The 117661-nt window shown below is 42.7% G+C and overlaps 5 protein-coding genes and 1 long non-coding RNA gene across 8 annotated transcripts; 2 read left to right on the top strand and 4 right to left on the bottom strand.

The window, feature by feature from the left end:
• The first annotated feature begins 14279 nt into the window (after positions 1 to 14279).
• Positions 14280 to 20893, top strand: LOC123243174 (UBX domain-containing protein 11-like). The gene is made up of 4 exons (XM_044671365.1): positions 14280 to 14352; positions 15651 to 15688; positions 16716 to 16808; positions 20765 to 20893. The coding sequence occupies exons 1-4, from the start codon at positions 14282 to 14284 to the stop codon at positions 20881 to 20883; spliced, it is 321 nt and encodes a 106-aa protein (XP_044527300.1). The 5' UTR covers positions 14280 to 14281; the 3' UTR covers positions 20884 to 20893.
• Positions 20894 to 21128: 235 nt separating this feature from the next.
• Positions 21129 to 43855, top strand: UBXN11 (UBX domain protein 11). The gene is made up of 10 exons (XM_044671363.1): positions 21129 to 21274; positions 24894 to 24973; positions 26984 to 27098; positions 38404 to 38618; positions 39898 to 39975; positions 41377 to 41494; positions 41943 to 42091; positions 42753 to 42793; positions 42968 to 43117; positions 43664 to 43855. The coding sequence occupies exons 2-10, from the start codon at positions 24968 to 24970 to the stop codon at positions 43815 to 43817; spliced, it is 1026 nt and encodes a 341-aa protein (XP_044527298.1). The 5' UTR covers positions 21129 to 21274; positions 24894 to 24967; the 3' UTR covers positions 43818 to 43855.
• A 430-nt stretch (positions 43856 to 44285) lies between these two features.
• SH3BGRL3 (SH3 domain binding glutamate rich protein like 3) lies at positions 44286 to 45574 on the bottom strand. Its single transcript, XM_044671362.1, has 3 exons — positions 45375 to 45574; positions 44857 to 45024; positions 44286 to 44769 (listed from the first exon to the last, which is right to left on the bottom strand). Exons 1-3 carry the CDS (start codon positions 45420 to 45422, stop codon positions 44704 to 44706), a joined length of 282 nt encoding a protein of 93 aa, XP_044527297.1. The 5' UTR covers positions 45423 to 45574; the 3' UTR covers positions 44286 to 44703.
• A 476-nt stretch (positions 45575 to 46050) lies between these two features.
• CEP85 (centrosomal protein 85) lies at positions 46051 to 77312 on the bottom strand. 3 transcript variants are annotated; one of them, XM_044667911.1, is made up of 13 exons: positions 77258 to 77312; positions 73850 to 74002; positions 67984 to 68663; positions 65145 to 65278; positions 64619 to 64736; positions 62574 to 62759; positions 60895 to 61047; positions 60343 to 60497; positions 59880 to 59994; positions 52405 to 52455; positions 50189 to 50296; positions 48430 to 48655; positions 46051 to 47846 (listed from the first exon to the last, which is right to left on the bottom strand). In XM_044667911.1, exons 1-13 carry the CDS (start codon positions 77310 to 77312, stop codon positions 47686 to 47688), a joined length of 2295 nt encoding a protein of 764 aa, XP_044523846.1. In that variant the 3' UTR covers positions 46051 to 47685. The 3 variants fall into 3 exon arrangements, with proteins under 3 accessions (XP_044523846.1, XP_044523847.1, XP_044523848.1); XM_044667912.1 differs by having other exon boundaries at positions 65145 to 65272; XM_044667913.1 differs by lacking the exon at positions 73850 to 74002.
• Positions 77313 to 93773: 16461 nt separating this feature from the next.
• LOC123239390 lies at positions 93774 to 96530 on the bottom strand. The gene is made up of 4 exons (XR_006505730.1): positions 96441 to 96530; positions 96201 to 96303; positions 95059 to 95091; positions 93774 to 93876 (listed from the first exon to the last, which is right to left on the bottom strand). It is a non-coding gene; the product is annotated as an uncharacterized LOC123239390 (long non-coding RNA).
• Positions 96531 to 96732: 202 nt separating this feature from the next.
• On the bottom strand, positions 96733 to 109461 carry LOC123241027 (uromodulin-like). The gene is made up of 5 exons (XM_044668736.1): positions 109371 to 109461; positions 102326 to 102531; positions 99625 to 99785; positions 98958 to 99203; positions 96733 to 96904 (listed from the first exon to the last, which is right to left on the bottom strand). Exons 1-5 carry the CDS (start codon positions 109459 to 109461, stop codon positions 96733 to 96735), a joined length of 876 nt encoding a protein of 291 aa, XP_044524671.1.
• Positions 109462 to 117661: the final 8200 nt, after the last annotated feature.

The raw sequence follows: 117661 nt of genomic DNA, 5'->3' as shown, positions 1-117661 counted from the left end.
TTCCTTCCTTCCTTCCTTCCTTCCTTCCTTCCTTCCTTCCTTCCTTCCTTCCTTCCTTCCTTCCTTCCTTCCTTCCTTCCTTCCTTCCTTCCCCTCTCTCTCTCTCTCTCTCTCTCTCTCTCTCTCTCTCTCTCTCTTTCTTTCTTTCTTTCTTTCTTTCTCTCTTTCCTTACCTTCCATCTTAAAATCAATACTGTGTACTGGTTCCAAGGTTGAAGAGCAGTAAGGGCTAAGCAATGAGAGTTAAGTGACTTTCCCAGCATCACCCAACTAGGAAGTGAGTGGGGTCAGATTTGAACCTAAGACCTCCCTTCTCTAGGCCTAGCTCTTAATCCACTGAGCCACCCAGCTGCTCCACTTGGGTCCTTTCTTGAGAACTGGATCTGTGTTATATTTAACTTTGTATTCCCAAGGCATTTTCACTCGGCACTGATAGAATTGAATTGTTTTGGGTCCTCTTTCCTCTGATGAGGGTCACAATAGTTTTAAGAGGCTGTGGCCTTAACAGTTCTGGTATTCAACCTTACAGGGATTTGCCTCTCCATATTTAGCTCAGCTAGTCCTCAGATGAAAGATCTGAGACTTTGTATGCCACAGGTACTTCATAAATGTTTGTCCAAATGCCCTTGTTAAGATATAACTGGATGTAAGTTTTCAGAAGAATAATTCTTCTGAAAAAAAAAAAAAAGCATTCTTTCCACCTCCCAACAAAGAGGGGATGGAATGGAGTTGCATATGAGGAGATACATTTATGATCATATGAATTTTATTTTATTTTATTTTTTAATTTTAATTTTATTTTGAATATTTTCCCATAGTTACATATTTCATGTTCTTCCCTCAAACTTCCCCCACCCCCCTGTAGCCAACACACAATTCCACTGGGTTTTACATGTATCATTGATTAAGACCTAATTCCATATTATTGATAGTTGTACTAGAGTTATTGTTTATCTTCTACCTCCCCAATAATATCCCCATCAGCCCATGTGCTCAAGCAGTAGTTTTTCTTCTATGTTTTGACTCTGACAGTTCTTCCTCTGAATGTGGCTAGTTTTCTTTCTCATAACTCCCTCAGCATTGCTTTGGATCCTTGCATTGCTGTTAGTAGAGAAGTCTGTTATGTTCAATTATACCACAGTGTATCAGTCTCTGTGTATAATGTTCTTCTGGATCTGCTCCTTTAACTCTGCATCAACTCTTGGAGGTCATTCCAATTCACATGGAATTATAAGGAGATACATTTAGACTTTGCTTTATTTGTTCTTGCTGTCTTGAGAGATCATTGGCTTCTACTTGCCCAATTCTGGTCTTTAGAGACTGGCTTTCTGTTATAATCTTATGATTTTCCTTTTTGGTTTAGTCTTTCCTGTTTTCCATTTGTTTAACTTTGGTTTCTAATTGGGAGTTTCTGTCTTTTAACCTGTTAATTTCCTTTTGAGCTATTTCCCACTTCTCTTGCCAAATCTCTGCCATCTTTCCCATGATCTCAGATTTTAACTCTTCAAGAGCTTGTGACCAATTTTCATTTTTTCGGGAAAGTTTGGATGTGATTACTTGTTTGTTCTCCTTTGCTGTTTGCTCTGTTGTCTGGATTTTTTCTGTGTCAAAGTTGTCGAGTGTTAAAGATTTCTTCTTGATCTTTCTCTTTTGGGGTTCTTGTGACTGGCTTGCCATTATTATTATTTATTTCTCAGTCAGAAGTCTGGGTAAGGCAGTCAGGCTCTCTGCTTATGGAGCTGTGGAGCAGTTTTGCCTGAGTCACAGCGCTGTGCACCCTCTCTGCTTTATCCCCACACCCAGGGTCTGTCTGTGCTCTTTAGGCTCCTGAGGTCTCAGGTCTAGTTGTTCTCAGGGACAAGCCTCTTGGTGGTCCCCTTGCTTGCTCCTCTGCCAGAAATAGTTTCAGGGCGCTTCTTCCACAGTCATGCACCCCTCTGCACTGGGTCCCCACCCAACATTCGCACCTGCAACTGCGCCTGAGCTCAAGGTCTGTGTTCAAAGTCTAGTTCTTTAGCCTCTTGGGGTCTTAAGTCTTTCTGCTCTCAGGAGCAGGCCCTGGTGAGCTGCCAAGAACTTAATGAATGCCCCAAACTTGCTCTAACTCTTGTGTGCTGGCATTGGCACTGTAGGTGGTGTGGGGGGGAGGGGGTTGCTCAGTTTGTGTTTTAGTGAGAGCTATTTCACCCCCTTGTAGCAATGAAATGCCCCAATCCCACGTACCTTCAATGCTGCGCCCTGTTGTGGGGTCCTTTTGTTTGTTCGTCTGGATTTGTTTTTATGTCCTTTTGAGGAGTCCTATATGTGTGGGTTAGGAGAGGTTAAGCAGCTGCTTTTTACTCTGCCGCCATCTTAACCCGGAAGGAGATACATTTAGAAAGAAATAAAGAAAGAAAAAATGGAGGGAAGAAAGGAAGGAAGAAAGAAAGAAAAAAGAAAGGAAGAAAGAGAGGAAGAGAGGGAGAGAAAAAGAGAAAGGAAAAGACAGAAATAAGGAAGGAAAGAAAAAAGAGAAAGGAAGAGAGAAAGAAGGAAGGAAAGAAGAAAGAAAGGGAGAAAGGAAGTCAAAGGGAATCATTGAAACATATTTGTGAAATACATTAAAAAAAACAAAGGTTCATAGAAAAAGAGGTCAGTTTTGAATAAGTTTGAATTAAAAAAGAAAAGCAAAAACAAACAAACACTTTTGTTAAAAGCTGCATGGAAATTTATTTTACTTGTTACAAGGCCCCCTCCCCCTCTTTTTTTTCCTTTTGGGAGAGGAAAGGGAGAAGTGAGAAGAAAAAATAAATGCTTATTAATTTAAAAAGTAAAATTTTATTGAACAAAAATGAAACAAGAGGATTAGGCTATATGATTGTTACCAATGGACAAACTACTTCCTTTCTGTTTTAGTTAAATTTGTTAAATGTATAATAAAATTAAATAATGGCAGAAAAAAGTACACACTATCCACAATGAGGGATTAGGGAATGAGGAAAGGGAATAAGCATTTATTAATCACCTGCTGTGTGCCAGGTTCTGTGCTAAGGGCTTTATGAACATTTCATTTAATTATAATACTCAGAACTTCATGATCAGTTTTCTGCCTCTGGAAATGCTTGCTTTAATGGATGTTTGTTAAGTTCAGAATTCAAGGAGAAGCTGGGGATGAATTATGACTTTGTGCTGTGGGAAAAGCCCTGGGTTTGGAGTCAAAATGACCCTGTTTTGAACTCCTACCTCCTCTACTATATTTCTTTAAAAACATTTTTAAACCCTTACTTCTTGTGTTAGAATTGATCTGTTCCAAGGCAGAAATGTGGTGGGGCTGGGAAATTTGGCTTAAGTGACTTGCCCAGGGCCACACAGCTTAGAAAGTATACCAGGACCAATAAATCTCTAGGCCTAGCTCTCTATCCATTGAGTTACCTAGCTGTCTTCCCCCTTCCACTTTCAACTTGGGTGACCCTGGCCAGCTTAACCCTTCTGAGACAAAGTACCCTTTCCTGAAAAATGGAAGCTTAGCTCAAAGGCCTCTCGTACCTGTGTATGGACATCTCTATAATCCTGTACGATTGTGGCTCTGGCTCTGTGCCTTTGTTGGTGGATGGGGCCCTGGGATAGGTGTGTGAATGGCCATGCATCTGTGTGACAGCATGGTGGGAAGTGCTTGCTAATAAACGGCTGTAAGTTAAATGCCATTGACTACGTGTGTCCTTGATAGTAGATTTTCTGATAGCCGTGTATATGGCTGAGTGGGAGGAGGGTGGGGTGGGAGGTCTGAGTGTCTTTTTTTTTTTCGTTTTTATTTTCACTCAAAACCTCAAGTTTCACTTCTCCGTCTCATTTCTATCTCCATTTACAACAAGAGCAACGAGACTCAGCTGAGTTTAGGGGAAAGGGAAGTGGTTTCCAGTAGGGTCACAGCAACCTATAAGGATGGAATCTGTTGCCCAGGCCCCAGGCCCATCTGGGGACCTTAAAAGAGAAGGATCCCTTTCCTGCCTTGTCATCAAAACCATTTCAGGAGGCCTAACAAATGCCAAATTTAATTCAAGAAATAACTGCTAAAATACCAGTTTTAAAGCCCTGAGGTAGTGGTGGTGGTGGTGGGAGGAACAGGAAATTCAGAGGTAGGACACAGACCTTGCTCTCAAAGAGCCAAAAATAAAAAATAATGCAACGGACTTTTACGGGAGTCATCTTCATGTTACTGGTGGGAAAACTAAGGTCCAAGAGAGTGATGACTAGCCTCAGGTCTTGCCTGATAAGTAGCAAACATTTATCACATCTGCTGGCTGTTTCTGGGATTCTGACAGCTAACAGGCCTCTTGGCCTTTTGACTTGGACATGACCTCATTTGGAGGATTGGGCTAGATGGTCCTTAAATTGCCTTTGATCTTGAATATTCTGTTTTCAAAACCCTCCCAGCTCTGACATTCTCTGTTCTAAGGTCTCTCCCAGCTCTGCCATTCTCTGTTCTAAGGTCTCTCCCAGCTCTGCCATTCTCTGCTCTAAGGTCTCTCCCAGCTCTGCCATTCTCTGTTCTAAGGTCTCTCCCAGCTCTGCCATTCTCTGTTCTAAGGTCTCTCCCAGCTCTGACATTCTGGGTTCTAAGGACTCTCTCAGCTCTGACATTCTCTGTTCTAGGATCTCTCCCAGCTCTGACATTCTCTTTTCTAAGGTCTCTCCCAGCTCTGACATTCTCTATTCTAAGATGTCTCCCAGCTCTGACATTCTGACTTCTAAGGTTCTTTTCAGCTCTGATATTCAGTGTCCTAAGGGTCCTTCCAACTCTCACATTGTACATTCTAATATTTTCTGGTCTAACTCATCCCCTCTTATAGTCCCCACTGCTAATATTCTCATTCTAATATAGGAGCTTAGAGTTGGGGAGAGGAGACTTGGGGGCAAACCCCAAGGATGCCTAGCAATGTGCACTGACTGCTCCCATCGGCCAGGGCCACAGAGATTGCTGTGTGTACCCAATAGAGAGGCCTTGGGAGGTGCTCATCAGTGGGGTTCTTCAGGAAGCATACAGGTCCAGCAAAGACACTGGCCACTGTGCCTCTTTCCTCTCACTCAGCTCCAACCAGATTGCTTCACTGGGCCTGGCAAAGATAACTTCAGACTTTCTCTCTCAGGCGCTTTGCTCAGAATATTCTTCCTACCCTATGTCTCAGAATTCTTTCCTATCTTGCAAAATGTTCTGGTCCACTGGAGCCTGCCCCAAGTCATACTTCCTCCAGGAAGTCTTCCCTGACTCCTGACTGACATGTGAGCCTCCTTCTTTTCTCCTCCCTTAGCCCCTACTCCAGTGTGGCAGAGTCAAAAGTTTCCTCATCTTACCTGATCCTCAGGATCAACCCCAAATCCTCTGCTCACAGCCCTCCCTTGCCCTTCCCCACACTCTTCCAGTCTTCTTCACTATTCATCTCTCCACTCTTCCATCCAGTGACACTTTCCTCTTTCCTGTTTCTTTTGTCCACTCTGACTAGAATACTCCTTCCTCATCTCCGCCTCCTGGATTCCCTGGCTTTCTTCAAGTGTCAGCTAAAATCCCACCTTCTAGGAGCAGCTAGGTGTATCAGTGGATTGAGAGCCAGGCCTGGAGTTGGGAGGTCCTAGGTTCAAATGTGGCCTCAGACATTTCCTGGCTGTGTGACCTAATTGGTCAAGTCACAAAACCCAGTACTTACCGATTTTCTGCCTTAGGACTGACATTTAATTTTGATTCCAAGACAGAAGATAAGGTTCTAAAAAATAAAACAAAATAAACTTTCACATTCTCTAGGAAGCCTTTTGCAAATCCCTATTTATTCTAGCACCGTCCCTCTTTTGATTATTTCCAACTTATCCTGTGTTTAGTTTGTTTGAACATACTATTTCCATGTTGTCTCTTCCATTAGACTGTGAGCTTCTCGGGGCAGGGACTGCCTTTTCCCTCTCGTTGTATCCCCAGTGCCTGGCACATAGTAGGTGCTTAATAAGTGCTTGCTCACTTTCTAACTATTCTAGTACACATATGTGCATTAAACACCTCCTCAGGGATTATGACCAATGGTGAGATTTTTGTTTTTATTCAGTAGTGTCTGACTTTTCATGATTCCATTTGGAGTTTTCTTGGCAGAGATAATGGAGTGGTTTGCCATTTCCTTTTTCCAGTTCATTCGACATATGAGGAAACTGAGGCAAGGTAGAAGAGATTTGCCCAAGGTCACACAGCTAGTAAGGGTCTGAGGCTGGATTTGAACTCAGATCTTCCTGATTCCAAGCTCCAAGCTCTGTGTCTCCTACCTTGCTGGGTTAGAAATCATTCAGTGACTTTTCTTAGATGGTTTCACATCACTTTTTAGGGCTCTATCTCAGTTCCACCAGAAGAATCATAATGTGGTTGCCTTCCCAGAGCCCCTGCACAGAAGTCCCTTATCACTTTTGGTAGTTTCGTGGTGGTGATCTGAAACCTCTAAGTTGTTTTAATCTGCATTTTTCTTATTATGTGTGATCTGGAACATTGTTTTAATATAGTTGAAGTCTGCCTTTCTTCTTTGGAAAACCTTATTTGTAGCCTTTGATCATATATATTCATATATTGGGGCATGGTTCTTGGCTATATATTGGTGTTGTTCCTATATATTTTTTTTTTTTAATTTTTAACCCTTGTACTTTGGTGTATTGTCTCATAGGTGGAAGATTGGTAAGGGTGGGCAATGGGGGTCAAGTGACTTGCCCAGGGTCACACAGCTGGGAAGTGGCTGAGGCCGTGTTTGAACCTAGGACCTCCTGTCTCTAGGCCTGACTCTCACTCCACTGAGCTACCCAGCTGCCCCCCCTATATATTTTATTAATTAAAAAACAAAAATTATCTTCCATCTTAGAATCAATATTGTGTATTGGTTGCAAGGCAGAAGGGCAGTTAAGGGCTAGGCAGCGAAGATAAAGTGACTTGCCCAGGGTCAAACAGCTAGGAAGTGTCTGAGGTCACATTTGAACCCAGGACCAGGTCACTGAATTTCCACAGCAAGCCGTCACCAAGACAACTGAGAGTCCAACGACTCTTATTGGTCAGTAGTAGTCAGTAGAGGAAGTTTCTGAGGTCAAATTTGAACCCGGGACATCTGGCCTCTAGACATGGCTTTCAATCCACTGAGCACCTAGATGCCTCCCATACTGTACTTTAGCGATTATGTTTCCCCCATTGGAATGTAAGCTCCATGAGGGTAGGAACTGTTTTCCCTTTGTCTTTTGCAGCCCCGGTGGTGGTTCGTAGTAAACCCTTGAAAAATGTTTTTTGATTAACTGATATCATTAATAATTGAAGGTTTTTTTCCACTCCAAGATTTCTGTTCTTATTCTAATAAGCCACAATTTCCAGATGGAAGAGTCCCCTGCCTTAATGCAGACCCTCTCTACATTGGGCGATTGGGACAGAACCGCACCATGCAATTCACTGGGAAAAGAGTTAGGGGAAAAGGGTTGAGAAACATACTGATTGCCAGACTGACTGTCCGATCGGGTCAGACTGACCATCCCCCTCTCTTCTCCTCAGGTTAACGAGTCCCAGAAAGGATTTGCAATCCCAAGAAAGAGCGCGGACCCAAAGAAACCAATCAGAGTCGAAGACAGAAGCCTGTGCCTTTCAGAATGGGGCGGAGAAACAAGTTGATTGATATATTAACTGTCCAATAATCTTTCCCTATCCTGCACAGCAAAGTTTGGGATTTGCAGTTCCCAGAAAGGGCGCGGACCCAAAGGCCACCAACCAGATTTGAGGACAGAAAACTGTACCCACCCAAGTAGGCTCGTTACTAGGCGACTGCTCTAATGACCAATAAGAATCATTGGACCCTCGGTTGTCGTGGTGACCTCGTTGGCAACAAAATGGCGGCGCTGCCGGGCCGGCCCAGTGCCCTGGCGTGGTGAGTTCCCAGCCGAAGGCCTTCGCTGTTTGTAGCGACCCCCGACTCAGCCCGGTGTCTTCTCCGAGAACTTGTTTCTAGAGTTTACACGGGGCCTGAATCACAGAAACGGAGTCTGGGGCGACCTCGAGAGCCTTCCCTCTCCCTTTAGTCCTGTTGGGAGAGACGCGAACTCTCTGTTACCATGACAACGGGTCGGGTGAGCTTTGAGGAGGAAGGTCTCTAAAGAGCTGGGGGAGGGGAGGAGGTCGCGAAGTGATGATGTCACACCTCGATAGGAAACGTAATGGGAAGGGGGGACAACCTCCAGCCTCGGGGAATCTTCGGACTGATAGGGCAGAACACGGCTCCTACTCTTAGGGACCTTCCGGTCTAGTAGTGAATAGAGTCCTTGCCAGACTAGTAGGGAAGAAGTGTCCAGACTTTGGGATCCCCAATCTCCTGAGGAAGACACATCCCTTGTTTGGTGAGCCCCTAATCTTATAGGGGAAAGAGTCATTATGCTATGGGATTTTCCAGTTTTGTCCGTGAAAAGGGCAGCCCCCGGTTTGAGGGGAAATCTGGTCCCTCAAATGCGGTTCTCCATCCTCAATCTGAGGGGAAAGACCCTACCCTCAAAAAGTTTCTGGTCTAAGGGAGTGAAACAGTTCTTGCTCTTAGGAAGTTATCAGCCTGGTGAGGGTAGATGGTTCCCTGAGAAAGACAGGACCCTATGCAAAGTAACAAAAACCTAAAACATTCATGATTCTAGAAATATAAGGGAATATCATGATAAAGAGTACATATTATGTAGAAAATGGAGAGGAAACCTGGATTGAGGGAATAGAGGTAGTTTAGCGAAGTTAGTTGGGGAAGGCTGACTGTAGTGTACTTTTGAGTAAGGTCATTGATTGAATAAATGTTTTTTGAGCACATTCTCTGGGTTAGGACTTGAGATACCAAGTGTAAGACTTGGTCCCTGCCTTCTAGAATCATCTAGTCCAGCAGAGGAATAAGGGCAACACCTATAATATAGGAAGAAGGTGCTAAATGATATCACCTAGTAGTCTGGGGATTCAAAAGGAAGAGATCATTTCTGACTTGAGCAGGTGAATAGGGTAGCCTTCCTGGAAGAAGTGACTTTCAAACTGGGTTGAGGCCAGAGGACACCCTGTCATTTGAATTATATGTTGCTTTAGGATTGCAGGCAATGAGAATGTTTTTGGTGTTGATGGGTGTGTGAAGAGATAGGAATCTGGGGAAATTTTTGTTTAAGGGATTAAGAAATTAGCCTGGTCTCTTCCTCAAAACATCCTGAAACAAAAACTTCCTGTTTGATCAACCAGTCTTTTTTTTCCCCCTTATTTAAAACCTTTAGTAAAATGGAGCCCACTTATTCCTCATCAGTTCATTGCACTTTTGATCAGCTCATTATTAAGAAATTTTCTTTACTTCAATCCCAGATTTGTCTCTTTGCAACTTCAATCCATTCTGCTTTCTGGGGTGAAGACAAGTTCAATCCCTCTTCTTCTGACAAGCACTTCAAAATATAGTACCTAATGATAGCTATCTTGTGTGTGTCCTACCACCACTGCCAGATTAAACAATGATAGGATTGTTTAAAGAAGTTCAGTTGGCCTTCATTTGGCATAGACTTTTCACTGTTTTGGTGGCCCCTATCCTAGTCACTCTCTATCACTGTCTGAAGGGAAAAGTGATTCACATAGGACTAGAAACAATATTTCTTACCTGCTCTTTCCTAAAGCAGTCTACATTTCTAGTAACTTCCTTGGCTACCATAGTATAACACTGACTCATCAATCAACCAGTCAAAAGTTAGGAAGTGCCTGCTTTGAGCCAGACACTGTGCTAGTAGATCCTGAAAACAATAGGGACCCATTAAGGTTTACTGAGTAGTGGGAGTAAGGGTGATGTGGTCAGACCTGTGCTTTAGGAAAATCACTTTAGAGGCTGAATGGAAGACGGACTGCAGTGGGAAGACCTGAAGCAGGCTCAACAGAGAAGCACCAGCAGCTATTGCAATAATCAAGCATGTGAGTGATGAGAGCCTGCACTGGAGTGGTTGGTGAAGGGGAGGGGGCATATTTGAGAGATGGTGCAAAGGTGAAATCAGCAGACCTTGGCAACAACTGGAATGTGAAAGATGAGAGGTGGTGAGGAATCCAGAATACCTCCTAGGTAATCCAGAAACCTAGGTTGCACTCCTGAGGGACTGGAAGGATGTTGCCTTCTGAAGTCACAGGGAAGGTAGGAAGTAGAGTAGAATTTAGAGAATGAGTTCTTTCTGGGGCATATTGAATTCAGGATATTTACTGGACATCTATTTTGAGGTGTCTGAAAGGCAGTTAGAGATGAAAGGTTGGAGGTCAGCAGAGAGATTGGGGCAGGAAAGGTAGATTTGAGAATCTTCACACTCAGCTTGCTGTCCTATAAGGCTGCCAGATCTTTTCAGATTGACACCTGGGGAGCTATTCTTCCTTCTCCACTTTCACAGTTTATGAAGTTGATTTTTTTTAAACCAAGTGTAAGACTATATTGATATCCATCTTTATCAAATTTATTTTGATTTAATTTGTTTCTGTGTGTTAATTTGGAACGATCTTTTTGAATCCTGACTTATGCAGTGACTTAGCTCTCCCTTCTCGATTTTGGTTATTTGCATATTGGATAAATCTGAAGCTCATTCCCTTATCTAAGTCATCATGAAAATGCTAAACATCCCAGGGCCAACCACAGCACCCTGGAGCCTTCTGTGGAGAACTTCCAACTTGTCAAGGAGGCAGCAGTTTGTATTCCATACTCAGCATAAGCCATGGACACAGAGAAATAGAATGGACAATGGCACAATGCAAAGAACAATGGGTTTGGAATCCTACAGTCTGCTGTGAAACCTGGCTCTCCTACTTACTTTCTGTAGAACTTTTGAGTCACTCATTCTAGCTGTTCAGTCAGTTTGGAATTCACCCTACCTACTTTCATCTTTTCAAACATTTTGCCAAAATCTAAGTAAATAGCATTGCAATATTTGCCTGATTTACCAATCTGTTAAGCTTTAAAAAAAAAAAAAAGCAATAATGTTCATTATTGAAGGAGGCTTTTGGTGATCCCAACACTTCCTTTTCTTGATTTTCACTAATCGTTAATCACTGTTCATGCTGTGCTCTCTTTTTTTTTCAGGAACAAAAGAAACCAAGCTTACTGACCTATACTTTGAAGATTCCATCTTTTCCATGTAAAAGAAAAATTGAAACATTTTCCCTTTTCTCCTCCAATCCTTCAGCACCTCGCCTGCTTTCCATAATTTTTCAGAGATCACAAACAGTAAATCAGCAATCCCACTCATTAGTTTTTTCAGAATCTTGGGATATAGTTAATCTGGGTCAGGTGACTTGATTTTACCAAATAGGATGAGTAGCAGTCATCTCTTTTTTTTCATTGTGCAATTTCTTTATTAAAATATCAGCATAAATAATTTTTTTCTTAATCCCAGAAGCTAGAGACCAGCCTAGAAAATAGAGCTAAAATATTTTTACATAAGTATACCAAAAAACCCATAATAATAATTCTTCAAAGAAACTGCCATCATTCCTTCTTGGTTCAGAAGCATGTTATAAAATTAACAGTACATCTTCCAACTGCATCCTGCAAACAGAGATCAGAATTTGATAAGAACCATAGTTTGTAGAAGTCCATGATGGTTGGTAAAAAGCTTCTATTAGCCAACTTTGTTCTCACTTTTCTGATCCAGAATCATTCTATTTGGCAGAGAAAACTAGTAAAATAAGAGCTTAGCAAGCCAGTCATCTCTCTGTTATCCACTGATGTCATTCCATATACCCTGATCGAGAATCCTGCCCCTTCTTTGATCACCCTCTTTTTTACACTGTAGTTCTAAAACCCCTCCTTTTTGTTACCTCAATATTTCCTCCCCAGTTTCAGTTCAGTATAGACATTGATATTCTTCACATGCATTTTTAGAGGACTGTGCCAGGATTTTATGTTCATTTTCTGTTATATACTCATGTTCCCATCTTCATTTCATGTCTTTCAAATATTTAAATGGGTTGGGTGGTTGTGTCTCTAATTGGTCAACTATTTTTCCTCCTTTTGTATCTTCAGGATTTCATTCTTGCTAGCTTACTACCCCTCCTGGACTGACTTCTCCCTAAGAATGTCAAACTTTCTCTGATATCTTTGAAATCCATTCTCTAGAAAGCACATCAGACTATTCCCAGTTTTCCTGTCCTTCCACATACACTAGTTGGTCACTTCCAAGATTCCCATCATTTCTCCCTCAGCAACCAGCTCATTCTCCTTCATGAGATTCAAATCTGGAAGAGAATTTCAGTTTCTTGCTTCCCCTCACTCTGAATTCTCTGTTGTGCTCAGGGTAGTTCTGTGTCCTTAGCAGATGTCGAATGAGAGCTTATGAGTGATACTGCAAGAAGGCTTCTCTTTAGTCTCCATTCCGCCCAACAAGCAATTGTTTTCCCAGATAAAATGGGGCTTGAGGTTGCCAAACATCTGATTGTGAGGTGGGGAGGATGGTAGAATTTCTAGGACTATCTCAGTAGGTCTGCTTCCATCTGTGATGTGGGGAGAGGGGCATGGAAAGGAGCAACTCCTGGGCAGGAACAGTAAAGAACGGGACACATGTTATAGTCTTTACTCATTCATTCAGTGAATAGTTATTAGGTACCTAATGTGGAAAAGTATTGTGCCAAGTATCAGTGGTTGTGATGGGAGAGATGCAGCTCTTTCTTCACAACAACCCTGTGAAGTGTTTATCTATTTATCCCTATTTTACAAATGGGAAAACTGGAGCCTGCAGAGGTGAGATAAAAGGACCACCTCAGGGTTAGTAGGGAGTAGAGGACAGAGCCAGGACAGGCCTTCTGGTTTTCAATTTCAGTGTTCCTTCTGCTGTCTCACACTACCTGCCTAGAGTCTTTCTTTGTGTATGTGTGTATAAAGACAGAAGAAGGGTCTATGAGGCTATGAGATCAGGGGATCACCACCACCTGGGGAGAAACTGCTAAAGTAGTTGTTGATGGGGCAGCTGGTAGGAAGGTACAGGTTTAAAATTTTTTAAAAATAAAGTGATTGTTGAGCTTCAAAAGAAGTCGGGATGGGGAAGGTTTATTGGGTACTGCTGCCTGTCTTTGGGGCCTGTGAGAGTTGCTAGATGGGGTTTTTTTGGGGGGGCATAACAGCTGTCTTCAAGCATTGAAGGCTGTCACGCGGCTTGAGAAAACCAAATTAAATGGGGGAGGGTCATTGCTGAGGGAAAGCTGTAGACTTGAGGTCTTACCCTCTGTCTTAGAATCAATACTGTGTATTGGTTCCAAGGCAGAAGAGCAATAAAAGGACTTGGCAACTGGGGTTAAGTGATTTGCTCAGGGTCACACAACTAGGAAATATTTGAGGCCAGATTTGAACCTAGGACCTCCTGTCTTAAGGCCTGGCTCTATCCACTGAGCCACCCAACTGCTTCATGAAGCACTTTTGAATTAGAGCAGTTAATTTTTTTAATTGAAAAATTGTATTTAATTAATTGATTTAGAATATTTTTCCATGGTTACATGATTCATGTTCTTTCCTTTCCTCCCATCCCCTCCCCATAGCCAATGAGTAATTCCCCTGGGTTTTACATATGTCATTGATCAAGACCTATTTCCATATTACTAATGTTTGCAATAGAGTGGACATTTCAGGTCAAAATCCCCAATCATATCCCCATCAACCCATGTGATCAAGCAGTTGTTTTTCTTCTGTATTTCTGCTCCCACAGTTCTTCCTCTGGATGTGGATAGTGTTCTTTCTCATAAGTCATACGTCCCTCAGAATTGTCCTGGGTCATTGCATTGCTGCTAGTACAGAAGTCCATTACATTCGATTTTACCACAGTGTATCTGTCTCTGTGTATAATGTTATCCTGGTTCTGCTCCTTTCACTCTGTATCAATTCCTGGAGGCTGTTCCAGTTCACATGGAATTCTTCCAGTTTGTTTGAATTAGAGCAGTTCAAAAGCACTGTGAGGTGCTTCACCAGGCAGTGGATCCCTCTTCCGTGAGAGGAGACATAGAAGAGACTCTTCTTCAGGATCCCATTGTTCTAAATGACCTCTAATGTCAGGTGTTCTCCAACTCAGAGATTTTGTGGTCTGTGCAACCAGTGCCAAGAGCTGAGGGGAAAGTAGCCCCCAGCATCGTGTTTCTCTGGGGACAGTGGCAGAGAGCAGGTGTGGAAGGGTAGTGAAAGAGAAGGCCCTAGTCCCCTGTTCCAGTGTGGTAACTATAAATTCTTTCATGTCCCCTGGGGTTTCTTTCACTTTCTCTTTTCAGGGCCCTCCTGGCAAATAGGATCTAGAATTAGCAACCATGAGTTCCCCTCTGTCTTCACTTTCTAAGCTTCGGAGAGTGCCTCTGCAACCAGATACCCAAAACACAGGGTAAGAAGGGCCCATGCCCCTGGCTGGCCTGCAGCCAGTATCTTCAGGTTGGATGGGTGTTTAGGTTTGATCTGGGTGTGGGTATGGAAGATGGCCAGATGAGAATCAGATTCTGTTATTCTGTTTCCTAAGCCTGATAAAGCAGAAAGAGTTCCCTTGGATTACTTAGCTCTCTGTGGGGCCTTGGTCCCTCTGAGATCCCTGACAGTTCTGACATCCTCTGACTGTGATCTGCAGAGATTTCCACAGCCTCTCTTGCCTCTGCTGAACACTCCTCCAGTCTAGGAAGTTCTGCCTATATCAAAGCAAAACCCATAAACGGACATGATCCTGTTTGCTGGGGTTAAGTTCAGAATAACAGTACCAAGAAAAGGCAACCTGTTCCCATACCTCTCCCTAGTGTATGGGCACTGGGACATTTTCATTGCCCTTTAAGAGACTTGAATCACACTAGGGAGAACAAAAAGGAGTCTGTCTCCTCCTCCAGCCACAGAATGGGAGAACATTTCACATTCATAAAGCACTTCACTGTTTTTCAAAGTATTTCAGTAATCCTAACTCACATTTTTATATAATTTTACCTCCGCTTTCTCATAGGATTCTCTCAATTGATCCTCCCTCACCCCCCATTTCAGAAATAGAGAAACTGAGGATTAGAGAGGTTCAATGTGTTGCCTAAGGTCCCTGGTCAATGACTGTTCTGGGCCTAGAACCCAATGCCTATCCCATTTAGTGCCAGAAGCTTTGAGTCCCATCCTCTCTGTGACTGCACAGCCCCCAGCTCAGTGTCTCCCATGCTCTTGCCCTTCCTCTCATGTATCTGCTTATGTGATTCTTGTGCCAAGACTTCTCTGAGGAAGAGAGGGTAGGCATCATCTCTCATTTCACAGAGGAGGAAGTCCAGACAGGGCACATGACTGTTACCACAGGAGGCCTTCTGGTAGAGGTCTCTAGACTCCTGAACCTATTTGTTTCAGAAATTGCTTCTCAACTCTTTCCCTTGTTCCTTTAGATATCTAAAAGCAAACCAGGGAAAGCAGTCCTGTTTTTGTCTCATTGCCCCCTTCCCCTCCCCCCACCCCAAGCTGTGTCCCTTAGGGTAGAAGCACTTGGTGTGTGTTCTGGAGGCAGAAGGAAGGAGTTGGCCTCTGCCTCTCCTTCCCAGTTCCCTTTGGATCCAGGGTTGGAGAGCTACTGGCCAGCTGGCTGGGGAGGGGGTCTTTTGCTGACTTCCCACTCCCCCTGGAGTGTGGCAGTTTCTAATCAGCATTTCCTTCTTGCCCTTTTTGGGTTTCCAGGAGGCGATCATTGCCTTCTCGGATGAGAGTCTTTGGTGGTGAGTGTCTACCCAGCTGGAACTGCTTTTTATCTTCTTGCCCTGGTTGCTGCTTGAAGTGAAATAGATGGACAAAGGAAAATAAAATAAGGCAGAGACAGCCCCTTCTCTCTGCCCCTAATCATACTGGTGGTTTGGGGAGGCTGGAGTTGTTGGGGGTTTGGGAAGGAGACTTGAGTCACCACCTCTCTGCCACCTGGGCTGATGGATGATGCCCTGGGTATCCCCTGGCTCTCTTTCCCTTCTGCCTCTTTCATGCCTCCCTTCTCCCTCTTCCCCCATGTCCCACTTCCAAAGTGCTGTTAGTCAACCATCTGCAAAACCCCTTCCATGAATGGGGATGATTGGATGACTTTCTCTACACAAATCCCTTGGCCCATCCTCCTTGTTCAATTTTACCCCTTCAAAGTGCCCGTGATCACCTCCTTGTTTTCCCCAATCCCCTCAAGTTTCTACTTCTGTCTCCTTTGCTGTTCTTTTATTTTCTACTACTCCAGCCCTTTGTCTGTTTGGGATGGACTAGATAGGAAAAATCTTCCTCTTTCCCATTTCTAATACATCCTTCATCCTGTCCTTTTAAAAGCTCCTACTGAATTCCCTTTTTTGTAATTCTCTAGCTCTACTCTTGACCTTTACACCCAGGGACCGTCCCTGTCCTCCTCCTCCTCCCTCCACCCTGTCATTTCAAGGCTTCCTAGGAATTGGTCCATATAACTCAAAAGAAAATGCCCATGTTCAGCTTTGACTTATCCCTGGGATCCCCCTCTCCCTCCCAGCTTTCTAGAGGAACCCCTTTTAGAGATGAGTGTTCAACTAACTATCCATTGGACTGTCCCTTGAGAGTTAGGTGCAGTCCTTCAAGGAATCGGGTCCTCCCCTTCTCTTTCCTTGGAAAAACCTTATCAACTCTTTCCCCCCCTTTCCCTACCCCAACTTGTTAAACCCAGAGACAGCTTGGGTTCCAGAGTCTGCATACTCCACCCCACTTCCCCACCCCCATTAAAAAATAACCTCATACTGTCTACAGAGGATGAGGATGAGTTGCCAACTGATGGACATGGTTCAGAAGAAAAGAACTATGGCTGCTCCCCAGAAAAAGCCTTTCATAAGGGAAGAACTGGTAAGAGCTCCTGTCTGCCTCTGGAGGCACAAGGATAACAAGATCATAGATGGTTGGAGCTGAAAGTATATCCTTGAATTTCAGGGCCCTGGCCAGTGGTCATCCTATTTCCACTAATGAGGCAACCCATTCCATTCTTGGGCAGCTTTCATTGTTAGAAAATATTCTTATCCACCTATCAGGTGGGAAGGGTAAAGGGATAAGCATCTATTAAGCACCTACTATGGGTTAGATACTGTGCTAAGTACTTTTTATTTTCATTTTTTTAAACCCTTCTGTATATTGGCTCATAGGTAAGGGTGGTAAGGGTGGGCAATGGGGGTCAAGTGACTTGTCTAGGGTCACACAGCTGTGAAGTATCTGAGACCGGATTTGAACCTAGGACCTCCCATCTCTAGGCCTGACTCTTAATCCAATGAGCTACCCAGCTTCCCCCTGCTAAGTACTTTTTAAAGAATGTTTTCTTGTTTGATTCTTACAACCACCTTGGGAGGTGGCCAATATTGTTTATTCCCATTTTACAGTTGAGGAAACTGAGGCAGAGATTAAGTGGTTCATGGTCCATTCTGGTTATACTGCTAGTAAGTGTCTGAGACTGAATTTTGAACTCCAGTTTTTCTGACTCTGTGTCCAATACACTCTCTACTGCACCACCAGCTGCCTCTGCCATTCGTCCTAGGTCTGTCCCTGGGGCCAAGCAGAATCAATTTGATCTTTTTCCCATCATAAGAGATTTCTGGGGATTTCCCTTCCTGAGTCTATCTGCTTCTCCATCTCACTTTAGTGAAGAAGGAAGGGCCTGGAGATCTAGAGAAGGGGTTGGTGGTGGTAATAGCCAAAAAGGGTAGTTTGAAGCTTGGAAGGAAGCCCAGCACAAACCCTAACTGAGTGGGGATCTGATGCAGTAACACTTATTGCAGTTTTGGTCTGATCACACAGTTACATAGCTCTGTATTCCACAGCTATTCGGGGTCTGAGGGAGGATAAAGGAAACAGGGCTAGGATTTGGGGTGATGTCTATCCAAGTGGTCAAATAAACCTCTCTGGCACTTCTGATAGGCATTTGCTGGGATTGACTATGTTGTGTATGAAAACCCAAGAGGGTATCATTTCGGGCAGGGCAGGCTGGGGTACAGAGCTCAGATGCTCACTGCCTGTTTCCTGTAGGTTCCAAGAAAATACCTCAACCTCAAAGCACCCAGGGAAGCCTTGTTGTGTCTAGGCCCCATCCTTTGTGGAAGAGCCTCTGGTCTGTTTCCTTGCCCTTTATGGAGTATTAGCCCCTCAAAGAAAGCTAGACAGGTGGGCTGTGGATAGGAAGAGGCAGCCACTAAGGCACATAATTCAGGCCTTCTCTTGTGCCAGGGCTGCAGCAGGCAACACCTCAAAGCAGGGTGAAGTCTGTCTTGCTGGTGTTTTGGTGACTAGCCCTCAGGAGAATGGAGAGGGGAGCCTGAGAAGGTCTTGCTGGAACTCTTGGAGGGCTTGGGGGGTTCTTTGGTACCTTCCCCTATGTGTCTGGGTATTCCCTCTGGCTGTAGGTGTTTTTAGGCATATCATGAGTGCTGGGCCATGCTGCTTGGCTGTAGGAGATCTGAGACAGAGAGAGGATACTGATGGGTTGGTATGGGAATGCAAGAAGGTTGGCCACAGCTGGATCCTGAACCATTCATTCAACCTTTATTAGGCATTACTCCATGGAAGGTACGACGCTGGGCACAGGGGATACAAAACCAATGAATGCTGAGCTCCCAAAGCACTTTCCAAATGTCTCATTTGTCCCTCACGACAGTGCTGGGAAGCAGTTGCTAGTCATCTTCTTGTTTTACAGAGGAGGCATGACAGATCTCCCCTTGAGAAATTTAAGGGCCCTCCCAGCATTCTCCTGCACAAATGGACCCAAAGCTAATAGCTGTGTCCACAGCTCAGATAAGATGTTATCTCAACTTTGCCTTGTGCTGATACTAGTTGTGTCCAGGAGTACAGAAGCTAGACCCCGAGTCCTGCCTTTATATAGCCCAGGAAGGGGTAAGGACTGGATTCATGGTTTCCTTGACACTTCCTATGAAAAGAACTCCCTCTTCCACTACAAAGTAGCATTTCTCCGAGTACTGCCTAGACCACCAGGAGGTTAAGCAATTGCCCAGGGCCATGTGGCCAGTTTGTGGCAGAGAGAAGACCTGAAGTCAAGGTAGCTCTGTATCCATTGTGTCTTGCTGCCTCTCATAGCTTCAGCAAATGTGACTGGTGTAGAAGCTGACAGGAAGAGATAGATTCCAGGGTTACATGATTGCTGGGCAAGTGGTTGGGTGGGCAGAATTGATGAAATTTGGCTACTGACTGAATTAAAGAGTCTTTTGGGGAGCTTCCTATTTGATGGCAGAGACAAGATAAGAGTCCCCAGAATGAAGGGATTACTAAATTACAGATTACTAAAGCTTGGAGGAAGCTGGAGAAAAAAAGAAGTGCCTGATTAAATCTTGACTGAAACTAGTCAAGGAAGCCTCCTTGGGAGAGTTCGGAAAGGGGAAAGGATCAGGGAATTGATAGTACTTCTTACTGTCTTCTGCCCTTGTCAGAGAACACCTGGAGAATTATGGATGTAGTGTTTCAGGAGTGAGATTGACCAAGTGGCATTATTCTAGAGAGAGGCGAACAGGGTGGGCTTGAAACCATAAAACCCTATTAGTCTGGGTTGAAAGGAATTGGAGATAAAGAAGCATAGTATAATGAAAAGGGTACTAGATTTGGAGTCCAGAGATCCCAGTTCAAGTCCCTGCTCTTCTACTTAGTTATATCATTGCACACAAACAGAGCCTCAGTTTCCTTATTTGTAAATTGGATAAAATAATATGAGCACTACCTGTCTCTCAGGAAAGCACGTTATAAGTCTTCAAGTGCTGCAGAAATGTAAATTATTACCACTAAGTTTAAATTGTAGAAGAAAACTCCAGAGATGAGAGGAGAATGTCATGTTAGAAAAGAGTACTGGTCCTTATTCTGTCTTCAGGTGGCAGAACTGGGACCATTGGCTGGAATTACCAAGGAGACACTCTGGTTCTCTTTAAGGCAGTTTCCTCTCCCAAACAGGACTGTCAGAAGTAGGCCCCTTCCCCATCATTTGGGAGCATCCTAAGGGAACCTGGCAGTTACTTGTCTAAATTGTGGGAAAGGGGGATTCCTACTTTACATTTTTTGGTAGTAAATTACAAAGCCCCCTTAATGCTGAGGTTCTTTGATTCTTAGTGGACTCAGGCTTCCAAGTAGGTCTGAAATGAGGTGAATAATGGCTAGAGACCAGATCTGGATACTCCTGAGGCAAAGCTGGGGGTGTCCAGGAGATGTAGCCTGAACTCCCCAGTCCAGGATTCTTCCCGCCTGAACTCCCCAGTCCAGGATTCTTCCCGCCTGATCACTGCTCCTTGGCTGCACATTGCCTCTTCCCTCCTGCTCACTATGCACACCATCTATTCCAGAGACTTTGTTAATGTCCTCCCATCTTGGGCCCTGTAGTGAGATGGAGGCCTAGGATTTTGAGGACAGAGTAGGGCTAGGGTTACCAACAAACTGAAGGATCATTTACGAGGCAGAGGGTCTGGCCATAGAGGGGGTCAGGCGAAGGATATGGGGGTGGGGGGGTGAGAGGAGGGGGTCAGACAAGGACTGGAAGGTCAGTCAGGGACTGGGAAAATCAGATCTTAGTCAATAAGTGGTTCATTTCCAGGTCTGAGCATTCAAAGGGCACCTTCGGGCATTGGGCTTGGGTGGGGAAGTTACTCTCAGGGTGATCAGTGGATGCCGGGTGAGTCATTCAAAAGCTGTACATTCTCCCTGTTTGGGTATCAGAAGCCTTAAGAGCTTGGTGGAGTTGGGAGGATGAGTGTCCTTTCATTTCCTAAACACATGGGCCCCCACCTCAGTTCTTCATGCCGTGGCCTTAAGTCATTTTTTGCCAGGGTCCCTGCCTCATGACATGGGCCTGATCTCCTCTTTGGTGAAGAGGGTAACTGAACTGGAACAAAAGGTGAAGATGCAGGATGAAGAAAACAGCGTCAAGGTATTGGGCCCGGACTGAGCCAGCTGTGTCTACCAGGCCATGGGGGGTTCCAGATGAGGCCCCCCAGGAAGCCCCCAGCCTGTGGGAGGCAGGCAGTCCAGCAGCTCAGTGGGAGGCATGGGCAGCTTCCCTTTGCTGTATCCCTTCCCAGGGTGTTTGGGATTCAGGGCTTCAGTGACCCAGAGCCATGGCAACTGGGTTCCAACAGCTTTGTTCTGCCACTCATTCTGGAATCTCAGTTTCTATACTTGTGGGCCGGGAAGGAATCACAAGAGGCTTCCCAGAGGCACCATTCCCAGCTTCCAAAGGGCCAGGAACCGGTCTTGGGCTGATGTTGGTGCCTTGGTACTGCAGGACCAGTGGATCAAAAACCTCAAGTCGAAACTCAAAAGCCTGCAGACAGACAAAGGTAATAGAATCCTCTGGCCAGAGTCCTGGCAGATCCAGCTTGCCTTCCCAGCCCAAACTCAAACCCCAGTCCCAGGGTTCATAGTTCTGATGAAGAGACCCATCATCCCTGCCTTGAGGGGCTCCCCCGGTGGGAGGGGAGCCTGCATGCACAAACCTGAAACGCTCAGTCTGGAACAATGGGACCTTCTGGTAGCAAAAAGGTTAATTAGACTTGCCTGCTTGGCCCCATGGAGCAGAGCTGGGAGGAGCCGGAGGAGGAGGTTGTGGGGAAGCAGATTAGACTCCTCAGCAAAGGTTTTTTCCTGGAGCATTCCTAAAGCAGAAGGGGCTTCCCTGGGACGTAATTGGATTTGCCCTCATTGGAAGTCCTCAAGCAAAGGGCCAAGAACCCACTTGTTGGGAATATCGTATAAATGATTCTTGATCAGACGTGAGTTCGATTAGAGGCCCAGTGGAGGAGATGGGGCAGATGTGAAGCAGGTGGTTGAAGAGGGTAGGAGTATAGGAGCAGGCAGCTAGGATGGAGCACTGGCCTCTGGGCATGGGCAGTCTGAGGTTCAGTCTCCCACGGGGACAGGAGGGATACAGGGTATCCCTCAAGTCTTACTTCCATTTTCAGCTCGGAAGTATAAATGCTACGTACATAGAAAAACGATTTGTAGAAGATTAAGGCTTCAAAATATCGACATCATGAAAATTCAAGATAACTACTGTCTTGTTCTATGTATTATTATTCTAGTTAATTTTTTAAACTCTGTAGACACCCTTATCAGCTGTGGCTCAGTGACTGAAATGGTTACATTTGTAATCCTAGCCTTAAGAAGATCCTAAGAAGGAGGTTTTCACGCAGACATCACAGTTTTGACATTACCCCATAAGAAAAAGCCTAATGGAGCTAGATCAGGTGACCCCAAGGAGCCAAAAAAGAGGAGATCCTGTATGGGTCTACTAGTCTGAAAAAGTGCAGTGCCCAAGCTGTCACACACAATGCATAGTCGCAGGCTGCACTGACTGGTTAAGATATTAAAACGCATTATTTAAAATTCACAAAACTAATGGGTGTAAAAGAAATTTAAATAATTAAATTTGCAATTTGGAGATGGGACTAAGTTTATAGAATTTATAGTTTTGAAATTATTAAAGCTTAAAACTGCACTAAGACTTTTGGGAGGCCCTCTAAAGGGGGTGGGAAGTATATTAACCACAGAGGAATGAGTCTAGAGGCACAATGCCAGTGGTTAGAGAAAGGTCCTTTGAAATGGGGCAGGTCACTAGACTATTCACTGTCCTCCCTCAAGGGCCTGAGTGGGAAAGCTACCTGGAGAAGTTATGATTTCTTTTTTAAGATCCACATAGTCTCCTTGTAATGTCTTCTTTCTGTCCTCATTGCTGCCATCTATCTAGGTCATTGCTGCAACTCCCTCAATTATATTAGTATCTGTTTAGTCTTTCTTTTCATCCCAACTAACATGACCTGGGACTTCAGTATGCAGTCTTTGGCCAACTGGCCTCTTAATTCTCCCATTTCAGTGACCCCTTCCACCCCATTTTAATTCCATACCAGCATGACCCTACATCCATGGCCCCACATCTCAACATTTTTGCAAACTGCATTGCATCTGCGAGCTAAGCCTTCAAACTATGCAACTTCCCTCTTCAATCCTTCCTTTTTCCCCATTCTCATTCACATGAATGGAACTCTTTACCCTTATCATGACCTTTAATCCCTCCACCCATCTCTGTTCTGCCAGATCCAATCCTCTGCTTTGGCTTCACTTTTAATTTGATGCCCATTTACTTATTTACTATAATACCCATTTAATGCATCATCAAGCACTGGAATGTTTCACTAGAATTCTTTGCCTCCCTGACCTTTAACTCTTCTTGACCTGGGAATCCTTGGACAATATGCACTATTTGAGCTCTCTCCTTCTGCTCTGGGACTTGTGAATCAATGTGGCTGCTTCATCCACTACAAATTATGTTATATCACTTTGAGCCTTTGTTACTGTTTGACAGTTCTTCTACCTTCCTCAACTCTTTATTTCATTTGCTATAATGTCTGTTCTGAGTTTTTTTCCCCTTGAATCAATCAAGAATTTATTACAAATTTTTGTGGGGCATAACCTGGGCAAGTCAGTTAATGCAACTGTCTAACCCTTACTACTCTTCTGCCCTGGAATAGATACTCTATATGGATACTAAGACAGAAGGTAAAGATTTTTTTTAAAATGAACCTATTATGTACTGGGAACAGAAAAACTACAATGAAAGAAATAGTCCTGGCCCTCAGAAACCTTTGTAACCGATAAGCAATTGTCAGTACAGGCCTAGAGCTCAGGAGAGGCATTAGGACTAGATATATAGATCTGGGAATTATCTACATAGAGATGATAAAAGATGATAACTGATCCCAGGGGAGCTGATGAGGTTACCAGGCAAGTGTGCTGAGAGAAGAGGACACTGCACAAATCAGATTGTCCAGGTGCCTACTTCTCTGAGATCTTTTAGCCCTGCTCAAAATTTCCTTGACTATCCTTTCCTTCTTCCCTCTAGTCACAGCAAAGATGTCCCTACACCTTTTTTTTTCTTTCTTTTTTTTTAAACCCTAACCTTCTGTCTTAGAACCAAGTGTAAGTTCCAAGGCAGAAGGACAGCAAGGGCTAAGCAATTAGGGTCAAATGACTTGCCCAAATAAAGCACCCACCTAGCTGCCCCTTTCCTTCACCTTCTAAAGGCAAATTACTCTGCCATAGTTAACAACCTTTTAGTTGTCATATCTGATTCTTTTCTCAGTCTTCATCTTCTTGACTTTTCTGTTACATTTGACACTGTTGACTTCCCTGTTCTCTTCTCTCCAATCTGGGTTTTCATGGCACTGTTCTCTCTTGGTTCTCTTCCTCCCATCTCTCCGATCCCTCCTCCTTAGGCTTTTGTCTAATCATTCTTCTTCTCTCTTTTTCATTGATTTTTAAATGTCTTTCCTGACCCCTTAAACTTTTATGGTTGGTGCACCTCAAAGCATCTTCTCAGGCTCTCTTCTTTTCTATATTCTTTCATGTGGCAGTACCATTTACTCCCATGCCTTTGGCTGGCCCTTCTCTGCAAATGGTTCCCAAATCAGTATCTCCAGTCCTGCCTTTGTACTGAGCTCCAAACCCACATTTCTGTCTGTCATCAGGGCATGTCCATTATAACCACCTCCTGAGATGTTCAACACCTCAAACTTAACATGTCCCAAACCGAGCTTATTCCCCCTCCATACTTCAATCATTTCCCTACTTCAATCTTCACCACTTCTGTCCTGGCTTGGCATATAGTAATCATTTAATAAATATTTGTTGTATGAATGAATTGCTCAGTTAGCAGAATTTAAAGACTTAAAAACCTAGCAGGATTAATCTACCCTCAAGCTTGAAATGGAATGTAGAATGCTGATGTTTTAAGATGCTTGTACAAAATCTCATTCTAGGTTGTGGCTGACCCTCTATGGTTTCTCTTTAGGCAGCACTTGAAGCACAACTTTGTTGGCCTGGGGTGGAGTCGGGAGGCACCATGAATCCTGCATCTTTGCTTTGATTGTTGGGGTCCCTCTGAACCCATTTTATCTTTTCTAGGAGAACAAAGACTTTCAATTCATACAGAAGAACTGGAAGCCAAGTGTCAGCGCCTTCAGAATCAGGTCCAGGAGATGGAGGTGAGACCGATAAAGGCATAGAGGGGGAAGGGATTCTGAACACAACTGAGGAGAAGGCTTCGGGGCATCTCCCAGTGGCCATGCAAGCAATGGAACTCGGGGAGGCCATGGAGATCTTTTCCAAGCCTCCTTCCCACTTCTGTTGGAGCTACTCTCTTTCTACCATACCTAATAGATCTTTCTTATCACTCACTCATCGACATGAGAATCAAATCCTAGCTCTGGTGTTAACTATGTAACCTCTCTGAAATCTCAATTTCTTTGTTTGTAAAATAGATAGGTTGGACTAAATGATTTCTTTTCTTCCTCAACCTTCCTTCCTCCCTTCCTCCCTCCCTCCCTTCCTTCCTTCCTACCTTCCTTCTTTCCTTTCTTAACCCTTCTTTCCTCTCTCCTTCCTTTTTTAAAAAAAACAAAACCCTTACTTTCTGTCTTAGTATCAGTTCTAAGATAGAAGCGTTGGAAGGACTAGGCAAATGCAGTTAAGTGACTTGCCCAGGGTCACACAGCTAGGAAGTATCTGAGGTCAAATTTGAACCTGGGTCCTCCTGACTCTAGGCCTACCGTGCTACCCATTTGTCCCCTGGACTAAATGATCTAGAAGTTCCCTTCTATGTATAAATCCTATGAAACAATGAACGAGCACCTGACTTGGAGAGTCATTTGATTGCAACCCCAGTGGATAACCCAGTGTTCTAGGTGATGTGAATAATAGCTATCACCATCATTGTCCTTTCCAGAAACCCTTAGAGAAGATGCTGCCTTTTCCATTGGCCACAATTTAGATAGAAGGAAGCAGAGTGTGGATTATAGTGGAAATGACACAGGTCTTAGAATCAGAAGGTCTGAATTCAAATTTCAGTCCCAAAACTTCAAAGCTAGGTGACCCAGGCAAGTCATTGAGTGTTTTAAAAATGTCAATAATTGGGGACAGCATTTGAGTTGCATCTCAGGGTTGTGAGGCTGTACTTTGCCAAGTTTACAGAAATGTATGAAGGTGAGCCATTATCATAAAATGATCGCCTCCACTTCCTCTATATCATGGACCAAAATCAATTGCCCAGTGCAGTGCTTAACTGTCAGTGTTAAAACCTAGTTTAGAGCCAGGAAGACAAAGCCCCTGACCTCAGCCCAGGCTGCAACATCAGCAAACTTGTTGTAGCTGACAGCTTTCACCTTGCTTTTCACATCTCATTTCCTGGTGTCCCCTAGAGCCCAGGCAGCAGACGCTCCATTTAAACCTTTGTCCTACAGCTTCTGGAAATAGCCCTCCCTCAAGCAGAGGAGTTGGTTGGGAAAATAGAGGTTATCATCAACATCCAGTCCAAAAGTGGTATGGTGTCCCCTCTGCCTTTCCCATTTCTATGCTGGAGCTTGGGTCACAGAAGTAGGAGACTTGGGTCTGATTCTCAGCTCTGTCAGGAGATCTAACTTGTTTTACAATTTGGAGCAAAAATCTCTTCCTTGCTGGGCCTCAGTTTCCTTATCTATGAGAAAGAGGGTTTGACTGGATAGATGATCTCTAAGTGCCTTCCCAGCGAATAAGAATGGCTCATATTTTCATAGTACTTTATGACTTGCAGTGTGAAGCACATCCTTTATCTTGTGTGATCTTAAGCTCTAGCTAGAGCAATTGCTGTTATTTCCATTTTATTCATGAGAAAACTGAGGCTCAATGTGAAGGGACTTGCTCTAGATAACACAATTAGGAAGGGTCAGACTTGAAAACCCAGGTCTTTTGGCTCCAACTTCAGGGTCCTTTCCATCACAACACACACACAGTGCCTCCCTCACCTCTGAAGGTGTCTGCCTCTACTTACTGCCCTGTCTAGGGAAACGAGAAGAGGAGCCATGGCTTCCTAGCGGTGGCCTTGATTCTGCCATGAACTTGCTACTCACTGAATCCTGATATCGACAGCCTTCACTGCCCCTGCCCTTCTTGGTGTCTCTCAGGAAAGAAGCCTAGCTAATGGCCATCTCCCTCTGTGTCCTTCCCCTTTTCCTGCTCAGCGATTTCTGAACGACTATGGACTGGAGTGGGTGGGAGAACCATCAGAGATTGAAATGGAGATGGAGACGGACCTAGAGCCAGAAAAGTGGACCCTCAAGAAACTCTGGAAGCCAGGTAGAGTGGAGTGGGAAGCTTTCTTCTGGGCAAGCCTTAAGAAGGCCAAAAGTTCCCTGGCTCCAAGCAGGGGGACCTTGTATCTTCTAGCAAGATGCACCCCCTCATCAGTAAGATACTTTCCAGCTCTACAATCCTGTTATCTTGGGATCTGGTGGTCTCTAAGCTCCCTCCCAGCTCTTACAGTCTACATTCTAACTCCCAGTTCTACTATTGTGAGGTACCTCCCAGGGGTGACATTACGTGGTCTCTAAGGTCCCTGCTGCTTCGGATACTCGGTGTTCTAGAAGCCTTTCCAGTTTTATTATTCAGTGATATTACTTCATTATTTTGCTTTCATACTCTTCAGTATGGAAATGGCCTTGTTTCAATATTTCTTGATGACATGTTTTTCATCCCTCATCTGCTTTTCCTTCTGTAAACCCCCTTCCTATCTCAGCTATCATCCTTTGTTTCTTCATCTTTGACTTGACCTTATACTCAGGATGCTCTTCCTTACCTTAAAAATAATTCTTTTTTATTATTATGAATTTGACAAATAGCAACTATTTGTCCCTATGCAATGGACAGAAAATGCATATGGAAACTATGAATCTCTACTGTATATAGAATTAAAAAATATATATTTCAAAGTTACTTTAGTTCCTCTTTTTTAATTTCCCTCTGCATTCTTCTTTTTATTAAACCCTTACTTTCTGTCTTAGAACCAATATTGGTTCTAAGGCAGAAGAGTGGTAAGGGCTAGGCAATGGGGGTTAAGTGACTTGCACAGGGTCACCCAGCTAGGAAGTGTCTGAGGCTAGATTTGAACCCAGAACCTCCCATCTCCAGGGCTGGCTCTCTATCTATTGAGCCATCCAGCTGCCCCTCTACTATCTAATTTTTTTAATGATTAATTAATGTTTATCTTCTTCCTTTTTTATAAAGGGTCACTATAATTAACCTTTCCCCACACTTTCTTTACCCCCAAATAAAAACCCTCCCTTGGAACAAATAAATGTAATCATTCAAAGCAAAATTACATATTTTCTGTGTCTGAAAATATAGGCATCATCCTGTACCCATGAGACAATTAACACTTTATCAAAAGATGGGAAACATGATTTGTAATTAATCTCCCAGAATCATGATTGATTATCTCATTAATCAGAGTTCTCCAATCTTTCATAGTTATTTTGTTTTATAATGCTATAATATTTATATTGCTCCAATTCTACTCACTTCATTCTGTATCAGTTCATACAAGTCCTTGGAGGTTTCTCTGATTTTGTCCTTTTCGTCATTTTTGGTAAGGAACAGTAATATTCCCTTATATTCATATGCCATAATTAGTTTAGCTAATCCCCAAATGATGGACATCAACTTTGTTTCCAGGTCTTTGTTCCAACAAAAAAATGCTTCTCTAAATCCTTTTTTGCATGGATTTTCTTTGTCAGAAAATAGGCCTAATCCTGGGATCACTGGGTCAAAGGGTGAAGTCACAACTGAAGTATTTTGTGGATATAGTTCCAAAGTACGTTCCAGAAAGTTTAGATCTCACAGACCCATAACAGTTCCTTTGTGCTCCCATCTTTCCTGCTCTGACAATTGTGATTTCTCCTTTTTTGGTCATCTTTGACAATCTGATGGTTTCAAGGTAGAACCTTAGAAGGATTGGGTTTGTTTTTTAAAACTTTTAAAATTATGAACCCAAAGCAAAAAAAGATGAGCACTTCCACATACACAACAAAATACACACAAGATTGTGTATAAAATCATGAATCTTCATTTTATACTGCTTGCTTTAAAATATATAGAGATATAGATATAAAATTTCATACCATGCTTTCAAAATTATCCCATTTGTGTTTCCTTCTGAATTGCTTTCTCCTCTGTGAATTCATTCATTTATTTATTTGTTTTTTTAAGCCCTTACCTTCTGTCTTAGAATCAGTACCATGTATTGGTTCCAATGCAGAAGAGCAGTAAGGGGTAGGCAGTGGGGGTTAAGGGACTTGCCCAAGGTCACCCAGCTAGGAAGTGTCTGAGGCCAGATTTGAATCCTCTGTGCGTTTAAACAAATGCTTCAATGGCCTTTTTAAAATATCATTTTTGCTATTATTCTATCTTTTGCTCCAAATTAGAAATTAAGGAAAACAAACCAACCAACCTTTTAACAAAAACAAAACAAAACAAAAGACAAAGTACAATAAAAACCACAAGTGGCCTTCCCCAACCCTCAAAAAAAGTCTTTCTCTTTTTATATTTGAAGCATATCCTCTGTGTATCAGAAGGTAGATAATGTGCTTTATTAAGAGGGTCCACCATAAATTTGATTAGTTATTACACTGATCAGCCTTACACCTCTCAAATTTTTTTTTTAATCATGTTGTCCTTATACAAATTTTTCTCCTGTTTTGGCTCACTTCATTCCACGTAAGTTTATATTTCCTTTGAAAAAAAATTTTAAAGATACTTTGGGAGGCAGCTAGGGGCTCAGTGAATAGTGAGCCAGGTATAGAGACAGGAGGTCCTGGGTTCAAATCTGACCTCAGATCATTTCTAGCTGTGTGACCCTGGGCAAGTCACTTAACCTCAGTTGCCTAGGCCTTACCCTCTTCTGCTTGGGAACCTATACTTAGTCTAGATTCTAAGAGAGAAGGTAAGGGTTTCAAAAAAGCAAACAATTGTTTTAATCACCAAAATCCTTCACACCCTAGCCCTCTCTGGCCAGCCTCTTTCCCCCTCATTTGAGAACACAAGAAAAATAAAACCCATTACAAGCATTTGTAGTCAATCAAAACAAATTTCCCCATTGGCCTTGTCCAAAAAAATATGTCTTATTCTACACTAAGTCCTTCACTTCTCTATCAGGAGGTGGGTAGCAGGCATCATCATTTGTAGTCTGGAATCCTGGGTGGTCATTATGCTCACTAGTATTCCATCACATTCATATACCATCGCTTGTTCAGCCATTCCCAATGGATGAGCACACCCTCAAATTCCCATTTTGTAAGAAAGCTAGAACTAATACAGCCTTAGAATTTGTTTTGCTGAGGACTCATCCTCTCCTCAATCTGTTTTCTAATTCTCCTCTGCCCTTTCTCTCCTGTTTTCCTCCTTAGTTAAATAGACCGAGTAAGTGTGTGTTTGTGTGTGTTTGTTCTTCCTTCTCTTAACCAGTTCAGAGGAGAATGAGGTTCAAGCATTAACCACTCCTTCTTAGCCCTCTTGCTTGTTTATAAAGATACTTATGTGAGATAATGGCCCTTTCCTTCCTGTCTGCCTAGTGTATTCCTCTTCCTCTTTCTTTCCTTTCTTAAGACGTAACTGAACCACTCCCCAGGCCTTGTCCAATTTGACTCCCTCGGTGAACCTTCATGATGATGCTACATGGGTCATTTCCCCATATTTAAATGCCATTTTTCCTTTTTTAGTCCTTTATAATTTTTCATTCTTGTAGCCTTTTTAGGTTTCTCTTCACTCCTGTGTTTACCTTCAAAGTTCCTTTGCAGCTTTGGTCTTTCTACCATAAATGCTTAGAAGTGCTTTCTTTCATTCAAGATCTATTTTTTTCTATTTTAGGATTATATATTCAAGTTTTTCTAGGTAAAGGTTACTTTTTGATATTAGCCCATATTCTTTCTCTTCTGGAATACTGTATTTTGTATGTGATTATGTGTGATCCTGACTATGGTTCCTTAGTCCTCCAATTCTTTTCTGTCTGTTTATAGAATTGAAAAAAAAATCCAGATCTCTGGATTTTGGCTATGATGTTCCTACGTGTTTTCATTTGGAGGTTTTTTTCCAGAAGGTGATTGGTAGATTCTTTCAAGTTCTACTTTGCCCTTTGGTTTTAAGATATCTTTTCATTTTCTTTTAAGATTTCATGAAATAGGATGTCTAGACTCTTTTTTTTTTTTTTTTAGTCATGGTACTAGTCATTGGACTTATTTTTTTTTCTTTTTGATGTTTTCCAGGCCAGTTTGTTTTTGATATGCAATACTTTACATTTTCCATTTTCTCAGCCTTTTTGACTTTGTTTTTAGTATTTCTTTTTGCCTTATGAAGTCATTGGCTTCCATCTGATCCATTCAAATTTTCAGGGAGTTTGTTGCCTCCACAAAGTTTAGAACTTCTTGTGCCAAGCTGTTAATTCTCTTTCTAATTCTTTCTTCCATGATTTTCATTTCCAATTTTTTCCCTCCAGTGTTCTCATTCCATTTATAAAAACAAGTTTTACTTTCCTGATGTGTTTTTCTCTTATTTTAGAGTTTTTAGAGTTTTTCTTTTCTCCTTCGTGTCTTAAGTATCCCTACCACCATATTAGCTCATAATAAAACAGAATCACTTTTTTTGGTTTGCTTATTTTTCTAGACTCCTTCCTGACTCAGGATAAGGTGTGTTAGGGTTGGGCTCTGTGGCACTTCTGGAGGGAAGGTCTGGGCTGGTGCTATTGCTACTTAGGGTACTGAGTGTTTCAGGACCTCAGAGACTGGGAAGCTGCAAGTTCTCAGTGCTCCCAAAGTAGTCTGAGTCAGGGTAAAGTCCATTTGCTGCCCCCCAGGTCTGAGCCCTGCAAGTTTCTGACCTGGGTTTGGATCTGTTAGGTAAGCTTTGTTAGTTCAGAGTGGCAGAATTTTAAGCCTCCCCTTTGGTCTTGGTTTCCTGCTTTGGTTATTGGTTACCACCTGGGCTAGATGCTAGATGTGAGATTCTGCTGTGAGCTTGGGGGCTGAGCCATGTCACTGCTGCTGCTGGTTTCTGAACGGCTTTCTCTTTCAGAACACTGTCCAGGGCCTCTCTACCTGGGAGAGATAATGCCACCGGGACTCCCCATGTTCACAGGTCCATTTTCACTCTGCTCTGGATCTCTGACCCAGAACTGTGTGGCAGGGCCCTGGGATGGGTTTGGGGGTACTCCTGGGATCTCCTCTGAGCCGTTGGATGCAGCCTGTCCTGGGCTCTGGATGGAGGGCACTAGGGGCCACACGCTCCTTCCCCAACCCCGTCCCCAGTAACTGTGGGCCTCTTCTTCTCCCTACTCTGGCCTGAGTAGGACAAAAGACTCCCTGTGACTTTTTTTCCTGAATTTCTCCATCAGGCTTCGGACTGGTGCAATTTATGGATGTGTTTGGAGGAGCTATAGATGGGAGCTCAGTTACCCAGCTTCCTCTGCACCACCATCTTAGCTCCTCCAGCCAGTCCTGTTTCCCAGGATTCTCTGAAACTGTCCATCTTGTCATTTCTTAGAGCACAGTAACACTCCGTCATATTCAGATACCACAGTTTGTTCCGTCATTCCCCAGGCGAGAGACACCCCTTCAATTTCTTTCTTTCCCCTTTAGTCCTTCCACCTGTTTCAGGATCAGGAAGTTTGTTTGGCTTTTGATTATTCTCACCCCCACAGAATCCTCCCTTAACCTCCCCACCCCAATCCTGATCCATGCTTACTGATGATGTCTACAACGCACACTGGGGGAGTGTGTGTGTGTGTGTGTGTGTGTGTGTGTGTGTGTGTGTGTGTACTGCATGTGCAGTATGTACAATGTATTCTGCCATTCTTTGGTTCACGGATGACAGAGAAGTTCATTGTGATCTCACTTCCCTCACCCTTTCCTCTACATTTACATACTCTGTTTTTCACCAAACTCAATATAAGAAATAGCAAGTTCCTCTTCCCTTCTTCCTTTTTTCTTTGACCCTCCCTTCCTTTTCTCACCCTAAACAGAATCGAATCCACCCCTGGGTCCTCTGGTTTTATTGTGTAACCGCTTAAATACCCTTTGAAGTCATTAAAGTTCTTAAAGGCATATTTATTTCTTTTCCCTACCAGAATAATAGCGCTGAATCAGCACAAGGTCTCTTCTAGTTGCTCAAAAAAAATCTTGCTTTTCTAGATTTCTCTTGACTATTTATTGAATGTATATTTCCAAGTTCCTACAAGTTCTGATTTTTTTTTTCATCAAACATGCTCAAAAGTTCTCTGTTTCATTAAAGATACCAATTTCCCCCTCTATAGGGTTATACTCAGCTTTTTTGGATATGTTTTGCTTGGCTATAATCGAGTAGTATCTTTTGGTTTTTTTGGGACACTGTATTCAAAGCTATCTTTTCATTTATAGTAGAAGATGCCAGATATGTCATTATGACTGCAGTTCCTTGGTACCTGAACTTTCTGCCTTCTTGAAGGTCTTTCTTATATATTATATATTTATATAGTTTTTTTCTTTGTTGTAGATTGGATTTTGGCTATGGCATTTCTCAGGGCTTTTCCTTTGGTGATTTTTCTCAAGAGATAATCAGATAATTAGAATCCTCCCTGCTCCCACATTTACTTTGCCTTTTGGTTCTTTTTTTTTTTAAACCCTTAACTTCTGTGTATTGGCTCCTTGGTGGAAGAGTGGTAAGAGTGGGCAATGGGGATCCAAGTGACTTGCCCAGGCTCACAGAGCTGGGAAGCGTCTGAGGCTGGATTTGAACCCAGGACCTCCTGTCTCTAGGCCTGACTCTCAATCCACTGAGCTACCCAGCTGCCCCTTGCCTTTTGGTTCTATTAGATCTGAGCATTTCCATTTATGATATCTTGAAATAGTGTCTAGACTTTTTTCCCCCCTTATCCTTTTTCTTTATAAAAACGATCTTTTAGCAGGAAGTAGCATGGAACTATAAGTAAATGCCTTAAGTTGTATTGTCATTTTAATTATATCAGTACAAACTATGAGCAATCGTTCTGATTGTTTAGGCTTGTTTTTATTTCTATAAGGACTGTTTTAGAGTTGTGCTCATTTAATTCCTTTTTATATTAGTAGCTAAATTCACAAATGTCTTATGTATTCTGGAATGGATTTCCTTTATCTCTTCCTGTTGGGTTTTATTGGTAATACATAGAAAGAATGATGATTTTTGTGGTTTATTTTATTATCATGCTATTTTGCTGAAATTACTATTTTAGTTTTTAGTCGATTCTCTAAGCTTTTTTTTACATAAACCCTCATGTCAGCTGCAAAGAATGATAATTTTCCCCCTTATTGCCTACACTCATTTCCTTAATTTTTTCCTATTTTCTTATTATAAGATTTCAAGTGATGACAATGGATATTTTTGCCTTACCCCTAAACTTACTGTAAAGGCCTCTAGTGTTTTTCCATTACAGATAGGACTAGTATTGGGTTGTAGATAAATACCACTTAGCATAAGAATAATCTACTTTTCTGCATCTATTCATGTAATAATGTGAATTTTATTATTTTTATTAATGTAATCCATTATGTTCATAGTTTTTTCAATATTAAACCAATCTTTTTCTTCCTGGCCATAGTGTGTAATTTTTTCTACATGTTGCTATAGCCCCTTTGTTAGCATTTTATTCAGTATTTTTATGTTGATATTCATTAGGTATATTGGTCTATAGTTTTATTACTTTACTCTATCTCACTCTGGTTTTCGGTGCCAGGACCATATTTGTCTCAGGAAGAAGTTTGTTAGGATCTATTTTTCTTGATTTTCATAAGTAATTTATTTAATATTGGAATTATTCTTTGAATGTTTAAGAGTATTCACTTACAAATCTATTTTTTTTTTCTTTGTGAGTTCCTTGTTTGGCTTGCTCACTATCTCTTGCTATTCCTTTTAAGACATTTAAGTTCTCTATTTCTTGTTTCATTAATACAAATAATTTATATTTTTGTGAATATCCATTTAAACTATATCTTCATTTTTGTTAGTATATAATTGAACAAATTACTTTCTAGAAATTTCTTTTATTCTTCATTCATTATGAATTTTCCTTTCTGATTTTTCACATTGGCAATTTTTTTATCAGATGATCTGATAGTTTACTTTTTAAAAATCAGCTCCTAGTTTTAGTTATTAATTCATTGGGATTTTTTTGTTTTCAATTTTATCTCTTGATTTTCAAGTTTTTATATTTTTCTTTCTGGGTTTTAAAATTTGTTGTTTTTTAAAGTTTTTGGTGTGATGCTCAATTTGTCGACTTGATTATTTATTTGTTGATGAAAATATTCAGAAATATATAAATTTTCTTCTAACAACTGCTTTTGTTGTATCCAAAAGTTTTAGAATTTTGTCACGTAATTTTATTTGATGAAATGATTTCATATCTATGATTTGTTCTTGAGTATTAAATTATTTAGTTTTCATTTGAATTTTAATCATTTCTTGGAGGGTCCTTTACTGATTATAAATTAATTGCATTATGTTCAGCAAAGATGTACTTGTTATGAAATTTTTATGTTCAAGCCCATGACTTTGTAGAGGTGCCATACACAGCTGAGAAATATGTATATTCCTTTTTATTCTCATTCAGTAATTGTTAGGAATTGGCTATAGCTAACTTTTACAAAGTTCGTTTAGATCTTTAACTTATTTCTTATTTACTTCTTTTTAATGTTTAGGTCTAGAAGAGGCACCTTGAAATATCTATTATAGTTTTGTCATTTCTCCCTGTAATTTAATTAAATTTTCCTTCAAGTATTTAGATACGATGCCATTCAATGCTCCACATGCACTCACACCCACACAGTCATACTTAAGATATTTATGTGTTTGTGTGTGTGTGTGTGTGTTGGCTAAACGTAGAGACATATCTTTTAGATGTCATAGATAGATATTATCTGGCTCACTTTGTAGAAAATAGGAAAGTCATGCCTGTACCATCAGCATCCTAACTGAGTGGCAAAGGGTTTCAGAATCCAAGACTGTCTAGGTTGAATGAGCTTTTATTTTCCAAGGTTATATTAGGCTAGAATTATATCTACCACCTGCTCAAATATTTCTAGTCTAGGAATATGCTTTGGGTAGGTTCTGAAGGAAAGCTGCTTACTCTTACTGATTACTCTTAAAGGGAAGGATAGTAGCCCTTAGCTTTTAGCCCATTTCTCACCAAATAATGGTTTTACAAAAGACCATCACAAATGCCAAGTAAACCCATTTTATCTAAGCAAATCAGCAAACAGAAATCAGAGTTTATAGATTGGAATAGTGTTGAATATTCTCTAAGAAATAGCTATAGGGGGACAGCTGGGTAGCTCAGTGGATTGAGAGCCAGGCCTAGAGACGGGGAGGTCCTAGGTTCAAACCTGGCCTCAGACACTTCCCAGCTGTGTGACCTTGGGCAAGTCACTTGACCCCCATTGCCTACCCTTACCACTCTTCCACCACCTATAAGTCAATACACAGAAGTCAAGGGTTTAAAATTTAAAAAAAAATAGCTATAGTTAGATTTACCATCTTTTCCTTAATATGTTGCTCATTTTTAGCATCAGCAACTTGTTTAAACAGACCAGGTTGAAACTATCCTAACTGCAAAAATGCGTTCCTATTTTTATCTTTTCTTCTAATTTGGTAATTGATTTTGACTTTTGCTCTCATGGTCAGATTGCATAGACAACTGACTTGGAAATGACTTCCACGTCAGTAACTAGGAGTTTCCTGTATGTTAAAATATAGTCAGTTTTATAGTTGTGATGTTACTCTATGTTTACTGTGTCTGGTGGTACCTTCCAACTTTCTTCTCGAAGAAGGTATTTATTCATGATGTAGGCAGGAAGCAACTCCTTTATTGACCTGTCCAGGGAAAAGCTGGGGACTATCCTTCCATTTAGCTGCAACTTTGCTTTTATTGATCAACTTTATTGCAAGGCTTCATATAAACTCCTGCATATTCCCAATTGAGTTCCCCATGATGTATAATACTCACTGTAAAATGGTGTAAAGAGAGCATTTTCTACTGATAATAAAGCAGCCTCATACCTTAGATCTTTTGTTAAAAGAAAGGATGGAGGGGGCAGCTGGGTAGCTCAGTGGAGTGAGAGTCAGGCCTAGAGACGGGAGGTCCTAGGTTCAAACCTGGCCTCAGTCACTTCCCAGCTGTGTGACCCTGTGCAGGTCACTTAACCCCCATTGCCTAGCCCTTTACCACTCTTCTGCCTTGGAGCCAATACACAGTATTGACTCCAAGATGGAAGGTGAGGGTTTAAAGGAAAAAAAAAAGGTTTTTTTCTTTAGAAGTAAGGTCAATAGTGGCTAGTCGGTTTAATCTGGGTTTCATCACTATTTAGCATGGCTCCAATTTCTGGCTTTATTTGTAGTGAGTCTATTCCTAAGGGAAAGGATTCACTTCTCCAGTTGCACATCAACTTATTCATCTTTGGGCAAAGATCTCAAATGTAGAATACAAACAATTACATTAGTGTCTGTATATCTAATAACCATATGATTCTTTGTATCACCCGTCACATTTCCTATCACTCTACGACTGTTAGGAGTCAAATGTGTAGACTGGGAGCACGCAGGACTGAGAGCTAGCTTATCTTTTTCTCCGTATTGTAGATTGTAGGGAGAAGCAGCATGGTTTAGTGGATAGAGTGCCTTGTTTAGATTCTGGAAGACCTGGGTTCCAATCCTGAGCTGTGTGACCATGAGCCAGTTGCTTCAAGCAACCCCCTAGGGCTTATCTACTTGGTTATAGAAAGGATGGGTGGAGAGCCCCACCCCAGGAGTTCTTGGATGGGGAGGCCGGGGGTTGTTAAACCAAAGGCTGCATCATCTGGTGACAGCCATACTGGTGATAAGGAATTCTTTGGCCAGGCTGGCCTTTGTAAGGGCCCTTGTGTCACCAGGACCCTGCATGAAGCCTTTCCAGATGGAGAACCCACCAGAGATTGTCCTAAGCCAGTATAACTTTGAAGAAGCTCATTTTACCTCCACGATAGCATGAGGCCTCAGACTAGGAGTTGGGAGGAATAAGATTTCCAAACTCTCTACGGTTTGCAAAATACTTTCCTCACAATACCCCAGAAAGTAGGTAGTACATGGATTGTTATTCCCATTTGATAGGAGAGGAAACTGAGCCTCAGAAAGATGAAGTGACTTGTCTGGGACCTCACCCTGTAGGACACATCCTGGCCTTCATGCCAATCCATGTTTCCTAATTCCTTGTCCATTATTCTTTCCCACGAATCACTCTGGGAAGCGGCTCTTGAATATATATCCAGGTACCCAGTAATTGTAAAATGGAAACAGGTGTTATTGTTGTTATTATTATTATTATAGTGATCTTGGGGCAGCCTGGTCTGGAGTCAGAGGCATAGATCAAGAGACCTTTCAGAGTCCCTGGAGCCCTAGGAATTGGGAACTCTGGATCTCGGCTCTTTCCCAGGCCCCACTGCCCACACATATACCCATTCTGGAAAGAGCGGTACTCTTATCTCATGGCCCCATTTCTACTGGATAAAAAGACATGAAAAGTAGGGCACCCATTTTTCAAAGGGTTGCTGCCCCTCAGAAAGCCCTTGGTTACCAGGAGACTCCACGGTGCCTCCCAAGGTGGACTTTGATGAGCTGCTCGAGAACCTACGAGATCTTAGTCTGTTGGCTGGAGAGGGGCAGTCTCTGGTACATACCTCATCCAGCATGGCGGTGCTCAAGACCCCTGAGCCAGTGCCCCTGACACTGTATCAGAATGGGATCATCATGTTCAATGGCCCCTTCCGCCCCTTCTCAGATGTCTCCACACAGGTAAGGAGCCCCAGTGGGCAGGGGAAAGGGTTGGGGAAGGTCAGGAGAGAGACAGGGAAAACCCAGGCACACAGCCATGACTGATTCTCAGGATGACTGTGGGCAATTCACTTCCCTTTTCTGGGCCTCAGTGACCGCTTATGTTAGATAGGGAGGGCTGGACATTAATACTTTCAATGACCCTTGAATCTATGTGGAGCCCCGTGCTGCGCTAGGTGAAGGTAGGGGGGTTGATGATAGAGACAGAAATTCAGAGGAGACTGTCCTTGCCCTTATGAAATCCACAGTCCAGTTAAGGGACAAAACCTAAAGGCAGATCTGTGACACACGATCATACATTCCCAGGGTGCCCTGAGGTCTGATGGGGATCGAGACACGGTGGGGTGGGGGAAATCGGGGCAGCACTGGAGCCGGGCTTGAAAGAAAGAGAAAGAAGCCGCCAGGTATTGTCAGGGAAGAGGATGCCAAAGGGCAGAGGCGTATAGGAACAACATTTACTAGGCCAAGCACGTCGTGCCATCCTCAAGGATGGTACAAAGCATTTTGAGTCCCTAGAAAGGGATGAAGGTGTTGCACAGAGGCCAGGAAATGGTGATGGATGTGACCGTCTGTCCCCCAAGAACTCAGGGCCAAGAGAACGCTTGGCTACTGGGGGAGGAGTTGCTTTGCCCACAGCAGCTTCTGAAATCCCTCACTAGAGTGTCAGGAACGGTGATGTGTCAGGCAAGGGGGACCCCACCAGGAAATCACTGGTCTTTCAAGTATTACAGAAGGGGGCCTCCCCTCCCAGCCCATATGAGTAAGTGGGATATTCACTGGGATCATCCATGCCCCAGGAAGCGAAGGTTGATGGTGGGGGATGGAGGCAGCATGATGGACCTTTCCACAGCTACCAGAGGAGCCTTTTCCCTGCCAGGACTCGAGTGGGGCCTCTCCACATCTGGCTGATGGGTAACTCCTCTTTCTGCTTTGAGGACAATGACCATCTACAGCATGCCAGGCAGTCCTGGAGGTCCTCTGAGGGCTCAGGGGCCTCTTCTAGCCCTGCAAATACAGGCCTCAGTCTGGGCCAAGGCAGAGAGACCCTCGTGTGGTCAGGAATGGAAGGGAAGCGGAGTCAGGGCCAAGGTATGGGAGCCCTGGGGGTTACTCAGCTTAGCAAGGACTATGGGATGGGGATGGAGATAGGAGGGAATTGGCCTCCTCTGACGTAGTGATCACTTCCCCACCTAGTCCTCCCTGCTCCAACCTTTCATCTTTCTGCCCCTCTTCCCTGCAGCAATGTATCCAGGACATCTTAGATGGCTTCTTTCCTTCTGAGCTGAAGAAAATCTACCCCAATGGAGTCCCTTTCCAGGTAAGGAGCTCTCTGATTGTGTCCATAGTCCCCAGCCTGGAGACCCCACTGAAGTCTTTCTAGTCCTCGTCCTAGAGCAGGCCTTCAACAACTGTCTGGGAGGTTAGAAGCAAGAGAAGCGGCACACGGCCACGGGCCTCCGGAAACTGCCACTGGAGAGGGAAAGGCACCATCTCGGACCTCAGGGAGCCCTCATCCCCTGGGGAAATGGTCCTTGTCCTTAAGGAGCTCCCCTCCCAAGTGGCCGGGGACCCACAAAGACAAGGCCGTGCTTTCCAGCGTGAGGATGGAAAGGATGGAGGGAAAGAACCGTTGGCTTGAGCTTGGGAAAGCTTCCCTGCAAGGAGGATCTGCAGCAGGGCTGGGTCCACAGCCCGGCCGCTGAGGAGGACTGAGGCATTGGCCTAGCTAAAGGCACTCACATTTGTATCAGGAGCAGCCATGAGGGCAGGGGGAAAGGATGGGGCAGAGAGGCCCCAGGGAACAGGTAGTGAGTGCCTCCTGCTGGTCGCCCAGATGGATGGCTTTGTGGAGACTTCCCCAGCCTGAACTTGGTCCACAGAGGTCCCTGCCCTCCAGTTGGGAAGAACTGCTGCCATTTGGTACAAATCCACAAGGCAGAAGGCAGCAAGGTGGAAGCAGAAGAGGCCTGGTTTAGGAATCCGAGGCCCTGGGTTTGAATTCTAGCTGTGTGACCCCAACTGAGCAGGCCACTTCCTCTCTCTGGCCTCGTTTCTTTTCTGGTCAATCAAGGCGGTTGGGCCAAATGACCTGAGACCCCTCCTCGCTCTGAGTTAGTCATTTCCAGAGTCCAAGGTAACAATTCCCCATCTTCCAGGGACGTGTGAAGAAAAGCATTTTGAAAGCTAAGAGCATTCTAAAAAAGTCAGCTGCCTTTACTTTGTTTTAGAGAAACACTGTGGTGTGGTGGGAAAACTGGGACTTCTGAGGTCAGTCACCTTGGGTTCCAATCCCAGGACCACTGCTCACTAGCTTGGGGAGTCTGGGCATGTTACATCTGCAAACTTCATTTTCCTCTTCTGTAAAATGGGAATCACAGTACTTGAAGTGCTTACCTCCAATGGGGGGGGGGGGGGTTGGCATTTCTGCTCTTTGATCCTCAGTTTATCTCTAAAATGAGGATAGAGAACACTTGCTGTGAAGTGCCATAGAAAGCAAAGGCCTACCTCTTGCTGTTGTTTCTCACCCCTTTCCTGTTTAGACTTGCTGGAAATAGGGAGGAAAAGGGGAAGATGGGAAGCCCAGATGATCTGTCATCTGTCAGTCAGGGTTTGGCTGCTGCGGGGCCCAAGCGGGGGGAGAGGAGCCACCCCCTCCATCTCCATCAGCCAAGGGAGTTTGATGGAGTCTGTGCAGACACTCAGTCCTTCCCACACCCAGGTGACAGACCTTCGCAATGTGGTCTACCAGGAGAAGCAACTCCCTAAACCCTTCTCGGGCCCCGGGTATGTGATAGGAAGGATGAATTCTAAGGAGTCTGAGAAGCTGCATGAGACAGGTGAGCCTCTGGTGGGGAGGGAGCTCTCCGGGCTGCCCGAAAGGGCATCCTTGATTGTTGGGCTTGGTTCTCTGGGCCGAACATCCCCGGCGGCTTGGGCTTCCAGCAGTCCCTCTCCCTGCCTAGGCATCCTTTCTAAAGTACAAATAGCTCCTCTTACGTCTGCGGTGGCCCATGTGGAGCTGTCGGGTCAGGGAAAGTCCTCCCCAGTGATGCTTGTTGCTTTTCCCCAGCTCACACCATGGGCAGCAAATGCAGGACTTGAGGGCCCCCTTTTCATTTCTTTTCCCCCTCATTGGATCCCAGGGGTGCTCTCTGGCACGTTAGCACTTCCTTCCTGTAAGCTGACTAAGTTCTCAGTCTAGATCTTCATCTAAATCAGCGATCAAAGTGTTGATAAGGGAGGGTCCTGGCCAGATGCCACGTCTAAACTCCCTCCCTCCGACAGTGACAGACAGCACCCCTTTTGTGAGGAACACCACCTTCTCCCAACCTCCTACACTCACCAAAGAGCAGTTTCTGAGAAAGCTTCCCAAATTTGTGATTCGACATGGGGAAGTGATTGAAGTCCGGGAACCTATCCGGGAAACACTGGAAGTGAGTGTATGCTGCCCCCGGGGGTGGTGGCATAGGCTGGGGCCCACAACACCTCACTGGGGTGAGCCTCTTGGCTCCCCTGTCCAGTGGTGAGAACTCCATCACTCCAGAGCAATTCCCTGGGCAGGAGCTGCTTTAGGGGTGGGGGGTGGGTTGTCCGTGCTCCTTCTGGGGCCCGGAAGGGCAGGGAGGGCCACTCCACAGGAACACAGATCAGCTGTGGGGCTGCACCCAGCTCCTTACCCTTTCCCTGAGGGGGCAGGGCCCATAAGTCTGCCACCAGCCCTTTTTCCCTCCCATGCTTCCACCTTCCTCTGATCAGTCCCTTTTCCAGTCATCTCCTTGGCACTTTCCATCAGTCAGCATGGACCGTCTTGAAGAATGTGTCCTATTTCCCCCTCAGTTTTGGGCTCCTTCGTAGGTAAAGACTTTGTCTCCCTCCCTTCAGCTTCCTGTTCCAGGAGGATGGGGCTCTCTGCTGCCAGGATTTGCCACCCCAGTCCCATGTGGGGGTGGGGGGCAGATCATGGGGCCTAACCTCTATGAGTTTTTCATTCTAGGCAACAGGGCTCATGGCAGTCCTCAGAAGGAAGGTGGGGAAGGAGGGGAGGGAGGCAGGACTGTAGCCTCAGGGCCAATGTTTTGCTTCCTTGCCTCAAAGGGCTGCACAGGGCCCCAGGAGATCTTGGTGGAGACTGAGAGGTGAGAATCCTGAGAATGGGGGAGCCAGGGCAGGGCTGGTGGCCGTGGGGGAGGGGTCGAATCGCCCTTACAGAGACCCCAGGGTGGGTTGGGCTGGGGTAGGGTGAGGCCACTGGGACCAGTCCAAAGCACCTGCAGCCCTGGGCCCCAGGGTGACGGGGCTGGGGCCCCCAGGCTGAGGCAGACATCTTCATCACCGGCCTCCCCGGAGTTTCCCACCGTCACTCTACGGATCAAGTCTGAGAATGGGGAGCAATCGTTTGTGCTGCCCATGTCGCCTCTGGACACCATTGGGGATGTCAGACGGTACCTTGCACAGGCCAGGTCGGTGCCTCCTGTCTCATCACCTGCTCCCAATCCTCCAGCAAGTCCATCCACTGCTGGGTGGCCGGTCTGCATTCGCCCTTGCCTGGCTGTCCCCCCCCCCCCCCAACAACACTCCAGAGCTTGGAGGGACCTTTATGATCATGCATTCCCTCCTTCCTCACCTCCAGCCTCAAGGGAAGTCCTTTGTCTGAAATCTAGGTTACTCAGTGGCTAGAGCCAGGTCCTGGGTTCAAATCTGGCCTCAGACATACCCTAGCTGGGTGACCCTGGGCAAGTCACTTCACCCCCATTGCCTAGCCCTTTTGGCTCTTCTGCCTTGGAACCACCACTCAGTATGGAGTCTAATGTGGAAAGTAAAGGGTTAAAAAAAAAATTCCTAGTAGAGCCAGAACCTGAGCCCAAATAGTCTTCAACTCCTAGTCAGTCTCTCCCCTCCTGCCTCTTGCTGCCAAGGTGGCCCCCCTCTTCCCATCCATCTTTAAGCTTGCTCAGAAAAGGGGTAGTGCGGCTGGGCCACATCTAACGAAATCCCTTCCACCTCAGGGACATGGACCCAGCCATGTTTGAAATCTTCAGTGTCTTCCCCAACACCGTGTACGCAGATGATTCAAAGACACTGCAGGCCTGTGGGCTGGTGCCCAATGCCATCCTGCTGCTTCGGCCCCCCAAGAATCCACACTCGGCTCCCAGTCTCTAATAAAATCACATCCCCCAGCCACTTTGGGGACTCAGTAAGGCTGGCCCTGCGTGTTCCTCTGGGGGAGGGGAGGCAGCGGAGCCCGCAGCTGGGCGAGGGTGGGGCAGCCCTTTGTCTGGCTCCGGGGCAGGATTCCCCCGTGGGATCCGACGCGGCGGGAGGAGGAGGGGCTCGGCCAAACATTAAGCTGGAAGGTGCGGTCCAGCCCAGACTCCCGGGCTGACCAACACGACACACTCGCACTCCCGCCGTCACGCTACAACTCGCACAGCTCCGCCTGGGAGAGCCCGCCGGCGTGCCGGACACACCCAATCCGTCCCGTACACGCCCACCGAGAAATACACGATGCACAACCCAAAAAGCCCGGAATCCCTCCCACGAGAAGGAAAGCTCCGGGAGACAAAGGCCAGCCGCCCAGCCGCCCTTCCCCGGCCACCCCAAAGGTCCCATCACAAACCGGCTCCGAGCCAACTGGAACAGAACATTTAATCTCCTCTCAGGACCTGCGGCCCGAGGGTCATGGGCCGGGCACGCCCCCGCTCAGCTGGTCACCAGGTGGCTGCCTCTGGGAGGGGTGGCAGCACGAGGGAGGATCCCTCCCCAGAGCCCCAGTGCTGGCCGAGGAGTGAGGGGGAGGGGAAGGAGCACGGATGTTCCGAGTTAATAAGACTGCCTGATGGGCATGGAATGGAGCCTAAAGGGGATGGAATGGTCCAGGTCCGGGATTCGGAAGGAGGAATAAAAGGCCATGTGGGCATGTCAGGGAGGGGGCAAAGGGGGCTGGAATTGAAAAGTGGATATACAGTACAGGGATAGAAATTGGTCCCAGGGTCCTTCAGGGCTGGGAGAGGAGGTCGGGGGTAGGGATTTGGTCAGTCTGTGGGGGTCAGTCCAGCTTCAGGAACTCCTGCAGGGTGTCCTGTTCCACTGCCTCCACGAAGAGCTCATAGTCCTGGGGAAGAAAGGGCACTCTGAGCGCTGGGGGGTCGGGGATCCTGCCTTTCTCCACACCCCTACAGCTCGGCCTGGAGTCCCTTACCCCACAGTATTGGTTCCCGTTGCATATTTGGGGTGGGATGGCCTTGGGGTCCCCGGCCAGGGTCCTCATCTCCTCCCGCAGGGCGTTGTCCTGGGAGATATCCACCAGTTCGTACTGGATTCGCTTCCCATCCAGGATGCGGGTCACCTCACTCTGCTGGGACTTGATCTAGGGGAGCCAAGAGGGGAAGGATGGTGGGGGCATTGTGGCAGGAGACGTGAGGGAGGGCACCGTGGGAGAGGAGTCACGGGGCGTGAAATGAGAAGCCTTAGGCACCTGGTGAGGCTGGGGGAGTCAGTCCCCAGAGAAGTGCCCAAACTCCAGGGCGATGAATGGGGGATGATCCCGGGGTGCGGGGTGTCGGGGGATGGGACGCGGTCAGCGATAGGCCGGAGCCCCCAGCCCCGCCCCCCGGGAGGCCCGGCCCGGCTGCCGCAGCTCTGGCTGCAGAAGGGAAGGCGGGGAAGCTCCTCAGACTCCCGGGTCCCGCTCCGCCCCCTCTTTCTTTCCGCGCTCACCTCCCGGGAACCGGTGACCGAGGTGCTGTAGACCCGAAGGCCGCTCATGCTGTGGATGTGGCCCGGTGGCCGGGCGCGCGGGGGCGGGACAGCGGGGCCGCTCCGGGACTGCGCGGACCAGGCCGGGCCGGACAGACCGAAATGCAGGAGCGGCGGCGGCGGTAGCAGAAGCAGCAGCAGGAGTCGGCGGGGCTCGGGAGGGGTTTCCTTCCTGCTCCGCCCCGTGAGTCAGAGGGGCTCGGGACCAATGGGCGGGCCAGGAGGCGGAGCCTCCACCGTGCGGGCAGGGGCGGAGTGTCGGGGTCGCGCGTTCGGCCTGTAGCCGCGAGTCAGCCTCAGGCTCGCGGGTTCCCGGGCCCTCCCCGAGGGGCTGGGACTGTGGGGCGGGTGCGGCCCGGGGCAGGGCAGGGCCTCCTTGGACGATCCCGGATCCGCACAAACACCGCGGCCCCTGGGACTGCAGCTAGGCTGACCGCGCCGCGTCTCCCAACTTCCTGCGCCCCGGGAAGGATGCGGGGGGGAGGGGGCGGCGAGGGTGGTCGTTAGAAGCTAGCCTAAGCTTGTTTCCTCCCCGCCTCCCGGGTTCTTCGGTGTGGGCCCGTCTGGCTGTATCTTCAGAAGGACCTTCGTTTTGTTCCCTACCGGGTAAGGGGAATAAAACCCACGAAGCCAGTTAGATCTTTATTTTTTAATCAAAATAGTCAATACAAACGGGTCCGTATAACAAAGATTCATATAAATACGACTTGTGCTTATCGATGCGCCGAGGAATAACAGCCCTGAGGTCTGCACTGCTCCCAAGCTGCAGGTGGCTCTGCAAAAGCAGGGTGCCTGCGGCCTGGCAGAGGGCAGGGGCTGGGCGAGCAGCTTTCCCCAAACACATTCTAGAAATTCAACACAAAACTGGAGAAGAGTGTCTCTGAAGGGCTGTAGCTCATCTGCTCACTGACCAGAAGATTAGAAAATCAGGGTTGTGCAAGCTACTGGAGCAGCAAGGATGGGCACCCACAGATGCCATTAAGGCCTCAGCGGTGCCCCACAGCATCCAGGGTCAGCCCTAAGCTAGGCACATAAGCCTAGGACAAACACAAAGATCCAGACACAAATGAGTCCAAGGTGAAAAGGGGGATTGATCCAAGGCTTCCCCCAAAGAAGAAAAAACCCAACATAACCAGCCCCTGTGAATGACTCAAACTCAAACCCAACCTGCACCAGGAACTAAAAATCAAAATGGAAACTGATAAAAATCTAGAACCTGAGGTGCCAAGGCCTGTGTGGGCATTAGAGTGTTGGGCTTTCCAGGGCACCAACACACTTGGGCCTTCCCCAGGATGGGAAGGGCTTTTCCAGCCCTGTAAAAGGGCAGGAAAGGAGGGAGAAGAGACTCCCCAAGAACCCAGGCAGCTTGCCCACAGCTCCCTGGGTTGAGGTAGCCAGAGGAAGGGAGAGCGGAGAAAAGGGAAGCAGAAGCCTCTGCCTACTGGTTCCAAGCACTCTCCCCAAATTAAGAGCCACAGAAGAGCAGATGCCCTTCAGAAGGATGGTGAAGACCAGCTGCCCCAGTCCTCCCAAAGTCAGCATCCAGTACCCAACTGTTTGCAGAGACTAGAAAACAAAAAGAAAGAGAGGAGGATTTTGTCTGCTCCTCAGAGATACACCTACAAGTCCAGGTTGAAAATGTGATCTGAGTGGTGCTTTGGGGAAAACTTAGTTGGGGATGAGAGGTGGCAGGGAGGAGAAATTAAGGCACAAGAGTGACAAATTATCTACTTCTCCTTTACAATGCTATGGAGACTTTGCTGAACGAAAGATCCTGAGGCATTTGGGAGGCTCCTGGGCTGTACAGATGGGAAGGGCCCATCTCACCCATTAGTTAACCCTGAGGTGAAAAGATGGAGCTGTATGACTGGGCACCACAATCCTAAAATAATTCTGTCATCTAAGGGAGAAGGGGTGGGGGGGCAGCATGGAAAGTCCTTGTTGTTAATGATCTGAGGGCAATCATAGCAAATGACCAGGGCTTCATTCTATCAGCCTCTTAAAGAAAGCTGTGGGTAAAACAGTGGAAGGATGATCCTGGCTTCCATCTGTAAGGATGGAGTATCAAGGCAACAGGGGCCAGAACAAGGTTTTCCTGGACTGCAGGTTGTGCTCAGGGAAGGCCAAGTTAATGATTAATTTGGCCTTCCTCATCACCACCCAGGGGCAAAAGAGTAGTGGCAAGTGCTTATAAATATGCTCCTGAAGGACAAGGCATATTGAGAGGCCTTGCCTCTCCTTTGCCTGGTTCCTTCCTCTATTTCCTATATCCTCACTGGGTGATGCAGTTTTCTCCCATGTCCTGAGCATATCTGTCAGACATGGTGGTACGTAACTCCTCGATGTCACGATGCAATTGTCGGACTTCTTCTAGCTTTTTGATGATCACATCTGGCTTCTGCAAATCTAGCTCCGTCCCTGGGAGGGGCATAGCTGGGGAGGAAGAGATTTGGGAGGAAAAGCTCATTCAGTAGGCTGCTGGGACACATTCCTTGAAAAGCTTAACAGGGTGGCTCATCATCAACTTGAGATCCAAAGCCTTGGGATGTGGCACTTCAAGGGATGTTTTCCCTATACCCATTGGCCTGGGTCTAAGATCAGGCAAACTGATATTTGGAACCTACTATGTTCAAGAAGCTAGAGGACCTAAAAATATAAGCCTTTTAAGTTCCCCAAGGTAGCTGAGGTGGAAGTGCTAGACTCAAGAGGCCAAAGCCTGTGACTGAGGTCTAGGTCTAGTTCTCACTAACTGAAAAATTTTCTTGTGTATAAAAAAGTGATGATGCTTATATGATGACTTCACAGGTCTGCTAGGAGAGAAGGGCCTGGAAAACCCAAAAAGGATGATCATTGGTCAAGCTGGATATGATCATGCCTCATTAGGTACTTGGTAAGCTTGGCTAACCGTGATTGGGCTGAAAAGGCCTGAATGGCAGCTTCCTTCTAGTTCTGTGTCACCTCATAAGGATTATCCCCTACCCAAGGCCTCGGCACCCACCCTGGCCCTGACACTTACAATGGATGCCCAGGAGAAGGGAAAGGTTGGGGTCTCGGCCCTGGGCCCTCTGGGTCACAATACTGCACACAGCCTGAAGATCTTGCAGGCAGCTGCTCAGCTCCTGGTGTAGCTCATGGACCAGCTGGGCTGTGTCTGTAGTGGCCAAAGAAGCTGGCTGGGCCTGGCGAAGGTGCTCCTGGAGGGTCAAGTTCTTCTCAATCAGGTCCTGGTTCTGTACTGAAAGCTGAGTACACAAGGCAAGCCCTGATTAAATCTAGGCTGGGGGCGGACAGACATAAGGCTCTGAGTCAGCAGCAAGCAGCCAGGCCCTGGGTTGGGCCCCCAGATAGCAGGGTCTGACTCTATCCTCCCACCAGCCTGGTTAGGGAGTGTTTCTCTGCACAGCCTTGGCTTGCCATAGCAGCTGCTTCCCACAGGGGACCTGAGTCACCAGCCTGCAGGTTCCTATTCAGGAACCAGAGAAGTTATTCTCCACCCCTTGGAAATACATCTGCGGCCAGTGCCTCAGCCAACACTGTTAGCCAGGCCATTAGAGAAGCCTGAACACATACAAGTGAAATCTGAGGAGAACAAAACCTCCGCTAGAGATACTGGTTTCAATCTTTCCCCTCCACCCTAACAAGAGTGGCTCTGGGCCAGGCTGGCTGGGCCCCATCTCTTTGTGAAGGAGGTGATGAAAGAAGAGCAGAAGCCTAGATGGCCAACCCGTAACCAGTATCTGGGGAAGTGCCTTGCAGACCAGGCTTCTGGGCCCCAGCTTTGCCATTTGCTCTGAACCTTCAGCTAGTCACTTAACTTTATGGCTTCAGTTTTCCCATCTGTAGAAGGTATTAAGGAAGCTAGGTAGCTCAGTGAATAGAGCACTGGATCTGAAGTCAGGAAGATTTAAGTTCCTATGTGACCTCACTCACTCATTAGTTGTATGACCCTGGGCAAGTCATTTAACTTTTGTTTGCCTAATCCACTGGAGAAGGAAATGGCAAATCATTTCAGCATCTTTGCCAAGAAAACCCCATACCAGTCATGAAGAGTCAGAACAGAAGGTATTATTACCAGGATCAGAGAATTCTGAGTTGGAAAGGATCCTCATTTGCTTAACTCTTCCATCTCTTCCAGTTTTAAGGGACTTGGATAATGCCATCTTGAATTTAAGTGGCATGGCCAATTAACTACCAAAAGCCTTTGTATATTCCCTAAAGTACAACCACAGCCGAACCTATCCCTCCTCCAACACTAGACCTGTGAAGGGATGATAGGCTCACCCCACTAAACTCTCTCTCTCCTGTTCTAAGAACATGCTGAACAGATTCCCTCCAGATTCCAACCACTTTAGCCCTATCTTGGGATTGAGCCCAGTTAAAGAACTCTCCTGCCTGTTCAGCTCACTGTACAAAGCAAGAGGAACACAAACCCTAAATCCAGAAAATATTCTAGGGAGATTAAATGGGGGGGGGGGAAGCATGTCAAAATACAATACATTTTTCACTTAAAAAGTTAAAAGTCTAAAATGTCCTTTCCTGATCTCATCTCCAAAAGCCTATATATCACCATCAGTAGGGAGGGGATCTTTAGGAGCCAGCCAACACTCTTGTGTATAAGCAGGGGTTAAGCTGCCTTCTTGTCTGGCCCAGGAATTCTCAGAAGATGGGTGGTTTCTGTAGAAAGAAATCCTGACTGCTCTCCAACAGAGACTTGCTAGCCTGTAAGGCCTTTCATACTATGGCTAAAAAGCCCCAGACTCTTACCCTGTCCTCACCTCCTTTACTGCCAAGCGTAGCTGTTCCAAGGCATTTTCCCTCCTTCTGGCCTCTTCCTTCAGGGCTTGACCAGCTCCTTCTTCTTGGGCCACTTCTGCCTCCAGGCTCTGGGGGCCATCAAAGGGGGTGGAGAGAGCAAAGGATTACAAGGCAACATCCCAAAGCTGATACTGACTTCAACCAGTTTCCCACCCAACTGGTTTGGTAGTGCTATCCAAGGGCCAAAGAAGGCCAAGTGGGAGGAAAAAGGCTTCAGGGAAACCTGGACCCAGGGATTGAAAGGCAGGTTAGCTTTCAAGAGGCCAAGGTGGCAGCAAGGAGGAAGAAGAGAAAGACATTCTCTGTTCACTGAATATGGGCAAAGGCCTGGAACTGAGATGTCTGGGGTGAGTTATAGGAAAAGGCAAACGGCTACTGAATTTCAGAGTTGTAAGGGGCCTTAGAAGCCAAAAAATCCAACCTGTAGTAACACACACAAGAGAAAGGATGTGGAGAGTCTGACAAGGGAAAGTATAGTAGGACACCTGGGACCCAGGTGTCTTTCAGCAGTCCTAGATTGAATTAGTTTTCTTGGCTTCCATAACACCCTGTTGGCTCATGCCGAGTTCACAACCCACTAAAACCTAGAGATCTTTTTTCAGATGAAGGGTTATCTAGTGTCATCCCACCATCTCCTCATTTCCTGGTTATCTCCTACTCATACAATTGCTTTTTCTGAACCCAAGAGGATGACCTTACATTGAACAATACTGAAATTCATCCTATCTGATTCAGTCCAACTTCCAATGCACCTTCAATGTGTGTGTTCAGACCTTGCCTATAGCACCCCACCTGTCTGTCAGTTTAGTGTCTGCTACAAATTCACAAAATAAAGGTCACTGATAAAGACATGAAACGGCTCAGGGCCAAGGAGAGATCTTTGAGGCATTCCTCCGGAAACCCCCACTTCCAGTCTAGTAACCTTGTCAAAAAAGGATATTCTGTTAATCTAACATGATAAAAGAGATATTGACTATGTGTGATCATTGCTTTCTTTTCTAATGTTCATTAGCCATCCCTCTGATAATGTATTCTGGCACTATACCAGGGGTTAAGTGAAATTCCACATTTTACAGCTTAGAAATACCCCCCCCCTTTCCCTTTAAATCAAGACAATTGACATTCTCCAGGTTTAAGACCCACTCCTCCTTCCCCCGTTCTCCACACTTGGCTCGGCAATCCCATCCACCAGGCTTTTCAGTGTCCTAGTGTGCAGTTTGCCTAAGCTTGATGACAAAGTCAAAATTAGCCAAATGCTCTCAATTAGTCATTTTGACCAGAATTCAGTGTGCAAAAAGGGGAACTAACACGAGGAAAGGCTGGAAAGGTAGGTTGCTGCCTGATTACAGAGCCTCCAATGCCTAGAGAAGAAATAAGGATTTTGTTTGGAAAGGGAATACAGCCATTTTTTTCTTTATTCTTTAGCCAAGACAGATATGGCCTTAAAGACTTCTGATGATTATTTACTGGCTGCTTCCCCAATTCTGCTACCCCCTCTAAAATGAGTTCTCTTTGAAAGAATGTATATGCACATGAATGTTTATACTGAATCAGCAAGCAGTCCCTACTATGTGCTAATCACTGTGCTACACTAAAAATAGCACCAACCTTAGGTTATGATGGGGTTTTATACAAGCCAGATCTGAGAAGGATGGAGAGATGGGTGGGCAGGAAGTACAGGCTGTTCTTGGATCAATAGAACATAAATCAGGACCTACTTACATCCCTCTGAGGCTTGTTGGAAAAAGCATCACATGGTATGAGACCTAGGAAACTATCCAGAACAAGAACAAAATCATAGGGTTTGGGGGGTCCCAAAGAGGAAGTGAGACTTTCCAACACAACTAGTACAATATTTTTATGCTTTTAAATGGTCATCAGGAAATGACTGTTCATCTGACTAATTTTCCTCCTGAACACTTCTAAGAAGCCAAATGTAAGCAGCCCAGACCACACAAAGACAAAGGGGCATAGCAGGCTCTTAAAGTAGCTGCTAGAGACTTTTTATCTGCAATTCCATTAAGTGAGGAGTGGAGGGTGAGAATTCTCCCTATGGGAGCATATCTCTGAAAGACATACTTGTCTGGAATGTGTCTAAAGTGAAGTCAAACTCTGGATATGTGAGAACTTTAGAATCTTGTACGGCTCTACTAATTGCAGTGCAGGTCCTGCTTACCTTCACTTGTGAACACAACTCATCTATCTTCTTCTGTTGCTTATCTACAATCTGAAAGGCAAAGAAAATAGAAGAAAAAGCCAGGGCTTATTTTCTACCAAGGGAACTTGCAATATCCAACCTCAGCAGTACACTAGCCCCAATGTGTTTTATGTTTTGGTCAGCTCAGGTAGAGCCAAGAGGAAGGTTGTGAATTCTCTGAAAGCAGGATTTGTTTCTTTCTTTGTATGTGTATCTCTAGTACCTAGCAGAGTTCTTGGCGCATAGTAAGTGTTCAATAAGTGCCTGTTTGTTGATTCTGATGGCTCAATTAGCTCAGCACAGAGTGCTGAACTGGGGCTCAGAAGACCTGGGTTTCAGGGCAAATTCCCAAACTAATTAGCTATGACGTGGGTAGATCCCTTAACCTAGGTCTCAGATTCTTTATCTATAAAATGGTGCAAGAAGAACATTGTGAGGAAATAACTACATATTTGTACATATTATATATATTTGTAAACTATGTATAAACTGCTCAGTATTTTGTGACTAGGGTACCATCTAAAAAGAGGGGTTGTACTAAAAATCAAGGGAGAAATTAATAAAATCGAGAGTAAAAGAACTATTGAATTAATAAACAAGACTAGAAGCTGGTATTTTGAGAAAACAGATAAAATAGACAAAGTACTGGTCAATCTAATAAAAAAAAAGGAAAGAAGAAAACCAAATTGACAGTATCAAAGATGAAAAGGGAGACCTCACCTCTAACGAAGAGGAAATTAAGGCAATCATTAAAAACTATTTTGTCCAATTATATGGCAATAAATATAGCAATCTAGGTGATATAGATGAATATTTACAAAAATATAAATTGCCTAGATTAACAACAGAAGAAATAGAATACCTAAATAATCCCATATCAGAAAAAAAAATTGAACAAGCCATCAAAGAACTCCCTAAGAAAAAATCGTCAGGGCCTGATGGATTCACAAGTGAATTCTATCAAACATTCAAAGGACAATTAATCCCAATACTATACAAATTATTTGATATAATAAGCAAAGAAGGAGTCCTACCAAATTCCTTTTATGACACAAATATGGTACTGATTCCAAAGCCAGGGAGATCAAAAACAGAGAAAGAAAACTACAGACCAATTTCCCTAATGAACATAGACACAAAAATCTTAAACAGAATACTAGCAAAGAGACTCCAGCAAGTGATCAAGGGGATTATCCACCATGATCAGGTGGGATTTATACCAGTAATGCAAGGATGGTTCAACATTAGGAAAACCATCCACATAATTGACCATATCAACAATCTAACAAACAAAAATCACATGATTACCTCAATAGATGCTGAAAAAGCCATTCCTATTGAAAACACTGGAAAGTATAGGAATAGAAGGTCCTTTCCTAAAAATAATGAACAGTATATATCTAAAACCATCAATAAGCATCATATGCAATGGGGATAAATTAGAAGCCTTCCCAATAAGATCAGGAGTAAAACAAGGATACCCATTATCACCTCTATTATTTAACATTGTACTAGAAACACTAGCAGTAGCAATTAGAGAAGAAAAAGAAATTGAAGGTATCAAAATAGGCAATGAGGAGACTAAGCTATCACTCTTTGCAAATGATATGATGGTCTACTTAAAAAATCCTAGAGAATCAATTAAGAAGCTTGTAGAAATAATCAACTACTTTAGCAAAGTTGTAGGATACAAAATAAATGCACATAAATCATCAGCATTTCTATATATTTCCAACACATTAGAGCAGCAAGAGGTAGAAAGAGAAACACCACTTAAAATCACCCTAGATTATATAAAATACTTAGGAATCTATCTACCAAAACAAACACAGGAATTATACGAAAACAACTACAAAACACTTTCCAAACAATTAAAACTAGATCTAAACAATTGGAAAAACATTGATTGCTCATGGGTAGGATGAGCTAACATAATAAAAATGACCATTCTACCCAAATTAATTTACCTATTTAGCGCCATACCTATCAAACTACCAAAAGACTTTTTCACTGAATTAGAAAAAACTATAACAAAGTTCATTTGGAAGAACAAAAGATCAAGAATATCAAGGGAAATAATGAAAAAAAATGTGAAGGAAGGTAGCCTAGCAGTACCAGATATTAAACTATACTATAAAGCAGCGGTCATCAAAACAATATGGTACTGGCTAAGAGACAGAAGGGAGGATCAGTGGAATAGACTTGGGGTAAGTGACGTCAGCAAGACAGTGTATGATAAACCCAAAAAGCCCAACTTTTGGGACATGAATCCACTATTTGACAAAAACTGCTGGGAAATTTGGAAAACAATATGGGAGAGATTAGGTTTAGATCAACATCCCACACCCTACACCAAGATAAATTCAGAATGGGTAAATGACTTGAATTTAAAGAGGGAAACTATAAATAAGTTAAGTGAACACAGAATAGTATACCTGTCAGATCTCTGGGAAAGGAAAGATTTTAAAACCAAGCAAGAGTTAGAGAAAATTACAAAATGTAAAATAAATAATTTTGATTATAATAAATTAAAAAGCTTTTGTACAAACAAAAACAATGCAACTTTATTGTTCTTCTGCTTTGGAGCCATATTCAGTATTGATTCTAGGACCGAAGGTAAGGTTAAAAAACGAACAAACAAGTGGCAGACAGGATTTGGTCCTCTGGTAGGAAAAGGGACTGAATAGGACCATGTGTCTGAGTACAAAATTGCCAATAATCTGGAGGGGAAGGGGGAATTCCCTGTTATAGTGTAGTGGAAAGACAGTCACACTTATTGACTGAAAGGACTTCTGGATTCAATTTTGGATTTCTTCCTGATCTACTTTTTTTTTTTAAACCCTTACCTTCCATCTTGGAGTCAATACTGTATATTGGCTCCAAGGCAGAAGAGTGGTAAGGGTAGGCAATGGGGGGTCAAGTGACTTGCCCAGGGTCACACAGCTGGGAAGTGTCTGAGGTCAGATTTGAACCTAGACACCAAGATAAATTCAGAATGGGTGAATGACTTGAATATAAAGAAGGAAACTAAGATAATTAGGTAAACATAGAATAGTATACCTATCAGATCTATGGGAAAGGGAAAATTTTAAAACCAAGCAAGAGTTAGAAAAAAATTACAAAATGTAAAAGAAATAATTTTGATTATATTAAATTAAAAAGTTTTTGTACAAACAAAAGTAATGCAACCAAAATCAGAAGGGAAACAACAGACTGGGAAGAAATCTTTATGACAAAAATTTCTGACAGAGGTCCAATTACTCAAATATACAAGGAGCTAAATCAATTGTATAAAAAATCAAGCCATTCCCCAATTGATAAATGGGCAAGGGACATGAATAGGCAATTTTCAGATAAAGAAATCAAAAAGTATCAATAAGCACATGAGAAAGTGTTCTAAATCTCTAATAATTAGAGAAATGCAAATCAAAACAACTCTGTGGTACCACCTCACACCTAGCAGATTAGGTAACATGACAGCAAAGGAAAGCAGTAAATGTTGGAGAGGATGTGGCAAAATTGAGGCATTAATACATTGCTGGTGGAGTTGTGAGCTGATCCAACCATTCTGGATGCAATTTGGAACTATGCCCAAAGAGCTCTAAAAGACTGCCTGCCCTTTGATCCAGCCATACCACTGCTGGGTTTGTACCCCAGAGAGATCATAGATAAACAGACTTGTACAAAAATATTTATAGCTGTGCTTTTTGTGGTGGCAAAAAACTGGAAAAGGAGGGTATGTCCTTCAATTGGGGAATGGCTGAACAAATTGTGGTATATGCTGGTGACTATTGTGCTCAAAGGAATAATAAACTGGAGGAATTCCATGTGAACTGGAAAGACCTCCAGGAACTGTTGCAGAGTGAAAGGAGCAGAGCCAGAAGAACATTGTACACACAGACTGATACACTGTGGTAAAATTGAATGTAATGGACTTCCGTACTAGCAGCAATGCAATGACCCAGGACAATTCTGAGGGATTTATGCAAAAGAATGCTACCCACATTCAGAGGAAGAACTACAGGAGTGGAAACACAGAAGAAAAACAACCGTTGAACACATGGGTGGATGCGGACATGGTTGGGGATGTAACACTAAACGACTACACAAATGCAACTATCAATAATATGTAAATAAGTCTTGATTGACCACACATGTTAAAACCAGTGGAAGTTGGATATGGGGGGGCTTTAGGGGAGGAGGGTAAAGGTTGGTGAAGGGGAAAGTAAAAACAAGAATTATGGAAAATCTTTCTAAAAACATAAAACATTAAAAAAAAAAGCTAAAAAAAAAAAAAAGATTTGAACCTAGGACCTTCTGTCTCTAGGCCTGGCTCTCAATCCATTGAGCTACCCAACTGCTCCCCCTCCCCCCAAATAAGTCTGTGACCTTTTTACCCTTAAGCCCCCTGGCTCCTTTGTAAAATGAAGATTTTGGATTAGATGGTCTCAATGGCACCCTCTCCTCCACTCCAAGGTCTTAACAGTTGAATTGCTGTCCGATTTCAATAAATATTTACTAAGTGCCAACTATGGGCATGGCACTGAACTTGGTGCTGAGTAAAGATTTAAAAAAGATATTAAAAATAATCCCTGCCCTAAAGGAGCCTGTGTGCTAAATGTATATGGACTGGGCAGGAAAAAGTCAAGAAGTGAGAGAATGCTAACAACTGGGTATGTGAGGGCAAAATCAGGAAGTTCAGCATAGAGGGAATCTAAGAGATAAAGGAAGGGTAAGGAATAGTCTGCATAAAAGCCCAGAAATGGGGCAGCTGGGTAGCTCAGTGGAGTGAGAGTCAGGCCTAGAGACAGGAGGTCCTAGGTTTAAACCTGGCCTCAGCCACTTCCCAGCTGTGTGACCCTGGGCAAGTCACTTGACCCCCATTGCCCACCCTTACCAATCTTCCACCTATGAGACAATACACCAAAGTACAAGGATCTAAAAAAAAAAAAAAAAAAAAAAAAAAAGCCCAGAAATGGGAGAGGAACCATCCAGTCTGGTTAAGAGCTGGTAGTCTAGTTTGGCTACAAAGTAGTATGTGTGTGACTGGGAGTGGTCTGAGATAAAAGGCTTCTCAGAAGGCAGGTGGGAGCCAGCCTGTGAATGCTCTTTCCCAGAGAGGTTTGGAACTCGAATCTGTTTTAGGAAGGGTAATTTGGAAGCTGGGTAGAGAATGGATTAGATGAAGGGTGGAAGAGGAAGAAATCAAGTGGGAAGCTCCTGAGACAGGTGAGGCATGAGATGATAAGGGTACGATCTAGGGCAATAAGTGTGAGGGAGAAGAGAAAAGATGCTGTAAAGGGAGAAGTGATAAAATACAGCAACTGACTGGACCTAGAGGATGAGGAAGAAAGAAGAGGAAAAGATGACTACAGTTATACCCATTTGTGTAGCATTATTGGAATGAGGACCTTCTTTACTCGCCCCCCCCCCCCCATCCCCTTATAATGCTTAGCACATAACACATTCCCATCAACATTTGCTGAACTGAATGAGGTATATTCTTGGTAAATCAAAGTTTGCTTTACCTTTAAAGCAGCAAAACTTTCAAATCTTTTGGATGGAAATCTATCTAAAGTGAATTGCCTCTCTACTTTAGACTGCTCTGCCCTTTGGATTCTGAAGTTTGCTGTTTATAATTGATAGGCAGTGTGGTAAATGGGTTTGAGCCCAGGAGACCCAAGATTCAAGTCCCATCACTGCTCCAAACTTGTTTCTATATGTGTAAAAATGAAGGTAATATCTTACCGAGCTGTTGAAAGCAAAGTGCCTCCATAGACATTAAGGCTCCCTGTAAATGTCAGCTATTCTTTGGAGCTTCTAATTGTCCATTCCATCCAAATTTATTAACCATAGCTCTACTCTCTCCTCATTTTGCTGTCCTGTCTGTCCATGCCTTTTCTGGGTCATTTATCTCCTTGCCCCTTACCTGAAGGTTCCCAATCAGACTATCCCAGGTTCATCTCTCCTTCTCCTTCTACACTCTCTTTCAGGAATCTAATTGATGAGCATAGGTTCTTAGATGGATCCCAAATCTATATATCTAGTCAATCTTATTCTTGAATTTCTGTCCCTCATCACCAACTTGCCTGCCAGTCACCTCCATACCTGGATATCCCAGCAAACACATATAAACTCAATCTGTCCTAAACACAGTTCATCATACCAGGCAGCAATAGGGTCAAAGAATCCCATAATCTGAAAGAAGTTCAAAGGTTATCCAGTGATACTCTCAGAAGCTACTCAGGTTCGTTGCCTGCCCTGATACCAAGAAACAGAACACATCTTCCCAACAAACCTATCCCTCCTCCAAATTAGTCACTCATTTTAAAACTTGTCATGCTTGACTCTTCCTTCTCCTTCGACCTCCCCCTCCCATGATTCACTCTGCTTTTTATCCATCATGCATCTTTCTATTGCTCTCTGAGCTATAGAACATGACTTCTTCTGAGGTCATGATTTATAGCCACGGAGTACCACAGGCAGAATGAAGTTAAGAAGATAGGCTTTTCCAGTAAACACTTTGAGCAAGAGTTTAAACTGCCATTGCCAACAGATTGTCCAAGTCAATATTCCTTCCTTACTTGCTTAGAGGCCCAGATCACTGTCTATCCATTTGCCTAACAGACATCCATAAATAGAAATATTTCCTAACTTAATTGTGGGATTACTTTTAGTTTTATTATGAAAGGTAATTGTTATATCATGTATTCCCTTAAGACATATCCTGGAGCTTGATTAAAACCTTTCATCACTGAAAAATACCAGATAAGGTGTACTCTATTAAGAAATATACCAGGTGCAAATCACACACACTTGTGAAGAGCAAGCATATTATTTCAAACAGGCAAAAATGACTAAGAGCTCAGGCTACTTCAATTCTAACTTGCAAATGATTAGAACTGATGATGTAAACAGACACAAAATATTATTAGTAGCAATTTAACATTCAGATCTAGCACTGCCACCAGTCATTTTTGCTATTAACAGTATGAAAACTTTCAGTGGCACCCCCTTCCTATCTATCACTTCTAGTCTACAAAAGGGTGTTTCACTAGCTAATCCAGAATATTCAAATTGTGTTTGTAAAATAAGTGTCACTTTGTTCTTGGGAGAAGGATTATTCTAGGAGACATGAGAATGAGCTTTAGTGCCAGAGCCCTAGGGCACCTACTTTGGCTGCCCAGAGTCTGATTTTTTTGTCTTTCCTGGTTCCCCAAAAACATATAACTAAAGTTATCAACCGAGTGGTGTTCCTGTAGTAAAATTTTAAAAATCAGAGTAGAAAGCAGTTCCTTCCCTGAATCACATTCCAAAAACAGAGCATTCAAGAGAAGAGTCATAAAATGCATTAGCTTGCTCAAATGAGATTAGCTACTCTGGTGGCCAGGTGCATGGAGGCCAGAGTCACTGACTTCCCCTCCCACCAGAGCATGGCACATACTATCAGTCACCTTCCTAAGGCAATCACACTCCTTCTGCAAAGATTCAGACTCCACTTTGGGGCTTTCCACTTGTTGAACCAGACTCCCTCCGCTGGTCTTCTTCGAACATTGCTTATCCTGCAAACTGAAAGACAGAGAAGCTCAAAGTTTATTATAATCATAAGAGTTAGTCCCTTTACTTCCATACCCAACTGCTCTCTATTTTTAGAGAAGTAGGGGCCGAAGCTCCCTCCTCTCTCCATCCCTCTCCCTTAGCTCACTCAGGTGCCATACTTCCTGCTGAGATAAACAAAGGCACTGGGTCTGGTAGTGGGATTTAGATGTCCACCATCCCAGAAATGAGAAACTAGGCAGAGAGAACCAGTGTTTGTTAACTGTTACTAACTGGGGAAGCAGGTGCCACCTTGTTATTTTGTTTCCAGAGCCTACCGTGGGAGTTGAAGGCAGTCCCAGGGCGGGGCTCTTTTTTTACCTGTGTATCCTGGACAGGAGCTCCTGTTCACTCTGTTTCAGGCTTTCCAGTTGGGATTCCCGCTCCTTGCAACTTGCCCGGGCCTCTCCCAGCTTTCTCTCCAGGTTGGTCACTTGCTCTTGCAGGTCGGAGCTCTTCAGCTCTAATTCCCGGAGCTAGAGACAGAAGGCCAGGCTCAGATCCAACAAGTCAGGAGTGCTTCTCCCCAAGGGACCTTGAGGTGTTTTCAATCCAACTGCCAATCAACAGCCCACAACTCCGAACATTTAGTACTTGGAATTTTCCTTTTAGGAAACACAGAGGCTTGAGAGGTAGCATGGTAGAGGGAAAAAGGACACTGGACACAGGGAGTCAGAAGACCTAGGTTTGCATCCTGGCTCTGCTACTACGGGTGTGACCTTCCTCAAGTCATGTGACCTCTCTGGGCCTCATTTTTCCTTCTCTGTAAAATCAAGGAATGAGATTAGATTTCTCAGGTCCTTTCCCACTCTGGGTCCTCTAAAGTTTCTGGGTGATTCCATTTCCCCCCAACAGGTCAGATTCTATTTCTACCTTCTGACTCTGCTTCTGATGATCTTCCAGTGTGGGCAGGTCAGCCAGATAGCGCTCCAGGGTCTCAATGCGCTGCTGTTTCTCCCGATTCTGCTCTGATTCCTTCTGACATTTCTTTTTCAGATTGTTAATGTGTTTGTCCCGTCCCTTGACCTGTGCAAAGGGAAGTCATTTGTCTTCAGTTGGCTCATGGTCTGGTTCCTGACTGTCAGGATGTCAACTGAATGTCAACTCTATTTCTTCCAATAAACAATTTTTTCCCTTTGGCAATTACAACTGAGAAGTAAACCTACAATCAGTAGCCTTTCCCTAGGGACTTGGGATGACGTTGTACTGTGATAAGGGCCAGGAACATGAGAAAGATTAACAGGTCATTCGAGATAGGGGCACAAGTTACAGATTTATAATGGCAGCATTTTTCAGTCAAGGAAAGAGAAGATCACCGATTGTTAGGTGGCCTTACAAACAGATGTATTTCCTGCCACAGGCATTCATTCTGTTTGGTTCGTCTGGTAGATTGGCAGTACATTTCCCACTTCAAAACCTGTCAACTGCACGTAAACAAATCATTGGAAAAGGTAAACTTTTATCTAAAAAGTCTAAGTTAAAAAAGCAGAGTGCAGGAGAAAGAGAATTCAGTTCAAGACCTGGCCTTGATATATATGTGACTTTGACTAAGATTACTTTACTTCCCAGATCCTCAGTTCCCTCATCTGTAAAATGGGGCTCGTAATATTTACACTATCCACCTTAAAACATTGCTGTGAAAAAAAGCACTTTGTTAACCAGAAAGTATTATTACAATGAAGTTATTCTTATTTTCAGAAGACACAACCAAAAGGGAAGTAAAAAAACCCCAAAACCAGTGAAATGGAAACACACTGATCTTAGAGAAAGCTCTTAATGAGTCTAAAGGGGAAGATGTGACCAAAGAATGACTCACTGGTAAGCTGACGGCACTGCCTCAGGTGAAATCATCATCATTTACACTCTAAAAGCTGTTCAGTAACAAGTCCTATTTTTCTATGCTTCATGGTTTACAAAGCTCTCTGAACACAATAAGTCTTCAAGCTAAGAAGGCAGTGCATTATTTACCCTTTTTTTACAGAGGGAAACTAAAGATCAGGATTGGGAGGTGCTGTGCCAGGGCAACACAAACAATTAAGTAAAAGAGCCAAGGCTTTGGGTCAGAAGTTTCTGCCTCCATGCTGGCCCACTTAACCTTTTGGAAGTGTTGGGATAGAAGAATGGAAGAACAAGAAGGAGCTTACAAGGATTCTAAGCTCTCCAAAGAGTTGCAAACATAAACTTTAGTCCATTTTTAGTCCATGGCAGGAAGAAAACCAAAGAAATTGAATCCCAGGTGTTTACAGCCCTGGGCACTCCTATGCTAGCTGGCAAGATGTTTGAGAGAATGGGGAAGTGAACAGTGGAGAATGCCCAAGTTAGTGCTTCTATTTACCTTGAAGTAACCAGTCTGAAGAACAGGCAATCACTGTATATGTTCTACAAGCATGGCCTTGGAAGCCACCCCAACTCAGAGGGTCCCGATTTCTCTAGTTCATGTCTGCTCCTAGCATAGCCACACCAGCAACATGACCCCGGCAGGAAGAGCCCCAATTTTCTCTGGCTGACTCCAAATTTTATGCCAATTAGAAAGCAGTCCCACTATCACTCACCCTTTCTTCTTGCTTCTTTGCTTCTTCTGAATGTTTCTGCAGTGCCACCCTAAGAGACTCTCGGATGAGCTGGGCGTCCACTTCTGAGGCAGAGAGTTTCTTTTCAAGTTCCATCTTGTCTTTACTGAGAATTTCTGTCTTCTGAGCAAACTGTGCTCGGAGGAAAGTGTTCTCTCTCTGCAATTCCTGCCAGAGAGATACTCTAGGAGTGACAAGTGCCTGGGTCCCTTGCTGTTCGTTCTCATTCTCTCTGCCTGTCTCTCTGCCTGTCTCTGCCTGTCTCTGTCTGTCTGTCTGTCTTGTCTGTCTCCCCCTCAAGATAACATAATTGTTGAAGAATTCCTTCACAGGAAAATAGGATTTAGAGATAGAAGGCACTTTATTATTTTTTGTTCTTTAAAACTCTTACCTTCTGTCTTTTTATCAATTCTAAGACAAAAAATCGGCAAGGGCTAAACAATCAGAGTTAAGTGACAGGGTTAAGCTAGGAAGTAACTGAGGACAAATTTGAACCCAGGTCCTCTTGAATACAGGCCCTTCTGAATCCAGGCCTGGCGCTCTATCCATCGTGTTATCTAGCTGCCACGATAGAAGGTACTTTAGAGATCATCTAGTTCAACTCTCCTCATTTCGGAGATGAGGAAACTGAGGTATAAGGAAATGACTTGCCCAAGATCATACAATTAGCAAACAGAACTGGATTTTAAAGTCAATATGGATGAACAACTGGAAAATCTCCTAGACTCAGCAGAAAGGTGGGAAATCAAGTTTAAATGATAGGTAACACAGGATCTAAAGAGTCTTGTCTTGCCCTTTCTTGGGTTCCAAACACCTCTTGCCTCAGAAAGACAACTGCCTATTGCTTCTTCTAGTCTGTGTTTGTAGGTTTAAATAAAAAAGTATAGCCAGACTTGGTAGTTGTTATGCCCAACCACTGTCACTGCCTCCTCCATCTGCTGGAATTTAGTACTGTAGAAAGAATACTGGATTAGCAGCACATATTTGGAGTGAGAAGGAACTTTAGAGGTCAATGAGCCCATCTTCCTCACTGAGAGAAATGCCTTATGTGAATCAAGATTGGAACATAGCTCCCGTTGACTCAAAGTCCAGTGTTCTGTCCCCTATGGACTGCTGCCTCTCTAGACCCAGCTCTACTATTCTGACCTACAGAACTTCAGGAAAGGCATCCCCTTCCGCAGGTTGTTTTTTCACTTCATAAGATAATTGTTAAAGTGCACAGCACAGTGCCTGGCACATAGTAGATGCTATTTAAATGCTTCTTTCCTCCCCTCCCCCTCAACTGTAAAACAAAAGGAAGTTAGAGGAGAAAGGTCAGTTGGACTGGGCCTCAAAGATTCCTTCTCCCAGTTAGTTCTAGGCTATTTTGTGGGTTTTAGGAATTTTTGCACTATCCCAAATGCCTTGCCCCCTCAATCCTAAAGCTCTCCTCTGCTCCAGGTCCAATATCTAATAGCTATAGACAGCATTTATTACAATATCTAATACTTTTTCACCCCTGTCAGTGCTGAGTACCTGGTTGTAAAGGCTGAATTGAACTCTGAACTCCTTCCCATGACCCAAACATGCTTTCTAACCTCTATGTCCCTGTGCTTCAGCTCACAGTTTCTTCCATCCAGAATGCCCTCAATCCCTTATAATTTCTATTCAGCCTTAAGGGCCCTGTTCCCTGAATCCATGCCTGGCATACCACCCAAGTATTTCTCCTATTGCACTTTCAAATTTTACTTCATATTATGACAATGACTGAAGTCTTCAGTCCTGTGTGTGTGTGTGTCTTCCCTACAACAATAATACGGCACTTAAAGGTTTGCAAAGTGAGATATATTTACTATCTGACTGGATCTTCACAAGGACCTTATGAGGTAAATACTAGTATTATCTGCATTTTGCAGATGAGAAAACTAAGATAAGAGGTACAGCTGTTTGTAACATCCTCATTCCCCACCTCCCACAAACAACACCCCCCCCCCCACTCCCACCCCAGCATTTGGCTGAACGAGTGACTCTTGGTCATCAGTGCTTACCTGCAGTCTCAGCATGCAGATATCCCCATAGTGGGCAGGGCGGCCCAACAGGGCACTGTGGACCTGAAGCTCACTCTCACGAACTTTTTGTTCCAACTGAGAAATATGCTGCCTCTGCCTGCAAAGAGCCAGCAAAGTCAACCAAAGGCACACATCAAAGTAACCTTCTTGAGTGACAGACTGCCTGAAATTGGAGCCTTTCTTTCATGATGCAGATAGGCACAAATGGTCCTATTTAACCAAGATGAGAATCTCAGGGTCTGGGCTGATGACAGGGGAAGGGAAGTAAGAAAAAGATTTGGGGGGAAGGGACAAACAACTCAAGATGAATTAGTCTTCTACATGAAGCACTTTCCATCAGCCCTCAAAAAAAAACATAGAGCCACACATAATGCTAGCCACGTTCAAGAACAGACTAGTTATTAACCCAGCTCTTTTTCACTAAGAATGTCCCAGAAGCCAAATAGGAAAAAGCATTAAGTGATTTGTTTGAATGGGCATCCCCCCTCCTCTCCTCTATCCTTACTTGTCAATAAGGAGCTCCTTCTCCTTCAGGAGGCTCTCGTTGCTGTTCAGGATGCTCACCCACTGGGCTGGCTCCAAGGCTGACAGAGATGGAGCATAAGCAGTGGGGTGGTGACAAGTGGCTCCATTCTGGAGCTGAAAGATAAACAGGCTGTGTGGCTTGATGTCACTATTCAGAACCCTTCTGAGTCTCTCTTCCCTATCCAAATGAAGTATAAATTCACAACCTATCATTCAAAGCCTTCCACATTCTAACTCACCTCTACTCTTCCAGACATTTTTCCTGGTTGGAAGACACCTTTAGCCAAACCCTGCTTCAAACAGCAAGCCTTCCTATGACGTCCAGACAAAGTGTTCATTTAGCCTCTGCTTGAAGACTAAGGCAGGAGTTAGATACCTTTCAAGGTCACCCAATTCCATAATTAGACATTAATTAATAGGAAGATTTTTTTTCCTCCATATAATGAGCCAAAATCTACCTCTCTGCCTAGTTGTCTTCTGGTGTCAAGGAGAAAAAGTCCAACCCTTCTTTTTCTACTGTAGCTCTTTGAACACTAGAATCAATCAGCTAACCAAAGGACCCATTATGTGAAGAAAGTTATCATGTTTCCCATAATTTTTTTCTTTGATGGGCTAAATATTAGCCTTATATCCTTTGTTTACTCACAGGATAGACTCGAATCTGGTCATTTAGTTGAGGACAGGCTATAGGTTGGCAGAGTCCTTCCTCATATCTCTAAGTGACATTCTAGCCAAACTGGCTCCTCTCACCATCCATTGTATCTTATCTTTTTTCATTAAAAAAAATTTTTTTTAAACCCTTAACTTCTGTGTATTGGCTCCTAGGTGGAAGAGTGGTAAGGGTGGGCAATGGGGGTCAAGTGACTTGCCCAGGGTTACACAGCTGGGAACTGTCTGAGGCCAGATTTGAACCTAGGACCTCCTGCCTTCAGGTCTGACTCTCAACCCACTGAGCTACCAGCTGCCCCCCATTGTATCTTTTCTGAGGCTCTGCTCTCATTCCCTGTCCCATGACCAGAAGAGGCTCCTCACTGCTGACTGAACACCTTCCTTTCTTGCCTCCTTCAATAAAATATTTCCATACACCCCCCCAGATGAAAAATGACTTCATCCTCCAATTTCACCCCGCACATGGTTTAGATCTATGTTTTGTACTCCTCTAATTCTGCCTTAGACTAGATATTTGTACAAATGCCTCGTTTTCATCCCTCTACCTCACTCATTGGTATAAATTCCCTAAGACCAGGATCTGTGTCTCATTCTATCTTCTGGTCTCCTACACCTAAAGAGGGCACTGTAGACAGCAAAGGTCTTTATTAAGCATGTTGAAATGAAATGACAGAAGAGCTGTGACAGGCACCTGGCCACTGGCCAGCATGATTTTCAGCTGAGCTCTGTTTTGGCTGTGTCTGAGAGAATCCTGTGTTTATTGACTAATTTTAGCTCTCTTTCACGACTGGAAGAAACCTATGAGGGAGGCTCTGCCCACTAGCTCTATACTCCTCTGCTCCCAAACAAGGTTCTATGTTCTAAGGAAAGGTCAGTTAGGCTTTATCTGACAACAGAGACAAATCACACAGTCCAGTTTGTTCTTATCTGCTAGAGACTAAAAATTCCTCTTCCCTCCACCCCCACCCACTTCAATAGAGGCAGTAGAGAGTTGGGAAAACACTATGTCTAAAGAAATGGAATCTAATTTGGTCTTCTATTCACACTCAGTTTGTGACCTTGACCAAGTTTCCTTATCTATAAAATGAGAGGAACAATTCCTTCCTTTCCAACTCACACAGATATTGAGAGAATCAAATCAGTTAGCTAAAACTACTTTAGAAACAATATGGCACTTATCTGTATGGTATCATCATTACCATTTTCTTTTGGATTTCTTGGAAATAGTTCCTCTTACAACTGAAGACTTTTTGGTCTTTTTCCTGTTCTTTTATGAACTTCTTCTGTATATTAAGCAGTCTCAAAGCTTTCCTTTGCCCAACACTTCTGTCTCCTTTTTCTGGCTACTTTATGTCACAACTTTAAGAACTCAAGGCAAAACCTAAACAATTCTAGGAAGTAGAATACCTATGGCCCCAAAGACCCCTTAATCAGTGTTCAGTAATGACTAACATATTGTACTTCCAATAATTCACATTTCTAAAGTACTTTTAAGATTTATAAAGTATTTTTCTTATAACATCCTATGTGTAGAATCACAGGCTTTAGAGCTCAAAAGGATCTAAGAGATCCACAAGGTCAATTCCTTCCTTTGACAGATGAAGAGACTAAAGCCTAGAAAGGAAAAGCAGCCCAGAGTCACCTAGTTAGTAAGTGACAGAACCAGAATTCAAATTATGGCTCCAAATCTAGTGTTCTTTCTACTGTACCATCAGAAGTGCAACTAAGATTTCTCCCATCTTCAGGCCTGGAGTCAGGAGGACCTGGGTTCAAATCTGTCTTCAGACACTTCCTAACTCTGTGACCCTGGGCAAGACACTTACCCCCAATTGCTTAGCCCTTAACTGTCTTAGAATCCATAATTTGTAATCAATTGTAAGGCAGAGGGTAAAGGGATTTACATATATAAATATATATAAATACACACACACACACACACATATATATATATAAATACATATAAATATATATTTCTCCCACTTAAAGATAAGACAACAAGCTTACAGAAGGCTAAGTGATTCCCCCACAGCTATCTAGTTAAGTGCCAGAGCCAGGACTTAAAACCCAGGCCTCTTCTCTAAGGCCAATGTTTTTATTATACTATGATTTAGCAAAAACAATACTTCAGAAACAAGAAAAAGCATCTTTACCTTCATTTGTTCCATCTGTAACCGAATTGGCTCCAGCTGCTGTCGACATGTGCCAAGTTCACAAGATTGTTCCGGAGAATGCCAAGTATCAGGGCCTTGTGACCACACCTGCGACTGGAGAGGTTTAGGGAAGCCAGATGCTGACTGAAGCAGCCCACCAGCAATGGGATGGGTTCCATTTCTCTCCCATCCAGCCCCAATCCCTGGGGCTTTCTTAGTCTCAGGCAGCACCTTGTACAACTCCTTGCCTGTCTCAGCTGTTGGATTTTGCAGGTGGAATCGGTAGTAGGGATCTGAATACAGTGTTTCCATCAATAGTGACTGGTTGAGGGTGGGCTCCATGTTGGGTGTATCAAACTTCCTCATCTCTTCCTCTCTTTCATGGCCCAAAGCAGGAAACCAGGACTGTTCAATTCCATTTTCCCCAGAAGTTCCACAGAGGTACATGAGATCCCGAGGGAGGCCTGGAGACCTCTTCATAGTGCTGAGGTCTCCATTCCTTGGCAGCCCCACGTTTTCAGACAGTCCTGACACAGGCAGTTTGGAGGAAAGGAGCCCCGTATGTGTGGAAGTTGGCTTGACTGGTGAGGTCCCCAAAGTAGATGGCATCACATGGGCTGTAGGAATGGTTACTTGACTTTTGATGGGCTGGAAAGATGAACTGCCACTCATGCAAAAATCTGAAGAAAGAAGAGCCTTCTGTAAGCCAAGAAAAAAAGCATCAAGCCTTCCTTCCCAAGTTCAGCTGCTGCAGAGAAAGGGACATCAACTTAGAAGAGTGAGTGAGTTCCAGGAGCTCACCTGCTCTTTGCCAAGGCAAACCCACAAAAGGCAGTAACTGGCTGCATCAAGAGCCACATCTCTAGGCTTTCCTCTTAAGTTACATTCTAGTCCCTGCACCCCCAGAGATGGCAGCTTCCTAGTCAAGAAATTAAGACTATGAAAAAACAATTTACTAAAAGATCCCAAAAGAAGAAAAGAATTGGCTCCAAAAGAAGAAAAGAATTAGAAACATCAAAAAGAAGTTTCCCTTAGGAAGCACAACGAAATGCCACATTATCACCTCAGTGACTTTTGCCACTTCTTAGTGAATGTGAGCATGAAGTGACTACCCTAGGGGGAAAAAAATGAAGTCTTGTCTCTTTCAACGCCCAGGGCAGCATGGGAACACGGTGCCTGAGCCTGTGACTGTTCTGGAACATACACACACCCCAAACCTGGCTTCACATGGAAATGTGAAGTTATTCTTAGTAACTCTCAGGTTTCACTCCAGCAACATTTAAACCTCTCAAACAGACATACGCTGAAAGCACTGTGTTTATAATTCTGCTTGTTCCTTGTCTGTGTACCAAAGCCTATGGTCATGACTTCCCTCATACTGACTCCAGATGGTCTACTGAACATTTACTTCACTTAATCTCTGGATCTGTGTCCATATATATAAAAAGAATGAGCTGGACTAGACAATGTCTGAGGTCCTAAGATCTCTTAATATCTAATTATTCTATGTACTCTTTAGCCTGGGAGAACGAAGAGGTTATGATTACGGTCTTCAGATATTTGAAAGATAACGTAAAAGAAGAATATGTTCCAGTAGACCTTAGAGTGAAGAACTGGGATCAATGAGTGTAAAGTTACAGGGAGGAAGATTTGAGTTCAGTATAAACAATTAGAGTAGTCAAAAGGGGATAGGGAAAATGGAAGGTAAAGAATGAGCTGCTTTGGGAAGTAATGAATTTGAAGTAATGAATTTCTAGCCACTGGAGTTTTCAAAAGAAGGCATCATCAGGGGGATTTCATGGCTCAGGTAAGAATTGGACTAGATGACTTCTAAGGGTCCAGTCAACACTCAAGTTCTATAAGTCTATTCAATATGCACACAAGCATTAAAAACCCCAAACTTAATTTTATTTTATTTTAAAAAACCCTTACCTTCTGTCTTAGAACCAATACTGTGTATTGGTTCTAAGACAGAAGAGTGCTAGGCAGTGGGGGTTAAGTGACTTGCCCAGGGTCACACAACTAGGAAGTGTCTGAGGTCATATTTGAACCCAGAACCTCCCTGTCTCTGGGCCTGGCTCTCAATCTACTGATCCACCCAGCTGTACCACCTCCCAGCCCCAAACTTAATTTTAAAATGCTAGGGAGCCAAAAACTAACATTAATCAATCAGTAATCACTGAGCCTATAACGCAACCAAAATACTCTTCTTAGACATTAAGAGAGATCTGAAAGGAGTTAAGTCATAGGTCTCTGTCTTCTAGGAGATTGCAATCATTATCGCTAGAGAGGCAGGATGCAAGAAAACCAAGTAACAAGAGTTATTACATACCCCAACAATACATCTCCTTGAATTACTCTCAACCATCACTCAGTAACTTTTCCTCCTCTGAACTTCATTTTTCCTTCCTCCCCAACTCATGCCCTCATACTAGAGAGCTTTAATATATATATATATATATATATATATATATATATATTCTCCTTCAAATACCCTAACCATTCAGTTCTTCAACCTACTCACTTCCCATGAGCTACTCCTCCACCCCATCTCAGTTACCAATAAAAATGGTCATACCTTTGGTCTGGCTCTCATCCACAAATATATTATCTCCCCATTCAAGAACTCTAAAATTCACTTATCCAACCATAACCTACTGGCCTTTCACTAATCTCTTCCTTCCATTATAACACCCTATTTTTTGAACACATTGTAATCCCTTATCCCTTGCCCTCAATTCCCCTTCAGGCCACCTCTCAGGTACTAGTCATTCTCTCCTATTTTCCATATGTTGACTCCTTGGTGACCCCATTCAACTCTCACTGTCCTCCTCTCTTGAATTCCTAGCCCCTTTATTTTATTATTTTACCTTACTGATTATGCCCTAAAGTTTCATCCTTGAATCACCATTTGCTGCTTTTGCTCTTACACATGTACCGATGAAAGGAGAAAAATCACAAATCTGTTCTGACTGGGTCCACTACAAATTTGTTATATAGACTCACTATCCCACTCTCCACAGCAGTTCTTTCAAACCTTTTCATCCTTTCTCAAACCTCTTATGGTTCCCCTGAATCCCCAACTGAGTAGCTCACATTTTATAGAAAAAAAAAAAATTGAGGCCATTTGCTATTAGCTCCCTCTTCTTTCCTCTTCCTCCTCTCCTATCACACAGATACTTCTCCTTCACCCCTGCCTCATATGATGAAATGGCTTCACTTCTTACCAAGACTAACCCCTCTACTTGCTCAGCAATCCCACTCCATCCCATCTCAACAGACGGTCTCTTCTTTATCCTCAGTCTAGCACTTATTCTCAACTTCACCTGCCTACAAGGATGCCCATGTCTTTCCTTTACTGAAAAAAACTTACAATTTGGCTTCTGACCTTAACATTCCACTGAAACTACTCTCTCCAAAGTTACCAAGGATCTCTTAGTTGCCAAATCCAATGGTCTTTTCTCAATCCTCATTCTACTTGACTTCTCTGCAGTCTTTGACATTGCTGATCACCCCTCTCTTCTTTAATATATTCTTACCAGGATACCACCTTCTCCTGGTACTTCTGCTACCTATCTGACCACCACTGCTCAGTACTGAATCTTCATCCAAACAAATCATGCCCTCTAACCATCAAAGTCCTACAATGTTTCTGTCCTTGGCCTCTTCTCTTTTCTTCTTTCCTTTTTTTTTTCCCTTCACTTGATGATCTCATCACTTCTCATTGATTAAATGCTGATGATTCTCAAATCTACCTACCCTGTACTAATCACTTTGCTAACCTCTAATTTCTCATTTCCAACTGCCTTTTAGACATCTCAAACTGGATATCCAGTAGATATCTATCTTAAATTCAATGTGTTCAAAACAGAAATTGTTAGCTTTCTCCATAATTTCTCCTGCCTCCTACCTTCTCTGTTACTGTTAAGGGCACCACCCACCATCCTCCCAGGCCCTTAGGGTTGCAAGTTGGAAGTTGTTCTCTACTCTTCACTATTTCAGATCCTATATCCCATATCAAAGCCCTTCCTAACCTCACCCTCTCCTTCTTTTCTAGTCTTACACCTTACTTCCTTGATATAAACTCTTTGATCCAGTGACACTTTTTTCCTGCCTGTTCCTGAAAGAAGACACTCAACTCTTGGCTATAAGCCTACTGACTTCTTTAAAGTCTCAACTAAAATCCCACTTTTTTTACAACATGCAGTCTTTCCCAGCCCCTCTTACTCCTAGAGCCTTGCTTTTGTTAATTATTTACTATGTATCTTGTTTGTATATTTGTTGCCCCTCACATTAGATTGTTAGCTCTGTAAGGACAAGAATTGTTTTTTTGCAGGGTTTAGCACAGTGCACAGTACATAGCAGGTACATAGTAGGAACTTAATAAAAGCTTACTGATTGAACTACCCTTTAAATAATTTTTTTTAAGATTATTCCAGTTATTCCACCTTATCTGAAAGTCATACCCCATCCCAGTGCCCTAAAAAAAAAAATCAAAACAAAAATCCTGTAACCTAGAAAGCTGTATTTTGTTTTACTCAGTGAACTATCCAGGCAGGGCATCTGGGGAATATTCACCCTATCTAGAATTACTGTTGCTCTATTGATGAGGAGAAACGGTTTCCCACACTCTATAAATGGAAATTCCATACCTTCATTAATACAAGATGGATAAGTACTCACGTGAGCACGAGAGGGTACATTTTATAGGAATATAGAGCAGAAGGAAGATCACTGTGAAAGGCAACATATTGGGAAAGCCTTATGGAAGAGAGAGGACTTTAGGTAGGTCCTGAAGGATAGACACAGTCTGAGGGAGGGCTAATATCATGATGAGAGAAAGAAAAATGAAAGAAACAACTTGAGAAACGGTACAGTAGTAGGAAGGGCAGACAGCAGGGTTGGCGCCAAGGGTTTCTTGTAGATAGTTGTAGCCCCTTCATGCTTGAACAAGGAGTTGGAGCTTTGTCCTCTTAGCAGCAGGAAGCCATTAGAGGTTAGTGAACAAGGAACTCTAAAGTGCTGTATAAATGTGAGCTATGGTTACTGTTCTTCTACAAGTCTTTTTCTATGACCTGGGTGAGTGATTTGAGCTCTCCAAGGAGACCAGTGAATACAAGCTAATTCCTAGTAAACTGAAGAGACTCAGGGACAGACTATAAGTCTTCACTACAAGGACTAGTTCAGAGACCAGCAAATGGGACTTCAGTTGTTTGTTTTTTGTTTTTTTTTTTAAAACCCTTACCTTCCCTCTACACTACACAGTATTGGCTCCAAGGCAGAAGAGTGGTAAGGGTAAGCAATGGGGGTCAAGTGACTTGCCCAGAGTCACACAGCTAGGAAGTGTCTGAGGTCATATTTGAACCCAGAACCTCCCGTCTCTGGGCCTGGCTCTCAATCCACTGAGCTACCCAGCTGCCCCTGGGACTTCAGTTTTAAGGGAAGATTTTTTTGGTAATAACAACATACATGAAGACTCTCTACTGAGGGAGGACAAGGTTGGCTCTTCATAGGCAGTCCCCCCACACCAAGGAATTTACAGATTCCAAAAATACTCATCTATAATTATGACAAAAATGAAAAATCAGTGTTTGAAAAAGATTATTATTAACTTCTTATCACTGGGAGAAACAGGGAGACAAATGAAGAGGTTATTGTAATAGCCTAGATATCAGATGAACCTGGAGTTGGTTGGTAGCAATGTAAAGGAAAAATAAAGAGTTGGATGTGAGAGACATTTTGAAGAAAAAAATCTTAAGATTTGGTAACTGATTAGGTTGGCTTTATTAACACTCTAAACTATAGGATCACAGTCTAAAAAAGAGTCAGCATAATGTCAGTAATCTGATTGATAGTCCAAACTTACCCTCAACGGTGTCTGAACACGATGTGCCGATGGCCGTGTCTCCACTGTCAGCCATGCTTGAGCAGCGGCCAAAGCGGCTTCGGAATGGCTCAGAGATGACTGGGGTCTGCCATTCGGTCCCCAGGGAACTGCCCTTCTGAATCAAATTGGAATCTGAAACAAGTGTCACTACCCACCTTAGTGTGCTCCCAGCATGTTACTCACTGAAATAATTTAGCAAAGATCACACCCTTAAGCCCAGATGAGAAATCAAATTGGAAGCCAACTGACCCCCCGTTTCATGGCTGTCCCAACTATCTGTAAACTACTAATTTCAAATCAGATCAAATATTTATTTTGTATTTGTTTTGTGCCAGTAACAAGCTGAGGCTATGAAGAATATTTAAGAAACAGCTATGCCACTAGAGGCTTATAGTCGAGCAAATAGACAAGAAATATGTGTAAATGTGAAACAGCAATTAATAGCTAAACTGTACGTTTAATGCAAAAAAATAATATTATGCAGACAACAGGCAATAGGAATTTGGAGAAGTGAAAGGTCAAAATGACTAGGTGTTAAGGTGGCATGGTGCAATGAAAAAAAATTGGACTTTGGAGTGAGAAGACCAAGATTTGAATCCTGGCTATAACATACATTAACTGTATGACTTTGAGCCAGTTATTTAACCTCTGTTTCTTTCATCTGTAAAATGGGAATAATCATACTTCTACTACCTTATCATATAGGGATGCTGTAAAGAAAGAAGTTCAGAAAACAAAGCACTACATGAAATTTGCATTATTATTATTTAGAGTAGGTTTTATAGAACTTTAGCTGGGCCTTGAAGGAAAGAGAGGACTTTTGTTAGCCTGAGATGACAGAAAAACTTCCCCATGTGATAAGAGAGGAACAGCATGAGCAAAGACAAAGGTGACAACCTGGGAAGCTCCTGGAATAGTGAAGAGACTAATGAGCTTATTATAACAGAGTTCTTATTCAGAAAAAGTAGGTGAAAAAGATTAGAGAAATCAATGAGGCCACGGTCTAGAGGATCTGGAAAGTTTGTCTAATTTATATTTTATCCAGAGGGCTATTGAAAACATTCCATTTAAGGCTGCACAGTAGATAGAGCACCAGGCCCAGAGTTGGGAAAACCTGGGTTCAACTCTGACCTCAGATATTTGACATTTCCTAGCTGTGTGAGTTATGTAACCCCAATTGACTAAGCCCTTATGGTTCTTCTGTCTTAGAACAGATACTAAGACAAAAGATAAGAGTTTCTAAAATAAAGGAAAGGAAAAAGAAAACATCCAATTCAATTCAAACACTTAGTAAACATCTAAATCAGGAGAGTATAAGGCCTCCTGCTAGGTACTGCAGACGCAAAAATCAAAACAAAAAGTTCCTGCCCTCTAGAGGGGTTAGGCTCTACTGCAAGAATACATAGATAAACACCCAGATGAAAGCACTGTTTTTCATGAGATTCAGATTCAGGTTCTAGAAATTCAAATTCTAAAACCATTAACCAATTACCAAACATTTTAGAGCCAACTAAGTGCCTTGTAAATGTATTTTTACTAAGGGATACAAAGAAGAAAATGAAACCATAAGGTTGAAGAGGACTTTAAGGGTCATTTAGTTCAAACCCTTCATTTCAGAGTTAAGAAAGTAGGATCAAAGAATAGAATTGACCTCTTCATCATCACAGAGGAAATCAATGGCAAAGGCTTCCTGCTACAAAGTCCCAGACACCCTCTTTCTTCTACATACCACTGCCCTCCCCAGTCATCAAATTTATTCTGGTCTAATTAGAATGCAATTTTAATATAATCATTTTGAAGAAAGGTAATTTGGCAAAGTAGGTAGAGGGCTGGTCTTGGGAGTCAGTAAGACAGGTTCAAATTAATGCCTCTGACCCAGACTAGCTCTGTGACCAAAGATGATAAGTAATATAACCTTCTGAGGTCTCAGGTAAATCTCCAAGATTGTTAATTACAGATGAGTTGCTGATCTGAATCAAGAGCACAAGTTTCTTCACTGAGTATACCTTATACTAACAAAATCACAGGTCTGAATTAAAAAAAAAAAAAAAGATTAAGAAAAATTTATAAGACTTCACAAAAAAATGCTGGGATCCTAGTTAGTAATGCATCTTAGGTTGCCCTCTGAATTATAAGCAGAAGCAGAAATCACATGAATGGATCATAGATCTAGAGTTGGAAGGGCTTTCAGAGGCTATCTGAATGCCCTCATTTAGAGATGAATGGTGACTCAGGGAAATGACAGTGGCTTGGTGAAGAAGGTCAAGGTCACAGTATCAAAAGGAGGCTCAAAAAGAAAAAAAAAAAGAACCAAAATCTTCTGACTTCCAAGTTAGCCCTCTTTTTCTAGTTCAATGGCTAACATCTGGGGGAACTAGAATCTCCTACTTTTCTGCTAACTTACTACTACTCTTCCACATACTCCCATATCAGGCTTCACCTTCTGAACCCTCAAATCAATAGCAACAATATGAGCCACAGAAAGATGAAGTAATCAGAAGACAGGTTTAAAAAAAAATGAACACATGAATAAGATTCCTGTAGCTCTTGAACAAAGTGAAAAAAAGAAAAGGAAAAGAAAAACATCTAACTACAACTGAATATAGCTTCTGTTACTTAAATTGATCTGTTAACTTCTAGAATTGTCTCAGGCTCATTCCCTGCCCATCATAAAATTGTCACTTAGTTCTCTGCTTGGACCTCTCATACACTTATGCATTTTTTCACTTATAATTACTTGCATACTTAAAAATTAACCTAATTCAACTACAGGTTTTATGAGGTAAGGGAGGGTGTCTTTTAAAAAATCTACAGAGAGCAGACACTTAATATTTGTTGAATTATGTTATACAGATGATGTGAGAGAAGGTACTTTTCCTAACAACTGCTCTTTCCCTTTTGGAATGTGGCATATGAGCTTTCATAAGCAACTCTGTGAAATTCAGGAGTAGAAGAGGAGGAGGAGGTGCTTTAAGAGCTAAATTCCCAGGTCTCCAAATGACACCACCAGAATGTATTGGCATCCAAGTGGAATTTGGATCCTTGTGGGACAGGTAACAACAAGCTGCCAAGAGGACTACAAAAACAACAGAGAATACAATAATTATACTGCTATTTCCTAGCTCACGTAATTCTGTATGCTTTCCCCTCCTGTCTTCAGTACCTGTTTATTTCAGATATCATGTTAAGAATACACAACTCTTTGTTTCACCCACTATACATACATGCCAATATCCATTCAGACTTAATTTCCATAGATAACAATAATTCACCTCAAACATTACCATATGATTTTTTAGTTTTGACACTTCAGTGAATGATGTCTTTTTCCTACTTCCCACTTGCCAGTGTTGGGATTTAACAGAGAAAAAACACTGGGATATTTACCTGTTGGACTGGTTTGGGAAATCCTCCCACCTGGGTATTTCTCCTGCACAGCCATCCTGGGGAATTTCCAATCAACTGGGGAATTAATCAACAATTAATCAGTTCGCTCAATATTGTTTAAACCATTATAATATAATCCACATTGAACTAAAATTGATTGCAGAGCTTGCCTCCTTTCCCCAAGACTATTCAGACCCTGAGTTACACTTGCTTCAAAGATGGTTTCACTTGAGCACTGCAACTCCCTCTACTGCTTCTTTGGAAAAAGGGGAAACAGTAAGAGCAGTGAACAAATGAGGTAATTATATGAAAAGCCCTAAGGACCACAGATTACACATATATAAATTTAGGATTCCTCTTAAGGCCCCACAAAGTATAGCACAAAGAGAGACCTTGGCCCCTGGACGAAATCAGCCAGCTAAAAAGCTATTAAGAGTTGGAGCAAAGATCCAAAATGAAGTCTTCTGACTACATGTCCAGCACTCTGGCCATTATAATAGTAATGTACTAATCAAATATAAGCAATTATTATTATTATTCCCAATCTTGACTTTTTGATTCCATGGACCATCTCAAATTATCTAACAGATATAAATTTTTCAATAAAATATTTGCTTATATCAATCTCCAGTCTTTTTAGTGAGGGATGATGTCTTAAAGGAGTTGAGTGTAGCAGAAACAATGCTGGATTGAATGAACTTCAAAAGTAGTAAAGATTCTGGATTATGGAAGAAGAGGGAAAGACTGAAAGTGACAATGGGGAACAAGAAAGAACCCAACTCCCAGACCTGAACCAGTGGGAGAATTGGGGTAGAAGATAAATGAAAGTACAACCAGTTGGAAAGGGAGGCCAGTAAAGCTATGTCATCAGGAGAGTCATTTCTCAATGAGTACAAGGAGATGGAATGTGTTAGAAAGAAAAATATTAAAAATGAAAGCAAGTTTGTTACCTAAGGAGCAGGCATTCCAGAGAGCATAATGAAAGAAGTGAGTTGCTAGAAAGTAGGAGGTTGGTGGGGTTGGGTTGAGGGGGATGGAAAATGGGGACTGAATTGAACAGTGACAGCCAGGTTTAGAGAATCACTGGGATGAGGAAAGTATGATAGGGTGGGAATGTGTTCATCATAGTGGATTGAATTCAGATGGATTATTATTGTCCCTAAGGGTTAGGCCTCCTGGTAGTCTCTGGACCTTAGGAATCACTTAGAAAGAGGGTGAGGAATGGAACCCACACATGAGCAAAGCACCAGAATAGAGCTACAGGAAGCCAAGGGCCAGAAGGAATGGCTGGCTTAACATGGACAGGATCCTTCAATATATTCCTTTTACCTTTCCTTTTTGCTTTCTTAAAAACTTTCAGAACAGAAATAATCCACCCTAGGTTTTCTGTTGTCCTTATTTTAACTCCCTCAATATCCTTTCAAAATAAATTCTGAAGGGACATTTGTTTTCTTCTTCCCTACTGGAATGTAAGTACACTACCGTCATCTAAGCCCTTCCAAATGCTCAAATAAATAGACTTTTCTAGGTTTCTCTTGATTTGTATTTCTAAATTCCTAATCAGCTCTGGGCTTATTTTTGTTCAGAAACTCTGGAAATTCTTACTCTATTTCATTAAATATGTGTATTTATTTGTTTGTTTTTATTTTAAATCCCCATAGAATTAGACTTGACTATACAGTCTAAATTATTGTTGGTTGTAAATCTAACTCATGCTTTTTGGAATACTGAATCTCAAGATGTTCTTATAATAATTTATAGCAAAAATTGCAAGGTCTCGTGTGGTTCCTTAGTACTTCAACTGTTTCTTTTTCAGGATTCCTTAAGTATTTTTCTTTAGTTAGATCTTGGGATTTTGGTTATGATATTCCTAAGACTTTCTGTTGTGCATTCTTTTTTCATTATTCTGCTCTCTGGTTTGAATGGATCCAGATTGTTTTTAATTGTTATTTACTGAAATAAATTTTTTTTTAAATTTTTTTTTAAACCCTTGTACTTCGGTGTATTGTCTCATAGGTGGAAGATTGGTAAGGGTGGGCAATGGGGGTCAAGTGACTTGCCCAGGGTCACACAGCTGGGAAGTGGCTGAGGCCGGGTTTGAACCTAGGACCTCCTGTCTCTAGGCCTGACTCTCACTCCACTGAGCTACCCAGCTGCCCCATATCACATTCTCTTTTAAGCTATTTGTTCTTTCAATTCTTTCCTCCAGTTATCCTCTTTCCTCCAGTTATCCTCTTTCTTCCAGTTAATCTCTTCCATCATTTTTTCTAGATACTCATGTAATCCTTGTGGAAATCCCATTTTTTCTTTTAGTCTGTGTTTGCAGTCATTAAAGAACTACTCTCTTTCTTTAGGGACATCTTTAGACTTATAATTTTTTTGAACCATGTAGTATCTTCTTTGGTTTACTTATCTCTCCAGCTTTAGTTCCTAAAATGGAGCTGTTTTGGGGTTAGGCTCTGCCCTTGCTCTGTTTGGATGAGGATGGTTGGAGTCCTGCACCAACCTCCATCTCCTGGGATCATTGACTTTTGGGTGATTTTTTTTTTTGCAGTTCTGGGGTGAAAGAAGCCACTATAATTTCTCATAGATTTCAATCTAGTGCAAACTTCAGAGTTTTGCTATAGTAGGTATGCTGAAGCTGGTCAAGTCTGCGCTTGTTCAGGCAGTCATCTTCACCAAAAGTCAGTATCCTTAAAAAACAATTTTTTTAAACAAATATACTCTAAATATAAGGCGCATAATGGAGTCCTATTACTATTACCTATGAACATCTCCTTTCACTCACATTTCAGTAGAGTGCCCTAATTCTAACACAGAGCTCATCTGCCTTAAAAGCATTTTATATTCTTATGAACCCTTGGTAACTCTATTTGACTTACAAAGATTTGCGATTGACAGTGGTATATTTCTTTTTTTTTTTAAATTTTGAATATTTTCCCATAGTTATATGTTTCACATTCTTTCGCTCTCTCCCAAACTTCCCTAGCCTCCCTTAGCCGAAGCTCAATTCCACTGGGTTTTACATATATCATTGATTAAGACCTAATTCCATATTATTGATAGTTGGACTAGAGTTATCGTTTAGAGTCTACATCCCCAATAATATCCCCATCAGCCCATGTGTTCAAGCAGTTATTTTCCTTCTGTGTTTCTCCTCCCACAGTTCTTCCTCTGAATGTGGCTAGTTTTCTTTCTCATAAGTCCCTCAGCCTTGCTCTGGATCCTTGCATTGCTGCTAGTAGAGAAGTCCATTATGTTGGATTGTACCACAGTGTATCAGCCTCTATGTATAATGTTCTCCTGGATGTCTTTCCAGTTCACATGGAATTCCTCCAGTTCATTATTCCTTTGAGCACAATAGTATTCCATCACCAACAGATACCATAATTTGTTCAGCCATTCCCCAATTGAAGGACATCCCCTCATTTTCCAATTTTTTGTCACCACAAAGAGCGTGGCTATAAATATTTTTGTACAAGTCTTTTTCCTTATTATCTCTTTGGGGTATGGTATATTTCTTTTAAAGATGTACATTGTTACTTTTCCACATCTTAGCTGATAACCTTGTTGCTCTGGTCCCCTCGATAATCCACTCTATGGCAGACTTTCTGGACTGTTTGTTTCTGGGCAAACTTAGCAAGGCTGATTATTAGATAACAGGTGTCAGCTTATTACTGAGTTTGTGCTCAAACTCATTCTAGTTCTAAAGGACTTAACTAAACTTGTGTTCGTTCCCTTTTTGCAGCTTCTGAGAAACCAGAATTGCCTCAAGACAGGACTTTAGTAAAGGATTATACTAAAGTATAACACTTATTAAGTATTATACATTTGTGTGTGTGAAAAAATAAAATCTCTCTGATGAGATTGTAAGACTTGTGAGAGCAGGAGCTTTGTCTTACTTATGTCTGTGTATCACCTCAGAACTGAGCAAAATACAGTACACATAGTAGGCACTTTTCATGTATGCTTAACATGAAAATTCCTGAGTGGAAGCTAACAGACCACAGATGGGAACTCCAAGGACCAAATGGTCTGTAAGGACAGCTTGGTCTCTAAGACATACGCCTCAGAGGGGAAATTAACCCTTAGGAAAAACAAGAGGCTTGCCACTTTCCTAACAATATACTTTACTGCCCTCTGCAGTTTTCTCCTAATCAATACATCCAAAATAACCTCTACAGATATTTCACCATCTACTGAAATCCCAGTTGACTACAGTGACAACATTAATTCAGCATGTGGAAAAGAACATTCCTGGGCAGGAGAGCTATGTCAGCTTTCTTCAATTCCTTTCTTACAAGTTCCAATATCCTTGCTTTACAGTGCCATTCATCAATTGTACAAGTCCTCATCACCTCTTACCTGGACTACCTGCTGTGCTTCAAAAGCCAATCCATACTACATTAAAGCTGCCAAAGTGATTTTCCTAAAGCACAGATCTGACCATGACATTCCTCAAACCAGAAAGCCCAAAGCTTCCTATGAACATCAGGATTAGATATAAAATCATCCATTTTAGCATTCAAAGTCCTTCACAGCTCCTTCCTACCTTTCAAATGTTCTTTACTTTCTATTTTTTTCTACTCCAAGCACCCTACTTACTGTTCCTCACACAAAACACTACTTTGTACTAGTCCTTGTGCCTGGAATGTTCTCTCCTCTCCCACACCTCTTGCTCTTAACTCATGTTGGGTTGTTACTGTTGAGTCTTTTCTGTCACGTCTGATTCTTCATGACCCCATTTGGGGTTTCCTTGACAAAGACAATGGAATAGTTTGCCATTTCCTTCTGTGGTTCATTTTACAAATGAGAAAACCAAGGCACACGCATTTAAATGACCTGCCCAGGGTCACACAGGCTAATGTCTGAGGCCAGCTCTGAACTGAGGAACAGGAGTCTTCCAAGCCCATCCTTCTATCCACAGCACCACAATTCACCTTCTACATGCAATCTTTCCAAATCCCTTCTCAATGTGTGCTCTCTCTCCAGATTATTTTCCATTGAAACTTTTTTGATTGTTCTCCCTTTGCTAGCTCATCATTCATATCATGCTCCCTAACTGTGAATATTCACCAAGATTCTTTTCTCTTGGAAATCTCCTAAGTTTCCAAAGGTTTAACTATTATCTCTATAAGCTAACCCCCAGATCTATATAACCAGTTCTCCCTCTCTGAGGTTCAGTCCAGTATATCTCATTTTTCTAACTTCTACACTTCTAACTAGATATTTCTCACCTGATGTCTCAGAAATAACAATCTTAGGTTGGCAGCTGGAGGCATAGATGGCTGAACCTGGAATAAATTAGACCTGAGTTCAAACCTAGTCTTGGGCTCTTGCTGCCTGTGTGACCCAGGACAAGTCACTTAACTTCTGTGTGCCTCAATTTCCCCAACTATAAAATTGCTATAAGAATAGCATTTACCTCAAAGAGTTGTTAGGAGGCTCAAATGAGATAATATTTGTAAAGCACTTGGAACACAGCAAGTGCTATATTAATGCTTATTCCCTTTCCTTCCCCTCAACATAGCTAAAACTGAATTCCATTTTCTTTCCTCTAAATATTTTCTTATTCCAAATTTACCTAATTCTGTCAAAGGCACTAACTACTATCCCATATTTCCAGTGTCTCAGGTTTGTAACACTTGCATTATCCTGGACATCTCACTTTTCTTCACCCTACATATACTATCTGGTGCCAAATCTTGCCATTTCTATTTTTACAACCTCTTACATCCACACTTTCTTTTCTCCATGAGTTTGTTACCATTTGCTATTAGCTCCCTCTTCTGTCCTCTTCCTCCTCTCCTATCACACAGATACTTCTCCTTCACCCCTGCCTCATATGATGAAATGGCTTCACTTCTTACCAAGACTAACCCCTCTACTTGCTCAGCAATCCCACCCCATCCCATCTCAACAGACTGTCCCTTCTTTATCCCCAGTCTAGCACTTATTCTCAACTTCACCTGCCTATAAGGATACCCATTGTCTTCCCTTTACTGAAAAAACCTTACAATTTGGCTTCTGACCTTATCATTCCACTGAAACTGCTCTCTCCAAAGTTACCAAGAATCTCTTAGTTGCCAAATCCAATGGTCTTTTCTCAATCCTCATTCTTCTTGACTTCTCTGTAGTTTTTTTGTTTTTGTTTTTTAAACCCTTACCTTCCGTCTTGGAATCAGTACAATGTATTGGTTCCAAGGCAGAAGAGAGGCAAAGGCTAGGCAATGGGGGTTAAGTGACTTGCCCAGGGTCACACAGCTAGGAAGTGTCTGAGACCAGATTTCAAACTAGGACCTCCCATCTCTTGGCCTGGCTCTCAATCCACCTTCTCTGTAGTTTTTGACACTGTTGATCACCCCTCTCTTTCTTTCTTGATACATTCTTGCCAGGATACCACCCTCTCCTGGTTCTCCTGCTACCTATCTGACCACCACTCCTCAGTCTCCTTTACTGAATATTCATCTAGGTTAGGCCCTCTAATCATCCATGTCTCCCAAGGTTTCTGTCCTTGGCCTCTTCTCTTTTCCTTCTATACTGCTTCACTTGGTGATCTCATCACTTCCCATTGATTTAATTACCATCTCTATATGCTGATGATTCTTAAATCTACCTACCCTTTAACAACTACTCACTGACCTCTAATCTCTCACTTCCAACTGCCTTTCAGATATTTCAAAGTGGATGTTCTTACTTTAACATTACTTAAACTCAACATGTCCAAAATAGAACTTGTCTTTCTCTTAATCCTTCCCATTTTTAACTTTGGGGGCAACACCATCCTTTCAGTCCCTCAAGCCTATAACCTAGGAGTCATCCTGGATTCCTCACTATCTCTTACCACCCCCATATCCAATATGTTTCCAAGGCCTGTTGGTTTCACCTTTAATATACCCCCTTCTTTCCTCTGACATTGCCACCACTCTGGTGGGGGCCCTTATCATCCATCTTCCATTCACCTATTAAAGTGAGTTTCCTAAAAAGCAGGTTAGTACCTATCAAATCTCTTTTTTCCCTCTAAACATAAAGCCCAGTTTCTCCCTATCCTTTGTAGGCCCCTCCTATCTTTTTAGTCTTCTTCCTCTTCACACCCCTCTCTATACTCTTCTTCACACCCCTCTATATACTTTTTGATCCAACACTAGCCTCCTTATTGTTCCATCAACAAGATACTCCATCTCTCAGTTCCAGGCATTTTCTCTGGCTTCCCCCAAGACCAGAATACTTTCTCTCCTCCTCTGGCTTTTTAAAAAAGTGTCAACTAGAATATCATATTCTATAAGAAGTCTTTCTTAAACCATCTCGATTCTAGTGTCTTCTTCTGCTAATTATTTCCTTTTTAACCTGTATACAGTTGTTTTTTTAAAACCCTTACCTTCCACTTTAGAATCAATACTGGGTACTGGTTCCAAGGCAGAAGAGTGGTAAGGGCTAGGCAATGGGGGTTAAGTGACTAGCCCAGGGTCACACAGCTAGGAGGTGTCTGAGGCCAGATTTCAACCTAGGACCTCCCATCTCTAGGCCTGGCTCTCAATCCACTGAGCCATCTAGCTGCCCCCCTACAGTTTGTTTTTTCACATATTTACTTACATGTCTCCTCCATTAGACTGTAAGATCCTTGAGTGAAAGGAGCATCTTTTGCTTCTTTTGGTATCCTCAACATTTAGTACAGTGCCTGGCACATAGTAGGCACTTAATAAATTTTACTGATTATACGTGTACTCATGTAGACTTTTCTATGTACTCACTGTCTCTTCATTAGAAACATAACTCATTGTTCAGTAAGGATTATGTCATCATTTGTATTTGTATCCCAGTGCCTAGCACAAAGTAGATACTAAATATTAGTTGATTTCTTCTTAAATTTCCCCACAATGAACAAATGGAGGATTACCCAAAGGTTCTAAATATCAGGTCTAAAGGCCTCAGAATGTCTCTTCCAATCCCACTTAGAATAAATGGAATTAGGGGGCAGCTGGGTAGCTCAGTGGAGTGAGAGTCAGGCCTAGAGACAGGAGGTTCTAGGTTCAAACCTGGCCTCAGCCACTTCCCAGCTGTGTGACCCTGGGCAAGTCATTTGACCCCCATTGCCTACCCTTACCAATCTTCCACCTATGAGACAATACACCGAAAGTACAAGGGTTTAAAAAAAAAAAAAAAAGAATAAATGGAATTAGAAGAGGTTGTACAATGATACATGTAAAACCCAGTGGAATTGCTTGTTGGCTCTGGGAGGGGAGAGGGAAAGAACATGAATCCTAACCATGAGAAAATACTCCTAATTAATTAAATAATTCAAAAAAAATTTCAATAAAAAAAAAAAAGAAGAGGTTGTAGAGAAGTAGGAAGTTCCTTGCAGAGAAAGGGCCTCTTCTCCTCTTAGGAATTTGGGGACAAGGGATGTCTCAATGGTGATGGCCTCTCCCAGAGCACTTCTATAGACCCACCAAACCCCTTAAGTTATTTGGAATCAGAGTCTGACTGCTTTTGTATTAGTATTTGTAGTGTTTTAACACAGTGCTTAGCATATAGTAAATGCTTAATAAAAAATTCTTTTTAATTCATCTAAGGGCAGGGGAGACTGGGCCAACCCAGGGAAAATGGTAAGGTAAGATCCTGAGAAACAATTCTGTGATTTTGTAAATAACAATATGAGCTTTGCACCAAGTTTGCTGTTACTTTTCCTCTTATTCACTAAAATTATTTTCTTTAATTTAACTTCTTTTCAGTTGGTCAAAAAAAAAAAGGGCTTTTCTTCCTTAAGAAGTTAAGGGAATAAAAAGGTCTGCAAAACTCACACTTCTAAGTTTATAAAACATTTTCTCTACAAGAACCCTGTGAAATAAGTTCAACAGGTCCAAACTGAACTCATTGTCTTATTCCTCCAAACTCTTCCCACTTCCTAGCTTTCCTGTTACTAATCTGGGCACTACTATCCTCCCCAGTTATCCAGTGTCATCCTTGACTCCATAATCTCTTAAAACCTCTCATATCCAAACAATTGCCAAGTGCTGTCAAGTCTACCTATACAATCTTTTTCTCCCCATCACTACTACCTGGTGCACACCCTCATCATTTCAGACCTAAAATATTCCAAGAGCTGCTGGATGGTCTTACCTCAAGTCTTTCCCCCTCCAGTCCATTCTTTAATCAGCTCATCTTCCTAACTGCTAATTAACATCATAACTTTAAGAAGATCAAATTGATCTCTCTAAAGCGCAGGTCAGGCTATTTCACATACCTCCTTCCAGTCAATAAACCTATAACCTATGGCATCACTTATAAAATCCTGATCGGTTTTTAAGGATTTTTATATTTATAACCTGGCCTCTTCCTACCTTCCCAATATTCTTATACCTTTCTCCCCTCTACATACTGTGATCCAGTGACATTGGTCTCCTTGCTATAACAAGATACTTTTTCTCTATATACATTTTTACCGGTTGGTACCCATACCTGTAATTCTCTCCCTCCTCAACTCCATCTCCTGGATTCTTGACTTTTGGACCCTAGTTAAAATTTCACTTTGTGTAAGAACCTTTTCTCAATCCCCTTTATGAACAGTACCTTCATTCTAAGATTACCATCAATTTATCCTCCTTAGATCTCATTTATACATAGCTGTTAATGTGTTTTCTTCCCCATTAGGCTAGGAGCTCCTGGAAAGCAGGAACTGGTTTTTTTGCAACCCGAACACTTAGCACAGTCCCTAGCATACAGCAGGTAGATTAATGAATGCTTGTAACGGGACTTGAAATGGGCAATGCAACAATTACTAACCCCCATTTTACAGATAAAGAAACGGAAAAAAGTTGTAATTTGTTCATGATCACACAACTAGAAAATGTAATACTTAGAATTCTAAAACCCACTGACACTAGACTTAAAACTCAAATAAATTTGATTACTTGTAAGATTCCCTCCAGTTCTAATATTCTACAAGCCCAAGCAGATCAGAAGAAATGGCAGTCACTTTCTGTCCTTCCCCTTATGCTCCAAATAGATATGAGGGATTCTATTAGAAAATACAAGTCTTGGTATAACCTACATCAGACTATTCACCACCTCAGGGAGGGTAGGGAGAGGGAAAATCTGAATTCTAAAATATCAAAAAACAAATGTCAACATTTTTTTCTACATATAACTGAAAGGAAATTTTTTAAACTGGAATCAAAAAAAGGGACAAGAAAATCTGAGTCTTAAGGAGGGTAGATCTCTTTCTTAAATTCTAAGGCTTGTGCCAACTTCTTACCTACCAAAACCAAGTTCTGGATTTTAACTGCTACTCCTTCCCTTTAAAGACTTAAGATCTTTGTGTAATATCATCTTCTGCAGCTGCCAAGAGAATGGCATTGCAGACAGAGGAGGATTTAGAGGGAGACATAAGCAGCTGACACAGTAGCAAAAGGAATTTCACACTATCACACCATTTTCATCATCTTTCATCATTCATAAACTACCACCATATCTATCCCAAACCTTACCTTTCCCCAAAATAAGTTTAGACCTATGCAAAACCAGTATAAGCTGATAAGGGGAAGGATTTTTGATCTGTCCCTCATTTAAATGTTCTCTTCATCCTCAAAATTTCCTATTTTGTCTGTATTTCTGTTGTGTCCCATCATCTCCCTCACCTTGTATTATATTTCTCATCATACATGTCAAACTTCCCTTTCTCCTAGAATGTAAGCTCCTTGGTAGCAGGGATTGTGTACTTTTTATCTTTCCATTCTTAGTATTTAGCATGAAGTTATCATCCAAGACTTAGGAGAACAGAAATGTAAATATATTCTTTTCCTAGCCAGAAGAATGAAAAAGAAGGTAGGGAAGCTGATGCAGAACTAAACGACTAAACTAAAGGTAGAGCAAGATGAAGGAGGTAAGCAATAGGAAGGGAAAAAAGGAGGACCAAGAAAGACGAGGAAACAGAAATTGGGATGTTGGTGGGGGCGGAGGGGAGAGCCAGCTAGATGGCTCAGTAGACAGAGCTAGTCCTAGAGACAGGAGGTTCTCCTAAATTCAAATCTAACCTCAGGCACTTTCCTAGCTGTGAGACCCTGGGCAAGTCACTTAATCCCAAGTGCCTTGCCTTTAGGCTCTTCTGCCTTGAAACTGATACTAGTATCAAATCCAAGACAGCAGGGAAGAGTTTAAAAAGAAAAGAAAAGGAATTGCTGTTAAGACAGAAGTAATGGTTTAAAAAAAAAAGAATTGTTACTAAGAAGGTAAAGGTTAAAAAAAAATTTTTTTTTAAGAAAGGAAAGAGGAGAGGAGGAAAGGGCAATGAGAAAGAACCAGATGCAGGGGACTGAGGGCAAGAGCCGTGTCCTTTTTTCCATTTTGGTATCACCATAACCAAGCAAAGGCCCTCCCACCCAGGAGTTGATCAACCTGGATTATATTGAAGTGAATAGGGGCGTGGGGGTGGGGGTAGGAGAGGGAAAAAGAGAGGAGGTCAAAGAGAGCAAAGGGGAGGGTACTCCTAACTGACAGATTTGGCAGCTCTCGGGCCTCAGTTTCCCTAACTGAAAGAGAGGTTTGGAGGAGGTTGGAGTCAGGTGATCCTTAAATTCTGGCAAGATAGGAAGAGCCACAAACACTCTACGCAAGAAGATGGGCAGATCTAGGAATTTGGCTGGGGAGGGGTGGGAGTCTGGGAATGGGAGTGCTACTAGTTCCTTGCTCTGCGCATGCGCTCTGTCCTCCGCACTCCCCTTCCCTCCCCTAGCTCGAGGGGGTTCGGAGAGACTTGTGGCCCAGCCAAGGACAATGAAGGGATTGGGAGGAGTTCATGGGGGTGGGGGGTTGGGGGGGTGGGCACCGGAATACCCTGTCTGAGGAAGTCTACTTACCTGGAGTGAGGAAACGAGTAGCTCCAGTACCGGAGAACCAGACTCCCCACAAACGTAGAGCTCGGCTCTCTAACGGCCGTTAGAGCTCCGCGCGCGACCGCACCTCCGAGAGCGCGCTTCCCCCCGCTCTCTCTTTCAGCCAATGAGAGGGAGGGAGCCCCACCCTCGCCCCGCCCTCGTCCCCTCCTCCCTCCACTCGGCTAGGGCCCGAGGCTGGGCAAGAGAGAAAACGAACGCTTTTTCCTGCAGCTGGCCCAAACCGCTGCTCGTAGCAAGTGAGTTTTCCCTGGCCCGCTCTCTGTAGGGGTCCTGTTAAATGATGTGCAGTTTGCGGGCATATCATAATACTGAGGCAGCCACAGGATAGAAAATGTAATATAATATATAATATACAATATAATGATATCATATGTTAATATACCTAATATATTTTATTTTTATTATAATACAATGTGGTATAGAATAATATATAGTGTTTATAATATATGTTAATGTTATGTTATTTTGGTTTTTTAATAAAATATATAATTTAATATCAATGTAATATATTGACAACCTGGTTTTATGAAACTCCAAGTTGACCTGATAACCTGTCTTCAGGAAACTCCTTATTGGCCCGTGTGGCAGACTGAACCATAAACCCTCAAGAATCTCTTGATTATTTTAGATAGGATTAACAGATAGAATCAAGTCTTAAGTACCCTTTTTGTTTACTTTCTCTTCTTTATATCTAAGCTACTCTCAAGTATCTTAGTCTTTGGCTATTACATCTGGATCTCTCCCAGCCTTTTTAGATTGTGGCTAGTTCAGGTTCCAAGTGAGTGACAATAAGCCTTCCCCCTTCTCCAAAAATCCATATAAGCACCCTGCCTTCTGTAGTTCAGTGGAAGTTCCAGGACTAAAGTTCTGTGCGAGTTCTCACCTCTATTAAAGTTATATTATAATTACTTTGAAACTTTTTTTTTTGGGGGGGGCCGTTCAGGTTGACAATATAATAATAATGTGTTGTATTACAATTATTAAAATATATTAAATAAATATTAAGCCATATCACAATATATTAATGTTATGATATATAATAATTTTATCTTATATTTAATATTAATAACACCTTATTCTTTATCACTTTAAGATTCTTCCCATTCTGTAAGGGAGGTTGAGTATTAATTAGTGCCAACAATTCTATTTAGAAACCACTGCAAATCTGGTCTCAGACTTCCTAGTTGTGTGACCCTGGGCAAGTCATTTAACCCCCATTGCCCACCTAGCCCTTATCACTCTTCTGTCTTAGAACCAGTCATGGTGTTGATTCTAAGATGGAAGATGGGGTTAAAAAAAAAAAGAACGTACTACAGGGGCAGCTAGGTTTGCTCAGTAGTTAGGGAGACTTGGCACCAAAAGGCCCAGGCCTGAAGATGGGAGGATCTGGGTTCAAATTTGGTCTCAGACACTTCCTAGCTGTGTGATCCTGGGCAAGTAACAACTCCAGGTACCTAACTCTTTCTACTCTTCTGCCTTGGAACCAATATTTAGTATCATTCTAAGACAGGTCAGGATTTAAAAAAAAAAGTCAGTGGAGGCAGCTAAACATTTAACTCCAGTTGCCTAGTTCTTAACAATCTTCTGCTTAGGGTTAACTTGAAAAAAACTCAGTATTCTTTAATAGTTAGGAAAACCAAGTCTTTAATCAGTAGAGAGATAGTGTCCACTATTTGGCTGCCACCAGAATCTCTGAGAGGCTAACAGAGCTAGATTATCCTTGGAAGAGGGAAAGAACTTGGGAGTCTTTTATATCCTCTGGAGAACTTGGTATAGCAAGCGTGCATAGACAAACTGCAAGCAGGCTGCAAACAGGTTTGCAGCCAGCAGCTGAGGTATTAGGGAATGGTCAACTATAACAAATACAAAGGAAAGGATCAAACTAAGAGCTGAGTTTCCTGAGAAAGGACTTTAATACAATGGGAGAAGCTTCTAAAACAAATAAAGGTACTCAACATTGGACTATGTTTACTAATCTTACCCAAACTAGAGTCCCCAAACAGTTTAAGGTCTATAGTTCAGCCCAAAACAGGTGTGCCTGATACTGGGGTTTCTCAAAGGGCAGGGGTAAACTTGAGGTGTCCAAATTTCAAGTTGAAATTAGTATCTATTTTTTTTAAGACCTGTTTTAGAATTGATACTAAATTCGAAGGTAGAAGAGCAGTAAGGGCTAGGCAATTGGAATTAAGTGATTTGTCGGACACAGTCAGTTAGGGAGGAAGTATCTGAGGTCAGATTGGAACCTAGGACCTCCTATCTTTAGGCCTTTCTCTTTTCTTTAGCTGAAAACTGAGCTACCTTGCTATTCCCCTTAGTATAAATTCTTTTTTTTTTTTAAACCCTTGTACTTCGGTGTATTGTCTCATAGGTGGAAGATTGGTAAGGGTGGGCAATGGGGGTCAAGTGACTTGCCCAGGGTCACACAGCTGGGAAGTGGCTGAGGCCGGGTTTGAACCTAGGACCTCCTGTCTCTAGGCCTGACTCTCACTCCACTGAGATACCCAGCTGCCCTAGTATAAATTCTAACACAGAAGGTAAGGATTTTTTTTTTGTCAGCCATTCAATTATAGAGAGCCAGCTCTCTATATTTTTGGGGGGTCCTGAGTGGCATTTTGTGGCATCAGATTGTTAAGACAGGAAAAAGAAAATGAGAACAACCAGACTAGTGGTTAGCCCATGTTGATCTAAACTCTGTAGGCTTTGGAGTTTATTATATACTGATTTCAAACAAAGAACACAAAGAAAGAGTCACAGCTGTGAAAGGGTTACAAATCATACACAACCCATTAAAGTCTAAAAAGTAAAGATATAGGTACAAGGACAAGGGCCAAATTCCAACCACCAATTAGTAGGGGATAATTCTGGGAGCAGAAATATATTTTATGGAGATGTTCACTAATTGAGTCCTGTCTTCCTGAATTACAGTTTTGCACCTGGTCAAATAAAGTCTGTACTAAATTGTCAGGCTCCAAGTCTTATCTAAGTAATGTTTGTTAGGGTTCAGGCTTCTTAATTATCAAGGAGAGTTAACTCAGTAGCTGCTGGTCTGCTAAGGACTCAAAGCTTTTCAATAAGTCTATAATGTTTTTCCAATAAGAAAAGGTATGGATCATAAGAGGTGTCCAAAGAGGGGTCTCAGATTTTTATCTATTCTCTTATTGGCTTCCCACATTCAATCAATAGGAATTTATTATTCTTTTTAGACTCTGCTTAGTTGCTGTGTTAAAAACCTCTTCTAGAGTTGCCCCAGAAATGCATATGGTAATATACATTGTTGATAAAGACTATGCTAAAAATATTGTCTTCCATTGACTAAAGGGGGAATTGAGAAAATTAAATCGATTATTTTTGTAATGAATTCTATTCTCTTTTCACTGTTGACATTTTATATAAGTACCTTAGTCATATTGCTTTGTCTTTGAATTAAGTTTAGAAGTTCATAGGTTCAGAAATTGTCTTTTTCTCTGAATTAAGTTTAAAAGTTCAGCTTCCCTCTAAATCACTTTAATTAATAGAAACCTGTTATCTTTATATCACTACTTAGTCTTAAACAATTAGAAGAAATTTGTTATTTATATACAATTAATAATTCTTGTAGCTGAGCCAAATCAAGCAGAATTTCCTAACAAGTTGGAAAGAAGGGTTGTTAGCCCAACATTCCTGATTTCAAGCCAGTCATATTGCTCCCCACAACCAAGATGCTTCTGACTTTGTAATCAACCATATTGTCCCCCACATCTATGATGCTTTTAATTTTGTAGCCAGTTATATTGTTTTCTCCATCTATGATACTACCTTCTAGTTTGGGGATATTCCTCTGTCCATAAAAATAATCTATTGGCCCTCATTCAGGGTTTTAGCTCACTGAGGTTGATGATACCCTATTACTGGCAAATTTGTGCTTTGCTAATAAACTGATTGTTTTGAAGTTGTGTGTCAGTTTATCTTTTTGGTTTTTTTTTTAACCCTTACTTTCTATTTTAGTAACAACTCTAAGACAGAAGGGTGAAGGTTAGACAAACTGAATTAAGTGCCTTGCCCAGGATCACAAAGCTAGGAAGTGTCTAAGGTCAGATTTGAACCCAAGACCTCCCAACTCCCTCAGTAAATCTTAATTTCTCTTATGACACCCCAAGGAAATATCCAAGAAAAGCTGGATAATCCTCATATTGCATATAACAAGCCATTAGACACTACAGCTATTTGTCAATTTCCCCCCATTCTTTAGATAAGGAAACTGGGAGTTTCCCAGAGAAGGGGTAGGTTATCCGAATGTTACCCAGTAGAACTTGGTGAGAACTAAGTACATCTTCTTACTCCAGACTCTTTCAACCCCAATCAGGGTTAGAAGTTTCAGATCATGAAATATAAGTCAGATACCACTATGGTGGGAGTCCATGCTTTTTATTCATTGTGGACTGAAATGTGCTTCCAACCATTTATTTCCTGGGGCCTCCTCTGGGCATAGATCCCCAGAGATAGGTGGAAAAGGTAAGATGAGGAAACCCAGCCCCCTCCGCAGATACTGGTTACCTTGGAGTATTTGTATATCCGGGTCCCCAGTTACCAACTTAGAAAACAGACATTCCACTTCTAAGTTATATTAATTTATTGTCCTTCCTCTCAAAGACCCCTGAAAATGGGTAGTAGGGAGGTGGGAACCTCATTCCAGCATCCCACTAATCACCACCAAGAGAAGGAATGTCAGCCAAATCCTCATGGATCCTAGAGAGAAAAAAGTAGAAGGCTGCAAAGGTCTTTAGAATCATAGAATGTTAGAAGTAGGAGAGACCTGAAGATATATTCTGTGTTCAAACTATGTCAACGCTGGGCTCAGAAATTCAACTTTGCAAGTATAGGATGGAGGCACAGACCGACAATTCATGCAAAAAGAGGTCTAGTTTTCATAGTGCAGCATGGCAACCAAAGAATTCAAAATATCCTGAGTTCACTCAATTAGACATATTTGAAGTATTCTGTGGCCCATTCTGTGTGTCACATTTTAGGGAGGTCATTGACAAGGTGTCCAATTTGGTATGGGCTCTAGAGACTTTGCCAATAGAGAATCTTTTCAAACTGAGGAGGTTTAGCTTGAAGAAGAGAGTCTTGGCTATTTTCACATATTTGGAGAGGAAGAATATTAAGTCTCCCTAATCTTAGAGTGGATTAGACTGCCTCAAGATAACCACTTTTGGGGAATGTAGAGGAAATGCCTGCACAAGTATGGGTTAACCAGATGTCCTCTGAAGTCTATTCTGAGATTTGGGAAGTGACTTGCCCAAAGTCCCTCTGCTAGATAATAGTATCATAGCCAGACAAAAACATATCTTCCAGCCCCATACAAAGCCTTTATCCTTTGGAATGGATGCTAATGAGCACCATTTTCATTCATTTACCTCCACATAAAAAAAGGAAAGGTAAGAAGAGGGTTAAATGAGAATATAAGCTAAGTATATGTGGAATGGGATTAAAGGAGTGATGCCCAAGAATTTTTTTTACTCTCACCAACAGAATATTTAGATCCAGGAGTTAAACCCTCCAATTCTTTGAGGGCCTCTCCCTTCAGGGGTGGGAAAGAAATAAGAGACTGAAAAGGAGAAGCAAGAAAGCTTAGGATAAGGACAGTATACCATAGGAACATCTACTTTTCCTCCTTTTATTTCTGTCCCAATTCACATACCTGTTTTTCTAATGTTTTCTAATTATTTTCTTTATCAGAAAAACTTTGATCATAGTCAGTAGAGGAAACAGAAGCCCAGAGAGTCTGAATGATTTTCCCAGTATCACACAGAGTCAAGAAAGGGCGGGGATCAGGAGCATATTAGTTTGTCTCTTAATTTGAAAGAAAAGCTATTTGACCTTTGTTGAAATTCCAGAGTTGGACGATGAAAAATCTTTATTACTGACCTGCTGGGGCCCTGTTGTGGGAAGGGTCCAAACCTGAAAGCACAAGTATTGAGAGATTGATCATGTTCAGGTAATAGGGAGTCAGCTCTCTAATAGCTTACATTCCAAACAGACTTAAAAATAATAATAGTGCCAGGGACTGAGGGGTTCAGTGAGTCTGAAATTGAACACATGATCTCCCTCCACCCCCATCCACCAAAAAACTCCACCAATCTATTACCTCCTTCTAGCCTTCTTATTTCTGTTGATGGTACCAATATCCTTCCAGTGCCCTTAGCTTAAAATCTCAGGCTCAGTTTTACTTCTTGACTTTCCCTCACTCCTCACATCCAGTGCTAAGTCCTATTAATTCTGCTTCCTTAATATCTTTCAAACATTCAAATATCCCCTTTCCTGAGACTGCTATTTGCTTAGTTCAAGCCCTCATAGCCCTCTAACCAGGCACCAACCTACCTTTTTGGACCTGTTTTTTTTCCCCCTCTCTTCATTCCAGCTCAGCTACTCTCCTGACTGTTCTCTAATGTAGTCTATCAGTCTCCTGGGGGTGTTCACATTGGCCTGGTCCCATGCTGGAGCTATCCTGCCTCGACATCTATTTTTCTGCCTGTTGAGATTCTTTTCTTTGGAAGCCCAGCTTGGGTGCTAAATTTTCCATGAATCTTACCTTGATTTCCTCCCTGGTGAAGAACTTCCCCTTCCCAGGTTTCTTATTGACTATTTGTCTAGACTTCTCCTTCATCCTGTTCAAGTGCTATTGCACCAAAGTTACTTGTGTCCATGTGTAGCCCTCTTAGAAGGTAGCAAGACCCTTGGGGGCAGGAACTGTCTAATATTTTGTCCTGCCCATAGAAGGTGCTTAATATAACCTTGTTGAATGGAATTGAAAGGTTTAGGGCTCAGTGAGAAGATAGGGAAGCTCAAGCATGAGGATGAGGACTCAAATAGAGACATTGTATGGCAGGAGAGATATGGGACCTCAGGTATCATTTCCTGCCAAGGACTTGTGATCTTGACATGTCTATGCCAGTGAAATAGGGATAATACCAATTGCTCCCTGGCCATGGTGATGGTGGTCACCAAAGGACATTGTAAGCAGCAGACATGTATGAAGCTTGTTGAATTTAAGTCATTTCAATTCCTACCTTGGAACCGGACTGGCCCAAACATTAGCTGACCACTCTTGTCCTTGTCCCAGTGTTCCATTCCAACCAGGTTCCTCCGTTTCTCCCTCATCTCAGTACAGTTCTGTGGGAGGCATAAGAGATGAGAGACTGGGAAAAAATCCCCTCTTCATTCCCCTGAGTAAAATAAGCCCACCTCTAGAGATATTTGGCCAAGGACCCAAGCAGCCCAGCCCTTTCTATAGACTCCCATGACCTCACCAATCCATGGGAATCCTCCCCCTATGCATCCCAACCCTTTTTGCCCAGATGTGACATTATTAGGCCCTCAGAGATCTGCCATTATGAGCTCCTAGGCCTTATCTCATCCACTGGTGAAATGACATATCCCTTGGAGAACTGTCTGTCAGTTGTACATCCCTGAGTCAGTCCCACCCCTAGAAATTCTATCCCTCTTAGCCCGGGAGTCCTACTATTTAAAGGTTGCCCAGCCTTGCCCAGCCCTATGTAGAGCTCCTCCTCCACCCTCATCCCCCCCAATCCCAGGCACAGCTCAGCTCACAGGTTGGCAGGAACTGTTCCCCTTCTTGTCACACAGTGTCATATGGCTGTGGAAGTACAAGACGTCACTGGTGAAGAAACGGAACAGACGGAAGGCCAGCTTCACTTTCAAAGAGACCCCATTTGCACTCAGCTTTGTGAGCAACCTCTCACTGACTGGGCAGCTATGGAGAGAGGCAACACAGAGTAGAATCAGGACTCCTGGTCCTGGAGTCTGGATATTTGGGTTCTTGACCCAGCTCTATCACTAACTCGATCAGGATGACTGTGGACAAGTCATTTCCCCACTATGGGACATAATTTCCTCATCTATAAAATGAGATGTTTGGATCAAATGGTCTTACAGATCCTTTCCTGCCCCAGTCTATGACTACATGACCTTTCTCATCTTGAGGTGTTCACTTGGACATGGTAAGAGGATCCTGCTCAGAAAATGGATAAGCATTAGGACTTAGAAAGGGTGTTCAAAATTCCCTCATTTTATAAAGGAAGAAACTGAGGTCTAGTTCAGTTGATCTGAAGCTCCTGTGGACTCCTTTGGGTTACAGAAGATGTAGGATCTAGGATTTAATGCCTGTATCAGCTGCTCCTCCCCTCCCCTTCCCCTATTATTCTCTCTAAACTATCCAATGTGACAGGGCCAAGAGAAGACATTTTCAAGGGAGCTCAAGTGTAACTATCCTATTTGCCCAAAGGCCACAACTGCCCAGTGGTGTGTAAGGATGGAAGTCAAAAGTAAACTCATTTAGGGGGCAGCTGGGTAGCTTGGTGGATAGAGAGTCAGGCCTAGAGACGGGAGGTCCTAGGTTCAAAGCTGTCCTCAGACACTTCCCAGCTGTGTGACCCTGGGCAAGTCACTTGACCCCCATTGCCCACCCTTACCACTCTTCCACCTCTGAGCCAATACACAGAAGTAAAGGGTTTAAAAAAACAAACAAACAAAAAAAAAAAAGTAAACTCATTTAGCTATTGGGCAACTCAGAGCTGGAGTTGATCCTCTCCAATTCCTACATACATATTATATGAAGTCATGGGCAGCCTGATCTTCCTGTGACTCTGTCACATAGATACCCTTGAAAACACACACACACACACACACACACACACACACACGCACACATCGCAATGATGGCACAGGGACAAGAGTAAAGATGGAACCCTAGCAGGGGCACTACTGCCCTTCCTACAAAATAAGGAGGTGTGATGGAAAGAACTCTGGATTTAATTTTTTTGTTTGAATCTTCACTCTTCAGCTTACTTCCCTGTCTGACTTTGGGCCACTTCTTTAGACCTCAGATTCCTCTGTTTTAAAATGAAGGGGATGGCACTAAATCAATAGTGTTAAACTGAAATAGAAATTGAGGCCACTAAACCATATATAAGATCCCTGCAGGCTGCATATTGATTTAGAAAACCACAAATTAACATTATCTATGTTCTGTTGTATTTTTATTTTTGCTAAAGATTTCCCAGTTACATTTTAATCTGGTTCCTGCCTTACTCCTAATTATTATGGGCTAAATACAACAGGTATTTGACAACTCTGGTCTAGATGACCTCTAAGGACCCTTCTAATTCTAAAGTCCATAATCCAGAGTCTCAAGAGTCTCAATTAGTTTCTGCCCTTGTACAATTACCTAAGATACACCAGTCAGTCCTTTTTGCATTAGTTGTCTCCTTTAAGTCTCCTGGTGGGAAGCATTCATGGAATCAGTTGCCATTCCCTTTTTTTTTTTAATTTATTTTATTTTTTTGTTTTAACTTTTTTCTAAATTTGCAAACTTTTATTTAATTAATTAATTTAGAATATTTTTCCATGGTTACATGATTACATGATATACAAATATCATGTTCTTTCCCTCCCCTCCCTCCACCCCATCCTGTAGCAGACGTGTAGTTCCACTGAGTTTTACATGTGTCATTGATCAAGACCTATTTCCACATTATTGATATTTGCACTAGGGTGCTTGTTTAGAGTCAATATTCCCAATCATATCCCTTTGCCATTCCCTTTAGACAGCAGAGATCTCCAAGGAGAGGCTTTCTTCTGCTTTGGCTTGGGGCCATATTGAATTCTCTTTATGATAGCTTATCCCCAAGACCCTCAGGTCTCCTGACTCCAGGTTCATTATCTCCTGAGTCTCAGTCTAGTGTTCCCCGCTATACCATATTGTCCCTGAAGTTGGGGAGGGGATTTTAGGAAAGAAGAAGCCTTACCTATGTTTCACAAAGTAGTAGGTGGTCTCAGGGGCTGAAGTCCCAGAAGCATTGGTGCTGGCAAAGAAAGCATTGGCCACGAGAACAAACCGCTCTGGGTCAGCGTTGGTGGCTTCTAGGACCACATATAATGGTGCATGGAGGGCCACAGGCTGGTCAACAAGCAGGGAAGAGTACTGAGCATCAGTGAAAATGGACAAAGTGATGATGGAGTCCCCCGTGCCTGGGACATGGATCTTGGCATGTCTTAGGAAGTGATGGAAGGGAGAAGGGAGTGAGAAAAGAACACTGAATTCTTTATTACTCTTATTGGGCAATATCCAAGCTATAGGAGATGGGAAGGGAACAAGATAAAGTTATTTAGCCCCTTAGCTCCAGCTCTTAATCTTGAGAAAAATGGAGAGCACATCATAGGGTCTCAAAAATCCCTGGAGTTACCCTCAGATTTTCATCAATACTGCTAGCTTTACTGTTTCATCTTAGGGAAAGCCCTTCTCTTAACCCTAACAACATTCTGAGAGCTGGAGCAGGGACCAGTCACAAAAAGAGTCACCTTAAGGAGCTGATTCTCACTGCTCTGGCTTGGGAGTAACAGGGAATAGAGGGGAGGGAAGGACACAGATACATAGTGTATACATGAGTCCTGGGGATAGAAAGAAAGACTTACAGGGAGGTGGCCACTTTGAAGGGTTCCTTTTGGCTCACATTTACTACCAATGGGTAGGCACAGGCGAAGTTGATAGCAGTAGACCCAGTGGGGGCAACAGAACCAAAAAAGGCTGGAGGGAGCTGTGTTTTCAGAGAGTACAGGGCATGGCTTGTATTGGTCTAGAAAGAGACACATAAATGAGCAGGATTTAGAGATAGAATATCAGAAGAGGATACCGAATGTCAGGATTGGAAGGGGCCTTAGAACATAAAATCTCAGAGCTAAGAGGAACCTTAAATGATGGGATTTGGCCTAAGTCTGAGACATGGAACCAAAGCTAGGAGATATCTGAGAATATAGAATGTCAGAGCCTAAAGGAGAGCTAAGAATGTAGAATTTTAGATTTGGAGGAGTCTTATGACAAAGAAAGTCAGAGTGGAAGAAAATTCAGAATAGAATGGTATATTTGGAAGGGACCTTAGAATATAGGTGGTTCCGGGGCAGCTAGGTAGCACAGTGGATAAAGCAGCAGACCTGAAGTTGGGAGGACCTGGGTTCAAATCTGACCTCAGATACTTCTTAGCTATGTGATCCTGAGCAAGTCTCTTAATCCTGATTGCTTAGCCCTTATTGCTTTTCTGTCTTAGATTTGTTACTATGACAGAGGGTAAAAGTTTAAAAAAAAATGTAAGCAGTTCAGATCATCCAGACCCACATATCTGCTTTGGAAAAAACCATGAAGTTTGCTTCAGACCAAATAACATTCAAGGCATCCAATGACAGGGATAGTTCAATCACCCAGGATCTCTCTGATCCCTGTAACTCTATCCTGAGAGGCCACAGAGTACTCTAAACTTCAAAGATCCAAAGGCCTAACTTTGGAAGATGGAGGTCAGTGTAGGAATCCCAACCACCCCCACTCAGAAGTACAACTTGAAGCAGAGCCTGGTCCTCACACAAAGCTGCTCCAATTCATGAACTAAAGCTGGAGAGAGAAGTAAGCCAAAAAAAAAGACACCAATCAGTATAAAAATTTTATTATAAATCTAGAGATTCCCCAAAAGAAGAAGAAAGTAACTGGGTAACAACTTCAAGCTGAAACCGAAAAGAAAAAATAGATTTTCCACAAGGACTACATGAATACCAGAAGAAATGAAGTAGAGAACCTTACCCAATATTAGAACAAAATAAAAAAAACTTAAAATAAAGAAAGTGTAAGATATTAACCGTCAAAGACAATTGACCCAGAAAAGAGGCCAAGGAGAGAGAATTTAAGAAACATGAAGTTCCCTGAAAATCATAATAAGAAAGATTGGGGTACTATATTTCAGGAAATCATAAATTAAAACAGCCAAGATCTATAAAAATGAAGGGGAAAATGAAGATGAAAAGAGTAATGAGAAACTCCTAGTAGGAACTACAAAAAAAAAAAAAAAAAAGTTGCTAGGTCATCCACCCAGAGAAAAATTTGAGTCTAGCAATTGGAAAAAAATGACACAAAAGAAGTAAACCAAGAAGGAGAATATAGATATAGAATAAGCAGAATCTAAGTGGAAGAGTCAGATATTTAATAACTTTGACTTTGGACAAGACATTGACCTCCTGGAGCCTCAGTTTCTTCATCTGTAAAAGGAAGGGACCGCTTGAACTAAGGTTTTTTTGTAGCTCTAAGTCTGTGATCTAATGATTCAGAACAGATCATCTTGAGAGCTAGTTGAGACCCTGATGTTCCTAGGCCTAGAGAGTCTGGATTCCTGTCCTGGCTTCAGCCATTTGGCCCCTTTGAGCAAGCCACTTGACCTGAGCCTCAGCTTCTTCATTTGTAGACTGACAATTATACTGTAGGATCAAAGATTTAGAGCCCCAAATGCCAGGGAATTGTGAGCTGTTATTATGAAGTAGCCTTATTTAAACAACACTGGGGCCACTCCTTAGCAGTGTAGCCAGTAAAGGGTAGGTCAAAGCAATGGAAAGGATAGAAGATGGCCATTTCATTTAAGCATATAATTAAATAGGCAGTTAGACCCAGAACTTCATCACAGTCAAGGAGTGTCTTTGTACTTAAAGGGATATTGTTCTTTATATTCTTTATTTAAAAGTAAATTTTAGTTTCAATTTTTTTGTTGGCGAGCCATTCTATTTTTTTTAATTGTAATTTTTTATTTTGATTCAGGGCAAGGAGATTATAATCGAGAAAAAAAAAACACATAGACCCATCACTTTGGGATATAATCTCAGGAAGGACAAATAGAATCATAGTCCTGGGACCTTCCGCAATTATATTATTTTAAAGAAAAACCTTAGTGAGTGTCTTTAGTGGCAAATCTTTGGTTTTCTGAGTTTTTTCAGGTTCCAGATTTTTCATGGACCTGCTCACCACAGCATCTACTACATCACCCAGAGAAATGGTTTCATATCATAATTCTAATTAATAATCAGGAAGCATTACTAGGAGAGGCAGAAGACTCAGAGGGGATGATAAAGGGCTCCTTTGGAGCATGTTCTAAACCCTTCGACCATAATTTTAAGATCACAAAGGGAAACTTGCATCTATCCTAGGTGAACCCCCAGATTAATAGGCAAAATGCAGTCCCTGCCCTTAGGGAATCCTGGGCTTGGGAGCATGACTTGAAACTAAGCCCACCCTTCCCCAATCCCTGATGAACCAGGCCTGGTCCTTCCCTTTATCTCCAGAGAAGAGGCCAGGGCCAGGACTCACAGAAAGCTTAAGTCCACATGTGCCCTCCTTTTTCTTCATCAGGAAGGTGATGGCTCTCCGACCTTGGACAATTTCACTGATGCCAGAACATCCGGGAAAGATGGCATCTCCTTGGACCCAGCCAAGTGTCTCCAGGAGGCATTGGCTCAGGGACACTTTCATCTCCCAGGGCTGGCAGGACAGGGCCACAGTCAGGTCATTCAACTCTGGAGAATGAAAGGGGGGAGATCCCAGTGACCTGGGTGGGGAATGGTACTGGGAATAGTGTTAGGAGTCTGAGTTCCACCCAGACAACCAGGCAAATGCTCTGTGTCCCACTTAAAGTTCTCCCAATATAAAGTGTGCTGGGGCAGCTGGGTGGCTCAGTGCATTGAAAGCCAGGACCAGAGATGGGAGGTCCTGGGTTCAAATTTGAACTCAGACATTTCCTAGCTGCATGTCCGTGAGCCTGGCACTTAACATTAGCTATGCCCACGAATCCCACCTAAGGCTAAGGGTTCCCAAACAGCTCTAAAGTCCATAGTTCAACCCAGAACCAGGGGTGTTTGGTACTGAGGTTTCTCAAAGGGCAGAGGTAAACTGAGTCATCCAAATTTCCCATGGATTGATGATAAGGGTTTAAATATATACACATATATTTAATATATACATACATATATTTAATTTTAAATTATATGTATATATATATATATGTGTGTGCTTTCTAGACTCAACACATGTTAATGCAAAGACTAGCCCCTATATGAGTGGATTCCATTCATTCATTCATCAGAGGCAGCTAGATAGCAAAGCAGATAAAGCCCTGGACTTGGAGTCAAGAAGACTTGAGTTCAAATCCAGCTTCAGACATTTATTTGTTGTATGACCTCCAGGCAAGTCATTTCATCTTTATCTGCTTCAGTTTCCTCAATTGAAAAATGGACATAATAAGATACTATCTGAAAAGTGCTTTGCTATCCAGCACTGGGGCAGGTAGAAGAATACAAAATCCTACTGAAGGTTTCCAGTGGAGATCAGACAGAAAAACACAGAGAACTTAAAAAAATGTTAATTTTAAAAGAAAGAAATTAAATTAAATTAAAAACAGTAAAATAACCTTTATCTTCCATCTTAGAATCAATATTAAGTATCAGTTCCAAGATCGGTAAGGGCTAGGTAATTGGGATTAAGTGACTTGCCCAGGGACACACAGCTAGGAAGTATCAGAGGTCAGATTTGCCCCCCCAGACCTCCTATCTCTAGGCCTGGCACTCTGTCCATTGAGTGCCTCCACACAGAGAATTCTTAATACACATTATGGATAAATACATTTTTTTTTATCTAGATCTCTGATATCATCCACAAAGGGAACTCCCAATAAGAAACCTCTTCCATTGCTGGAGCAGCTCATCTGTTCATTTTGGTCTCCGAATGACTTGCTCAGAGGCAAAAAATCAGAGGCAGAACCTGAAAACAGCTCTTCCTCATTCTATAGCTACCTCTATTATCTGCTAAGCTAGCTCTTGCCGGAGACCTGGGACACGGTCTACAGGGCTCTGGTGAAGATCCAGTGGCTGAGTCTGGTGCCAACACAGAACTACAGAGGGAAATCCCCCTGTCTGGAGGGGGGCTCTCTGAACACCACCCTGATAACAGAAAAACTGATGAAGGTCCTAAAGAAGAAAAAGTGATACATGCTTCCTCCTTCCTCCTCAATGGCAAACAAAAAACAAAAACAACTACTAGGCGATTACTAGGGCAGAATTTTGTACATGTTGTCAGAGAAGGTGGCGGGGTTGGAAATGTCTGCTTCACTTCCCTTTGTCACAAAGGAGGCTTTCATCTGGGGGAGAGAGTATTAGTGTTGGTTAATGACTGAGATATAAAAACCATCAATAAAGAGATTTTTTAAAAGAAACCAAGAAATCTTATTCTTCCTTCAATAACGGGCTTAAGTGCTTAGCTTTGCTTTTCTTTCTTTCTTTTTTAAACCCTTAAAAAAAAACAACTTTAAAAAAAATAGTTACCTTCTGTTTTAGAATCAATATTTGTTCCAAGAGTGTCGAGGGCTAGGTAAATGTGGCTCAATGACTTGCCCAGAGTCACACATCTAGGAAGTGTCTGAAGTCAAATTTGAACCCAGGGCCTCCTGATTCTAGGTCTGGTGCTTTATCTACTGTGCTATCTATATAACTGTCTCTATAAAACAGATTTTTATTATTAAAAAATATTTTTTAAACCCTTACCTTGTGTCTTAGAATTAATACTATGTATCAAGTCCAAAGCAATAAGGGCTAGTCAACTGGGGTAAAGTGACTTGCCCAGAAGTCACACAGCTAGGAAGTGTCTAAGGCCAAATTTGAACTCAGGAACTCCCAACTTTAGGCCTGGTTCTCTATCCACTGAGTCACCTAGCTGCTCCCAGAATTTTGTTTTTAATTTTTTCTTTTTTAAACCCTTACCTTCTGTTTTAGAATCAATACTATGTACTGGTTCCAAGGCAGAATTGTGGTAAGGGCTAAGCAATGGGAGGTCAAGTGACTTGCTCAGGAGTCACACAGCTAGGAAGTGTCTGAGGCCACATTTGAACCCAGGACCTCCCATCTCCAGTCCTGGCTCTCTCTCTCCTGAGTCACCTAGCTGCTCCCAGATTTTTTTTTTAAACCCTTACCTTCCATCTTGGAATGAATACTGTGTATTGGCTCCAAGGCAGAAGAGTGGTAAGGGTAGGCAATGGGGGTCAAGTGACTTGCCCAGGGTCACACAGCTGGGAAGTGTCTGAGGTCAGATTTGAACCCAGGACCTCCCATGTCTAGGCCTGGTTCTCAATCCACTGAGCTGCCCAGCTGCCCCTGCTCCCAGATTTTTAAAAGAAAGCAAGCAATTCTATTCTTCCTTCAAGGCTCAGCTCAAGGGCCCAGCTTCTCTAATTCTTACCAGTCAAAAATGATATTTTGACTGCCTCTTGTTTAGTCATTTTTCAGTTATGTCTGACTTCTTGTCTCCTCTAGGGATTTTCTTGTCAGAGATACTGAAGTAATTTGCCATTTCCTTCCCTAGAAAATTTTACAGATGAGGAAAGGGAAGCAAACAGGGTAAAGTGACATGCCCAGGGACACACAGTTACTAAATATCTGAGACTGGATTTGAACTCAGAAGAGAAGTCTTCTTGGGGGGTAGCTGGGTAGCTCAGTGGAGTGAGAGTCAGGCCTAGAGACAGGAGATCCTAGGTTCAAACCCGGCCTCAGACACTTTCCAGCTGTGTGACCCTGGGCAAGTCACTTGACCCCCATTGCCCACCCTTACCAATCTTCCACCTATGAGACAATACACCGAAAGTACAAGGGTTTAAAAAAAAAAATCTAAAAAAAAAAAAAGAAGAAGAGAAGTCTTCTTGATTCCAGGCCCTTTATTCACTGTGCCACCTAGCTGCCCATTAGGGTCTGTATCACCCTCAATACATTTTGTATTCTAGTTATCAATGAAGGTATCTCACTCTCTCTTCCCACTCCCTTTTCTAGATTTCTTTTTGAGGGTAGAGACTATTCCATGATTCCCACGTACCTGACTCAGGGCCTTCTTATCCTTAGAAGCCCAAGACAATTATGAAAAATAAGTAAATAAGTGCCTCCACACTTAAAGGAGAAAGAGCCCTAGATCTGGCTAGAGGCAGAGGACCCGGGTTCATATCTAGATCATCTGGGGGCCCTGGAGCAGTTTTTATTGCTGGCATAAATACGATGCGCACTGAAGGGTCTGCAGAGCACTTTTCCGCTACATTAATTTAGCCAGTCCTTGCCACACAGCCCAGTAGGTACTGCAGGATTATTATCATCATCACCACTATTTTACAAATGTGAAAAAAAACCGAACCTTGCAGAAACGGAGAGATCACAGAGCTAGTGAGCCTCCAAGTAGGGATTCAAACCTAGACCTGACATTTTTTCCTTGGTCAGTACCAGACTAGGCTAGTTCTAATCTCTCTGTGCATCTGTTTATCCGTGCAAGAAAGAGGGTGAATTATGATTTCTAAGATCCCTTCCAACTTTAAAAAAAAATCCTATAATCCTATGACTAGTTTGTGATCAGGATAGACCAAAATCATTTCTTTTACAATAAATCAATTTTTTTTTTTTGCCTGACTCAATGCCTAAAAAATTTCAATTGGATCTCTTGTTCTCCTCATTCACTGAGGAATGGTTGATGGAAAGTGAAAGGAAAGTTGTTTTATTTCCTTTATATTGTTGATCCTAAATCAAGTAATCATATAGAAGATACTTTAGATACGTAACTACAATTATAATTTTTAGAATTAAATTAAATGTGTATAAGACATCAAATATATTAATAGAATATTAACCATAGCATTAGAAAGGATATAGTTCAGTATATTAGAATATTATAGCAGGGGGCAGTTCAGTGGATTGAAAGCCAGGCCTAGAGACGGGAGGTCCTAGGTTCAAATCTGGCCTCAGACACTTTCCAGCTATGTGACCCTGGGCAAGTCACTTGACCCCCATTTCCTACCCTTACCACTCTTCTGCCTTGGAGCCAATACACAGTATTGACTCCAAGATGGAAGGTAAGGGTTTAAAAAAAAAAAAGAATATTATAGCAATTAAATATATTAAGAGCTTCTGTTGGAGGAATAAAAACTTTGGATCTGTGTAGTTATCTAGGGAAGCAGAAACCCATGCAGAAGGAGCTGGGTTCATTGAGAGTGGAGAATGTACAGCTGGCCTGGAAAGATAGTATGAAAACAACCTTGTTTTCCTCCCTTGTTCGATCCCTTAAAGAATTCTGCACAATAGGCTCCCCAGAGTATCGTGGCCAAGAAAGGTTCCTCTGGCCTAAGTAGGATGAGAGTTAACTTCGTAATGAACGTTGAGGATTTGGTAGCAAATGTTTCAACCCCTTCTTATCAAGCACCATTGCGTGTCTGTTAACATCCTCTCTACATTCTGCTAGGTTAACGACTTGTGCTAATTAGCTGTCAAAAAACCTATAAAACATACCATACAAGGTCTTACCACAAACTGGGTGTTTGTAAGATCTTCAGCTTTAATTTACCACAATTAAAGTTTGGATCTTCAGCTTAGAATTATGGCCCAGAGATGTCTTCATTTCTAACAAAAGCTATGGCTTTGTTTTCCTTGATGTCCTCCACAGAAGCCTTGATTTAACTCGAATTGCCAGCAGATTCTTTCATCCTTTATTATCAGAATCCCTCTGGGAGCTTGTGGCTGCTTCTTGCCTATCCTAGTTCTTTTTTTTTTTTTTTTTAAACCCTTCCTTGGAGTCAATACTGTGTATTGGTTCTAAGGCAGAAGAGTGGTAAGGGTAGGCAATGGGGGTGAAGTGACTTGTCCAGGATCACCCAGCTAGGAAGTGTCTGGGGCCAGATTTGAACCCAGGATCTCCCATCTCTGAGCCTGACTCTCAATCCACTGAGCCACCCAGCTGCTCCCTATCCTAATTCTTAATAGAGGAAAGATCCTGGATATGGAGCTGGAGTTGAATCTTGCTTGGCTTTGCTACTTACTTCCTATGTCATCTGGGGCGAGCCCACCTTCCAGGCCTTATTTCCTCACTTAAAAATCAAAGAGGTTGCTGAGGGACTTATGAGAAAGAAAACTAGCCACATTCAGAGGAAGAACTGTGGGAGGAGAAACACAGAGGAAAAACAACTGCTTGATCACATGGGCTGATGGGGATATTATTGGGGTTGAAGACACCAAACGATCAGATCACTCTAGCCCAACTATCAATAATATGGAATTAGGTCTTAATCAATGATACATGTAAAACCCAGTGGAATTGGGTATGGGGGGGGCGGGGGAGTTTGAGGGAGAGGGAAAGAACATGAAACATGAAACTGTGGGAAGATATTCAAAATAAAAATTAAAAAAAATAAATAAAAATAAAATAAAAAATAAAACCCACAGGAAAAAAAAAATCAAAGAGGTTGAACTGGAAGATCTCTAAGGTTCCTTCCAGTTCTTAATCTATGATCCAATGGCCCATGCCTTTATTTGCTCTGATTTCTGCTTTCCTTCCCGCTTCCAACTTTGCCTGTTGAAATCTTACCTATTAAGGGGTCAGCTCAGGTACTGAATTCTCCATGAGGCCTTCTCTGACTCCCAAGCTGGAAGTGATTTATTTCTACCTCATCCTTCCATTCCCATTAGATGTCCGTCGTTTTCCTAATTTGCTTTGTACTCATGCTCATATATCATCTCTCTGATCATCCAGTGTTCTGCATACAGAGAGAGCTTAATATTTGTGGAGTAAGTGAATGCCTTGGAGTCAAGAGGCCTGGACTGGAAACCCAGCCTCGCCATTTATTGAGCAAAGGTCACTCATGGCTACTGGGTCCCTCGGGATTCTTTCTCTATGTAACAAGAGGCAATAATACTCATTCTGCCCACCTCTCAGGGTCAGGGTTCATCTGGGATAATTCATGAAAGTGCTTTGTAATATGTGATCGTAAAGATGTTAAAACCAGTGGAGATGCTCGTTGACTATTGGGGGGGGGGGGTGAAGGGCAAAGTAAAAACATGAATCATGTAACCATGGAAAATTTTTCTAAAAAAATAAAAAAGATAAAAAATATGTGAGTGTAAAAATGCCATACAAATTTGAATTGTGTTAATGACAACAGTTACAGCCATAAAAATGTGTTCCCTTGCCCCATAAAGCAAGATGGCCATTGATTAATCTGAAATTTACTTCTTTCTGCCTTGGAGAGAACTCTCTCGTTCTGTTCATTCTCATCTTCCCTCAACTTCCCTTCAATTCAGTTATCAACATTTATTACATTTGTGATTTGTCTCATTTTGATGATCTTAGCTCTAAAATCTTTCAGCCTTGGACCCTCATTCAGGGGAGAGGAGAGCAGGAAGGAGATGGGAAATGGTAAGGTAGGACATGTCAGATTCATAGACAAAATAGATAATCCATTTAAAAATTGGCTGGGTTCACCTTGCAGCCCGCTCTGCCCTGAGATAGATCACCGCCCCTGCCCTGCTCCCTTTTTCTTCAGGAATCACACAGCTCCCATATTTACCTGGGTGAGCATAGTAACTGCTATTGCACTTACAACCTCTCTCTAGGTATTCGTCTGAGGCACAAGGACTGCCCGTCGCTGATGTGGACATGATGGAGGACGGGTTTGTCCCAGAGGAGCCAGCACCGACTACCGTAGGCAGCATGTTTGTTGTCTTAGGTGATGCTGTGTGCGTTGTGTCCACCCTAGTGCTGGCTGATGACTTCATGGAACCTGTGGATGCATGTGTAGTGGTCCTTTGTTGGCTCTCGTATCTAGAGCTCACTGTGGCTCCCGAAGAAATCACGTCCTTCATCCTGTCTGCTATCGCTGGGATTGTGGTTACATCTCTGGTCTCAGATATAGTTGCCATATTCGTTGTCTCAATGTCGGTGGTTGCTTCCTTGGGGGAAGTGGGTGTAAAGGCAGCTATTCTTTCCAGGCCCTCAGTTATTGTCATTGAAATTATAGGTGTAGTGTTGGTTGTCTCCTGTCTAGAACTCATTTTGCTGGTTGATGGAGTCGTGTCCTTCCTGATTGTTGTTAAGGCTATGGATATAGGATTAGCCTCAGACACAGTTGGTCTGTTTGTCCCAGCATGGATGATTGTCCCTAGAGAGTATGTGGGAATACCTGTAGGGGTCCCAGCTGGGGTCTTAGACATAGAGGCCGTGGTAGATTGAGCTACCTTTGCTCTGGAGACCGCTGTTGTTAAGGCTATAGATGTAGTTGGAAATGTTCTCTCTGGGGTTTTAAGCAGAGAACTTATTGTGACCACTGGTTGAGTCAAGATTCTTCCTTTTATAGCAACTTTGGTCATCCCATTCACCATATCAGAGGCCATCTTGGTTGTGGATGAATTTATGTTCTCACCAGTTGTGGGGACCAACTCCGAGGCTCCAGATGTAGCCCTGATCTTGGGCATGGTATTCTCATCAGCCATTCCTCTCCCAGTTGTCCTGGCTGCTTCTGAGGGCTGAGTGGGTGTAGACTCCGTAGTCCCTACCTGGTTTTTGGATGTAGAATTCATTGTAGTGGTTGATGGAGTCATGCCCTGTCTGGTTGTTGTGACTGCTATCGAAAATGAGGTTGTCCTCCTCCCTTCTTGGGTATCGGCCAACAGGGTTGTCACACTGGCCACTGTCCCAACTGTGGTGATTACTGTTGAGGTTGTTGCTAGAGATGTAGTCTTGTCCATAGTTTCAAAAGTTGTGTCTGCCCCAGGGCTGCTGGTTTGCAAGACTGAGTTATGTGATGTTCCAGGACTGGAAGACTGCCTCATTCGCTGATCATCTTGACCTAGAGGATAGAGAGGCAAATCTAACTTCATCCTCAAGGTTTGGGGCATGGAGGAGAAAAGAAAGGGGAAGAAAGAAGAAGAGGAGGAGAAAGATGAGGATGAAGAGAAGAAGGAAGAAAAGGAGAAAAAGGAGGAGAAAAAGATAGATCCACTTAAACTAATTCCTTTTCCCCCTTGCCTTATTCTTGGTCATTCTTTTTTTTTTTCTTAATTTTTAAAAACTCTTACCATCCATCTTAGAATCAATATTAGGTATTGGTTCTAAGGCAGAAGAGTGGCAAAGTTTAGGCAATAGGGGTTAAGTGACTTGCCCAGGGTCACACAGCTAAAAGTGTCTGAGGCCACATTTGAATCCAGGTCCTCCAATTTCTAGGTCTGGCTTTCAACCTACTGAGCCACCCAGATGCCTGCATTCTTGGTCATTCTTGAAGGACCTATAGGATCAAAGGATTTGTAGTTAAAAGAGGTGATCTAGTTCAACTCCCTCATTTTCCAGAGGAAAAAAACTGGACCAGTGAGAAAGAAATACTGAGGAAGAAAATTCTCTGGCATTTAAAGACCTTCCTCACGTTTCTAGAATTACTGGCCATGACTGCTCGGGCCAAGGTGATACACTTGTCCCTTATATATAACATCCCATCCCTCATCTCTGTGCCTTTGCACTGACCTCCCCTCCCCCCCCCCCCCATCTTTAGAATGCATTCTCTCCTTAATTCCACCAGAATCTCTTGGCTTCCTTCAAGTTTTAGTTGAAATACTACCTCCAATCCAAGATTTCTCTATCCCCTCATTTGCTAATGTTCTCTTTCTCATTACCCAAAATCTCTTTGTGTTTACTTTGTATACATTTTCTGCTCATTTTCTGTGTATAAATTGTGTTCCTCAGCAGAATGTAAACCCTTTGAGAACTTAGCTATGTGATTAAGTAATCAATGAGCATTTAAGTGCCAATTTAAATTTAACTTAAATTTAAATTAAAGTGCCATTTAAATGTCAAGCACTGTGCTAAGTACTAGGGAAGCAAAGACAAAAATGAAGCCACATATGTCCTCAGGGAGCTTACGTTCTATAGGGAGGGACAACATGTCCACATAGATACAGGGATGGAGTTCTAAACAGGAAGACATGAGTTCAAATCCTACCTCATTTATTATCTTTCACTTATTCAGATCCATCCAACTCTTATGACCTTGCGCACCATACATGGGATTTTCCCGGCAAAGCTACTGGAGTAGTTTGCCATTTCCTTTTCCAATAGAGCAAGGCAAACAGTGAAGTGACTTGCCCAGGGTCACACAGCTAAGTGGGTATCTGAGGCCAAATTTGAACTCAAGCCTTCAGGGCTACATCTGATGAGCCACCTCACTGATTCTCTCTGCTTCATATTCTTACTAGCAAGTTGAGTTTGGGCAAGTTGTTTAACCTTTCTTAGCCTCAATTTCTTTATCTTATCTTTATCTTAACAATTTCTTTATCTGTAAAATGGGGACAATAATAGTACCTACTTCATAGAATTATCACGAGAACCAAGTGAGATACTATTTATAAAAGCCTTATTTGATATCTGTAAGCCTTAAAGTACTATATAATTGTTAGCAGTTGCTATCATTGTATAAATATAAATAAAATACATTTATGGTAGAAAATGGCAGGGCTAAGATTTGAAATCAGGTCTTTTAAATTCCAAATTGAGGTTTCATGTTACTATCTCATGGACTTGAAGTCCCCTGGAACCAGCATTTGTCTCTATCCATCTGCTCCTGAGAAAGGGAATGCATCTGTCTGAGTCCCTGGACCCTCCTCTGGAACCTGTCTCCCCAGGGTTCTAGGGAAAAAAGGGGTCCCAGCCCATTGAAATCCAAAATCATTAGTAAGAAAACATGCAAAATGGAGAAGATAGCCAGAGTCAGATGACATCCAGCTGGCAGGGGAGACAAACCCATCAGAGAAAGCAGAGCAAAAGGGTCGTTCAAAAGTTGTGTGGCCATCCTTTGGCCAGTGGCCTCAGTTTCCCCAAAATAAATTGAGAAGATAGAATAGACATAGGATCACAGTCTTGGAGCTAAAAGGACATCAGAGATCATTTAGCCCAACTTATTCATTTTTCCAGTGAGGAAACTAAAGCCCAGATTCACAAGAAGAGGTTGGTATACTATAGGGTAGGGAGTGGATAAGGCACTCAATGGTTGTTCCCATCAGAAGGTACTCACCAGAAGTTTCTGAGGCTAGGGTTAGCAGCAGCAGCAGCAGCAGAGTCCCCAGGAGCTGTCTCTCCATGACTCAACTGGGTTGGAAAGGAGAGTAGGGTCAACACTGAGACAGCAGGTCCAGTACCTGGCCAAGATCAGGAAACTTTGGGGCAGGGAGTACAATAAATGAAAGTTCTGTCAGTTCTTGACTTTAAGTTTCAACTGCTTGGCCAGCCCTGCACTCTCAGTATGTCCTCTTGTTAAACCCTGTGATGTTCTCAGATCCAGGAATGGAAAGAAGGGATGGGCCAGGGGTGGCAGGTGGAATTTCCCGTCAGTGGCAAACACTGTGTACCTGGGGAGCCCCTCACCTGGTGACTGTATCCCAGAGGCATTTGTAATTGGCAGCAAGAGTCACAGCTGTGTGATCAAGGAGGTTGACATCTGACCTTCATTCCCCTCCCCTCCACATCCCACCCCAACCCTCTGGGATACATCAGTGATCAGTGATGGGCATTCAGGAGACATAGGGATCATAGATTTAGTGATCATGGGCCTTGTTGGTAGTCTGATGAAGCCTAGAGACTCCCTTAGAATGTCTTGAAATGCATAAAATAAAACCCATAAGATTACAAAGAAAACTGATTATATTAGAATATAGTTATCAAAACATTTTAAAAATGAAAATTCATAAGACTCCAAGTTAAGAATCCTTGACCTTCTATTTATAAAGGACTCCTCCTTTAGACCAAAGCCCAGAAAGAAAAGTGTTAAGAACTACCAAATCTTAGAGTTTGAAGGACTCTCATAGTTCCTCTAGTCCAGTGGTTCCCAAACTTTTTTGGCCTACCGCCCCCTTTCCAGAAAAAATATTACTTAGCACCCCCTGTCACATACTATCACCGCTCCCTTACAGTTATTCACTGCCCCCAAATGCACCTGTGGCCATCACCGCTCCCCTGGATCACTGCAGCACCCACCAGGGGGCAGTGGCACCCACTTTGGGAATCACTGCTCTAGTCCAACCCCTACCCGAAAAGGATTTCTCTCTGCATCAGTTCAATCGAGCAAACATTTATTAAGCTTTTCCTATATGCTAGGCTCAGGGCCAGGTATTGTGGCTGCAAAGACAAAAATGAGACAATCCCCATACTTAGGGAGCTTCCTGGGCCAATACAACACAGGCAATAAGTTAGTGCAAAATGATTTCAGAAGAAAGTACCATCAAGGGAGGCTTCTGAGCTAAAGAGAGGTGGCATCTGAGCTAAAGCTAGAAGAAAGAGGAAGATTCTAAAAGGGGAGAGGGAGAAGAGGAAAGGCATTCCATCATGAATGCCCAGAGATGAGAGATGAAATGTCAACTCTAGGGAGCAGGCAACTGTCCAGTTTGAGGTGTGAAGGGTAGAATTCAAAATATGACCACAAAGATAAACTGAAGCAAGATGATGAAGGCCTTTAAAAGACAAGCTGAGAAGTTAGTGTTTTATTTTGGGAGGGAAAGGGGAAGGAAGGAGGACAAGCATTGATTCATTCGTTTATTTATTTATTTATAAAACTTGCCTTCTATTTCCCAAGGCAGAAGAGCAATAAGGGCAAGGCAATTGAGATTAAGTGACTTACCCAGAGTCACACAGCTAGGAAATATCTGAGATCATATTTGAATCCAGGACATCCTGTCCCCAGGCCTGCTTCTCTATCCACTGAGCCATCTAGAATATTCTAAGCACTTTCCAAATATTATCTCATTTGATCCTCAGAACAAGATGGTGAAATAAAGGTAGCGATTCACCTGAGCTCTCCCAAATTCACATTCATTCTGTGGTGACAGAACCAACAAAAGGATGGGTTGAAACAATTTTCTAGCCCAAGGCAGCTTAGGTCAGCAGGAAAGCTCTGTCTCACTGGGGGTGAAAGTGGAGTACAGTCCAGTATAAGCTGTGCCTTGGCAATTGAATCAGTTGCTGTGTGGCTTTCAAAGCTCTCAGCCCATGGATGGTAAGGGGATCAAACAAACAGTCAGAAGGAACTTATAGGAGACTCTGTTCACACAAGGAGGAAGAGTCTGTTGCATTACTCATATGTGGTTCAGGGTTGCAGTCCCAGTATGAAGAAGAGCACCAGAAGAGGACGATGGTCACAATTCCAGGGTGGAAAAGAGTGCTTGTTGTGCTTGCTCACAGACCAGAGTTAAGGCTAAGAGAGCAGAGATCACACCTCTCCTTAGATCTTAACACCCTGGAAGAGAACTTGCAAACTTTCTAGAACTAGCTCTGAAAAGAGTACATGAAAAACCTGAAGCTTTGAACAAAGTCTCCTCCACTAAGAAAGTAAAATCTAACTTGACCATGAAGTTAAAAATCAAGAAATGGGCTGGAGAAATAACCACAAAAAATAACCTATCCATAGAATGTTACTTTGGTGGCAGGAAAGATCAATACTCAAATGTAAAAAAAAGACAATCAAATCCAAGTAGCTATACACAAAACTTCAAAAGAAAAATGGGAATTGGTCTCAGGCCCTGGAAGATATCAAAAATGTTTTTAAAAATCAAAGAAGAGAAGTAGAGGAAAAATTTCAAAAAGGAATTGAGTAATGTAAAAGAAATCATAAATAATCAACTTGGAAAAGGTGGTACAAAAAGTTAATGAAGAAAATAACAGCTTAAAAAAACACAATAGGCCAAATGGCAAAAGAGACACAAAAATCCACTGAGACGGGGTTCCGGGTTAAGATGGCGGCAGAGTAAAAAGCAGTTCTTAACCTCTCCTGACCGAAACACACAAGACTCCTCAAGGGGACATAAAAACAAGTCCAGACGAACAGAGGAACCCCACAACAGGGTGCAGCGTGGAAGGTACGTGGAATCGGGACATTTCCATGCTATAAAGGGGTGAAACAGCTCTCACTAAATCGCAGGCTGAGCAACCACCGCCCCCCTCCACACACACCACCTATAGCGCCGAACCCAGCTAAAAAGAAATAGAGCAAGTTTGGGGCACCCATCGAGTCATTGGCAGCTCCAGGGCCTGTTCCTGAGAGCAGCAAGATTTAGGTCCCCAAAAAGCTAAAGAACACACATGAACTCTGAGCGAGGGCGCAGAGCGTAGACGCGGGTAGAGGCAGACATAGCCGCGAGCTAAGGCTCTGAAACCCTGAGTGGGGAACCAGTGCAGATGGGTATACGACTGTGGAAACAGCACCCTGAGACTTGTAAAGGAACCTCCAGCAGAGGACCAAGCAAGGGGGTCCACCAGGGGTCTTGACCTTGAGAAAAACCAGAACTCAGACCTCAGGACCCGAAAGACTGCAGACAGACCCTGAGCGTGACGATAAAGCTGAGAAGCTGCTGTGATAACAATGGCTACCCAGAATCAGGAAGCTCAGACGAGAAAGATTAACAAGAAAAAGAAATCTTTAACACTCGACAACTTTTACACAGAGAAAATCCAGACAACCGAGCAAATAGAGGGGGAGAACAAACAAGCATCCGGACCCTCCCAAAACAATAATGAAAACTGGTCACAAGCTCTTGAAAAGTTCAAAACTGAGATGACGAGAAAGATGGAAAAGATTTGGTTAGAGAAATGGGAAATAGCTCAAAAGGAAATCAGGCAAGAAAATAACAGTTTAAAAGGCAGAATTTTGCAATTGGAAAGTGAGGCTCAGAAATCAAATGAACTGATAAGCAAAGTGAACACCAGAAATGACCAGATTGAAAAGGAAAACCAAAAGATCATAGCCGAAAACCAAAAGATCATAGCTGAAAACCAAAAGATCATAGCCGAAAACCAAAAGATTATAGCTGAAAACCAGTCCCTAAAGGCTAGAATTGAGCAATTAGAAGCTAATGATCTCTCAAGACAACAAAAACAAATAAAACAAAGTCAAAAGACTGAAAAAATAGAAGGAAAGATGAAATATCTCAATGAGAAAGTGACAGACCAAGAAAACTGGTCTAGAAGAGACAATTTGAGAATCATTGGTCTTCCAGAAAAACCAGAAATTAATAGAAACCTGGTCTCCATACTAAAAGAAATTATTCAGCAAAATTGCCCTGAAGTCCTACAACAAGAGGGCAATATAGACATTGAAAGGATCCATAGAACACCCGCGACATTCGATCCAGATAAGAAAACGCCCAGGAATATAATTGCCAAATTCAAGAGCTTCCAAGCAAAAGAAAAAAATCTTACAAGAAGCCAGAAAGAGACAATTTAAATATCAAGGAGCACCAATCAGGATAACACATGATCTGGCAGCCTCCATGCTAAAAGATCGCAAGGCTTGGAATACGATATTCAGAAAGGCAAGAGAGTTGGGCCTGCAACCACGGATCAACTACCCATCAAAATTGACTATATATTTCTAGGGGAAAGTATGGGCATTCAACAAAATTGAAGAATTCCAAGTATTTGCACAGAAAAGACCAGGGCTAAATGGAAAATTTGATATCCAACCACAAAAATCGAGAGAAACATGAAAAGGTAAATAAGAAACAGAGGGGAAAGAAAGAAAACTCATAATTTTTAAATTTGCCTTTTTAAGGGCCTCAGTAAGATCTAATTATCTGTATTCCTATGTAGAGAAATGTTATGTATGATTCTCTGTAGTGAACTCTATTCACTATTATAGCAATCACTATTATAGTAATCAGAAGAATAATTCACAGGGAAAGGGTGGAACACTAAATAATCTAAGATGATATGGGGGGTGGGAAAGAGGGGGGTGAATAGTAGGGGACACCAAGAGAAACTTGAGTGAATAAGAAAAATAGGATATTCTATTACACACAAAGAGGGCATGGGAAGGGGAGGGGACAAATA

The sequence above is a fragment of the Gracilinanus agilis genome, chromosome 3 (assembly GCF_016433145.1).
Source record: "Gracilinanus agilis isolate LMUSP501 chromosome 3, AgileGrace, whole genome shotgun sequence".
Classification (NCBI taxonomy): Eukaryota; Metazoa; Chordata; class Mammalia; order Didelphimorphia; family Didelphidae; genus Gracilinanus; species Gracilinanus agilis.
The sequence above is the reverse complement of the archived record's forward strand: the minus strand, read 5'-3'. Positions and strand labels throughout refer to the sequence as shown.

What these genes read in the sequence shown, in the direction of transcription:
- LOC123243174 (XM_044671365.1), top strand. Translation starts at nt 14,282, where the DNA reads ATGAGTTCCCCTCTGTCTTCACTTTCTAAGCTTCGGAGAGTGCCTCTG. An exon ending in CCAGATACCCAAAACACAGG is followed by an intron (nt 14,353 to 15,650) that starts GTAAGAAGGGCC and finishes TTGGGTTTCCAG; the next exon opens with GAGGCGATCATTGCCTTCTC. An exon ending in TCGGATGAGAGTCTTTGGTG is followed by an intron (nt 15,689 to 16,715) that starts GTGAGTGTCTAC and finishes TACTGTCTACAG; the next exon opens with AGGATGAGGATGAGTTGCCA.
- UBXN11 (XM_044671363.1), top strand. An exon ending in CCAATGGAGTCCCTTTCCAG is followed by an intron (nt 39,976 to 41,376) that starts GTAAGGAGCTCT and finishes TCCCACACCCAG; the next exon opens with GTGACAGACCTTCGCAATGT. An exon ending in ATCTTGGTGGAGACTGAGAG is followed by an intron (nt 42,794 to 42,967) that starts GTGAGAATCCTG and finishes TGGGGCCCCCAG; the next exon opens with GCTGAGGCAGACATCTTCAT.
- SH3BGRL3 (XM_044671362.1), bottom strand. Translation starts at nt 45,422, where the DNA reads ATGAGCGGCCTTCGGGTCTACAGCACCTCGGTCACCGGTTCCCGGGAG. An exon ending in CGGTCACCGGTTCCCGGGAG is followed by an intron (nt 45,025 to 45,374) that starts GTGAGCGCGGAA and finishes TGGCTCCCCTAG; the next exon opens with ATCAAGTCCCAGCAGAGTGA. An exon ending in ACGGGAACCAATACTGTGGG is followed by an intron (nt 44,770 to 44,856) that starts GTAAGGGACTCC and finishes TTTCTTCCCCAG; the next exon opens with GACTATGAGCTCTTCGTGGA.
- CEP85 (XM_044667911.1), bottom strand. Translation starts at nt 77,312, where the DNA reads ATGGCTGTGCAGGAGAAATACCCAGGTGGGAGGATTTCCCAAACCAGT. An exon ending in TTCCCAAACCAGTCCAACAG is followed by an intron (nt 74,003 to 77,257) that starts GTAAATATCCCA and finishes CACTTGTTTCAG; the next exon opens with ATTCCAATTTGATTCAGAAG. An exon ending in GTGTTCAGACACCGTTGAGG is followed by an intron (nt 68,664 to 73,849) that starts GTAAGTTTGGAC and finishes TTCTTTCTTCAG; the next exon opens with ATTTTTGCATGAGTGGCAGT.
- LOC123241027 (XM_044668736.1), bottom strand. Translation starts at nt 109,461, where the DNA reads ATGTCCACATCAGCGACGGGCAGTCCTTGTGCCTCAGACGAATACCTA. An exon ending in CATGTGGACTTAAGCTTTCT is followed by an intron (nt 99,786 to 102,325) that starts GTGAGTCCTGGC and finishes GTCTCTTTCTAG; the next exon opens with ACCAATACAAGCCATGCCCT. An exon ending in TACTACTTTGTGAAACATAG is followed by an intron (nt 96,905 to 98,957) that starts GTAAGGCTTCTT and finishes CTCTCTCCATAG; the next exon opens with CTGCCCAGTCAGTGAGAGGT.